At 44.1% G+C, this 144,179-nt stretch overlaps 2 protein-coding genes across 4 annotated transcripts in view; both read left to right on the plus strand.

The window, feature by feature from the left end:
- Window positions 1-640: 640 nt before the first annotated feature.
- Window positions 641-65,915, plus strand: LOC137880591 (neural cell adhesion molecule L1-like protein). The gene is given in 30 exon segments (XM_068722020.1): window positions 641-822; window positions 36,081-36,288; window positions 38,024-38,041; window positions 39,360-39,468; window positions 39,642-39,832; window positions 40,349-40,471; window positions 41,051-41,221; window positions 41,447-41,473; window positions 41,607-41,718; window positions 41,872-42,053; window positions 42,878-43,009; window positions 43,667-43,807; window positions 44,576-44,687; window positions 45,043-45,209; window positions 45,312-45,477; window positions 45,607-45,731; window positions 46,120-46,221; window positions 46,582-46,779; window positions 47,011-47,081; window positions 47,845-48,067; window positions 49,184-49,299; window positions 49,446-49,650; window positions 49,790-49,912; window positions 53,949-54,128; window positions 56,213-56,284; window positions 60,466-60,597; window positions 61,623-61,679; window positions 61,682-61,694; window positions 63,947-64,097; window positions 64,099-65,915. Coding segments are annotated over 29 exon segments (3,567 nt in total). The 5' UTR covers window positions 641-822; window positions 36,081-36,194; the 3' UTR covers window positions 64,153-65,915.
- A 51,604-nt stretch (window positions 65,916-117,519) lies between these two features.
- Window positions 117,520-144,179, plus strand: part of LOC137880608 (contactin-4) — a 94,387-nt gene continuing 67,727 nt past the window's right edge. For 2 of the 3 annotated variants that reach the window (XM_068722046.1, XM_068722048.1), the window contains exon 1: window positions 117,988-118,349. The gene's annotated coding sequence lies outside the window, so the exon portion shown is untranslated. Of the gene's footprint in view, window positions 117,540-117,987; window positions 118,350-144,179 lie in introns of those variants that run through there. The other variant, XM_068722047.1, reaches the window with a different exon arrangement.

The following is a 144,179-nucleotide window of genomic DNA, read 5'->3' on the forward strand; positions in this document are numbered from 1 at the left end:
ACTACAAAAATAAACACACATATTTTAATAGAAATCTAAATATGTAATAGAACTACTAGACATAAATAAAAAATGTAAAATATATATATATATATATATATATATATATATATCTAGAACCAAAAACAAATATACCCAAATAAGAATATTACACATTATTGGGTGTTTGACAGGGAACTTGAGCAGGTAACACAAGTTCTCCACCGAGATGTAGCTGAACCACTTGGCGTCTGTCGCGCCTTTCATCCAGCGGCGCTACACGGACTTTAAGTGTTATTTCGTCCCCTCCATATGTGAGCCGCTTTAGTGCTCCCCTTCTCTCGTCCAGTCTCGCCTCCTCCCGCTATAAAAAAAAAAAACCTGCTTCTCGGTGGGAATAACGTCGCTGTCACTTTGTTTTTTTGGGGGGTGGTGGGGGGCACTTTAACCCGGTCACAACGTGGGGAAGTTGCTCGCGGGTTTTCCGCGTTGCCATGGGGTTTTGTAAAACCTATTGACTGCGATAGGGTCCCTTCTTTTCTTTGGGTCTGTCATTGTGGTGGAGGAGGAGGAGGAGGAGAAGGAGGAGGAAGAAACCGCTATTACTTTTTTTTTTTCTTACAGAGGCGAGGGGGGTGGGGGGTGGAGGGTGGTGGTGGAGGGTGGTGGTGGTGAAGCGATAGTAGCATCCAAGGGAGGAGGGAGGTACTCCGGTTCAGACCAACTGCGAGTCAAAGCGGCGATACGCGCGCGGTGAAATCCTCCCTCTCTGCTCCTCTCTCTTCCAGCGGTGGTGGAGGAAACATTCAACTTTCTCAACGGCTGCGCCACGACATCTAAAAGGTGAGTTTTATGCCATTTCTGTGTCTTTTTTTACATCACCGGAGAAAAAAAAGGAGTATATTTTGACATTTCTTGCCCCCCACCCCCCTTGAGTGTTGTTAGTTTGTAGCACTTGTTACAAATTGCTACAGCTTTTAACCGCGGAGCTCGCGAGCGGGTGCCGGGATTCGAGCATGCACCTGTGCAGAGTGTGACGGTGTTACACTTCTTGGCGGGGGGGGGGGGGTTGAAAACTAGAATAAAATAATGCATGTAAAGAGAGAGAAGGGGGGGGGGGGGGGGGGGGGGAAGTGTAGTCACGACTGCTGTTTTAATATCTTTCGCGAGTGGAATAAATAACTCGCCTCGCGGTGTGGGAGGTGAGCCGGTGGAGGGCTAAACCTAGCTTAACCGGGTTCACACACCTTGCAGGTGCAGAGTTATCCCTCTTTTTTTTCCACAGGGGCAAAAAAAATAAATATCATGAAGCTTTTCAGACCATTTCAAATTTAAATTGAAGCTACTTGATGCTGTACTTGAGTTGATAAGTGTGCATTAATGTCACTCTGAAAGGATTTTTTTTTTCCTCCCTTATTCATTGTGACTGCCTGTGATGCCTGATAACCATCACTGTCTGGAGATCCCCCCCCTCCTCTGCCGTCCCTCTTATTTACCACTACACTGCCCATTACTGGTGCTGAACGCTGAGCCGCAGAACTGAATCATATAACCTTGTCATCCGGTGCGGTGAATAGCATTATCGAAATGCATACATTCCGTTCCTGCGTGTGGCAGGTAGTTCTGCTCAGTAGGGGGGAAACCCTTCTGTGCTAGAAGCCCCTGCTGATGGCTTGAGCTGCAGGGATATTTCGCGTGCAGCTTTTTCATGTTAAAAAAACTGCATGTGCCATTCCAGCAGATGTATTATTTTTTACTGTGAACAGGTAAGTGGTGTCGTGTGGCACTAGAGACAGCACTGACCGCCTGTGAAAGTTTTTTTTACTCTGGAGAAGAAAAAAAAAATATATATTTTTTTGTCTCATTTGACAAAGCACTTTTTTTGAGAAAAAAGAAAAGAAAACACCCCTCTTTCTTTAATCCTTCTCCACACTAACATTACGATGCTCTTCGTTACTGTTGCACAAGTGCGAAAGCATGCCGGACCCGTGATTAGAATGAGTGATGAGGCGCAGATGAGTGCGATTAAAATCCCATTATAGCGATATTCAAATCAGAAGGCTTGGCGTTGCGCTGGCTATACCTACAGAGGTTCGGTAATTGACGGGGATGCGGGTGGAACCGCTGTGCGTCGGGGGCTCCTGCGCCTGACGTGTTGCATTTGTACACCCGGCGTCTATATCTCTCGCGTGGTTAACACGGTGATTTCCCTCAATATGAATATTTACAATGTATGCAAATTTCTGCCTCAAACTCAAATGTTTCCTCAGCGTTGTTGTGTGGCGTCTCATTATAGATTATGCCTTAGAGGGAATCCCAGGAAAACAGAGACGCGTTTCATAGTTCACCCATATTCTACTAGTTGCATTCCTTTTGATGCCTTTTTTCTATTATTGCGCACAACAAAATCAGCGTGGCCTATATTGTGTGTAGCACAGTTTGTTGTACATTTTCAACAACTAAAAAAAGACAAACACTCCTAGTAGAACCAGCAGAGCTGATCCTGCTGCTGCTGCTGCTGCTGCTTGTTAAGCACAAAGACCTTCTGAAGGTTAGACTGCCATTAGTGAATGCAATCATCTCAAGCTGCTCTCCAAGAAGAGGACATCCCGTTCGTGTCGCGTTCGTCCCGTCAGGTCGACACAAACGCCTCGTCCTGCGTCCACAGCCGAAACATGATCCCCACATCAGGTGAGTTGGCCGAATTTCATTTCTAGGCCAAAGACAAGAGCCTCTAATGGCACTTGTCATCACACGTGGTGCCCAGCCTCTCTGTATTCAGGGCAGTGGTGCTTTGTGTCCAGAAGTAGGTCGAATGCTTCTCACCAAACAATTTGAGCGAGAGCCAGTAATTGGACAAGCAAAGTGTCGACCGTCTCCCAGCCGGTCGGTGTCAGCCGGCCCCCTCTCTCTCTCTCTCTCTCTCTCTCTCTCTCTCTCTCTCTCTCTCTCTCTCTCTCTCTCTCTCTCTCTCTCTCTCGACCACTTAATATGCAGCTCCGACCCGGCGCATTTCATGGACCGTTTTTTTCAGCCTTTTTAAATCATTTAGATTACAAAAATACGGGAAACAGAACATCCTTTGTAGCTGCAGCTCGACTCCTTCTTTGCCGTGTTCTCCGCCGCCAAACAAATGTCAGCTCATATGTGGAGAAACACCCGGTTACAGCAACAGTGGATATCTAGTGAAGTCAATTTTATTCATATATCAAAAGATTGCCCCAAGGGGCTTTACAACCTGAACAGCATATGACACCTTCTATGCTAAGACTCGGTTCGGATAAGGACAAACTCCCCAAAAGCAAAACCTTTTAAAGGAGAAATAAAGTGAGAAATCTCAGGAAGAGGAGGGTTCCCTCTTCCAGGACGGACGGACACGCAACAGATGTTGTGTGTACGGAATGGATCAACATAGCTTAAGTATCAGGATGACAACTAGACCGATTGTAAACATAGGTAAAGACTACGGATCCGGCAGGATGTCGGGGCAACTTCAGACAAACCTGAGCCCACACGGCCTCCTCCTCTTCATCATGGCGAGCTGGAAAGAGGGACGGGATACACAAACACACTAGAGGCAAAGCTCAAGCACAGCATTCACACAGGTAGGAGAGAGAAAACCAGTGCCTGATCCAAACATCTGGAGAGAGAGAGAGAGAGAGAGAGAGAGAGAGAGAGAGAGAGAGAGAGAGAGAGAGAGAGAGAGAGAGAGAGAGAAGCCTGAGTGAAAAGAGAGAGCAAGGAGGAGAGACTAGGGGGAGGAAGAGAGACAGTCATGCTCTTGTGGGACACAAACAAACAGAGGGTCAGAGAGAGACAGTGGCTTTCAGAAAGTTTGCAGTCTTCTCATCGGCAGGACAAACATGAGGCGCTAGGCTTGATATTCACTGTTAAGGCTTTCAGACCGGCTAGCCAGACAGTCGATGGGAACAGGACAGAAGCAAAGAAATAATAATAATAATAATAATAAATAGGAGTTTGGATTTAAAGGTGTCAACGGAGTCAGATTGTCTGATAATCAGAGGTTATTCCAGAGGAAGTGGGCAAGAAAGGAAATGCCACGCGGCTGTGTGTGTGTGTGTGTGTGTGTGTGTGTGTGTGTGTGTGTGTGTGTGGCCGGGGTTGTCGTGTCACGTTTGTGAGTCCGTGTGTGAGTCATCGCGGTTAAAAAGATGCGGTCTCGGAACACCAACTGGAGCAGGAAGTACCACAGAAGTGGTTTCGAGTGCTTTGCCGGGTGTTTACATGTCTGTCCGTGGGACAGATTTTGTCTTCACGATGGCGTCACCACCGTGTAAGAGGCGGTCAGTCTCTACAGGTGAGTAGTTGAGATCAAAATGAAGGTCGAGTTCAAAGAGCGGGGAAAGTGAAGCCAATGTGGAAGTGCCTTAAACCGGCATTCTTCTTAGTCAGCAGGGGGCGACTCCTCTGGTTGTATAGAACTCTATGATTAAATGACTCTACTTCTCTCTTGATTTATTCCCTCAGTAAACATTGTAAACATGAGTTTATGGTCTCAATCTCTAGCTTCAAGTCTTCTTTTATACAGCATGGTGTTCATTTAGTAAATCATGTTCCCATTTGGAGTAAAATAGACCATAAAGCGGAGTGTGCTTTAGGGCGTGGCGACCTTGTGACCTGTTTACCTTTGCTGTATCGCCTAAAAGTGTCTTATTCAGCGTTGTACTTCGCTCCACCGTCTCGTGTCACCGCTTGTTCCTACAAGGTAGCGACGGCCGAATGCCGAACTCAACAGCTATGAAGCCCAGTTACCCATAAGTCACCGAAATCACCTTAAAACACACTCTGATCTGACATTGATTGAAGGGAAGCTGCGACATTCTGAACCAGACGTCTCGGACTCAAGTCACGCAGACGATTGATGAAAACACCCGAGCTCACGACTTGCCGTGTTGTTTTTCTCTGTCCTCGTACGCAAGCTTCTCCAGCTGGCCATGTGTTCAGAGTGAAGCGCATTGAAGATGTGAAAGATCTTTTTTTCTTTCTTCTGTGTTCGCCTCGCTACGACAATGTTTGCGCTCACGGCTCGCTCTGTTTGGGGTCGAGAGCGAAACGGAGACAAGGGAGCGACACAGAGAGCCCTTTCTTTGTGCTGTAACTGTGTACACCTGGGCTTTAACAGCGCAGACTGAAAGATGTATGTATCGAGGTTCAGCGTGGCGGAGCCCCCCCCCCCCCCGCGGCCCCGGTGATACAATACAGGTGCAAGTGAAGCCAGAGGAGGCTTGATTTAGAGGGTTTCTGATGAATCCCGTCTGCGAATGCGAGCATTCAAACCACTCCCAAATGTCCGACCGCGTCTTATCTGTGCACCGGCTGTATCAGATGCATCTCGTCGTGAGCGTCGGCGATGCAATTTCAGACTCTAATTCAGTCTGTCAGATGGAATCTGCAGTATCAGATGGCTGTTCCAGATTAGAAAAAGAGCGCTCTGAACAACGGCGGGGCGGTGAGCGGATCGCTCCCGTCAGGCCGATCGTCCATTTAAGCGTCTGAAAGGTGTTGCTGCAAAAAAAAAAAAAAAAAAAAAAAAAGGAAGGAAGAATTACGGCGATCCGTGGATGTGAAGTCTGAACCCTAAACTGTGATTATGACAAACATTGCCCCGATACACGGCGGTGTTGAGATGTCGAGAAGCGTGTTGGCTGGATGGAAGGTGCGGAGCCTACCAAGTACCCGGGTCCCTGATTGAGGTTCCGCTCAGGCTCAGGCTCCGGCTCTACAAGCAATCACAGTGGCGACTGGCGCCCCCCCCCCAGTGCCACGGGCAGAGTTGAGAGTGCCGTACCTGAAACCCTCCTCTTTCATGTTTGTCACAGGTGACAGCCAGGGAAGGCACACTCGAGCCAGCGTGTTCTGGAAATGTGTTTGGCTACATGAAATATTCATATCCTTCGCATGCTCTCCGGCAGCGCGCATATTTATCCGCCCGGTTTTTTGTATTTATCTTCACGATACCTGCGACCGGTTCAGAGGAGTGTTGGAAACGACTCCCCCGCATGCGCTCCGGAGCCTCCGATTGGGGGGGGGGAAGGAGACGCAAAGATAAGAGGGCGCTTATCATCGGAATCAAGGTTTATTTCTTTTTTAACAGCCCACTGCATCACTGGGGCCACTGGGTGAAAGTGATCAATGGCTTCTCGCGCTGCACGGACAATTAATCGGCGCAGTTAACGCTGAAGGACAAACCTGCAGTGAGGTCAGCGTTATCTCATATGGTCAGCGCTGCTTTTTTCCCCCGAGCAGCGGGGGGGTGAGAGGTCATGTGTTACGCTCTGAAGGTAGAGATCGGCCTCTCTCTGTGGCACCGGGGCATTTTTTAACCCCTGACTTTATTGGTATTTGCCTCCAGCTTCAGGCTTTATGTCTTTCGTAATGTCTTGTGTTTACGTCTTCATTCAGAAAAGGAAATAAATAAGAATGTCGCGTTATTGTTGTAACGCGAGAGTATTCTTCCCTCTTTTGGATTTAGTGCAAAGACAGAGCTGTTTTTCTGCCTCGCATGGCGTTGTAATTTGTAATTTTCTTTATGTTTAATTAATCAACTTAGATTATGCTCACATGACAACCATAACCATTAAAGAGAACCAACGCGATGGTGTTTTATGAGGAGGATTCTAATCCCGCTGTGCATTGCTGTCAGCTTCAAAACCCATTTTCCAATTGTGTTGTCCCCATTCTTGCATGCCCGCTCAGATTTATAAAGCTGCTGTTGAATCACAGCGTACACGTCGCCGAGATATTAAATAAATAAATAAGAATGCCTTGGTGAAAAGGGCAACACAATCATAAGATTCTCCAAGGAACAACAAACATGACAGCTACGCCTCAAAGAGTAAGAAGTTATTGCCCTTAAGTCACTGGGAAACAGGGATGATTTCCATTTCAATTGCGGGGCTCAATTTGGGAGAAGTCATGCATACGGAGGTAGGGCGAACAAAGACCGCAAGAATAAAAGTGACAAATGTAGAGAATGGAACAGAGGAGCGCGGTATCATTGGCTTTGTGTCCCGTGAAGGGCATTGTGCGTGGCCACTCGGATAAGGTTGCAAGGGGACCCCTGGGACATGGAAGTGAAGGGCACCGAGGATGAAGGGGGGGGGGGGGACATGTGACAGGCAGGGGACGCAGAGGACGTACCGGGACGGAAAAGTGAAACAAGCTTCGCACTACGACGCTGTGCTCGTTTGATGGGACTGTCCGTCACGGTTTCCCTCACAGCCACAAATTGCTTGTTTTTGTCCAAAAAGTAGTACGAAACCAAATTCATCTAATCGTATGAAACAGAGCACCAATTGATTCTCAAAATTATTGAATTGACTTCCGCACAAAAAACACCTCTTTGGCCTCTTTTTTTAAATAAAAAAAAAGGATTCTGTAGGAAACTAGCAACAGCCACGCTAGCTTTAAGCTAAACAATGACAGTGCTAATATGCTGATGCGGGTATATTGCTTACCATGTTCACCGCTAGCTCTAAACACTTGTGATCCAAAATATTGCTCTGCAGCTCAATACGGGAGCCGTTGTGTAAATAGTTTAATAATTAATAAATATAACAACTTCCGATCAACCCGTATCACTTTAAATATCGACTTCTGGTCAAGCCACACCCACTTCTTGTTTAAACCCCGCCCATTGCGAGTACGATACCGACATAGATAATTCAGTTGGTTGAACAGATACTGTTACAGATAATGGTGCACTTGCTCATTCCTACTAAACACAGAGTACAGCCGAGACTGAAGGGAGCGCCATTATTTATGCAAGTATTTGGTCATAAACCAAAGTATTGGACAAGTGGAACTGTTCGCCTGATGGTTCCACGAGACGGAAGCGGATCCTCAAAGTTAACACAAAGCATCCTAAGGGGAGGCATCAACGCCTGCATCAGATTTCCGGGCAATCCATCAAACAGTCGTCGAGACTTTTTCATCCCACAAATATCGACCTCAAAGTGCTGTTCGAGGAAAATTCGTCATCTGGGGACAATGAATTTGACTAATTCTTTCCCTGCTACGACATGTCAAAGTGTCCGCTGTGAAAAAAAGGTCCATAAAAGTCAGGAAGCTCCCTCCGCTGTTCACACGACACCATAAATTAGCTTTGCATATGTCCAGGAAAAAAATAAATAAAAATGTCAAGAATGCGATATGGTACCTCGCAAACGGGTACTTGATCATTTTTAACGGGAAAATGTGGCGATCCGTCTGGAAGTAGGTGAGCAGTACGTGTCAGTGTGACAGGGGTCTGCAGCGAGGGCAGCAGCGCTCTGCGTCCAGAGGCCTCCCCGGGGGACCTCATTAAACACCGCGTCGGGCTCCGGCGGGTGCTGTAAGTGGACCGCCGGGGGCCCCGAGCCGCTGCAGCTCCACCTGTGTGTTGATTTGGTGCGAAAACATGCGAGCCTGGATGTCTGCTCTGCGCGGCGAGAGCCCGTTCACCGGCCCGGTGAGGCCCGGGAGTCGAGCGCAGCACTATCCTCCGAATGATGGAAGATTAAGGGAGCAGATTGAGCTTGATTAGAATCCTGACACAAAAGAGGACGCGCTGCTGAGTGGTCAATTTGCTAAGTGGGCTAACGAACGAGCAAGGACTGTAATGCTGCTTTCGTTTCCCGTCGCAGCTGTTGCGTTGATTCACTTTGCGCCAAATTGCCATTTAGGTTTGATCATAGCTGGTGCGGACAAACAGATTCTCCTAATCCAAACGGGGATGCAAGATTTTATAGATCTTTATTCACAATACAAAAACCCTGATAAGAGATAGAGTGGTCCTCAAGCAGTGTTCTGGTTTTGGCCATTCGGTACACCATTGTAGTATTTTGCTACAAGGACATAGCGACCCTTTTTATGTCTCCGAACTTGATTCATTTCCCTCACAACTGCAATTTTCAGCAGTTTCGAATGTTGTGATAGTTGGTGAAAGTCTTTTCAGTCGTCCTTCAGGGCCCTCGACAAAGAGCCAGAACTCAGCATGTCTATTTCTTACATTTACTCCCCCCCCCCCCCCCCAGATCCAGCAAATGTTGAGTGAAAGAATCTTGCCAAGCTGGTACGAATCCAAATTAATTCATCAGCTTGGGGGGGGACCCCCACTCTGCATTTCTTTCCCTTCTTTTTACAAGTGTGACCCGCAGACCACCAGCTATGAACCACAGACCTCCTTGACCTCATTATTTTTACAGCTCCAGATTTGTTTTTTGGGGGGGGTAGAAACCGAGACTTCTTGCAGAGCACGTTTTTATGGCCTCATATCGGTTCGCAAACGATCACCTTGTAACATTTTTTCCGCGGTTCTAATGAACGTCGGGGGATGGCTTTGCCGGTAAAATGAGAGCAGTCACAGGGCTCTGGCGCTGGTTAGGTAGAGCCGTTATGACGCAGAGGCTTACAGAAAATAGCTGGGTACTAAATTATTGAGCGTTTTAGTCACAAATTGACTCATTGGAACGCTCAAGAGGGAAGTGGAAGGGGTAAATACTGCTTTAATTGCATTAGCTAATCAGTGTAATGCAGGCGTTCCTGAACACAACTACTAGAGTAAGGCTAATTCGGAGTCTGGTGCTCATTATGAAATGCCACCCGCTATAATTGGAATTATTTTCCTTTTTAGGAAATAGCAAACAAACACTCCTAACGCAGCAGCGTTGAACTCCTCTCTCAACGCTGGGATGGTGCACAGGTAGATTACATCCATGCATTTTGTTTGTTTGAACCCCACTTCTCTTTTGTGGTGCAGTAGAAAATAGATAGCAACAGTGAAATTGGTTCACTGACCCAAAGCCTTTCCTACAAGCCTTTTTTTTTTTTTTTACGGTTCTTCTTGAAATAGCATCCGTGCCTTGTTCCTTTACAGAAAAAAACAGCTGCAGGGTCTTTTCTATCCGCCGTGATCCAGAGAGAGAGGAAACATTACTAGTGCAGTAAACTTAAAAAAATGGGTGCAGGAAAAAATGATGATGACATTGTTCCGTCGCAGAGACGATACGTGATTAATGCTAATTTACAATGTAGGAGAATCGCAGATATGTTGCGGGATAGAACCACATGTTTGTTTCAGATGAATCCTGTTGATATTAATAAGAGGAGCAAACACACTATAGATAGCGCCTTGCAGCTCAGTATTACATTCATCAATGTAGAATCCCTTCATCTGCGGTTAGTGTGACTCTTCCTTACAAATTGTTTTAGGCAGATTTTACACATTATTTTACAGATGCTTCCACAGCACAGGGATGATAAAATAGTCCTCTGGTTCTTGTACAACAGCAGGCATGCGTTAGAATCTGTTTTAAATCTGCTTTGGGTTCAACTACATTCTCCAGTAGTTCAGCACCTGGCATGAATCCACATCGGTCCGAGCCAGAATTTGTGTAGCTCCATCAAAATCTTCCAAGCGTGTGCATGAACAAACCCTACACCGCTTCAGCGTGAGAGCTTTGCCAATTTGAAATGGCTTAGAGGCTTGAAGCGACGGCTTTGAGAAACAAAAACAGATCAATAGAGGTGATCCGGGAGAAATCCTGCTTTGATATCCCGGGCTTCAGCCTGGAAATGCCGACATCAGTCTTCCTGTGACATGAAACACTGGCTTTTTTTTATGTTTTGTTTGTCTGGATGGATTGTCACTGCTCCGCGGCTTTCTGCTGACCCTTCCGGTTTTCCGGCGGGGTGTCACGACGCCCGGAGGCCTCGTGTGTCATCTTCCCGGGCGAGGACGTCGGGGAGGTGTTCCGCCGCATGATTCAACTTCAGCGCCGCGACTCCTTCAGACGCGGCTCTGTAGGCGGCGCCTTGTCTTAAACGTTGACATTTGCATTTAAATTGACTTCAGGCCGCCGTGATTTATTTCCGAGAGAGAGAGAGAGAGAGAGAGAGAGAGAGAGAGAGAGAGAGAGAGAGAGAGAGAGAGAGAGGGACAGAGTTCTGTCGGAGGCTTTGCCTCTAATTCTCTTGCATCTGCCAAACGTATGATAACAGGAGCAGCGGGGAGGGGGGGGGGTATTACTCGGCGAAATTGTCGTCTAACTTTGTTTCGGAGTGCGCCGCAGCCACAGACCAGGCGAGTCTCACAAATTCTCTCCAAAAACTGAAGATTAAATTGCGGTCACTCATGTGTGCTGGCTTTTCTCATAAATGAATCAGAGTTAAGAAGAAAAAAAAAAAAAAAAAAAGGTTTCTTCACATTGGAGAGAAAGAGCAGAGTGGTGTTCCTATGAACTTTTAACACTAACAATGAAAAACCAAAAGGTAGAGTTCACACCACATCAGAGCTCTGCCACTGTACAGCGTGGGCCTCTTTTGACACTGTGCTACAGATTGAAGTGTAATGCAAACTGAGTTTTATGTGCAGGCCTAAAATGGGCCTCAATATCCCCTGTGGCTCCGGTGTCACTAAAAAGAGGAATAACACCTGTTTTCCATCTGTTTCCACTTGAGAAAGACATTTATTAATCTGGAACTTTCAAGTCGTGTTGATGTCACTCCTGTGATTTATCCACCTCGCACGGAATAGTCAAACAAGAGACTGCCAGCTCCGCAGGGGTCATGATAATACCAGGGGGAGGGGGAGGAGGGGGAGAGGGGGGGCTTATGGGATGACAGTTTGACGCGGGATGTTTGCAGAGATCACCCCAGAAAGCACGTATAATTGACACCATTAGCCTTGAGGTCTGTCAGTTACCTGACAGCTGATGAATTCACGCGTGCCTTCCCCTCCGCCGCCGATAATAAATTCATACTCCCTGTTTTTAAACCGTTTTACACCTCAGTAATCCCTTTTCTAACAACCGCTCGGCCCCAGCTGAGGCTCAGTTTGCGCCCCTTGTGTCGTGGATTTGTGATTATCCTCTCTCAGAGTGTGAAGTGGGGGTGAAGCTCCGGCCAACGCGCCGTCGCCGAAGGTCTGTCCGCGAGTCTGATCCCGCCCCGCCCCCTCTTCCTCCCCAGGGTGCGTGTTCTCGTCTTCTTGTTGAACTGGCGCTGCATAGGCCCCCTCGGCTCTGCTGTGCGGTTTAACTCACCTGCTGTCGAAAAACAATTCGGATCATGTCCCCGAGCGGAGAGAGAGCAGTCCCCCGGTTCCCCATTCGCAACCGAAAACCAAAAGCTACAGATGGCCTCGCTTCCTCCTGTGGTTCGGAGGAAGAGGTGTGGAGAGTTTGAAGGTTACGAGCAGGTCTTCCTCCGTTGTTCCGTGACGAATCGGCATTACTAACACACAGAGGCCCGGTTAATACTTGAGACCCCCCCCTTTTATTTTATTTTTTTTGTATCCACCACCTGCGGTGTGATGGGATTGTAGCCGGGGTCGAAAGTGTGTCAGAAGCACTGCTATTAACCCTGTGCATTGTGGGCTCTCTATGAAGGCCGGTCCTCTGGCAGACACTTCCCCTCTTCATAAAAGAACAGACCGCATTCCTTCCCGTGAGCGCGGACAGCTCTCAAAGAAGCTTCATGCACATTTTTTTTTGCAACGGTGGGACGTTCTTTTCTCCCCCATTTACGCAACCGTCATTTTTCAACCCTGTTTACACCAAAGCCGCTCCTCTTTTGTGTTGGTTTCAGTCGTGAAGTAAGCGACATCCTTCCTCTCATTCGCTACACGACGAGTGTAAAGATCTATTCATGTAGAGTGAAAAACATGGAGTGTTCTGCTGTGTGTGTGTGTGTGTGTGTGTGTGTGGGAGTGTGTCTTTACTTCACAAAGACACTGATGTTCAGTCTGTAAGTTGACAGAGCCACGTTAGCATCACAGGGAAGAGAGGAGTGTTTTTACAGCAATCACAAGCGGTGGATTTTTTTCATGTGCTGCTTCGGGGAGTTGTGAAGGACTTCAGGGACGCTGTTTGTAGTCTTTCTGTTTTTTTACACACCGCTTTAGAGATAACAAACTAATCAGGTAGTCTTCAAATATGTTGCTTGAAAATGTCACACTATATTAATCATTGGCACACACTGATACTGGCCAGTGGTGGAAAACCACTTATATGGATCAAAAGGCTTGGGACAGAATCATTGTTAAACAGATGCTGTTTGAACAGTTCATAGTCTTTTAAGCTGATGTTAATTACATTTTTTGTTTTGTTTCATACTTTAGTGGCTGGCTACCTGAGGCTGATGATGGGTGCACATTGAAGTCGTTTCTCCCAGTAAAGCTTCATCAGTAAAGATGTTGCTCAGGTGGTAGAGGGGGGGGGGGGGGGGTTGTCCTTCAACCACAAGGTAGTTGGATTCCCCGCTCCTACCGTAGTGGTGGTGTTGTTGAGCGAGACATCGAAAAGCCGGGCGCTTCACAGCAGCCTAAATGCTTAGGGTGGGTTAAATGCAGAGGTCAAACTTTACCTGTATGTTTAGAATATAGAAAAAACGGAGAAGAGCATGAGGAATACGCCCCCATGGAGTGGACCGATAATGCTATTCATGCCGTCCTGCATGCACAGCCCACGCTGCTGCTGTGACGGAACCGACCCAAAACCGGCAGAGCCTCACTCTGAAGAGGCACAAGAATTGGCAGCGAGCCAGTAGACCGGCGACTAGAAAAGCATAAATGCCGATGTGCCGATCGCATATTTTACTATATATTTTGGCGGATAACGATCGTCAGTAAAACTTTATTTCACACTGTGATGGTTAACGTTAAACTGCGTAGTTAATCCACGGTTCCCATGCGTGCCTCACCGTTGTGGGGCGATCCGTACGGGTGCGGTCCGTTACACCGCGACTAGTTATGAACCACAGACATACTTAGGCTACGGTATTGGGAATAGCTCGCTCTGAGGGCCTCCCAACCCACGGGCCCCAGTGCAACCGCCCTGCCTGCACTGTCTGGTGTTGGAGCTGTGATCTAAAGTCTCTCTATGGTTTTTAAACGCAGATGGCAGAACAGTTGCGATTGAAAGAATTAGTCACAAAATGACAGAATAATCCACTAGGTCTGGATCGCTCTGCATCACGTGCATGCTTACATAGAGAGACGGGGGGGGGGGGGGGGGGACCACTGCATATGTGCTGCTATAGAGTGATGGATAGTCATCTACTGTATAGAGACCGTCATTCACATTGTACGCGTCTGGTGGAGCATACCGAGTGTTCGTATTGCCAGTGCAGTCACGTCTGTCTGTCTCCTTTTCTGTTGAACTGTGAAATGGGCGCCAATACTGCAAAGTCGACCATAAGCATAGCTCCAGGTGGGGGAGCCCACGATAATTCCCACGCTGGCTCCAACAGGAACCAGAGGGGGATTTATTTTGCTCAATAAGTGGTGGAAATGGTATCAAAATGGCTTTTCTTTCACCCCCCCCCCCCCCCACACACAGTAGCTGATTTATAAGTCTCCATGTCTCCAGTTTCCTGCTGCAGGAGGTGGGACCATTAGACTGATGGCATAGATTTGCTTCTCTGTCACTGTCAGTAAACAGTACCCAGTTAGAAGCCCGGGGGTCGGCCACTGCAGTCTGCTGCTTTGATTTTCTGACTGTCAAGATGGCTTTTTCCTTCAACAAGGGATATGAGATGAGGATGTAAACAGTGTGAAACATTCACAGGAGAGAGAAAAAAAAAACAGGTTGTATCAAAGCTGTATGTGCTTCATCGCATCAGAGGAATATTGTTCTGAGCCACTTCGGTTCCTGCCTTGACCCAGTAAGCGAGGCGGCTATCTACAGAAGAGCACGTCGGAGAATCCTTCCCATGTCCGACCAGAGCCGGGGCGCTCCGGTGCTCCAGAATGCAGAGCGCAGCAAGTCCACAGCCATCATCATTAGAGCTGTGCTGCTGTGGACACTAATGGCTGTCCCCGTTCCTGCTGCCTCGGCACATTCAGAAGGCTCATCTGAGACTCGGGTGGGGGTGGGGTGGGTGGGGGGGTGTGTGAACACATGAATTAATTCGATAAGGAATTTTCACGGTTTCCTGTTCCCGCTTTATAGCAGGACGCCGGACGCGGAGAAGCTTTTGTCGAGAACAACCACCGCGAGTGCCTTTCGCGGCGACGTTCCCTTTTTCAACCACCCTCGACTGATGAAAGGAGGCTAATTGGGGAGTTTGTCCTCGTTTATCTTCATTTAAAGGCCTGAAAAGATGGCGTTTGTTTACTCGTTTCAATATTGAGAAGCGGGGGGGGGGGTGAGAGGCAAACAGTGGCGGCAGTGTTAAACTGGGGGGATGGGGCTGGTAGAACTGATGTACCGTATGTGCGATCCCTGGTCTCCTAATTGCATTTTAAGTTGTATCAAATAGCCTTTTGAGCACCTTTTTAAAAAACGGGAAATATCCCAGCATCTGCATGCGTAATTTCAGAAGAATGAAGATTTATCGCCTCTGTTTCTCAAGAAAGTGTTAAATGCAATATTTGGAAATCAATAGAGGGTCACGACAAGGCACATTCATCAAGTTTGTTTATTTCTTCTGTCACGCTGAAGAGCTTTACATGGCCATCTTTTTCCAATTACATGCAAAGGCGGACGTAGTAGTCCAACCCCCTTCTGTTGGGACTGTACTGTGCGGTATAGATTTTCAGCCTCCCAAATGAACTCTTTACTGAAGGGCCCACAGTCATTGTGGGTAGCCTTTCCCCCTGGTTTTGGGCACAATCATTACCTCCGTCCAAATGTACACTTTAGAAATCAATAGGCTTTCACAGTAATTTAACGCCGCATGCCCCTGAGAGCTTGCTGTGAATTCACTGTATATCCTACCGAGGGTAGAATTAGATCAGTGTGGTTCCGTGTCGTCCTTACCACTGAACAGGCCGGTTAGTTGATGTCATGGCAGAAATCTTTATGTTTCATAATGGCCCTCGTTTTTATTATCCTTTGCAAGACACTTCCAGGGTTAACAAATAAGAATGTAGTACCTGGCTTTCTACTTGGTTTGTCTGGATCTATCAGGATTTCGCCCCAGATAGTTCATGCTGTATATTTCACTGATTCTGGAAAATAGGGCGTCATTGATGATGATCAGCCCAATGGCTGTGCTCTGTCCTACCTGATACCGATCAATACTCATAGTGCAGGAGATCGATCCCCCATAAGGAGCGGAGGCAGGGGGTTGCTGCCTTTGTGCAGATAAAAAAAAGATACCCTAATGGCATTAAATCCGCTATTTCTTTCGTTTTAATTACCAAAGGGAGGTGATAAAAAGCTAGAGAATGAACTCACTCTTTTGTTCTCATCTGTAATATGCTGCCCACATGTATCGCGATACCAATCTGTCTTCGTTAAGCCAATATCCGCCAATGATATCAGCCTTCTGCTGTATCAGCCTGGCTCTAATTCGTGGTTTTGATCTCATTACCTTTCATTCCTGACCAATAAGGGTAATCTCATTAGCCTTATGGAAATGGCAAAAACCACAATCACGTCATTGGCTACAGTCACTTTTCCACGGTAGTTAAATTGCGGTTCAATCTCTCTAAATGTCCTCGGGCCAACGTGTCCTTTTCGATAGTGCTGCTGTTTACGAATGCAGCCTCAAAAAACGGTTGCCAAGATACAGATTAGATGTGTTTTTTTGGACATGCTCTGAATTTTTATAAGGGTATTGAAATAAGCATAGGAGGTTGTTCCACAGAGAACACAGCCTTTAATCCCTTTATGACACTTGATTTAAAAAAAAAACCCTCACCCTCTTGCTTTCAAGTAACCAGACTTTATCTTAAATATCAGTAATGATAAAAAAAGTCATTTGGAGATTGTAGTATGGTGGTTGAAAACATTCAACAAAAATGTCATCCCATGTATTGACGTGGGTTTACCATTGCTGGCTAGAGACACTGTTTCTAGTTCACTTGCATTTCGATCAATTGTGTTCTTCAATAACCTCATTTTGGACCAACAGCTGAGCGCTCAGGCTCTGCAGAGAGAGAATCAAAGCCGCCTATTGTGCTCACATGTTGCTAAGATGCAGTATACCGACCATTGTTCATCATTAGCCAGCACCGAGGAATATGCATTATGGATGATGTAGTCATTCTAGATGTAACACATAAACTGTTAGAGGCTTCGAGATGAAAGCCGGAATGGATGCCAGCCGGCCTCCGACTGACCACAGATCCTGCTGCGACCGCAGCGTGAGATCGAATCAGAGATCAATCGAAGCTTCGTTAATGAAGCCAACAGTCCGCCAGCAACAAGGTGTAGTCCATGAAGCGCTTCTGTCCTTATGACACGGTACGTCTGTAGGTATCGGGAAACATTTCATTTGGCATTTGGTTGATTTTGTCCTCGGTCACGGCTAGAAAAGGCCACAAATGAAGCGCAGTCTGCTCCATATTGACTTGTTCTGTTTGATTCAGTCACACAGTAACCTTCTAGTGGGCAAACAATAGTAAGCATGGAGTATTTATATCTGTAGTCCATGTTTCAAACTTCGACAGGCAGCAAAAACACATCACTGTTTCTTGAAACTATGCAAAGATGTTTAAAACTTAAGAAAAGGGTGACTTCTTTGGTATACATTTTTTATTATTCATTCATAAGGCAGGCAAATAATACTGAAAGAACAAACTCAAAATGTTTCCTCTGAAAATCTGCTGTTGAATGTTCCCTTCCATGCTGCCCCAACTTCAATATGTCCAAAACAGAGCAATTCCTAAACCTCCCTTTAATAGAGTCTTTCAGGGAGGCACAGGAAGAGGAACAAATGGCTCCATTCAGTAGCGTCCAAAATGCTAATGCCTTCGGCTCTTAACACGTTTATAAGGGTTCCCATGTCACGACATGGCATGGTCCACCCTAATGGGGTGCTGTGGCTGGGGGGGGGGGGGACCGCGTGAAATAGCCAGACACATAACAGAACATGACAAATATGACAACAAGACTGCTGGTTTCCTGGGTGACGGGGCTTCTGAATCCCCCCTTTTTTTTTTTTTTCCTTTCTGGAAGATGCACACAAGCATGTTATGTCACACTGAACATTTCTTCTTTTCTTCACAATGGTCACTGCAAACCTCTGTTTGGAGCCGAACATGGACCCTGACATTTCAAATATCTATCAGAAGCATCAGGCATTGTGTGGTTTTGGTACTGCCACAGCTCCACACATCAGTGTTGTCATAGATTGTGTGGTCTTTGGGGGGGGGGGAAAGAGGCAATAAAGTGGCCCGTCATTGGAACGGTGGGCCATTCCAGTGGGTAATATTGAATTCTAGTAACTATGTGCTCCCATATGTAAATGATGGCAACACAAGGCTCTGTATTGGAGAAACTTTTCTGCAAGCAAACAGATGAAGGGCAGGCAGGGCTTAGTGATTGCTTGGGAAAGTAATTACTCCTTATCTGTATGGGTGCCGGGAGGGAGGCGGTCTGCAGGGCCGGGCTCCGGCCTCTGGGCCCCTTTTTTGGATTGATATCGTGTCAGCTGCTCGAAGGATATTTCTTCAGTGGCATTCTGGTCAACCTGTGGAACAGGTTTCGAGGTAGTATCGACCAGTTGGAGTGATTGGACAACGGGGTACGTCAAACTTTTCTCCCAGCTCTTAATTCCCGTTTTCAATAGGTCACTTCATGATCCGAAGCGTACCGCCGTTTCAAACGGGCAAGTGTGTCGACGGGACAAACGTTGGATCGACGCTATTGAACTGTTCAGAGGGTGAGATGGGATCTCTCAAGACCACACTCTCAACAGTGCTATTGATGGAAAGTACTTGATAAACATTAGTGTAAAATGGACCGGGCGATGCTTGGACAACGGAGCGACAAGCTGCCATCAATGCTACTTTTTAACAGGAGTGAATTACTTTGTGGGATTGCTTTTTTTCCATGTCGGAGCAAGATGACTGTTGGAACATTTAAGCCGTTCAAACACCTTAATTACGCATTGGTGCATCAACTTCACTATCGCTTCAGTCACTACTTTGTGTCTAGTGCCACAGTAATCCCATCCGTTGCTTTACATAAAAATGAATACAGACACAGTAAGTAAGTCAATCTCGGAACCCAACTGCTATCATTGTTTAAAGGATGATTTAGCTTCTTGGGGCACCGACAATATTTTGGGGGTTCTGGTGTAGTCGGCGGATCCCGGACCCAGGCTTCCTCCTCCTCCTCAGTGCTCCGCTCATTGTTCACTGTCCGATTAGCAACTCGAGATGTGAGAATGGAATTGGAGTTAAACAGATGTATGAATGCAGATCAATAAAAATGAAAAAAGCAGACGATAGGCGATGGGTTCTGAGATTGTGTTTCAACCAATACGTTCTACCTCTTTTGCTCTCCACACGGACCGTTTACTGGCACGCAACCAAAGCCTGCTCAAACACGATTGGTCGATACTACTCGGACTACGAACGGACTACAAAAAACGTAAGCCGGAAAGCTTCCGATACCGAAATCTTGTTGCCTGGTGTACAGATTAAAATATGCTTAAAACAGCGCTGGTATTGGAAAGGTACTCAGTATCGGCATCTACCATGAGTTGAGGTATTGGAGCGGGAATTTTTTTTGAATTTGATCGATACACCCATAGTTTTTATATCGTTTTGTAGTCAACACTTGTAACATGTTTTTGGATATTCAAAAGTCAGGATTATAGTATAAAGTACTGTGAGTCATCAGTGCAAGTTTCCCACCATGTCTAAAGGCTGCTGTTCAAAGCAATCCTGTTTGGTCACATATTGAAGCGTTCTGCCGAGAACAAATAGACTCCCCATTGTGCCGTGACAAAAAATCACTTACTATTGCTTAGCTGCATGCTTTCTGATGACCCACCTTTGTTGTCTTTGTCCCACAGTTCCTTTCTTGTATAATACAGAGAGTACACTTGCAGCTTCACCGTGACATCATTGACACCGCTTTTAATGCGTCGACATGTGCATCAAAAGACATAATTAGATTGAGTTTGCCTTTTGGACGGCCCCGTCGCGCGGCTCACAATGCCGTGTGTTCAATCCTCAGTTAACCTGATTATTCAGCCACCGGGAGGTCAGCGGCGCGCCCGGCCCTCCGATCGGTCAACCTGTTCCCTGGGCTGCGGTCCAGACCGCAAAGCAAATCTATATCGCACCGCTTATTGAAGTAGCATGCGCGAACTGCGACACGCCTTTCTTTTCCGAGGCTACGGATACAGATAGCTCGCCCGACGCTAATGATCTTCATCTCCATTTCCTGGCCTCGCCCTGTCCCGTTGAAGGTTCGATTTTCACCGTTAAGCAAATTAGATTTCCCCCCACTCAGCGCAGATGCCAAACCGCAGCATGGCAGCCAGCGGCACTTGAACATATACACTCAGAAAACCCGAGGACGGCGGCCTCCTTTTTTTTTTGCCCTAACCACTCGACACCTCTTGAGACCTGAACTCGCTCTTTGCTCATTTGAAATGCGGCGCTTTTTAACTCTCGACCTCCCACGGCTTAACCCCCCCCCCCCCCTATGCAGTGCGCAGCATCGGAGGTTGTAAATGCGCGTTTTGCTCGGGCTCCAGCAGAGCACTGCAGCTTGTTCTGTGTTTAAAATAAACCGGCCTGAACAAAATGAACGTTAAATAATGAGAACTGGAAACACGAGAGCTGCAGCCGAGGTCGCTCGTGACTCATAATCCGGACACAGAGGGCATTGATTGGTCTACAGATGGCTGCTGTAATCATGTCCTCCAGAGCTCAATAGCTGCTAGTTATTGAGATATGGCTGAAAAAAGTTGACGTTGTGTGTGTATGCTAAAGTGTTTGTTTTTCTATATTGAGGAAACAACTTGCTTAAAATGCTCTGGGCTTTTTCCAGTTTTATTAAAAACAAACTATCTGGGAGTATATATGTGTATTGAATATAAAAAAAGGGCGGCTACTTCTCCTCTATGTGGCTTTTAGCACAACAAACAGCAGACCTCCACCCACACACAGGAAACACAAAGCTATATTCTGTCTTCAGGCAGAGCGTTTGATGTTAGCCCCGACAAAGGCACCCAACTCCAAAAAGAGCCTTTCACTGGGTTTTCCAAATGCCCCCCATGCGTCCTTTCAAGTCGTCAAAAGATAACTTTCTGGGTGTGCCTCGCGTTTCAGTCTGAAGCAGGCGTTTGTTTCACTTGTTCCAGCATGCTTTCAAGTGGCGACGGCTCTCCGAAACATCGTGGAGCTTTAAGCTCGCGATCTGAGCCTCGCGTCTGTCACAATACCTACGGTTATCCATGTGGTTACACTTCCTACTTTGTCAAACAGTGCAAATAATGATGGCCATTCAATAGCACACCCAGAGAGAACTGTGTCTGTTTTGCCCCCCCGAGCCACCAGGTGCTGCCTCCTGCTCATCCATAAATGTCTCAGGTACTCTGTAATTTATTAAGCTGAAGTGAATCATTTTTTTATAAGCCACCACTACCCTGAGCCCCATGTAGCCCATGTTATATATGCCTTGGATTTTTATTTTTTTTTCCTGGAACATATGCGGCATACAAATATAACTAGACACCGATAAGCACAATCCATCAAGCGGTGCCAGAAGGGATATTTGCATGGGAGCGCACTTCCTGATGTACTTTATAGAAATGTGCCTGTGGGCTAGCACACCTGACGGATGCTAATTGGCTATCAAGAGAGAGAAGCTCTGAGAACAATAGGGCTACACGCTTCCCATCGGCCAAAATGAAAGACAACCAAGGAGTGTGTGTTGCACGGCAGGTTGTCCTAACTGGACTCCTTTTTAAAGCAAATATATGGAGAAGCGAGGATTCCCCCATTGTTGCTGAGGCAAAGTAACATCTAGACGATATTGTCAGCCCACACACCACACACACACACACACACACACACACACACACACTGATGTAGACCTGCCAGTGTTCTTCTTTATGTGCTCAGTGAATGGCCATGAGGATGAAAAGTTGTGCAGCCAGCCTATTGATGAGCACGTCTGTGCAAAAGCACACACACACACACACACACACACACACACACACACACACACACACACACACACACACACACACACAGAGAGGAAGCCTCGCCCTCAACACCACCAACCCTCCCCACACACACACACACACACACACACACACTCTTTAATTCGTCTCAAATATTGGTCTGCCTCCTCATCTCTCGCTGTGCGTCCATGCGCGACCGATCCCACCGACATTTTCCACCGCAGGATTAACTGTGTAGCGCGACGGGCTGCTCTGCCTCAGTGCACCTAAAGGGGGCTGACCCCGAGGTGTGTGTGTGTGTGTGTGTGTGTGTGTGTGTGTGTGTGTGTGTGTGTGGAGAGGTGGCCAGCAGGACGCTCCTTAAAAGGCCATTAGATCCTTACTGCTTATCACGAGTGGGCGTGCAACTAAATCATCTCCCCCCTTGTCATAAGACTATAGGCGGAAAAAAAAAGCTTGTTTTCCCGGGGAATAATTAATCCTACTTGTTGGCATAATAATAATATTGAGGAGAGCACGTTGCTAGGCGCCTGGAGTGTTTCCTCATGAGCCCGTCGGTCTGTGACAGGTGGGCCGCCACTGATGGAGATCGTCCTCTGGTTTAGCTTCCTGCCTGCAGGACCTTCCGATTGCATTACGACCGAGCCACCCTCTGTGGAGAAGGGGATTGAATTCAGACTGTAGTGCGTGCATGCGTGTGTGTGTGTGCGTGCGTGCGTGCGTGCGTGTGTGTGTGTGTGTGTGTGTGTGTGTGTGCAGTGTGTGTGTGTGCGTGTGCGTGTGTGTGTGTGTGTGCACAAGGCTTGCGTGCGTGTCCAGGGCGCGTCTGGAAGCAGAGCCGAGCCCGGTTACCATGCCTACACTTTTATTTATTTTTTTTTTTGGCCAAGAGACAGTGCGTTTATCTTAACGAGTTCATTTTCAAGCTTATGTTTGCCTCCATGCTGTCTGTCAGCTGTGTACACACTCTAAACAGCCACGGAGCAGAGGCCGTCTCCATTGCTAAAAGTCACTTGGGTGAAATAGCTTATTGATTCTTGTGTGTGTGGGTGTGTGTGTGTGTGTGTGTGTGTGTGTGTGTGGCGGGGGGGTGGGGGGGCATGATTAAATTGAGGTCTAAGTGGACACTTCATCTGAACTCTCCACCGGAGAGAATAGGAAAGTATAGGAGCCGGTCTGGTTCTGGTCCTCTTTGATGTGGTTAAATTAATTGCCTTCTATTCTTTTTTTTCATGTTAGAAATAGATTGTTGCATTTACTTCCAATTTTAATTAAAAGAATTGGGGCTTCACATTTTTTTGTTGAACATATAGTCTTGAAACTGTTCTATTAGTCCTGAAGATAAAAAAAAAAAATCATTCACCTGCTCTTTTTTACTTGAACTTGAATTGCGTGTTGGATCACGTCCGAGACGTTCGCTCGGCTTTCTGTGCAGGTGTCGAGCAGCCAGAGACGGAACAGACGTTGTTGTGCACATTGTGTTCAGTAGGTGTGCTAATCAGGAGTCGGGGATCCTCTGATCGCTGCCATGATCACCGAGCGCACCATCTGTGGTTGCTCTGATGACCGGCGGTCTGGCTGAGAGAGCCGGGAGAACAGTCTGCTGCAGTCTCTCCCCGTCAAGAGGGCTGCAAGAAAAAAAAAAACAACACACAACAACCTGGAACCACTCAACACTCTTCCGACACCTCTCAAGCTGCGCCGCCATTACAACAGTAAACATTTCAGATAACCCCACATTTATCCTTTTTTTAAGACATGTGTTGTTTGATCAGCTTCTCTGAAGTGCGCCGCGTCGAATAAATCAGCTGTCAACGCGGATCTGGAAATAATTGAGGAGGCTGTTAAAGGGCCACGGATAACGGAGGATTGCGCTCGCATGTGGGCAATTTTCGCTCGCCGGAATTCCGCCTGTTTTTCATTTTTGCAGTCGCAGGTCATAAACGGTACCAGTCGCCATAATCTGGTTCTCGCTGAGTTCAAATTGTTCGTGGCAGAAACACCCCCCCCCCCCCCCCGAAACAAACACGCAACACAGGCTCGACTCATGCATCAACCCAGGACAAGTTTTCATCAAATGCCTCAGCGATCGGTGTGAAAGATAAAGGGGGCACCTGTTACCATGGCAACTTATAAAAATAAAAAAACATACACAGAAATGCATTGGGTTACTCATATTGATTCGGAGCTCAGAGAATAAAGCACATGGTATCAGCCAAAAGGCAGGCTGGCCTGCTTCTGTCTGCCAGGCTCCAGCCTTATTGACCGTTTTTTTTTTTTTTTTTTTTTTTTTTTTGACAGACTGAGCAGTAGAAAACGGGCCGCCTGCCCAAAGTTCAATTAAAAGCGTCACACTGTGTGCGGTAAGCATATTCGCCAAAATGGTGGGAAAAGTGCAAGTCGGTCTCCGTGCTACCTCAGCGATACGGTTGTCCTTCGGGGACGTCGATGGCTTCGGAGTAACTCATTTAAACAAATCCCCTCTGACGCTGTGACGTCTGTCTCGACGGGTTGAAGGAGATTTGTGTGAGCTACACTTTCAGGTTGTTTTTTTCTGCAGGGCCATGAACTGTTACTGCCTGCATTTTTCATTCTGTGCTCTCCAAGCAGAAAGTGTGTGTGTGTGTGTGTGTGTGTGTGTTTGGGGGGGGACGACAACATGGCTTTTGAACGCTCTGCGCTTTCCTCTCATTTGGCCCGGTCTCGCCCCAGGAGGGGGTGGGTGGGGGGGCAGCAGGTCAAGAGAGCGTTATTTTAATTCCAGTGACACAATACGGCGGCACCTTGTCGTGGTCAGATAACCTTCAGTGATTGCTGCTTGAGGGAGATAAGAGATGTGTCATAAATTAAAGGCGTTACAAAATATATATGTTTCTGTAAGTGGGCTTATCTCATTTTTAAATTGAATTTGTCCACAAATCAAGTGACAGACGGCAAAAAAAGAAGGCCGGTCAGAAATTTACGAGAGTTTATTGAGTTGCTTAAACTCCCCCCCCCCCCCCCCCCTCGACGTTCCTTTTATGGCAATTTAACAATCGGTTCAGAGTGTGAATAAATGTTTGTCTTCTTGCCCCCGTAAGTCATGTCCCAAAAAAAAAAAAAAAAAAATCCGTGAATCAACTGGGCTGGAAGTTGCGAATGAGCCAAGGGGATCGCAGAGAAAGAGGAAGAGGCTTTCCCCCGGGGCAGTGCCCAGGACAATGTCAGGTCTGTCTGGCCCGAGTGCATGAACACTAAGCTTTTTCGGAACTGGCAGCCCGCCCCCCCGCCCCCCCCCGGTTACCTACCCATCTCCCCCGGCGTCCAGAGCTGTCCGGCCCCCGGAGCACTAAGCATTTGTGCAAAGTTCATAAGGCTTCCCTCTCGTTTGTGTGGCCATAATGGCAGCTCCATCCTGCTGTAGCTCAAAGAGTGCTTATGGGCTCCGAGGGCCTAGCGCTGGCGCTGCGGAGCCGTGTGAGTGTTCTCAGTTACTGACTTTGGCTCTCATTATGAAAAGACCAGTGTCCCCCCCCCCCCCCCCCCCCCCCCCCACACCACCACCACCACCACGACAGCTCCGACTCTCAGCCACCAGTAACAGCGTCATCCCGTTCTTCGCCTGCCTTTTAAACTAAACGGACACTTTAAGGTTACATGAAAAGTCCATTCAACCAAAGAAAAATGGCAAATCAAGACAATTTAAAATGCAATATAACAGAAACGGCATGCGATCTACTATGAAATGTAATCAGCTGGTTGAAACACATTTTAAATTGCTCGTAACAAGCTGCTAAACGACTACATGTATATGTGTCCAGCGCCATTAAAAGGTACTCAAATCTCACCTCCACCGTTTCCCCAACAGTCAGCATTTGTGAGTGATAATAACCTCGCTATTTGCGGCTGCGGGTCTCGTGGAAGCAGCCCCTCTCCCGTGGTCGCTGTGTTCCTACCGCGGTTACGACCCGCATCAGCATAATTCAAGCATGACCCTCCCCCCCCCCCCTTTTCATTTTCTGCCTTTCTCCCTGTTAAAACCCCGAGTCTCAGACTAGGGTCCACACCATACATCATCCAGACTGGGGGCGCTTCCTCCCTCCCCCCCCCCTTCATGTGTCGTGGGAGAGAGACTGCATTTTTCTTTTTTATATATATGTGTGTGTGTGTGTGTGTTGGTTCTTATCGACAGTCTCAGCACTCCCTGTGCACTGAGCTTTCCCTCTGACATGTCAACCAGCCTCCACTCTAGTCCCTCTGTATAGTCTGGGAGCCGGGTCCCTGTTCACCAGCGCGAAACAATCAAGAGTCCCGTCCAATCCAGCTCGTATGCTACAAATCATATCCGATCCAAAAATCCCTTTTTTTAGCGGTAGGAGGAGAGGAACGTCGCTCCCAACAAAAGCGGACCAAATGCTGAGCGACAATCTCTCAGCAGCATTAGCAATTAAGGAGATTGTCACCGGCTGACAGAAGAAGATTGCAGGCAAACAGATTTTCACACAGCAGGCGATCTTCCCCCCCCCCCCCACACACACACACACACACTGTATACTACAGTGGATCACTGGAAATGAACGTGACTTTTCAGGTGCAGCGATTCGTCTTTCATGAACGACAACCGAAGGGGAAGCGGGGAGCGAGATGGAACTTGCATTCCTCCGCTCTCCTTTGTCCGCCCGCTGTGAATAGCCTTCGGATGGGGCTTTGTGGGAATGATTGTCAGTAGCTTAATGAGCCTCTAAGCCAAGCTAGGAGCTTTGGCAACACATGTAGCTACAGTGTCTTAGTTCCAGCGGGTACGGCCCCGACCGCAGAACGGGCCCGGTACTCTCTGCAAACCTTGATCTTGACCTGGCTCACGTTTTAGTTCAGCTCTTTCTTGCGGATGGTGTTACCTGGAAGAGGACGGTTGTTCCTCTCGTGGGGACCGGAGCTGAGAATGAGGTGGAATCTTGTAAGTATTCTCGTAGTATCTAGGGACACTACGGGAATCGGGCGGAGATTGTTTTGGTCTTTCTGTGTGTAGGAGACACTCCGGGAGACAGCCGGTAGATAAATATATATAATTTTATTTCTTTTTCTGCAAAAGCTGATGATTCACATTGCTTGTTTTTTTGCTTTTTTTTTTGTAAATGCAATATACTTAAATGTGAAAAAATGAGCTTTGTAGCATATTGTAGAAAAAACCATTTCAGTTTTTTTTATTAATAATTAATTATTTTCTATCAGCACACACCCACCAGGGTCGCTTTGAGGAAGAACCGAGCCGCAGCCAAACGAGGCTCTATGACTAAACAAAGCTTTCAAAACTCCAAATAACTGTCGCGGGAAGAAAATCAACAGTTTATAACTTTGTAAAATGTTTACTTCATGAGACATTCTCGTCTTATTTACCAAGAAGTCTGTTACTTGAACTGTGGAACATTCACAAGTGCTTCATGGGAGACGTGAGACACGTTAAAAGCACCATCTGTAGCCGTAGATTTGGAATCGCACTATTTATTGTAAGCGTGCGACGCTCGTTAAGATGACGCTTCCTGTAGTTGATTCGAGTCGTGATGATTAATCACATTGTTCTGTACATTGACTCGACAAACAAACAAGTGAGATTACGCGCATACAAAATAAATACATAATTACACCAGCTGGCTGCAGCCGTTCATTGATGTAGATTAAAAGATGAATTTGAATCACGTTCTAAACGTAGGATACAACTTCAAGAAGCCTCGAACTTCACTAGATCCGGTGCGTTGGACTGTACAGCAGATAGAACACACACTTCATAAACAGTATCTCAGCGTCATTTCTGGAACAAACACAGATCCACGTTCACTCCCTGTAATCACTGGAATATCCACAGTATGATCATTTGGATTCAGATTATAGGATAACGTATTTATTCTTATTACATTGAACTTCTCATCCCAAGTTAGTTGTCTTGAAATGTTCGATGTGCGTTAAGTTTGACTGCTGAACACATTGACGGTTGGCTTTCTAAGCTACAGTATGAGCTGCTCTAGGTTTGCAATGTATTGTATATGTATCAGTATCTGCAGGTGAAACCAAACTCATTTATTTTAGATGCAAATATCGCGGACGCATCGTGCTTCCATCGGTTTACCGCCTTGAGAGAGTTGCGTTTGACAAAGACAGCCGTACGTTTTGTTAGGTTTTTAAATATTTTAGAGAGGAAAACGGGACAGAAGCAGGAAGCGGACCAGTGACGCAAATGACAGAATGTTAAATTGTGTTTGTGTTCGTGTTGATTCAACTGCGTGGTCATGTTGGAGAATGTGATTTGTGCTGCCATTGAACCGGTAGTATAAAAGGTGTTGGACGTAAATAATAAACACAATACGATTCCACAGCCGCCTCCAACATGAACATTATATAATAATACCGGCTTTATTGCAGGACTGTTGGCTCGGCGTTCCTAATGAGCCGGTGGATTCGATGACTAGCGCACGATGGGTCTAGTCCGATGAGACTACGGCCTGGTCAGATTTTAAAGTCGTGACTCACGAGCGTCTGGCGTTGAGCTCAGTCCGTCGGATTTGTCTCAACACGACCTCGGCCCGACCCTGCTCAGTGATGGAGAGGCACAGGAACCGGGCCGCGCATCCGACAGCTGTGTCCAAACAGCTTACCCAGAGCAACGCTGTCCAGACGCTGGGCTCCAGCACACCGAACAGGAAACTCAAATGCTGAATTACAGTGAGCAGAGAAACTCCCAATCCGCAAAGTGAACTTATGATTTGGACTGCATGTATATCAGACACCTGAAGGGATTTTTTTTTTTTTTTTTTAAATGGATGAAGGTATTTCTGTAAAAATGTGGTTTTGCTGCTGCTGCTGCTCGGTGAGCGCTGGGAACATCAGGATTTCTCGGTTGTTTGGTGGGAAATAAATTTCTTCCTGGCCTGATTGAGGTGAGGATTTGGGATATATATATAGATATATATTTCTATAAGAGACATCGATCATGTCTTTGCTGTGGCACAATTTCGTCTGGGGGGGAAATTGCCAGCATCAGTCAGACGAAGTGAGCCGAAGCACGCTGAGCGTTAGCTCTCACAAAATATTATTCCGGTCCCTGCAGTCCGGCTTGTGAATTCATCTCTCTCTGCCGGGCTACTCGGCGAGGATCACACACTAATGTGATTATTGTCCTGGGCGAGGGCCCACTCCTGCGGGACTTCAAAGAGAGCAGATCACAGGGAAAATGAGGGAGAAAAAAAAAAGCTGTGAGCTGTGATTCGCACAGGTGCGGTGCACTTTTCGGAAACTCTTTTTTTTTTTTTTTTTTTTTTTGCTTTAAACGTATTAACAGGTTCAAAGTGAGGACTCTGACAGCACCTGGTATGCTGTTAGACATACAGTAGCTCATTCTGCGTGATTTATTATCATGTTACTAGTTTAAGTGTTTTCAATCAGCAGACAAAACACCAGAACTGAAAGGCATATTATAATGATAAGGCTCAATTTACACCCCCCCCCCCTCCCTTTGCATTAATTAAGGAGACATTACATGTGGGAATTGAGTGACTGAATAATTATGTTGACATTGCATAACACGTCTTCATCTATTAGCTGAGGCCACCGCATCTTCATTTACATTGACGTACTGACATGGAGCGAAATACAAAAATACACATGGTGCGGTTTGCAGTTTTAAGAGTCTCCTCAGGTCAGAGCCCTGAGGAAAACTAAAGAAAGAAGGTTATTAATTATGGTTTATAATTTACAGTTATTTATTAGCAGAACGGAGCTGCACCAGTTAGCCCTACGCTACCTTAAACTAGGATTAAGTAATTCAATCCTGTGGCTTTTCTAGACTTTTGAAATGCTGTATCGAGACATTTCGCGGTGGGTTGTGACGCATTATATAATTTACAGCCACAACAGTAGCGATGGCGGCGGCTACAACGCATTGGCTGCTCATGTTACGCTAGTGTCTTTGTAGGTAGAGAAAAACAAATTTAACTTAATCGAATATTAAATGTCATGGATGCATCATCCTTATGATGGACGATTGTGTCGTGAGATACTTTCAAGCTTCGCCCGGCCGTAATGTGGAGCTATCGCTGTATGTTTTATGGAGTACAGTTTCCACTGCTGTACGGCCTGATTACCCTGTGCACAACTTTATATTTCACACAGACAAACAGCTTTCACACAGACAAAAGGAGCAGCTAATTAGGCGCCGGGGAGACTCATTGCTCTTTGTTCATGAAAAAAAAAAAAAAAGAAATGATGAAAAGCTTTTAGAAAATTGCCCATTACTGACAAGACGGAAAACCTCTAGTGGTTGTAAAAACCTCTTCAGTCGTTTGTGCATTTGATTTCAAGTGAACCGCATCACACGTTCCTGATCGTCCTGCTGTAGCACTGTAACGTGGTAACGCCAGGCTGTGCGGGGTCGCTGCAGGTTAGACGTGGTGTATCCCCTGGGGAGGAGAGTTCAGCTCAGGTCCTTCTTATTAGTTCATATAGAACACAGGGGGGGGGGGGGGGGGGTCACGGTTCATCAGTGCAGCTGCTCTGTATCATTCCCAGACCGAGCCTCATTCCTCCACACCTGGGAGATTTCCTCCACCCTCCTCCTCCTGCCACCTCCTCCTGCCACCTCCTCCGCCCGGCTCCAGTCCTCCTCATCCCGCCAAAGCCACAGAGCCCTGAAATATTAATGCTGGGATAATTGAACTGCCATGCTTTCCGAAGTGCACCAAGAGAACGGGCCAAATCTCAATTAGGCGAGCATATTGTCTAATATCGCTCCCACTTCCTAATCTCATTTAGCGACTTGTTTTTGCTTCTTTTTCTTTTTTTTTTCTCGCTCTCTCCCGCTGCTGATATTTCAATAATAGATGAATTGCACGGCTGAGCAACTAGAACATGGATTTTGTGAATCGTTGCCAACGGTCAGAATACAATCTATTTCAAATACTGAAACTAAATCTAGTCTGAACACAGACGGAAATTAATTTATACAAAAAAAAAAAAAAAGAAAAATAAATCTGCCACTTACACTAGCTTTGTGTTTGAACCGAGAGCCACGCAGGGCGTCAGACTTGCAAGCTAAACGAGCTATTGATCGAACAAAAAAAAAAAAAAAAAAAAAAAAGAGCAAAGAAACGGCGCTCGTTACGCACATCAGAAGCAAACGCGAGTCAATCGGCGCTTAGTGTTAATCGGCTCGGCCTTTTGTCTTAATTGTTCTCCAGCGATCAAATGGGAATCAGTGTGGAGGCATTGTCGGGACGCCGAGAGGGGGGGTCTGCCGTCCCCCCCCCCGTCTCAGGTCTTTAACGTAGAGAATATTTTTAATCCAGGCTGACAAGACGAGGATCTGCTTAATCCTATTACAGGCCCGCGCATTAAACTACAGTAGGCCCACACGTCTCGTGCCTGTTGTCTTTGTGTGTGAGAGAGAAGCAGATGGTGCCAGCTCAAGAGCCTACTGTAGTGAACTGCGCTTGGACCCCACCCCGTTACTAGACAACACATCCACAAGTGTGTGGAATGCGCGAGGAAACAGCTCGTTGTTGTGCTATTTATTTCCCTCGAAATCGTACCCATGTGATCCTTTACAAGCGCGGGTTCCATTTTAATACGTTGGTGGACGCGTTTAGGGGTCAGAGTTAAAAAGGTGTAACGCCGACACCAGATGGCCGAACCGCACGGGTCACGGAACAGAAGGGGAGCTCGCCAATCGTACCGCAGACGTGTGCCAAAGTCAGTGGAAGCGGCACGGCGATGAGGGGATCGCTGAAAGACTCTAACAAGAGAATTGAGGTGAAGTGAGGCAGAGCGATGTAAACAGTAGTAGCCTTAGAGTATTTTAATGATAAGAAAATAAGAAATGTTACATTGTTAACAGTGTACTTCTACCCTATCATTCAAAGCTATTTCTAACCAATCGTATGCCATTTTTTTTATGACCTGAAAGACCACTTCCCCAAATAAAAGGTCGGTTTAGTCAGCTAAACACACCGCATGACGTCGTTTCGGTATCGAAAGTTGGCGAGATGAGCGCTTCCTCTGAGGAAACTCTTTCTAGTCACAAAGACACTAGACACAAACTGCTCCTGAGTGTAAAGAGCTGTGACTGCTTGAAACTTTGCTCGCTCCGAGACAGTTCCTATCAGCCGCAATAGAATCAGATAGGAGATGTATAAGACAGGAAATACCACAAACTACATGCATCACCATCCGAAAGAGCAAGAGCAAGCCAGCAATTAGACCCATCCCGGGGAACGACAACCAGCTGGAACGTTACAACGTGCTCTCACTTCATTAAGAGGTTTTTAACGGAACTTTTCGCTGTTTTACTGGCAAATGGAATGGAGCCAACAGATGTTGTTGGACATGAGGGATTTTAACCTTTGACCCGTGATACAAGCTTCCAGGGTATAAACACATCACACTGTGGGATTTAAGGATGTAGAAATACAAGATGAGGAGAATCTTTTAGCTCATATATATATGTATCTATATTGACTGCTATGAAGAAAGTTAGCTCCATCATTTTTGTTGCCATGCCACCCAGCTTTAAGGTGACTCAGCATTGACTCAGCATGGAGCTCGTGAAAGGATATGGGAAAGTTGGAAGGGTCACTTTTGTATATTTCAACATGGACCCTATTTTCCCATGTTTTTGTATCTAAGTGACTCATGCAGGCAACAGTTTTTGAAACTGTTCCAGTATGAAGTACTTTAAGTAAGTGCCTGTTTTTAACACTGAAAGGCTCAGATTGTTACCAGAAGTGTCTGACTTCACTATGAAAAGGACCCTACAGAGAAATGAAACCTTTTGCTTGATCTGGTTCGTTTGTGAAAGTGTCGAATCAGGTTTCCCTAAAGCGGAAGTCTCTTTCTGAAATCTTGCAGGAGGTGACTTGTTGCCGGAAGGTGGAAATCTGAGCGAGAGTTGCAGAGAGGAGTGTCGGTGTTGTCAGAGTTCGTTGTGTCGGAGTACAGAAAGACAAGCCTAGAGAAGATTTTTAAGGTAATTTCTGAATATTTATCTGATTTCGACAATTTGCATGCAAAGTGAGATTTCAGAACGAGACTTCTCCTTGAACGAGACCTGGTTAGACACACAAACTTTTTCTCTCTCTCTGCTTGCCATAATGTTGTCAGACACTTAGAATAATCTGAGCCCGTCAGTCTCAAAAACAAAAAGCACTTTTAGTGGATGAACACTGGCGGTCCGGGTTTGCCCCATAGGATTGCATTGCAGCCCGTTTTGCGGCTGCAGCATTCTCCTTCAATTCTGGCATTTGAAGAATTGTTATCCTCATTAGTCACTTAGACACAAAGACATTTGGAAATAGGGTCCAAGTTATAAAATACCAAAGTTTCCCCTTTAACGATGATGGGGAAAATGAGGTTACAAAGCCTTTGTACCAAATTGGTCTACATTCAAAAGTGTTTTGGTGTTGTTGTTGACAAGGAAGCGTTGCTCTACATCTGTCATCCAGAGAAAGCTTTAAAGTGCGGAGGCACATTTCACTTGGCCCACACGACTTCAGTTCCCTCTCTCCGCGCCCCCTCCCCTCCAGAGCTTCTGTCCCCTCTGAGCCTTGGCTAAGTAAGGTTAGGGGTTCATATTGGGCTTCCCACAGTGAGCGGCTTTTAACCTCCTGCCAGCCTCATCAATCTCAGGCTGGCGTGATCGCTGCTGAAAGGGGCGGGGATTAGGAACAGCCTGCCGTCTGTAAATCAAGCGAGCTTGAAGGGGTGGTGGGGGCCTCTCGCGTGCATCACATGGGTCCGGTAGGCACCATACCCCATGAATGTAGACATCATCACTTGCAGCAGTTAAACCCCGAGAGCGGACCTCCCTCAACCAGATGGCCCGGCTGGTTCTCAATAAATGTTTAACGAGGGGAGGACAAATTAAATCAGGAGGCAAATGCCCGAGCACAGTTTGAACAATGTAATCCATCTAAGGTGGTGTTAGGTTGGTAAAGGATTTTTTTGGCCAGCACAATAGGACAATGAGAAAACAATGTCTTGTGGGGATTGTAGCCCCTATCTCCCCCCCCCCCCCCCCCCCCCTCCCTCCTCGCTCCCTCTCCACAAGCCAATTAGCACAAAGCCCTTACCTTTTGATTTTAATCTGTTGTTTAGTAACATAAATCACCATGTCTGGGAAAAAAAAAAAAAACGAAACAAAAGGAAAGCCTAAGGCATCTTTTTTTTTCCCTTTGTAATGACTTATACTTCTGAGACACCAATCTTCAGTTTGGAAATAAAGTCAATAGGCCTGAATTGTGATTGAGCGGGTTGAGTGGGTTTCTATAATGTACAGCACACTCGAGAGTCTCCAGCCTCGTCGGTGGGTGGGGCAGGGGTCACACTGGTTCAGGGGGCCGGTATTGAGTCACAGATAGAGTTAATACCATTAACATGAGGCATGGTTGGAAAGTTCAGAGGGCACGTTCATCTGGAGACAGATCTGAGCGGAATGAATGGAATCGACTCTCTTGTCCTATGGTCAATTATTTAATTACATCCCTTGAACCGGAGTTTGACTCCAGTGTTCCCTGTTGAAGTTGTTAAAGGAGATGAAATGGAACCCTTTGAGATCACATCCCCGGCTCACCTAGTGAACAGTTTACGCTCAAAGGATTTACAACAAGTGTTCTGAAAGTTGCGTAGATAGATAAAAAAAACAACGTATTTATATTTTTCTTTTGCTAACATGAGATATTTACACAGCTACACATTTAGCGCTACGGAAATTTGTTAGCTAGGGTGTCGGTTGCAACATCTCGCGAGAGCGTGTTGCTGAGACGGAGAAACTTGTCGAACAAAATGAATTTCCTCTTGATTTGCGTGTCTGAAAAAATATTTTTTGCGTCGGAATGTCAGGAAGATATGTGACTTGTGAAAAATGGGTCCAATATTTACTTTGGTGAAAGAAGAATCGATCACAAATCCTCTTAACGGGAACCGCAACTCGCTCAAATATGCCGAGTCGGCGGGTGTACTGTAGGTGGCGGTACAGCGGCTACAGACGCTCTAACCCGCGGTTCAAGTGGACTTTAAGGCAGCAAGTAAAGAAGCCACAGTTGGATTCAAGCCTTCCTGTGAACAGCGCGCTCTTCTCTTCAGAGCTGGTTGAGCACACGTTAGCTATTGTACATGTCTTTACTCCCACTTAAATGCGCACATGTACCTCGCAGCCCTATCAACACCAATACTGTAATTGCAGCTGCTCTTGTTTTACATGAACACCAGCAACACTTCCTACAGACCAGCGGCTTCATGATTCCTCTGAAGACCTAATGTTTTTGCCTTTACTTCCCTTCAGCGCTATCACGGTTGTTTGCTAGCCGATCGGCTAATTACTCCAGCGAGCCGGATCCCCAGCCGAGACGAGTCAAGACTAATGAACTGACACCCCAGAGCGTAGAGCCCTGCCGCTCTCACACTGGAATTCCCATACATCCTTCCTCTCCTCTCCGTCCTCCCTCCTCCCTCCCTCCCTCCCTCCCTCCCTCCCTCCTCCAGCTCCGCACTCTGGACCGATCATGTGCTAATCATGGTCCAGACTCCGGTCTGTTAGCTGGAAAATGATCCAGTGCTCTTGTTACTCCGCAGCCTTGTCAGTCAGTGTGTGAGCGCAGACTGCCTACTCTCACTGACTGTTAAATACGTGAGCCATTTATGCCTCGCGCCCCTCGGGCGGCAACATTTGCTGCAATAATAGGCAAATGCGTAGCCGCATTGTTAATCTCTTTGAGTCATTGTTATCGTGAAACATGCAGGCACGGAAGAAAACAGCGATTAAATCGGCTGAATAGTATCCTAACTTTTGATGGTGATTTTGATTTGAATCTTGGCTTGGTTCCCCCCCCCAATGCTGAACATCTGCCATGCATTAATAAATCCACGGGCCCCTTCGTTTGTTTATTTATTTATTTCCATTGTCGCACGGAAATAAATACACCCTCTGCTACACACTTCCAACCACATCAAACTACCAAACAAGTCTCGGGGGGATGATGGGAGGCCTTTATGGGAATATTTCTTTGTCGCAGCAACATTTGAACCGGTTGATGCAAATGTAAAATGTGCGCCTGGTTTATGCGGGGCTGAGCAGAGAGCAGTGGGGCTCCCCAGTCACGGGGGGATTTGTTGTGTTTGGGGTTTTGACTCTTTTTTTTTTTTCCTTGTCTGCCGGTGCGTGGGTGGATTCACAGGGCCTCCTCCTGTCTGTGCTTCCCTCGCAGGTACCGCATCTTCGGAGCGCCAGGGGAATGCACTGAGGACCGAGCAGGAGAGACAGAGAGAGAGAGAGAGAGAGCACTCGTTTCTTGAGGACGTCCGAGATTCAAGGAGGAACCATGCAGAGGAACCCGGGATCGGTGGCCGTGCTGGGCTTGATCGCCTGCGTTTGTGCCTTTTATACGACTACAGCCCTCGACATCCCACTGGAGGGTGAGTGCCGTCTTGGGTTATGAAGGAGGGCTCATTGTTTCTTTCAATGTCTGCTAACAGTTCACTCAAATTACAAAAAAAAGTATTTTTATATCACAGAAATAGGAGACATTGTTTCTGCAAAGACTTTGCTGTTGAGTTTTTTGTTGACACCACAAAGACACTTTCCATTCACTTCCATTATGTTTAAGTGGAGGCAGAAACTTAGAGAAATATATCTGGAAAGATGGGAGGAAATCTTAAGAGCTACATTAGCAAGTCTGTTTCTCCTATTATGAGTAAAGTGACCCTTTAAATTATTGCTTATACACTTGACTTAAATGTTCTCTTGCTGCTTTCAAAATACAAGTCGATTGAACTCAACTTGAATAATTTGAAAAACACATTTTTATTAATTCAACATGTCTTTGGCTACGTGTTACGTATGTATTTTTTTCCCCATCATGCATGTTTCCTTTAAACTACAAGTAAAATCAAATTTTACCCAACATCCGGGTCTGAAAAGTGAAGCCAACGTGGAAGTGCCTCAAACTTGCATTCTTTCTAGTGTCCAGCAGGGGGCGACTCCTCTGGTTGTATAGAAGTCTATGAGAAAATTACTCTACTTCTCACTTGATTTATTCCCTCAGTAAACATTGTAAACATGAGTTCATGGTCTCAATCTCTAGTTTCAAGTCTTCTTCAAGACAACATGATGTTCATTTAGTAAATTTTGATCCATTTATAGTCAAATAAATGATAAAGCAGGGTATGATTTAGGGCGGGGCTACCTTGTGATTGACAAGGCTACCTGTGATTTTGACCTCGAACTTAAATCCAAGATGCTGAACTTAGGCTTCAAAACGTCAGTCTACCATACAGTCAAAGGTTTCAACCCTCATGCAATGCATGCTGGGAAGTCTGCTGAATATGCTGACGACATCTGTTTAGAAACTTAATTTGATGTGTTTAATGAACACTCAGCAGCGCATTTATTCAAATCATAACGTCAAGTCTTGCCGAACACTTGATGGCCTCATCTCAGCTCTGAAAAAGTCCATTTATATTAGGTCCATAATAAAAGATGAGTTGTGTTCCATCCAGTTGCTGTTTGACGTTTTACAGTGAACACACGTTAAAAAGCTACTTCAAGACAGCCATTTGTGAAGCAAGACGACGCAGCAGAGGATGCAAAGGACGGCAGTCTCACAGAAGGAGTCGTAGAATTCCTAATGTTCATCTGAAGAGGACTTGTCCTCGGTTTATCTTGAAGTGCTTTTAACGGCAAATAAGGCGTCGAATAATTCAGAGGCAGATGAATCACACTACAGAGGACTGTTACAATCATTAAGCGTTCTGTGAATGGAATAGATTTACAGCTACTGTCTGCTTTGAGTCCGTTTTTTTGTGTGTGTGTGTGTGTGTGTGTCTTTTGTGTTGGAGCCACAGTTTCCTTGGAAACGCATATCAAACCTCTCCCTCTGAATTATTCAGAAATATCTCCTAAGGGGCTGATAAAGAACAGTTCAAACAGGTTTCCACAAAAGGTAAAAGTATTTTGTTGATGTCGGAGTAGCGTTTTTAATTCAGCCCTCTGTTTTTTTCATTACCCGTGTGTGTGTGTGTGTGTGTGTGTGTGTGTGTTTCAAAGGGTTTATGTAGAGAATGCCTGTGACATGAAGAGATTATTTGCTGACTGTTTTTGTCTTGTTTACCCCCCCTCTCCCCTCTCCTCCTGCTGCCATGGATTTTGTAGTTTTAGCTCATATAAACAGTAAGTTCTCTCTGCCGTACCGTACCGTGGTATTAGTGACGTCCTCTGCTCCCGTCTGTTGATCTCCTCGCCGTCGAGCTCAGCGGCAGATCTGTTCACAGCCATATGTGTCGGATCTAATCCTCCCGTGTCATCAGTCATGACTCCACAATAGTTAGGCGCTCTAGCTCGTAGTAGGACTCATGGCATGTCCTCGTTTTACCTTCACAGCTGGTCACACAGTGCTGTTCGTACTCATCGTGTTGTGTTTGTTCCGTGCCTCTCACATGTCACAACTCAAGACCGAATGAGTTTTATGCCAAAATAGAACAAATCTTAACAAAACGGACGATTTGTTTAAAAGGCAAACCGTCAACCCTGTATGTAGAGACGGGCATATAATCATCAGCATCATCATCACAGTGGTTCCCAACCTCCTGGGTTTTCCTGAATGGAGGAATTTTTTTTTTTTTGGCACCCCCCCCCTCCAAAAGGGGTTTCAGAGGAAAAATCACCATATCAAACAACTGTTGAACAAGCAGAACATCAATTTAAATACGACATCTTTTGACTTCTTGCAGTCCACTCCCCTCTCTCGTCCACGACCGGCTTTGGCTGGATAAGCCGGCTAAGCCGCATTGTTTTTCGACCGGGCCTGAAGCTGTGAAGCTACAGTGCTAACGGGATCACACAGCTTCACCGACCGGAGTCGGGCTGTTGAGCGGCGCTAGCCGGGGCTCCCCAACCGGCATCTCCACGTAGCTGGTGGAACGGAAGTTGGCGGCATGCACCTCTAACGCTGGTTTGCAGTCCGTAGGTTTGTTGGTTTGGGTTTTAATTATACTCAGACATGAGACATGCATAGACGTCTGTCAAATAAGGGAACGCGGACTCATTGCCTTTTATTGTACGGGGGGTCGATCATGCTTACCGTGGTGCGTAGTCACCCCTCCAAAAAGGCCCATTCTGAGCCAGGGAAAGGCCCTGAACCTGGGGGTCAAGACCACCCAAGGGGTCCCAAGAAGAATCCAAGATTATTAAAGGGCGTAGAAAGAAAGAAAGACAACAATTCTGTCTTATTTCTTATGCAATTCAAGACACTTTTACTATTTCAAGCTTCTTAAAAGTAAAAGTTACTTCCAGATTGATTTCACAAATGTGTCATCATTAAGGCTAAATAACCTGCGCTGAGGGGGGGGGGGGGGGTCCACAAGCCAAAACGGTTGGGAACCACTGTCCGTAGTGTCACGTTGAACACCATACTTCTGAAAGGAGCTCTGCATTGCAGGCCCGTGTTGTGTCTCTCACATTCCCGTGCTCGTTTGTGTTTGTCGCCCAGTTGAGCAGCTGCCCACCATCACAGAGCAGTCGCCCAGCTCTCTCATCGCCTTCCCGTTTGACGAGAGCTTCCCCATGACGTGCGAAGCCAAAGGGAACCCCGAGCCAGAGTGAGTACCGAAGCCTCGCGTCTCTCCGGATGGGAGGAGGGAGAGCGCGGAGAGCCAGTCACAAACAAACAACAGTTTGCCACCAACATGTTGCATTTGGTTTAGATCGTTTGGAAAATGAGCCGTCTTAGCTGAAGGACTTTGACCTTTCAACGCCGCCTTTCTTCATGTAGATTCAGATGGACGAAGAATGGCCAGGAATTCGACCCCTCTCTGGACCCCCGGCTGATGAAAGAGGAGAATTCTGGGACCTTTGTGATTCCCAATAATGGGAACCTTACAGAGTACCAGGGAACCTATCGCTGTTACGCCTCAAACAAAATGGGGACCGCCATATCGAAGGAGATTGAGTTCATTGTGCCCCGTGAGTAACATACATCTGTGTGTGTGTGTGTGTGTGTGTGCGGTGCTCTGTTACAGTGCTTTCAAATTGATTCAGGGCTAGCAGTCGTGTGTAATGACTGCACCTCTCCATTGTGAGCCTCTCATTGTATTGGACGGGGCAGAAAGTCATTGAGGCTCCCCGAGCTCTCCACAGCATCTCATCTGTAGCACTGCATTGGATTTAAAAAAAAAAATAAATCAGGAAGTGTGATTCAGCCTCTCCATCTTTTTCTTCCATCTTTGTTCCTGAACACAGCACATACATTTCTCCGTGGGGGACTACGTTCTGCCCGGGCTTCAGCGGTGACAAGACTCACGCAGTAGTAGCAGTGATGTCTGTTTTGTTTCTGCAGGCCAACAAGTGGAGAAAAAAAAAAACTGAAGCCTCCCACTAAATCCCAGAATGATATCACTGCCATCTCCTGGAGTAGAAGAGAACTGCACCCTATATTCGATTCATTCACGTCTGCTCTTCTTCTTTTTCTTCTTCTTCTAGATGTTCCGAAGTTTCCTAAAGAAACGCTTGACCCCGTGGTGGTGGAGGAAGGCCAGGCTTTTGTTTTACAGTGCGATCCGCCTCAAGGGATACCTCCCCTCCAGATCTACTGGATGACTATCAGTATGTGTGCAATTTAGTTCAAAATACAAACGTATTCATGTAATAGTACGCCCTTTCATTCCCACCCAGGACATTCTGTTCTAGGGTTATTTAGACTCACCTCCTGAACTTTTATTTCCATCTGCACCCACATACGACTGCATGAAATCCAGATAATGAAAGAATAAGAAATGTGTCGGGAGGTTTAAGAAGCTTAGTGAGTAATTAAAAAAAAAATACAATAATGACAAGAAGAAGCACACAGAATGAGCAGGAAGAACTCCCCAGAAATACACTTGATTACAATTTTATTCCAGACATTTTCGAAGGATAAAAACCTGTTGATATCTCTTGAATGTAAATATTTTGTACGTGGAATCTTAATCGAAAAAGCAACTAGTAACTATACATTCAGATAACTGTAGTAGTCATACAATATTACCCTCTGGAATAAAGGGGAGTAGTAGTAGGAAGTTGCAAAACACTCAAGTATCTAAATACTGTGCCAAAGTACGGTACGGCGCTTGATTACAGAAGTAGAGTTCAGTTGTGTCTGATAAGCGCTCCAGGATGTAAGAGCCGCCTCCTCCTGTGCTCCAGACCTCCAGCACATCGAGCAGGACGAGCGGGTGTCCATGGGCCTGAACGGAGACCTTTACTTCTCTCACGCCGTGGAGAAGGACAGCAGGAGGGACTACTGCTGCTTCGCCGCCTTCCCGAGAATACGCACCATCGTTCAGAAGACCGCCATGTCCGTCGTCGTGAAGACGAGTAGGTGTCTCACTTCCTCTCTACGCTCCGAGATTGTTTTCAGAGCGCCGATCGCTTCAAAAAGCCGTCGAAGTGTCACGCCGTCTTGTTTACGCGCATCTCCTCGGTTTTATGTTGTTTTGATGTCGGTGCTGTGTCTCATTGATCCACGCTGTCCTCATTGTTCATTGTCTTTTCCTTTTTTTTTTTTATTTATCTTTTATGTCTCATCCACCTCCATTTCAGAAAACAGTGGCATGAGTCCCGACACTGGTGAGTTTCAAGTTCTTAGAGTAAACACACACTTCAGCTGTGCGTCGTCCGTAAACAGCTGCATGCGCGAGGCAGACGTTCAAACGTACAGAACGTCTGCTTTACCGTCTCATCCTCTGCTGTGCTTCCTCAGCGAACGCGATCCTGCAGAGAAGACCCTTTCTTCTGACGCCCTCTGGTGGCAAATCAGAGACACGGCTGGTGAAAGGAGAGGACCTGAAATGGGAGTGCATTGCTGAGGGATTGTAAGTAGCACTTCCTTTTTAATAACCTACACATTTTAGGATTATTTGTCCAACATTTTTGCTCTTTCACTACACGTTTTACACGTCATTTTTTACCGTCACGCATAGTCAATACCCCCCCCCCCCCCCCCTCTTCGCCCCCTTTTCTCTTAGTCCAACTCCCCAGGTCGAGTGGGTGAAGATGGGTCATCCGCTCCCGGTCAAAGCCAAACTGGAGAATCACGGGAAACTGCTGATTGTGCCGAGAGTTGAGCAGGAAGACGGCGGGAAGTACATGTGCAAGGCGAAGAACGCGCTGGGAGAAGCCATCCATTACTTCACGCTGATGGTGGAAGGTAGCGACAGACGTCACGGCGCTGTTGTGTCACGCCGGACGTACTTGAAATCAATTTCAAATCATTTGAATAATAGACCGATGATGGACCTTCACTTTGTTTAGAGAAGCCTTAATATATTCATATATTGATTAAGTTCTCAGATCCTTTACCAAAGTAAAAATATGAATATGACAATGTAAAAAAAAGTATAAGCACTCAGATGCTTACAGGAGTAAAAGTACAGCAGTATTATCAGCTAACTGTAAGTAAAAGTACTCCTTATGTACAAAAATGGCCTTTGTGACCAACATATTATTAAATGTGACATTTATGGGTGGGTTCATCTTTAACAATGTTGTGTCTTACAAGTTTTATCCGAAGCTTTACTGTCTATCGATGTCAAATATGAAGCAGAAAGTACAATGTCCTTTTGAAATGCATGTAGAATATGCAAAATACTCAAGCACCGAACTGATGAACGCTTATGAGGTACTTGTACTTGAGTAAATGTTCCCTCTGCTGCCTGGTGAATGCACTCTTATGAACAGAATCTGTTCATAACCGTTCAAGGGCTCCGGTGAGACAGTAAGGCAGCTGAAGGGCCTCTCGTGTCTGCCGGGGGGGAGCCAGACCGCCCCCCCCCCCCCCCTGAACGCAGCATTCAGCGATCCTCTCGTACTGAATAACGTACATCTGCCGCAACCGCTCACCGTGATTCTCTCTCTCTCTCTCTCTCTCTCTCTCTCTCTCTCTCTCTCTCTCTCTCTCTCTCTCTCTCTCTCTCTCTCTCTCACGACGGCACCGGTCGGTTTGATAACGCCGCTCTGATTGTGTGTTCCCAGAGCCCCCGGAGTGGACGGCCGAGCCCGAGAGCCAGCTCAGCATGATCGGCTCCGACGTGCTCATCAAGTGCTCCGCCAGCGGGAGCCCTCGGCCGACGATAACGTGGAGGGTGAACGGGGAACCTCTGCAGAGTGAGTCCCGCGACGGTCCAACTACAGAACCTCTTCACTGTTTCAAACCCGTTTGTCCCGACGACAATTTGTTTTGTTGCTTTCATGTTTTTGAAATACAACTTATCACATAACTTATAACACGAGAGAGAGAGTGTTTAAAAGTCCTTGGTAGACCTGGCTGGTTGGACTTAAATATGATTTTAAGTATATATACACTTTTTTTTTTTTTACAATCGTGGCTATTTAATGAATATGAAGACAAGATAATCGAGACAAAACGATTACTGTGCCGCATTCCATTTCGCAACCATGCTCTCGTTTTGTCTGGTGTTATGAATCCAGCGCTTCACACGGCATTAATTAATGTGTCCCACAACAGTTTCATAATGACCCCAAAACGTTTTTTTTAGGGGACAGGGCCCCTGAAACAGGAACCCTGTCTTGTTATCGGGCTTTGTGGGTGTGACTTTTTTTTTTTGCCTTGTCATCACCTTTCAAATCTAGACAACCAATGTGTTTATGAATTATGTTTTTCGTGGAACCTTGTTAAATAATAGTAATTAAGATGTGTTCGTCCTAATGGAGCAGCCCTAGTGCATACAGAGTTGCGGCATGAATGGTGATGATCTCAAACTATCTGTGATTTATTTATTTTATTTTAATTTTTTTTAACAGGGGCCCCTGCAGCCAACAGGAAGGCGTTCGACGACACCATAGTTTTGCACAACGCCAAAGCGTCTGACAGCGCCGTCTATCAGTGCGAGGCCTCCAACAAGCACGGCACCCTTCTGTCGAACGCAAACATCATGATTATGAGTAAGTGCTTCTGCTTCTGCGAGCCCGTCGCCGCTTTCAGTTTTCACCGTCAAAAAAAACAGGATCCGAAAGATTCCGTTTGCGAGCAAGCGTCAGACTCCGCAGCGTCTACGAGAATGGAACTCCGTCATTCGGAGGCCCTGCGGAGCAACAAGCCTCAGCTTCCTGCCATTTATATGCTAACAAGTCCCCCTCCCTCACGCAATTCCATACTGACTTCAGGGGCCATAAGACAAACATGTGCTGCTTTACAAGTGCAGATAAAAAAAAAAAAAAAGAAAGAAAGAAAGAAAGAAAGTTGCGGAGTTTGTTCTCGGTGACACAGGAGTTAATAAAGCCGGACAGCCGCTGAATGCTGAGTCCCAGCGGCTGCCTTTGTAAACAATTAGGAGAGACAGAGCATTTTAATAGGAGGCTTTGGCTACAACTGATAAGGCGCACGAGCCCGGCTTACTTATTATTCCATTGTTTTCGTCTTTGATTCCATTCTTCTTCTTTTTTTGCATTCACACATTGCCGACAACATGACAGCTGAGTCATTTATTTATTTTTTTGACACAAGGGAGCCGACAATTAACAGAAGCGCCGCCTCATTTAACCCGCGATGATCTGCCGCCTTTTCCTTCCTGTTTTCGTCCAGTTTTTTTTTTTTTTTTGTCTGAAAGCAGCACGGTAGTTATCGGCCACGGCTCTGTTCTTCCACATCGGAACGTCCTCTGCTTTTCCAACGACCTCAGATTGATGATCAGATTCTGCTCTCTCTCACAGATCTCGCCCCCATGATTCTGACCAAGGAGGGGGAGGACTACTCTGCGGTGGAGGGGAAGGGAGTGATGATGCACTGCTCCGTCTTCAGCTCCCCTCCCTCTACCGTCACTTGGTAAGTGTGCAGTTTGCTCCTGCCTCCCATACACCAGCAGAGAGCAGTAGATCTCAACCGCTGGATGCACACACACACACACACACACACACACACACACACACACACACACACACACACACACACACACACACACACACACACACACACACACACACACACACAGCGTGTTTCTCTATTGGTGACCTGCTGTTTCTAAGTAACCCTGTCACTTCACACTTGTTCTGTTTTGCAACTTTCACAGTGTGTGTGTGTGTGTGTGTGTGTGTGTCTCTCCAGTCAGACTCCCACTGTGTTCATATTTAACTTGGAATCAAAAGTACTTTAATTGAACTTTCTCCTGAACGTTCCACAGGAGCAAAGACGACTCCCCCGAATCCGTGGAGGGGCCGAGGTTTGCCGTTCACGACAACGGGTCGCTGGAGATCTACAGCGCCGAGAAAGACGACGCGGGACAGTACACGTGTTTAGCCAAAAACACAGAGGGATCGTCCGCCGTCGACGCCACGCTCTACGTGAAAGGTAAACAGCTTTTAATTTCTTTATTATTCCTGCAAAAAAAAAAGTGTTCACGGTGGCTCACAAGTCCTTGAAATGTGACTAATGCGGTTGCGCCTATGGAAGATCCCACCAGGATAGTGGCGGCCCAGGAGGACCTGCAGATCTTAATAGGGACCGCGGCACAGCTCTCGTGCCTCGCAGAGTACGACAAGTCCTTCAGCAACGACTTTGAGCTCCTGTGGGAAAAAGACGACGTGGCGATAGGCCTCAACCACACTGAGGATTCAAGGTAGGATGCTGCATTCTTTTCTTTTCTTTCTTTTTTATTTCTACAGCATTTCAGACTTAATCCCAGCTGGATTTTTTACTCTCCAGCTTTGTCAATCAATATCGCGTCCTCCATCCTCTCTGTCCACAGATACTTTGTGGAGGACGGCATCCTCCAGATCATCAACGTGAGCCACGGGGACCAGGGCGTGTACACGTGCGTGGCCAGAACCCCGGTGGACCGAGACGCGGCCTCGACGCTGCTCATGGTGCTAGGTGAGCCAACAAATAACGAACAATAGTTCTGCTCCGGGGGGGCAAAAAGGATCAGGGACCCCATGGCGCTACATTTATGTATGAGGCGTTCATAAAGGGATCAATATGTCAAGGAGCCAGAGCAGAGCGTGGACACGCAGGCACACGGCTTTATTAGCTCACTGCTGGGTCCGACGATCGGCTCTTTTTGAAGAGATATGTATTCAACGCGTTGAGAGTTTAAAAGAAATATGCAGCGATGCAGCTCGTTCCACATCCTCTGGCTCTCGGGGTTGATTTGATTGAGCGTTTGTTCCCGTCGGCCTTTTTTTTTTTCTTTTCTTTTTTGCCGCAGAGATTGACGTGTCTGTGATTTTCAAAAAGTCATGTTGTTGTGATGGTTTTTCAGACGTCCCCGATGCACCCGAGTACTTGGTACTGTCTGAACACAAGAGCAAAAGTGTGAAACTGAAATGGATCCCTGGGGACGATCACAACAGCTCCACCACAGGTAAAAAAGAAATATATATATATATATATATATATAAAATGGAGCATCTGTGTTGTGCAGGTGTCAGTACATACAGCATGGTACATACCGAATCAGCGCTTCTTGCACTGAATATGTGACATTTTTGGGTTAATAGATTTCTTTGATACCATCTTGTACAATATGAGTCTATTATTGATTCATCCGAGCGTGAATTATGATTAGCCTCCCTTAGGGATACACAAGCTCAGAGCAGGGTTTGAGGATTTTTTTTTGGGGGGGGGGAGGGTTTCTGCACAGCTGGCGGTTAGATAAGCAATCCTTTTGGCTAGATCCGTGGCAGCGAGGGGCCGCTCTGATTGTCTTTCTGCCTGTCAACAGAGTTTATCATCGAGTACGAGGAGAGCCAGTGGGAGCCGGGGAACTGGAAGGAGCTGCTCCGCGTGCCCGGCAACAACAACCAGGCCGTGCCCAAACTCCACGGCCACGTGGACTACCGCTTCCGCGTGTCCGCCGTCAACGCCGTGGGGAGGGGTCCTCCCAGCGAGCTCACGGAGAGATACAAACCCCCGCCGACAGGTGCGAGGCTTTGGTCCTGTTTCCGTAGTTTGTCGTAGTTCTTGATCGGGTCCTCCAGGCCACTTGAGCTGCCAACGCTGCCGCTCTGAAAGACTCAGACCCGCCGCATAATTGATTCCGCTCTTGTGGAGAAAAAAAAACAAAAAAAACATGCTCTCTTGTGTGCCCACTTCATCGGTGATTTCTTCCACTAACAAAAGCGACAAAATCTATATTCCTTCTTTTCCGCAGCCCCTGACAAGAACCCAGAAAATATCAAAATCGAAGGTCATTTGCCACATGAAATGGATATCAACTGGGAGGTAAGAAGTGGAGTTTTGGTCTTTCATTATCCTCTCACCGCACATTCTCTAATGTCAGCTACCTTTGTGCGGTGAGTTATTCACGTCAGCTACACTTTTGGCAAGTCAAAGAACAAGAGACGAAGTTTTATCAATGCTTCATAGGCAATTAGCAATAGGAACCTAATTTAAATGGAAACGGCCCCCTTCTGATATTTCATTCTGTGGTTCAGATCTTTAAAAGCCATATTCCGGGATCACTCTGAATGCATTCCCAGTGAAAGCTGCTCCTTTTCTTTGATTAGAAAAGAGAAAAGGAGAGCTGTGAAAATGATTTTTTTTTCCTTTTAAAACACGTACGGTAATATATTCCGCTTTTATTGTAAAAAGATAAATCTCTCCTTCACACATTATCTGGTTGCCCTGTCATCGCGATGTAGTCCCACGGATCCTGGATTCATGAGCTCTCCCACCGTTAATGATTTGCTTTTGCGGATAATGGTCTCTCAGTCTATTTCTCACGGTCTGACTTCCGCGAGCAGATAAATCTTTTCATCTGCGACGTCTTAGCGAGGCCCCGTTATCAAAGAAAAGCCACGCCGCTGCTAGACCAGGTCAGTCCTTCCGTTATTAGATTGCGGGATAAAACACTGCCAGTGTTCCAGGCAGAGTTCACCGGCTTGTCATTGTAATCCCACGGAGGCAGTGACATTGTGCGGTGAAAACGTCTCTATGGATGCCCTTCACACCTTTTTTTTTTTTTTTTTTTTTTTCCATTATTCAGCCCTTGCTACCCATTGAGCACAATGGCCCTGGTTTGGAGTACAAGGTGAGTTACAGGAGACAGGACGTGGAGGAGGACTGGAAGGAGCACATGGTGAAGAGACACTCGTTTGTGGTGAAGAACACTCCAACCTTTGTGCCCTACGAGATCAAGATCCAAGCCAGGAACCACCAGGGCTGGGCCCCCGAGCCCAGGATAGTGACAGGGTACTCGGGGGAGGACTGTGAGTAGTGGTCTATGTCGACCTTATCTGATCATTACGGAAGCCCTGAGAGGCCAGGGTGATAAAGGGGGAAAGGTTTTTTTTTTGAAGTATTACAACAAACACCTAAGAAATGATCCTGACAAAACAACACAAATGAAAAAAATCTTTTACATTTTTTTACCTGGAAAAAAATATTTCCCAATCTGTTTCACAGATGAAAAGTCACACACACACACACACACACACACACACACACACACACACACACACACACACACACACACACAATTTAGATCAGACTTATAGAAAATAGATCACCTGAATTACTTGTCTCACTTGCCTCAAATTTGTTTGAAATAAATTAACCAAACTGTGCACTAAAAGATGCCTTTGAACCAAATATTATATATATTTACATCATTATTATATATTCTACATATATTACAACAACATAGATTTTCTTTTAATTACATTGTGGTGAAAAAAAATGTCACAAATCAAACAATAAAAAGTGTTTCCTGAAGCCTCTTGTGGCTATTTTCAGTGAAAACACTTTTGCAGATGGTGGTGGATAAAACCAGGTGATGAATGTGTCTTCAGTTGGTTTCTGGGTATTGAAGTTCACAAGGTTTCCACCATTTGTAGCCTGTGTAGCTTTATGATCTTATGGAGAAAACATGTCTCCCTCTTTCTGCTGAACTCGGGTTGACTTTCTGAAATGATTTACTGATAAAGTCTTGAAATCTTTTAGATTTAGAGAGTTTGACTTCAGCTTTCAGTCTCGCGGTCGCGTACCGTAACAGTTTCTCAAGAGAGGAAAGTGCGGAACGTTTACTGTGTTTCCTGTTGTTCAGCTTTCTTCTGGACTTGCCCCCAGGATGTAACCTCAGGTCGTGACTCTTCTCTTTGTCGTGTCCTCGCTAAAATGTGGTGTTATTAAAAGCAGCGTTTGCACCTTTTAGCTCAAAGGTTAGCTCGTGTGACCGTAGGTAGAGCCCTCCGTTATCAAACCCTAGTAGGTGCTCCCTACATGTACGTAGTTGTATCGTCATAGTACTGAAATCACAGTTGGCCATCTTTCCTTGACTAAACGTCCAGCTTCCTCCAGATTCTAATGGGTCTTTGTCTCTGCAGTTCCCTCTGCTGCACCCGACGACGTAGCTGTGGAGGTGATCAACAGCTCAGTGGTCAAGGTTAGCTGGACCCGTGTACACAAGGACAAGCTACATGGACATCTGGGAGGCTACCGGGTAATACCTCAAAAACACCTGACCTTGCTCTTAACGTTCGCTCGTCTCACCCCTCGTCTCTCCTTCGGCATTCTCTCACGCATGCACTCGGTTTTCGACGGTCTTGCCGCTGAGGATGACTCTGTGTGTTTGGCGTCTTCCTTCAGGTAAACTGGTGGCGTCTGCGCAGCCTGGCGGACTCGAAGAAAAGCCACGGGGACAAGCGCACGCTGGCGTTCCCCGGGGACCGCGACCACGGCTCGGTGCCGGGACTGACGCCGTTCTCCGAGTACAGCCTCATCGTCATGACCTTCAACGGGCGGGGCAACGGCCCCGGCAGCCACCCCCTCAACTTCAAAACCCCAGAGGGAGGTAGGATTGTGGAATAACAGCGTGGAGTGTATTGATTCACAACTACAGAGGGGGGGGGAGAGTCTAATAATAGCCAAAGAAAAGCGGCTAGCAGAATTCCGACGGCTCACTGTGTCTGTTGCCTTCTTTGCCCCCGCAGTCCCGGAGAAAAATCCTGTTTTCAGGGTCACGGATGTACAGAAGCACACCGCCTCGCTGCTCTGGGCCCCGCCGCTGGAGCCTAATGGAATTCTCACCGGGTACCTCCTCGAGTATCAGCTCAGTACGTATCCCTTTCGCCTCATGCTTAACTAACTCAGACAGAATGGCCGTGCCCCGCTCGTTTCCCCACTCGTGTTTAACAGCGCTCACATCCCCGTGTTCCTCTCCGGCTTGTATCTGAAGAAAAGAGGAAACACGCAGGCCGTGTGTTTTCAATCCACGCACTGCGACTGCGTAGACTTTAATAGCGTCGCTGTTTTAAACGCCTCTACCTCCGCGTTGTGTCGACACGGGCGAGTGTTTACAGTGCGGGGGGAGCGTGTTGCCGCAGGACAGGAGGAGGATCTTGGCGATTGTCTGACCCATGATCCTCAACAAGGCGAGGAAAATCCCTGCCCCGCTCTAATAGGGCCGGGGTCACGGTGGGATCAGGTGTGTGTGTGTGTGTGTGTGTGTGTGTGTGTGTGTGTGTGTGTGTGTGTGTGTGTGTGTGTGTGTGTGTGTGTGTAGGAGACATGTCAGGGCTCAGCGCAGTGCTGACCGAGGCCACCGTGTCGCAGCCCGTTAAGGCTCCGGCTTTACTGACCCCCATCCTGTCTGCGGTCACCGTTGGGCCTGGATACCGTCACTGACACTCCGCCCGCCTCTCAAACAAAAGTCACCACGAGGCCCGACTTCCAACGTCGTCTTTAGCGCCGCATCTCCCCGCGGCTAATTGAGTTTGATCGGCCGCACAAGAGGGGCCCCAAGCGTCACGAGGCATTTTCACGAGAGGACGTTTTCATTGCACCACAGCAATAAAGCTGATGGGCTCTTTGAAGTGTGACTTTTTCTTTCTTTTTTTTTAAGTCCCCTTGAGGGAAGTCATGTGCGGAAAATTGTTAAGGATAATGCAGCCAGCTGTCGGTGCATCGTCGGCGACACAGAGGGAATCTGGAGCTGTTTGTGAGGGGGGGGGGGGGGGGGGGGGTGCTACGTCCGATCCTCAGCACAGCCCCGTAACAGCTTCACGTCTCACAGGTTTTCACAGGCCTGTTGTTGTAACACCGTTCAGCACGGCGGGGGCGACCGGGCGTTTGAGCCGTTAAACTAACCCGCTTTGGAAGCGGCACATTTTCCGTCCTGAAACCATTTGATCGCCGTGACAACTTAATAGTTGGAATTAAGTTGGTCAAAGTGGCAATCTTTAAGATTATAGTCCTGGTTGATTAAAAAAAAAAAAATTCAGTTTGAGCAGAACTCCATTGTTTTCAATCAGAGTTCTGCACTCTGGAGTCTGTTTGTTGATGCTCGCGCTTCAGGGTTTTCAGAGTTCCGTTTCCTCCTTCGGTGATAGTGACTCAACAGAGATTTGTTGGAATTAAAATCTTTGAGGGTTATTACTTTAATTAGGGCTACGCAAAATATTCTTGTTTTTTTTATAGTCATTGTGATGTCAACTCGCACGGTAAAACACAAAGGCTGCAAATCAGTAGAAAGAAAGTATCAGTAGAAAACTGCACTTTAAGTTTTTCTTATTGGTGCCTTTTTTGTTAAAGTTCAAACTGAAAATAACAATAGTAAAAGAACAGCAACTGATACGTCAACTCAGATAGAAACAGGCTTCTAACAGGACTCCCACCACCTTCACCTTCAATAGACTTTGTCGCTCTTTTCACTACGACAGGCCTACTATTATTAATAAACGGTTCATGAATCGTAAAAATCTTTCGGCGAGCAGTTAAGGCTCAGGTGTAAATGGCGTAACACTTCTGTTGAGAGTGAGAACGTGAGAGTAGTCTCACACAGCTGCTGAGTGCACTTAAACATCTTTATTTATCACAAGCAATCTTGGTATTCAAAAACATGAGCGCATCCGTAGTGCTAACAGACGTGGGCATGACGCAGGCGTTTCCCCTCTACCAGTACACCTTATAGCAACGACAACAGCTGTTCACTGAACTCACACAGAAACTTTATGTCAGTGTTATTTTCTACACGGCTAAATACATTCTGGCTGAATTGTATCTCACAGATAGAGTGGGTGGTTCGGTCACAGTGCCTTAATAATCCACTCTGCAGCCTGAAGCAGGGCAGGGCCAGGACGGACAAAACCAGCAGCATCAGCAGCATCAGCATCAGCAGCCTGCCTCTCTGGAAGCTATAGACGCACCACTCGACAAACACAAGCGTGTCACGGAGGTGAAGAAGACGAGCGCTCACGCTCCATCCATTCTGTCGCTTCGTCGGCTCGGAGCGGTTTACCGGCGTTATTGTTTGCGGAGTAGTTTCAGTTTGACTTTAATATGTACATATGTTGCGATGAAATGTATCGGACGAGGGAACGGGTCGGGATAAGGGTTAAGATAAGATGGGATGGCACAAGATAAACTATAGATCCAATTTAATAAAGCACTTTATTCATATATGAAAAAGTACATTTTTTTCACCTTAGAGTGGGCCGAGTGAACTCTGATCCACGCGAGTGGGAGTTAAATTCAATTCATTCAGTTCTTCTTCCCCGTTTGAGCGAAACTCTTAACCGTGGGGTCCTTTTTCAGATTTCAGTCTCGGGTTTGTCTCACAATACACAAGGCCAATGATATTTGGCCCAAGGGGTGGAGATGGGAGGTGGGTGTGTGTGTGGGGGGGGGGGGGGGGGGTTGTTTGTCTGGAGTCGGTGGAAGAGCCAAAGTCTGCAGCCTTCAGCCTGTTCACTCTGTACGATTGCCCGGCGGTCAGGCCTGAGTGCTTCTGGATTAGTGAGGATCCGTCCACAAGGGTCGAAACGTGACGCCTTGTGGCCTCTTCTCTGCAACAGCTTGGACTGCATAATTTCCCAAAAATAAACCGTGTTTTTTTTTTTTCCCCTCCCTAGAAACAACAAGATAAAAATCCTGATTTCTGATACCAGCGGGGGGTGTCTGGGCAGAAAGAGAGGCAGACCGATACATTCTTGTCATCGTTTCCATTGCACCTCTTTCACAGCAAAGGTCGCCTGAACACCTGCTGCGTTTGTTTTTGTCACAAAGAACATAAATGCCACCTCCCTGCCTACTGCGGCGCTTTAGGGAGTGAAAAATGAGAGCCCATCGTAATGTAGACAAACACAGCACTGATGAATTCTAGTTGCGAAAGTGCAGGCCACGAGCTGTTTGTTTGTTAAATGCAAATCACATTTTTAAAAACGGGGTATCAAGCCAAACGCGCAAGTTCTTCTTTTGCTAGAGCTAAAATTAAAAAAAAGGGAGACGTGCGTTTGCGTTGAAATCGCTGAAGTGTCTCGCGATTGTCAGTTGGAAGTTTTGTGCTTGAAAGCATAAGAGTGCAAGCTGGAAATTAAACATCTCAGTGTCATTACGATATCCAAAATCTCAGGCGATAATCTACATCAATATACCGTTGATGAGGCGCCCCGCCTTTGTAGCGCTAGGCCCCCGTCACGACACATTGTCGCGTGATGAAAGTGTCCTCATGTCAATGCCAGAACGGAATCGGAGGCGTGTAAAATGACACGGCTCCTTTTTCACTGTATTTACAATCAATCCATAGATAAATTGAGAATTATTACATTTCAACCGGCGCAGCTTTTCCAGCCTTTACGGTACGCTAGTTGTAAAACGTGCCTCGATTCCCCACTTTTTCAATGTACAAAGAGAGTCCTATAGTCCTAAATGTGTTGTCCCCTTTTACTCCCTGTGCTTCTTTCATCTACCGATAGGTTCCCAGTATGACACCCTCTTACATACGCATACATCTATACTGTTATTAGCTCGCCTTAACCGAAAGCATTAACCCTTTAAATGCCTCATGGACAGCCGTGGACGACAGCCGTGGACGGAGGGACTATATTTTAGGATCGTCAAGTCTGTCCATGAACATAAACTTTAACGTTATATATTTGAATACAAACATCCACTTGGACTTGAAAGAACTGATTCGGTTTTGAATGGTCAAATTCTGACAATTTCACACAAATGTCCCAACAGGATAAAATGATGAAGTGATGACATTGTGGACAGACATGGACGTAAACTGCAACTTGACTTGGCTGAGGGGAGGCCTACAACGGTTTTTAAGTATATGTATGTACATGTTTTTTTTATTTCTCCATCTAGTCAACGACACGGAGGAAGTGGGGCCCCTGCAGACGGTGGACATCAGCAACCCCGACACCACCAAGTGGATCCTGCGCGACCTGGAGCCCTTGAGCAAATACAAGCTCTACCTGCGCTCCTGCACCACGGTGGGCTGCGGGCCGGTCGTCAGCGAGGAGTGCACCACCACCCTAGAAACAAGTGAGTGATGGGAGGGTCCCGCGGAGCAATTGACTGGGTGCTGTGTGTGTGTGTGTGTGTGTGTGTGTGTGTGTGTGTGTGTGTGTGTGTGTGTGTGTGGATACGCTCCCGGGTGGGTGTGGGGGGGGGGGGACACACATGAGGAAAACACATTCAGACCGGGAGAACTAAGCGACACGTATGATCCGCGCCCGGGCAGTCAAGCCCTTCATATCTCCATGTAAGTAATTTTTGTGGATAAACAATTTCATACGGACGCAGTGGAGGTTTTCATTTGTCACTGTCACAAGAGAGCAAGCGCTTATTGATTGGACGGAGAGCGTGAGCTATGAAACAATCAGCAAAGAAGGAAAATTGCTTGGAGCAGGAGGGGAAACTGAAGGTTCTGATACTGAATTGTGTGATCACGAAAAAAGAGTCGCCGTGGTAAGTAATCATAATGAGCCGGCTAGCAGCGTGTAATCTTTTTCTTTTCAATTACAATATCATTTGTTGAGGACGTTTCGGGGGCCGGCGAGAACTCAAAAAGTCAAGCCTCAGTGAGATCGCGGGGCGGCGGGGGCGGCGATGACCGACCGGACGGGAAATGAGAACGGGGAAAGCGCAGGAACAGATACTGTCAGCAGAAATAATTGGCCGGGGCACTTCTTAATACAAAACGCACCCCGAAGGCTTCGAGTGTGCATCATTCAGGTTGTGTTATGCGAAAACAAAAAAAAAAACAACAAAAAAAAAAAACAGGCTCAACTTAATGTTGAAAACACGCTGCAGGTGTTGAATTTTGCGAGCGATTACTTAGTGTTTACTGAAAGAATCCTCACAATCACAGAAAGGAACTTAATTGGCTCTTAGGGGTTGTTTATTTGCATGCTGAAAAGCCAGCCAAAAAAAAAACAAAAAAAGAAAGAAATGATTACAGGGAGGAGGAACATTTTTTATGTATTGAGTTTCACGCTTCGTGTCGTTTCTGTTCATTGTCTTTCGCTCACGACTCTAAAACCTGCTTCCCTTTCAGCGTTACCTTCAGGTCACGTGGTGCTTACTGTAAATGTCTGAGTGTGTGTCAACATCTGCTTAGCATTACTTGTCCCTTCTGTCTTTTTTTTTTTCTTTTCTTTCTGTCTTTCCTTTTTTTTCTTCTTTTCTCCCCTTCCCACAGCTCCCACGTTGGCGTCCGCTGTCGGCCTCAGTACGTAGCTCTCGTGTTCACGTAGGAAACCCCGCGCGGCATGTCACACCTTGCACATACAACGGGGGAACAACCTCATTTTTGGGGGAATTTCTTTCCGAAATTCGCCGTATATGTTGGTCTGACATGTTTCCGCGGTCGTGGTTATCGTTTAAGGTAGCGGTTGCATGCTTCTTTTTGTTAGATGTAGAGATGTGGACAGGTGTGGATGCTACAGGGCCTGAATTAATCATCGGGTTTTGGCTCTCGGAACAGGTCGACGCGCTTTATTTTCCCTCCCGTGCCGAATTAAAAAAAAAAAGCTCCAAACACTCGGCTCCTCCGCAGATAATTGACCTCGTCTGCTGTTTGCCCTTGCCATCAGCAGAGAGCACTCTGATGCCTCCTTTCATTAGAACATTGTCAACTTTCTTACATAAAGTTTGCGGCTTCCTCTCTAATAGCAATGTGTAATGAGTAACCTAATTATGAATTCATATTAATCTGGGCTCATTAGTGACTGTAAACGAATATTGACTTTTATCCTGACGACGGCAGACTCAGTGCGACGCGTCGAGCTCAAGCTGAGGAAATAAATGATGCTTTAAGAGGCAAAGAGGAAGAGCAGCAGACATCTTCTCCATAGCAATGATGTGCACAAAGAACATGTGTTCACTTTAAAAAGCATAGATCAAGTCAAATTAAACAACAAAAACATCTCACCTTGTGTGTAAATTTTTTTTTTTTAAATGTTTTGTCGTCCCCCCCCCCCCCCCCCCCCCCCCTCCGCAGTAGTCGTGACTAGTTACTAATTTTAGAGTTTAGCTGGAAATAGCATGCGTGCTAACAGTAGAGCGTAGCGCCCCGAGGCTCTCGTCCCCGATTGATAACCACGAGGTCTTGTCTTTCTTTTCAGGCAAGTCAGCTTCCCCCTCACCTCCGAGCTCTCCACAGTCCCCGGTGACCAAACCCACTCGCTCCACCATAGGTAGAGCGGCAGCACATTCCGACACAACAAGCATCCACCCACCCACCGAGACAAACGAAAAACTGTGGAGCAAATACAGGGAACTAAATACACGTCTATGTATTGTCAGAACAATTTGCAGTTGCTAGGTGACGTGATAGCCCCATATTATGAAGGCTAATTAGCCATTTCAGATTCTCTCTTCGGTGTTATCTCCAGTGGAAATAAGGATTGTAAAGAAACAGCGCCATTTTATTATTTGTAAAACAGAGAAGTGCCATGTACAGAAGCCCAAAGAGGTCATTTTCTAGATCTTATCTAAATGTTTTTCTCACCTGTGTTCATGACTTAGGAACAGGTGATAATCTTTCCAAGTTCCTTATTATTATTATTATTATTATTATTTTAAAATGTTTTGCTGGGGTCATTTTTGTAAGTTGCTTTTTTTCTCCCCCATTTGTGAAAAAGTGTTTGTTGTTGTAATACTCATTTCCGCCACAAGAGGCTGAAGAGCACCACTACTTCATGTTCTAAATAGGACTTATTAAAGCATTTACGTTTTATTTTAATTCCTCCATGCACTCTCAACACCAGGTGCATATATTCTGTGTATTACGACAAACAGCTCAGGGCCGAACTCACTGAAAGTGATGAGTGACATGCCTCATTTGACACGTGTCAATTGATGCTCCCGTGGTGCACTGCAGGCATCTGATATTGAGGCCACACAATTAGTAGTATTTTGAGAAAAAGGTCCCTATTTTGGCAAGATGTGTGCATTATTCATACACCCCTCAACACTTTATATTTTAAATTATTGATACGATATAAATAAGTACTAGATCATGGGAGATCATGCGATTCGCTGAACTGAAGATGTATCACTCTGTCGAGAGTTCTTAGGACGATGAAAACAGCACAGTCAGAGAGAAGTCCTGCACAGAGCACGGAAACCGACCGCCAAGTTACAAACTGAGTTTACGTTAACAGTAGTATCTTTATTTCTTTAATAACATACGGTCCTCAGCTTTTCATACCCTTTTAACTTTCAGGTCAGACGCTTTCAGTGCGTTTAAGCCTTTGGTAAAATGACCCTGAGGAAAAAGATGAGAAACTTAGACTGATCACACTGGCAAAACCTTTCTTCACCCATCGTATTTCATAAAGAAGAAAACTGATGCAATCAGACTAAAATAAAAGACCTGGGGACCAATTGTTTGTTCCCTCACAGGGCTTCCGTAGCCACGCATGCTGATGAAAAAAAGCTGGTTTTAATTTCCCGGCTGCACCGCGAGGAAACCTAAGATAGCAGATCTATATTTGCCAGCCCGACAGTGAAGCGCTAGATTGCAGTCACTTGAAGGGGACAGATATGTCTAATTGTCAGTGATTGATTTGTTGGGCCTCGGCGTCCCCCCCCCCCCACCCTCCACCCCCCCCCCCTTCCCTTGCACGCGTCAGAGTATTGACCGAACAGTCACCTGACATTTCCATGTAATCTTCATCTGGGTAAACAGCAACATCGCTCAGGAATAAGAAGTCGTCCCCGGGCAGCATCCGAGCTGAGAGGAACCCCCCCCCTGGACTGGGCCGGGGGGGGGGTGCGAGCTCAAACTGGGAGGGTGATATTTACGGGACACTGGGATAAGTGGATAAGTGGGAGCTGTTGGAAGCTGCTATATCAGAATATTTTCTGGCCTCGCCTATAAAAGAAATACAATTTTTTAAATGACTTTGAAGGGGCGTCTCCCAGGACACCAGCTCCCTGCTGGGCGAGCAGCTGCTTTTAATAGCGAGCTGAGGGGCGCGGTGACAAAACAGCCGGCCCTGGGATATTTTCAGGTATTTTTTTTTTGGGGGGGGTGGGGGGGGCCTTTGTCAGTCCAAGTCATCGGGTAGCTCCGGTGATTGGAATTACCATAGTTCGCAGGCTAATCCATCAACATTAGCTGCGGAGTGTCATCTGCGGTGGTCGGGACGGGCGGCGCAGGTGTCCTAGCGCGGAGAATTATCACCTGAGCAAATAACGCACCTGAGCTGGAGACACGGCGGGAGACTTTGCATGTTTGCCGTGGGGAAATGAAGTGGATTGCGCTTTGTTGACTGGCTCTGGCAGCTGCTGTCAAAGCACACTTTCCCCATACTAATGATGCACATCATTCACTCCCATTATTAGATTGTTTGTCTTCGCAGTTGGTATCAAAAGGCTACATTACATGATATGTCTGAGGCAGACAAAGCTTAAAGCAGAGGGAGTTTGATCTTGCTTTCAAAGCAAATAACATAAAATGTCATTATTAAAGCCCGCTTGTAATTGGATCTTCAAAGAAAAGGAGTAGAACCCGGGCTGTAGTTACCGTTGAGGACATAGGGCTCATGTCCTCACTGCTCTTAATGGGTGTTAAATTACACATGGTCGGCTTCAAAAGGGCGGATTCGCAGATTAATTGTTGAGTTGTTCTTTTCTCTTCTCCAGCTTTTCAAAAAGTGAAGATGTGTTGCTCCTATCAATGTTATAATCACATCTGGATAAAAATGGATTTGTGTTTGGGCCGAGTTAGACAAAATGAGACATTTTGCAGGCGTGACCTCGGGGCCCGGGAACAGCTGCTGGACATTTTTCACTATTTTAAATGACTAAATGGTTCATCAATCAGTGGGGGGGGGGAAATGATCAGTAGAGTAATAGGTAATGAAAATAACCTATTAACCTAGCCGTTAAATTTGACCGTTAAAAATAAACCCAAAGGAATACAATACGCATATTTTACCACCAGATATTACAGGAAATATAAATAAAAAAGTAAATTTATGTTTTTTTTAGCCCCCTTTGATAGATAATATACCAGAGACCCTTCCATGTATGTCTCTTGAAATAAATTGACACATTACTTTTTTACACTTCTGTAGTCGGAGGTCTGTGAAAGAACGACAGGATGGAATGAAATAGAATATTAGACGTTCATTACAGATTCTAAGAGCTACAGCTTTGAAAGATAGGAACGAGATCCATGAACTGTTATAGATTCATAAAGAACATTCAATAATCATCAAAGAGTTTGGATGGCATATCATCTCCCAGGAGATCTTTGTGTATCTCCTTTAGTCTCCATTTCAGTATCTCTTGTCCCGAGGGATTCACCCCCCCCCCCCCTCTCAGGCCTAATTGATGCCTCCTTACAACAGTGTTAGGAAACAAAAGAGCACTCTGGCTTTCTTTAACAGAAGGTGAAGAGCAACTTCCTCATCGTCTCACAATGACAGCAACCCCTCCATCTGCCGCGTCCTTCACTAACCACTCTTTTGCTCATTTCTCTCTCTCATCTTCTCTCATCTTCACCTCCAGTCCCGGCCCTGTTGAGCTTTAGCTCAGCGGTTAGCGACAGCTTTGCAAATATCAGCTGGATACCCGGAGGAGGAGAGCACACAGAGTTTTATATTGCGCACATGAACAACCGTAAGCTCATATTACTCTTTTTTTTAATTTTTTTTATTGGTCTCTGGTAGTTTGTGACTTTGTGAGTTTTAGTGACAGCGTGTTGTGGCCGTTCTAGTCCCTCCACGTCTCCTCATTCATACACTGTTGGATTGAGTGGCTGTGTGTGTCGTTCGCCCTCTGCACAGGTGAGGGTGTCTGGAAGATATCGGAGGCCTTAAACACCTCTCAGGCCTTCCACGTCATCGACGGGCTCGACCCTGGGACGGAGTACACCGTGCGCCTTATTCCTAACAGCTGGCTTGATAATTCTAGCATATTCGAAGACGTTATCACGACGGGGTTAACAGGTGAGGAGGGGGGATTCCAAAACGGCAAAGGAAAGAAGAAAAAAAAAGCAGGAAAAGAACTGAATGACCTCTCGCGGTGCACCCCCGCCCCGGCGCGTCCTTGAGGCAGTGACTCAAGCCGCGGCGTGCGGTCCCCGGCGTTGTCACTCGGATTTTAATTTAACCGCGCGGACCCCGCCGAGAGGAATTACATTTGTACAGCGTCCCCTACTTGATTAATTAGACAAGCGGGATTAGCTGTTTAATATTAATATTGGGCCGTTTCCAATCAGCGGCGGGGCCCGCCACCCCCCTCTGCCTTCCGCATCAGATCGGGCTCCGCCGATGTCAACATTCAATCAAAGTGTCCGCGACGAAAAGGCCAAGGCGTGTCAAAGTCACCGGCTTTTTGTTTTGTTTTTGTTTGTCCTCCTCAGGTCTGGCCAGCGTCCACGGAGGAATATCCACCCAGGGCTGGTTTATCGGCCTGATGTGCGCCATCGCTCTCCTCACGCTCATTGTGCTGATCGCATGCTTTGTCAACAGAAATAAAGGAGGGAAGTATTCCGGTAGGTGCTCACACACACACACACACACACACACACACACACACACACACACCACACAATCACCCTTGCTTGAATAGTAAATGCTGCTGGGAGCATCATTATATTTCTATTCAGCTGTGTGTTGCTAAGAGCGAAATGATCAATCAGACTTGCAGCCATTACAGGAAGCAGGGTTTTCTGTTTTTTTGTTTTTTTTTTGCTTCCAGCCACAAAATTATTTTTTTATGCAAATTCACACACACATAAATAGGCTTGTGCACAGATAGGAAAATAAGCCTTTCTACTGTACGTCCATCATTTGAATTTGGTATTATTAAAACACGCAGCTTTTTTTGTTGTTGTTGTTTTTGTTCTTGTCCTAGCAACAATCTAAACAAAAGCCCACAGCGAGACAGAAATGCAAACGCTGCACACGGGGTGGCCCGAGCAGGGGATGATGACATAAGCTCCGCGGTATCTCAATGTTATTCATCCTGTTGGCGACACGAGGGTCCTCATCGGCTTTATTATTCACGGCTAATGGCCGTCAGGTTGTCGTCCGGGCGGCGATCGCTCCGCTCGTCAGCAGAGAAGAAAGAAAAAAAAAAAAGAAAAGAGCGAGACGCAGCGCTGTCCTTTGTCTTCTCATTAAGTTCTCATTATCATCCGCTGCTCCGACGAGCTTCCTCTTTCATTTCCCTTCAGTGTCTTTTTTTTTTATTTACATCCCATTCAGAAGTATACTTTTTCTATGAATTTATATAAAAAGAAAACAGTTTGTTCGAGGTGCATCTTGATTATGACCTTAAATGAGATCTTATATTACAGAAATTAGATGGGGGGGGGGGGGAAAGGTGTTTTTTTTGGGAAGTGATTGAAAGGTCGCAATCTTTCCCGAGGCTTGCAGCGCTCTTTCATTAAGCGAATAAGTGCAGGGAATCGTGGGACTGAGGCTGAAACCATCGGCAGCCGCCTCTCAGTGGGGGGGGGGGGGGGGGGGGGGGGGAGGAAACATCGCTGATATCTTCTTTTCATTTTGTGAGCAGTGAAAGAAAAAGAGGACCTTCACCCAGACGTGGAGTCCCAGGGCATGAATGACGACACATCTGTGAATACAGGTAAGCGGTGAGCCCCCGGAGCGCTGTTTCACCACCTCGCTGCAATTCACGTGCAACACTGTATGAAATCCTCCTCTGCTGTCCTCTTCTCCTCCATTTTATTCTCTCTCCTCTCGCGGAAAAGACAACCCAGCATGCACCAGGTGCAGGTGGAGCCTTGCACTTCCTCTGCTCAAGACATTTGACCGCCTCTCCCCCCCCCCCCCCCTCCCCCCTCCACCGAGTACCTGGAAGTATGCGACAAACAGCGGTAGCATCCCTGAGCTGTTTTCACACGGTGTTGTCCGAGTGGTAGCGTCCCTTTTGTAGGAGCTCTTAGATACGGTGTTGTGTTGTTGCTTGTGATACACGTCGGATCGTGACGCCGACGCCAATCGGCTCATCTCCAGGCCGCTCTGGGTCCCGGTGTAATTCTCCGATCACTGGGATCTGCACGCCGCAACACAAAACGCTGACGCGGCAAAGTCAAAAGCAGCTCGGCGTCACGTCGACTCCCGTCGGGTTTTGTCCGTGTGCAAAGTCCCTCCTGAGTTCTTTCACTATGAGCTAGTTTCAGACTAGCGGCTCACTGTGGTACTGTTCCTTTAAGCTCAAAAGGAACGGTTCAACATTTTGGAATATGTGCTTAAATCGGCCTTCTTGCGAGAGTTTGATGAGAAAATCCATCAATGCAATGTCCGTGCCTTGCTTGGGCAAGCTGGCATGCTGGCTTTATACTTCCCGCCTAAAAGCCTAATAATGGCAGGCGACTATTTCGCATTTTCATGCCGTTTATTCGTCACACCCACTGTCTATTTTTACAGTGCGGATAATGAACTAGAGAGCTGAAGGTACGAGAGCGGCATCGATCGTCTCATCGAACTCTGAGCAAGAGCGCAAATCAAAGTGCATTTCCAAAAATAAGTTTTGCTTTAAGGGAAACAAATCATCAATTCAGTGATGGTTTTTGTTTCATTCATATACTGTATGCATATATAGAGACATGTGTGTGTGTGTGTGCTTAGTAGTGTCATTAGGTCCCTCCAGTGAAACAACTACCTGGTTTCACAATTTGGTAGCAAACAGGAAACAGGCTGCATGTGCAACAAAACCGTTAGCGGCGCTGTCTTTTAGCGAGAGGCTAGCTCAGAGCTAACTCCCCGAACTATCAGCAAAGACGACAAACTGTCGACACCGACGCCCTGGAAGTAACAGTAGCGGCACTTAAACCGTCCTCTTAGCTCTCTGGATGAGGAGGGGCCCAACTCTGTTCACAAAAGTTACTTTGAATATCTATCAGTTACTTTTACAAATGTTTACCGGCTGCTTTTTGAAATCCACATGAGCTCCTCTTCACATCGGTATGAATCAGATCCACCACAGCACTTATTTAACAGGGAAAAATAATATAATACAAATTATGACTGGTTGCTTATTAACTGCATGCAGAAGGAATCAGAAAACACAAGGCCAAACTGTCAATTAAGTTACCTTGTGACCGGTTGCTAACAAGCAATGCAGCGTTTAAAAAGCTTTTTAATACAGTCTGGCTCCACATAAAACACACGACTATTTCGCATTTTCATGCCGTTTATTTACAGCAAACTTCACGTAAAAAAAACGCGTAAAAACACTGAATCCGTCCAGAGCCTCAATCTGGGTGAACCACGAGAGCAGAGGATGTTACTGAGCACGTAGCGCTCATAATAAATATATGAAGGGCAATACATGAGCGCTAATATGAGCCTAAATTTCCACTAAGGCAAATTAACTAGGTTGGATTTGACTTTCAGGTCACAGGAAGTTCATGTGAAAGGCTATAATGTTAATTGAACCCACATCATATGAAAGCGCGTTTAGTCGGCGCGTCACAGAACCACAGATTGTTCATCTGCAGTAATCAGCACCGGTTTAATGCCCCCCCCCCCCCCCTCAATACCTCACCTCTCTTCACCATCACTCGGTGGAATGCATCGACGCACGTCTAGTGTGAGGATTAACGCCGTCACAACATGTGGGTCCGTGCGATTACATTCCATTGGTCAGCCAGAGACAGTAACACCAATGTCAGCCACAGAGGCTCATCGTAGAGGCAGTGATAGCTGCAGCCCCCCCCCCACCACCACCACCACCACCACCACCCGTCCTCCCCAATAAACCATTGAGTGAAGCCATGGGTGAAATGAGGCGATTCTAAATCTGCTTCTCTCTCTCTCTCTCTCTCTCACTCCCTCTCTCTCTCCCTCTCTCTCTCCCTCTCTCTCTCCTCGCAGTGACAACGACGAGAAGCCTCTGAAGGGCAGCCAGCGCTCGCTGAGCAGAGACATCAAAGCCGGGGACAGCGGGGACAGCCTGGTGGACTACGGGGACGAGGACGTCCAGTTCAACGAGGACGGCTCCTTCATCGGCGAGTACGCCGGGCGGGAAGGAGAAGAGGGCGTCCGCCGAGATCAAGGCCGCCGTTCAGACCCCGGCGTGAGGAGCGCCCCCCCCCTCCCTCCCCGTGAGGAACAGATGAAAAGTGGAAAACTGACATGATCCATACCGAGCACACGTTTGGTGTCAAATGTAATGTGTCATTGCCGACTGCCACCCTCATTTTATACAGCGGTTTTTCTGTCAAGTCGCAACAGGACGACCGTTACTAAATACTGTGTATATATAGTGTATATTGTATGTGCGGAGTGTCTTTTTTTTTTATAATTATTATTACATAAAAACATACGTAGAGGGCTTTGGATTCTCTTTTCTTTTCTTTTTATCAGCTGCTGTGCATTTTTTACAAACGTTGGGAACATTTCACTCTCCACTGCACATCATTATACGCAGCTTTGCCTCTCAGATAAGTGGGAATATCAAGTTGATATTTTTTTTTTTTTTCTTTCAAATTGCAGCTGACTATTACTGACCTTTTATATTTGAAATGGATTCATTAAATATGATGGAAGATGTATATAGAAGGAAGCTTATTAACTTATTCTATCCGGTGGTTTTTGTACCCGACTAAATAACAAGGACATTTACATATCAACAAGCGAGTCGTCAGTCTCCCTGTGATGTCAGAAGAAACATGAAATGTGGCTATAATGTGTCGCATTCAGATCAATAGGACGGAATAAATGACAGGCCTCAGTCTGCTCACTGTGAACAACCCCACACACTGCCATACCACACGGACGACGCTCAAAGATGTAACCCATGATGCATTATTATATCTGACTATTAGAAGATGTTGTGTAGTCCAGTCGATCGCTTTTATATCCGGAATTTGTATTAAAAAAAAAAAAAAAAAAAGCACCGTTACGGTTGAATCCAGTTTATAGACAGACTATTTTACAACACCACTGTTGCCGATAGCCGGTATTTCAAAAGAAGTTGCTCTGACAACACATATTTTTGTTCATGAACCTCATACTGTAGTGTTCAGAGGAATAGTTTGACGTTTGGGGAAATATCGCTTTTTTTAACGCAGCCGGTTAGCTTACCTTAGCATAAAGACTGGAAAAGGTCCCAAAAGGTAACGAGATCTGTCTCCAAAGCATGATAATAAATCATAAAATATCCCAACAACATCAAACTCCTCCTCCAGTGATTTAGTATAGCGGAGATATGTTTTTTTTTTTTTTTTTTAAATAGTTAAAGTGGAAGCGGCGCCTATTTTTGGGTCAAGCTCCAAAAATACCAGCTCCCACACTTCCCAGAATTCATCTTGCTGGGATAAACACCCAAAATCCCCCCCCCCCCCAGTTTGTAAACGCAGTCACCTGCCGTCTCAAAAGCCAAACTGGGATAACCCCAGTGACATCACTGTGACATCATCATGAGTCCTCCCGGAGCCACAGCACATTCTACAACTGTATTTGTCCACCGTCTTTTGATCATATAGAGTACCATTCAGAGTTTTTTTTCATGTGAGAATTGGTGAAGTGTCCCTTTAAGAAGAAAGCGCACAGCACCTGTAATGGGATACACTCTTTTTTTTTTATATATATATATATGTAATCAGATTACTGTAATCTGGTTGCGCGCTGAGATGAAATAGACTGTAGTCACCGTTACACCAGTCTTAACAAGCCTTATCCAAGTATACTGCCGCTCAAAACACAGTCGCTCAGCATTAACATTAGCGCCATGCAAAAGAAAAAAATTTGCAATGTTTTGTAAAAATTCAGCCATTGCATGTTAAGAATGTTGATTGGTGTTTTTTTTTTGATGTCATTAAAGTTGCTTTACTTTCTTACATCCTGCTAGTGGTCTGAATGTTTGGTCCCAGCCGACACTGATGGAAGACCATCACTGTTCTCCATACCTGCAGCTCAGTTTGTATGAATACACCAGTGAATAAATCTCCGCCACCAGTCAGCGGTAAAAATAATATAGGACAGCGGTTTGCTGGTGAAACGTCCTCATTCCCTATGAATAAAACAAGCTGTTGGACAAACCGTCCCCCGTCCCCCGTGTGTGGTGTGACTTTTAACCGGGGGTCACGTCTCCGTTCGAGTCGAGCTTCTGGGTTTGATTGCGTCGGCGGGCAAAAGAGAAATGAGGAAACCAAAAAGGAGTGGGCTCAGACGGACGACGGAGCGAGGGCCGTAATCACGTCTGATGCTTGATGGTAGGGAGCGTCGAGTGTCGCCGTGAGGGTTCTCACCGCGTGGGTCACATCTGCCTCTCTCTCACACTCTGAAGCCGCCGCCGCCGCCGTAGCTAAGGCGAGCCGTTGCTGAGTGATGACAGCTCTCACGTACGCAACCTTCAGGTGTTGATAATGGACCCTCCGACTGCCATTCTGAAGGTCCTCGGCTCTTTGGCGACAATCTGAACAGCTGGACGCACACGCCGTTAGCATTGTGTATGTGTGTGTGTGTGTGTGTGTGTGTGTGTGTGGAGGGGGGGGGGGGGCAGCTAATTCTGCAGCATTACAATTCCTGCTCTCCGTGGAGATGCCGAGTTACACCACAGCTAGAGAGATATAGAGTTCGGACAAAGCCTCTTAGAGGAAAAGACTTAAGGGTTATTGTGATCATTCCTTCCTGTCGGGAAAAATCCACAGTCCTCTCTTTGTGAAGAAGACTTGTAGAGAATCAAGAATTGTAGACTTCGTCTAAAGCAAGCAAAAAGCCTTCAACAGCACGGACTTGAAAGAACCGTTTTAAAAGGTGTTCAGGCAGAACGCTAAGTCAAATTTTAAAGTGTGCGATTGCATACAAATGATTAGCATTATGCCTTTTCCTGTGGTTGTCTGAGGAGTGGAGAACGCTTCAACTTGAGCAAAAAACAAACATTGCTTTGTTTCTTGGTCATTGTCCCTTTACGGTCATTGTGTGTCTCTTTGTAGTTGCTTTGTGTCCCCAGTTTTGTGTCTCTTTGTAGTCCCTTTCTTGTCCCTCTTTTCAGTCATTTTATGTTTCTTTTGGGGTCATTTGAAGTCTCCACCCGGTTGCTTTGCGTCTCATGGAAGTGTTCCGATCGAGTTTTGAGCATCTTGATCTTGTTCACAAAAACTAAATGTTTCTTTTTTTCCAGCAGTAAGACAAGACGATGAGGAGATGGCGCCAAGGTCATTCAACACTTACTGTGACTGTGTCAACATAACATGTTGACGAAAAAGACGAGTAAAAAGTAGTTAAGAGAGATAAAGTTACTACTTTTTGTTTCCATTGACAAAAAAAAAAAAAAAGAGACAAAATATGACTTTTTTTATTATGTATTTAATGCAGCAGTTCTGATGAAGCCCAGGAAACAGGACTACAGCAGCAGCACAGTCAGAAGGACTCGAAGCAACTCAGTTCCGTTAAAGACTGACTAGACTCCAGTTACAGTTTTCATTCACTAAAATTATACTAAACATTTTCCAAAAACAGCCTGCTAGCACCGTCCCCATGCAGTCGTGGTACGCACCATGTCTGCGCTGATGCGTTATATCGGCTGGTTGGGGCGAATAAATAAAACTATAAAACAGAATTACTGTCCACGCCTTGACAATTAATACATGATGAATATAGACAAAATACTGGATATAATTAATGACAACAGCAAAATAAAAACGACTGTATATCTAAAGCCAGAAGCTAGGTTTCATACAGTATGCAGTGTCTATCGTTCAGACCACTCCAGAGACTTTGACGTCCAGTTGGGGAAAACTTCAAAACAAGGCCTCTGGGATTCTTCCCAGAGACGTCTGGCTTAAAGTGAACCTCCATCTGGGGGCGACTGTGGCCCAAGTGGAGAGCAGGGCTTGTCCTTCAATCAGAGGAGCGGCGGTTCGATCCCCGGCTCAGTTATGTCGCATGTCGACTTGTCCTTGAGCAAGACACTTAACCCCCAAAACTGCTCCCGTAGCTGTGCCTAGGATAAAAAAAGCGTCTGCCAAATGACTAATGTAATGTAAAATGTTCGGATTGACGACTCTTAACGCAGCGATCAAAGTACATTTGACGAGTCTCTTTGTTCTTTTTTAGACGAGCGACTCCTCAGGCCCGCGCAGACTTGGAAGCAGCAGCTCTAAATACATGACGGTACGCACAGAGCGGAGCCTCCACCTACTCGTAATCTGGTGCAGCATTAGGAGGAGTTAATAATCCGTGTGTAGACAAACCCCCTCTCAAAGGACACGGTACCATCCACGGTGCAATAATGTGTCTTTGACGCTCATAACTTACCCTGCCCTTATTATCATAGCATTTAGCTTAATGTGTGTGTGTGTGTGTGTGTGTGTGTGTGTGTGTGTGTGTGTGTGTGTGTGTGTGTTCCCTATACATTTAAAAAGGCCTCTGTACTGGTGCTGCATACCAACGCATTTCATCTTTTCTCTCATTGACTAAATAATTGACACATTGCTAGCAACTTTATGCATTTTACAATAAAATATTGACAGTGAAGTTATGAAGAAAGGTGCCACAAATGCACTTCTTTTAAAAAAAAAAAAAGATAAACAAAAGGATTATTCACCTCCTGCTCTTAAATAGTGTTTGTACATAATCCTGGGTTTGCTGTTTTATAAGAATGAATAAATGAAGATACATTTTTTGGGAGAAGTTAGGATTAAACTTGACTTCCGCCAATCAAAATCCGGCGACCAGTTCATTGGGAGTGGAGCAGTTAATCAGCATTTTTTTTATATTGACGGCTAGAATCAAAGTGATATCAATGTCTGAGCTCGAGTATGTTCGAGTTAGCTTAGCATAAAGACTGGTAGAAAGGCTAGCCGTTTCCCTCCGCCTTCAGTATTTACGCTAAGCTAAGCTAAACACGCTCCAGCTCTAACATGCAGAAATGAAAACTAACATCTAATCATCTCACTCTCAGAGCAAAAATGTATTTCACAAACATAAACTATTCATATAGATGTATGAACAACAGTGCGCTGTAGTTATTCATTTACTCAGTTATTGTTTTGCTACAGTATGACACAGTTTCTACACTACATCAGCAACAGCTGCTGTTGATGGACCTGGGTGTGACTGATGGAACTCAGGGATTCCCCCTTTTGCACATGAGCAATGTTGGCTAGCTTTGCGCGTTGAGCTTTGACACCAACATTTACTCAACAGCCGATTGAGAAAAGCAAACACACTCCATCCCGACAGCTCAGCTCAGCCACATCCATCCACCCATCCATCCATTATCTTTAATCGAACCCCATCTCGCTGTGAGGCCACGGCGCCACAGCCGCCACACCGCCGCGCAGCACTACTTGCAACAATAAGCTTCAATTATTGATACGAGGACAACGGGGACAGACTCCCTTGTGCGAGGTCTTAAATACTTCCTCTGGATCCCATCGAATGTGTTGGCTTCAGAGCGCCATTTCCTGTGCTTCTCTTTTTACGTCCACTTGCTTGTATTAGAGGGAGGCGGGGTCGGGAGGAAGCTACGCCGTGTTAATACCGTCGTACACTTTCCTTCAAGAGTGACAATTTTAACAAAGTGAGTATAATTCAGACACCAAATGTGTTTTTACATTTCTTTGGGCCCTCAGTCTACTCAGTGGTTGGATTGAATCTATTTAAACTGTGATTTTTTTTTTGCTTGAGCGCCACACCTGTTAATATTCCATCTTACTTGGAACTTGACGCTGAAGCAGGAACCTCTCCCCGTTTCCATCTGCACACATTTCAAAATGCTCCGCTTCCAGTTTCTTTCACAACCGGCTGGTGAGTTCTTCTATTCTCGTTCAACTGTTGCTCAGAGGGATCTTTGTCTTCTTTTTTTTTCTGCCCTTCTGAACCTTTGTACAGCGCTTTGTTCTTCGTGTAGAAAACATGACTTCATACAAAAATACCACACATACGTGAAGAGGACTGAAAAGCACGAAATACACAGAATCCGAGAACGTACTCTCAGCCATCCGACGGTTACCGATCCAGCTTTGACTCAGACTCCTCTTCATTCAAGGTCGCTGACATTATGCCAGTCCTCCTGCACATTGTTGTGTGCAGTTTTATTGTATTGCATTCATTACTATTGCGGCGACACCAGACAATAAGCTCGATCCAGTGAGTATTGTTCATTAGAAAAAGGCTTGGCACCCGTCAACACTAGGTCAACACTACGTTCTGTTTAATGTGGCAGGGTGAAGGCACTTCGGTGTGGGTGGACTCCAGGAGGATGCGGCGTATCATGTCCCCTGGATGTGCTCATTTAGTCCTTAATGCGTAAGATGTCGGCGATGCGGCGCTCGTAGCGAAAATATAATATTCTGTGACAGAGTCCGAGAGCCGGTCTGACAACGCAGTTAGTATCACCTGAAGGACATCCACACCGCGCGCCATTCCTGCTGCTATCTGATGTGTGTTTGTACACTATTCACAAACTGTCAGATGGTTGTGCAGCGCGCGCGCACACACACACACACACACACACACACACACACACACACACACACACACACACACACACACACACTAAACAAATAGAGTTGTCAGAGGAGAAAATCAACTATCACAACTGAAAACAGCAGGACTTGGACTTACACATTGAGATAAAAAGAGACTGAGGAAATTGGACTTGGAAGATAAACAAGAACATATACACACACACACACACACACACACACACACACACACACATATATACATATACACACACACACACACACACACACACACACACACACACACACACACATGGAATGGATACAATACAATTATGAAACTTTATAACCACAAATTGGGATAAATACACATGGAAGAGTAACATACATATATACACACATATAAATAAATATACATAATGCATCAAAAAGCAATACATTAACTAAAAACAATTAACGTATTGATCTCTGAGCAGTCTGCCATTGATGTTATCAGCATATTTTGATGTTGCAGTTAATACTGTCACAGCTCATCTTCATGCTCCTGTGGTTCCCGACACACTCAATGTTACGAAGGACGTTGCAGTCAACAGTGAAGTCACAGGCCTCGTCACTCGGGACTTTGAAAAAGGCCGAATGCCATTTCCATTCAGGCCCTTATTCTTGCACGGGCAAGATTGTGCGTGCGCTGTGCTGCAAAGGTAAGCGAGTAGAAATGGCTGACAGGCATTAACCCCTCGTCTCCCAGCGACACGCCGGGAAAAAAAAAATTCACCCGAGAGGACAGAAATGTAAATGCTGAATCTCGGGGAGCCAGCAGTCGGCACAGGTACTCCAGCCCCAGAAAAATCTGTATCGCTCATGCCGGCAGTAGTTAATAAAAGCCAACTGGAAACACTATATCCTGTCGCAAAAGCCCCTCTGAGTGCGAGCGCTTCATCATCTAGGACGTGCAAAAAAAAAAAAGGGAACGCCATAAAAAGGAGGAAACGCTTGTGTGTGTATATAGGACTGTGTATGCTCTTATTGCAGACTTCTTTGAAAACACCTTTGCAACTCAGCCTTTAATTGGCAATATTACCAATTAAAAAAAATGGCTATTTATAAACTAATCGCCTAATATGTTCATCAAACCTCGAACAATATATTTATATAACTAATGTCAATGACAATTGTCACATTGTTCAATAATAGTACTTCATTGTAATGCAATATGTGCCTGTGATACGTTAAATGCAGGCTAACTACATGCATAAAAACATGGAATAACTGTAAAAACACATGGGGGTTTCTGATCAGAGTGACTGAACAGAAAAGGCTCCAGGATTAGTCCACGCCGGCTGTAAGCCTGGTGTGGAGCAGGCTAGCTGCACAGAACAGATCACCATGGTGACTTATGTGCCACCGCTTTCATAAAAACCGAGTCACGGCAAAAAAAAAAAAATTCAGCCGGGAAAATTTGCACTTGGGATAGGAGGTGAGAGGATTAGCCCACAACGTGGAAGCCATAGAACAGCCTACAGTATCATATTTAACCAGACTTTTATGCTCTGTACCCAACGTATCATTTCATGACCCCCCCAGTCCATTACAATGGCAAAGTCAAAGGCTTAAAGAAATGCTATATTGTGTGTCCGTGCCGCTAATGGAATTCACAGCGGGTAATAGAGGCGAGCGTCTCTCTACGGGCATCGCCGTTTGTTTGGTGATGAATAGAGGGGGAGTGAGGGTCAATGACTTAAAGCGCAAGGTGGACTTTTAAGAGCTCCAATGACGCGCAAGAGCCTTTCACCGAAATCACGGTTATAAATAATACGCGTCTCAAATGAACGTCAGAATTGCCTCGAAGGTCTCAACGCTGGAAAGGAATCGCTGCATTAAGTAAAGAGGAAAAATGGACCCTTTCCCCTGCCGTATAAATTTCTTCCCATGTTGCCAAAAAAAAAAAAAAAAAAAACGCCGCGAGGCCGACATCACAAAAGCAAAAAGGAAACAGTGGATCCAATTATCATTTCACAGTGCAGGGGTGATAAAACGTCTGCATGCCCGTTGCCTCATACCAGATGACTTCATATTCCTCGATAAAGCCGCACGCATTACAATCCGTTTCTTCAACAGACACGCACGTAAAGCCACTTACCGGCCCATTGCAGCCTGCGTCGGAAATATTAAGTGCAAATCAAACCAGTGGTTGTCCGATTCGTACAGTCGGGTAATGAGAAATCCTGCCCAACAGTGGCAGCAGGGGGAGGGGGGGGGGGGGGCTCTGTGCTCCAAAAAGCACAGATTCACAGAATTTCCAGTGGCAGCAGAGTCCTGTGACTCTTTCAAAGTGCTCAGGCGTCTGGGACATCTGAGGGACCGATCGCAACGTATCGCGCCGCAAATGAATTGGTCCCCCGGGTCTCCAGAGCTGTCAGCAACTCACTTTGTATGAGAGCTTCATTCATCAACACTTTTTTTTTTTTTTTTTTTTTTTTTTTTTTGCCCTGTGAGCAGCAACTTTTGAAAAGTAGGAAAGAAATGTGGCAAAACTTTTTTCTTTTTTTTTTTGGAGGGGGGGGGGGGGGGGGCTGAATATCCATGTGGCATTGTGGAACATTTGCGGAACTAAATCATGAAGCGGTGCCTTTCAGATTGCTTTATTCCTCAGCTGAGGTGTAACACCAATGTCCTCTCTTCTAGAGTCGTGTGTACGTTCTGTGCCAGTTTGAACATTTTACAGTTTAGGAGTCCAGCTAGTTGAAGAGGAAAGATGCATTTGAGCTTCATGCATTTCCTCAATCTACTAGGAAGTTTCCTGGAAACATTTGGTAATAACTATACGGAATATAATCATTTCACTGATGGACACGCACCATTGAAAACCAAGTACATCTTAATTCACTTTATATGGAGAATGAAGTTTCCAATAAAAATGGATAATTCCATCCAGCGCAGTAAATGCTGAGTTGTCAGCTGACCTGCTGTGCACGGACTACAATAACGATCTTGTTAGTAATTAAAAAAGAACCACGTTCGTTGTCTGGAAACTTCTTGGCAGTGGCAGAGTGGGACTCGGGAGTTAAAGGAGACGTATCGCGCTCCTTTTCAGGTTCATACTTCTATTTTGGTTTTCTACTGGAACATGTTCCCATGCTTTAATGTTCCAAAAAACACATTATTGTTCTCTTAGGGTCCGTCTGGATATCCCCGTCTGTATTCACACACTGAAACACTCCGTTTTAGCGCCTGTCTCTTTAAGTCCCCTTCCCAAAAAAAAAAAAGAAAAAAAAAAACTCAGTCTGCTCTAATTGGCTTGTGAGGAAAATATGGCGTACCTTTGCAAAAGGTATATTCTAATGAGGTGACGTAGGAAGGGGGTCAAGGATTTAATAGAAACTATTGAGTTTCTTGAAAGGCGCTAGAATTAGCCAACATTTCTAATTGCGAGGTCAAATTCTACGCAAACACAAAAGCATTTTATGTAGATATTTAAGTAGTCTCTTCATCCTGTGGCAGACACCGTCTCATGGTCAAACGATAAATCTCATCATATACAGTACCGTACGTTTGCTTAAGAGATTACAAGCCATAAAATATAAAACCGGTTATACGCAGACCACAGTCTCCACAAATCTTTAGAGCTCAGCTAAACGGGCACTAAAATACACTTCTGCAGACGAGGGGCCGTTTGAACATCCAAGCATTTACATAGCCGTTATCGTATGATACTCGAGCGCTGACTTCCTTGCGACCCTGCTCGAGAGGCAGTTGTGAGGGTAATGATGATTGCACAGCAATGTCAACCGCCTGGGCCCAGCACTCGATGATGCGCAATCCAAACTCGGGCAACCCCAGCGCTCTCTTTCTGGGGAGGTGATGATAATTTACTGGAGAGGTTTGGGAATACGCGAGAATAAGCTTTTAGCGGAGGGGGGCTGCGAGCGTGGGAGCGCAGACCGACGTATCTAGCACAGACAGATGCTTGAATGCGGGTGCCGCCACCGATTTTGGGAATGTAGGCTACGTGAGGGGAACACATGGCGGGGGCGAAAGGTAGCGGGGGACCTCGGGGAGGATGGCAGATGGGCCCATGCTAGACAGCTCAGATAGCCCCCTCCCTGGACACAGCCCAACACCGTCGGGTCAGGGAGTGAGGCGTCGGCCTCGTCAGATTAAGGTGGCTCCATGTTTGACTTCACCTCTCCATTCATCTGCGGTCACGCGTTCGAGCGTTTCGTTCCGCGCTGCATGGAGGAGCAACGAGGAGAGATACCTGCTCTCCAACAGGAGGGGGAGGAGTTAGGAAGAGCCAGTTTTATTACTTGTGAATTTAACTTTTTATTTGTGAGAGTCTTAAAGATGCGATGCACAATTGACATATTTTCCATTTGTTGGCAAACAATAGCTTTTTCTTTTGTTTTTTACCAAGATAAGCCGCCTGTTGCTGCCAGAAACAAGGTCGAAAACTCGCTAGTTTTTACAAAACAATAACTTTAAAAAAAAAAAAAAAAAAGCTAAAGTCCCAATGAAGTGGAGTCTAGCTGCAAAGTTTGGTGGTAAATCTCTCCTTTCACATAATTTGTTCATTGTTAATATGAAGATATGGATTGATGCAGTTTTAAAGTTTTACTTTGTGACGCTTTCGTATGAAAACAACTTTTTTGCTCTTCCCCATTTCTCACCTTTTTCATTTTTTGTTAAACAGGAAGTGATTCTTTTATTTACATCGTAATCTGGATATTTCCTATTGGCGATGGTAAGAAATGTGTAAAAAATTTTTTTTTAAAAAAAACACCAATACAAAACAACCCCAAAGCAATAAGCTGTGAGCATGTTGGCAAGGAATAAAACAAGTCTGTATTATCTTTTGTTCTCATGTGGGACATGAACAGCTGTCTCCTGGGTTAAAGTCCTGCGTTTGTTTGTCCAAATCAACCCAACCTCCTAATGCAGATTATGTTCTATATACACACCACGTCACCTGACTTCCTTAGCGGCAGTCCTGCACATCCTCACGATTACTGCAAATTACAATGAGATTATATTATGTGTGAGCATTACACGAGTACAGTCTGGGCACCGTGAAAGGGGTTGTCGTGGTGATGCGCCTACAGAGGATTATGCACAGCTGCTCTCAGCTTCTAGAGCTTTGTAGTGAGTTTCAGTTCTTTGTATAGCTGGCTGGCCCACGATTGTACCGTTCTGGTTCACGCCTCGATAGTGTCATTTCCAGTCGCGGTATGGAGAAAAAAAAAGAAAAAAAAAAAACACAGTACAAACCCCAACCAAACTACCATCAGAGAAACAAAGATGGCGGTATAAAGGCGACGCGTCAACGCCGTGTTCCCAACTTGTTTCCGCTGTTCGCTAATGGCCGATAAAATAAGTAAATCGTAGATTTAATTACCAGCATGGTCTCTACACCTAAAAACATCGAAAGCCCTGGAAATGCGATAGATCCACATGAAATCATAAAGCAGTCACAGCCCTTATTACATGTAATAGCTGCATTAGTGGATGATTAAAGAAAGTCAAAAGTTCAAATGATGATTAAATCCAATAAAGTTCCTCCACAGTAAATACTCTGTAATGTGAACTGATACACAGGGGGGAAAAAAAAAAAAAAAAAGAGGGTAATCCAGGAATTGCCCCCGGCTTGTATTCAATAACGCTGCAATTTCAGAGCCGCTTGTATTATTTATTGAAGTGCTATTGAGGGTACTGAACAAATTTCCTTTAATGCCTCTTGCAAATCCTGGTTCACTGTTGTTGGTTTGACAATTATTACTCTGGATGCAACGTCCTCTGCAAAGGACAAATAGACCTCTTAATGGAAGTGTATGGCAATACATATGTTAATACACTGTATCTGTTGTCATAAGATTCTCAGGGCATTAGCTGTTTAATTTACAGGCCATCTGGGGGAAGTGTAATGCAGATAGCCGGATTACAGGATATGGGGGTTTTTGATGCATGCGCTAGCAACTCTCCCTCATATAAAAGTTTTATTGCAGCGCTGCAAGACGCCGGGAAAAAATGGATGGTGTGATGACCACGCTTGGCAAGACAAATAAAACAAAAACAAAAAAGAAAATCACCCATTGCTAAAACTCAAAATGATGCGTCAAACAAAAGCAGGGTGAAATATTGATGCTCAAATATATGGAGCTAATTGTGCAAAAACAGTCTCTGGCATTTAAAAAATAAATAAATAAATAAATAAATAAATAAATAAATAAATAAAAAATCAATCCAGCATCTTGGGTCAGCTGCTGCAATTTCCCCGTCAGCGTTCCTACAATGCAGCCGGTTCTTCTAACTAAATATAGGTTATAAAATAGTCCTTTTAATTCCACTAATGTATGTTATGCTGCAAACACTTCTGTACAATAAATCGATCAGAAAAAGCCTGTTTCTGACGCCGCTTGGTTACGAGGCGAGCGTTTAACCCCCCCCCCCAATGGGCCCCGGTCTTAGCTCGGAGTAAGACTAATGACTCTCTGGCTTGAGTGGCCCTCCCCTCGCCGTGGCCCTCCACTCTGGCTCCCAGCATGCTGCAGTGCTGCTCCTCCACTTTGATCCAATCAGGCGAGAGGGGCTTGGTTTATCCGCTGCGAGTTCCTTCGTGCCGGCCAACCACACTGCACGGGAGCGCAGAGGCAAGAAGAGGTCTCTCAAAAGATTCGGCTCGCATTTTTCACACCGGTTACTTGCGGGGATGAGCTCTGAGCCGAGTCCCTAACACGGCACTTTGAAATACCCTCCTACTCTGAGAGGATCAGCCTCGATGCGCCACAGTCATAGCAATTTAGTCTCTTTTGCTTCTGACCTTCAGGAAGGAGGAGGGGGGGAGGGGGAGTGGATGAAATAGAGAGCAAAGAAATAATAAACAAGTCTTTACTTTTGCTGACACACACCGCAAAATGGCTGTAATAAATCTGCAGCGAACCGAGGGAGGAACCCGCCTACAGACATTGGTTGTCAAAACGCACCGTCTGTCTTTGACTCTCTGTTACGGAGAGAGTAAAGAGGGTAACATGCCGCTCCGGCTTTATAGTTTTCTCTCTCTCTCTCTCTCTCTCTCTGCCACGCACAGCATCTCTTCCGCCGATATCTTCTACCATTCTGCCAGAGCATGTTCAAACTCACAGAACTTTTATTTAAACTTGCAGACAAGATGCTAAGGTTTTATACAGTTACCAAATATTTCCTGCGCAACACTGAAAACCCCAATCCATCCATGACATGTTGTAGAGTCTACACAAATACTCAGGGCTAAAGACATTCGTTTGCTTGACACAAACACTCATTCCTTGTGAGCTTGAGTCAACAATTTTAGATTCGAGTTGTACAAAAATGTTCAAGGCCAATTGACACCCCAGACATTGTGCACTTCTGAAGTGCACAATGATTGAACTTTGATTGAACTATGCTTGGTTGTAAAATATGTACTCAATTTCTTTTAATCTTCATATCACTAATCACTCAAAATTAGTGCAGTTACACAGTTATGAACACAAAACTGTTTTGCTTAAAATTGTATTTGTAAAAATGACTCAAAGCAATGTGAAATTTAAAAAAGTACAACTTCTATGTCTTTGTTTGTGTAACTTGCATTGTTTGAGTAGTCAGGAAAAACCCAAATTTGTGTTGTATGTATGTCAACACAACTTTAATATTTAATGTTAAATTGGTATATATTGTTAGCTGAATGGCCAGCATGGAAACTGTGCATTCATTTAAGTCAGAGGTCTTCAACAGGGGGTCCGCAAATTTTTTGGTTGATTAGACAATTTTTTTGAATTTTTTTTCTTTTCCCCCAAACATGAATCTGTCCATTATTTTAATATTTCAGTATTGTATGCAAGATAACAGGTATGTTTATGCATGGTAGTAGTACTAATAGGCCATCACTCATTTTCGTTTCCACATTTATGTGTGAAATAAAAACGTCAATTTGAATAGCTTATATGCATGATTATCATACAAGGTATGTTTCTAAATGGCAGTGGCACGGCCACACTACTCACTGCACCTTTAAAATAAAAACATGAATATATGAACCTGTGTATTATTTGAATAGCTTAGTATTGAATGCACAATAACGCGGTATGTTTATACATGGCACTAGGTCCAGTTTAATATAAAACACAATTTTATACAATATACTGTATATAGTAGGGGGTCCTTGGCCTGAAAAAAACCCTGATTTAAGTGATTGTTTGTTACAAATTGGTGTTAAAATATCTACTCAGTATATTTCACAAGTACTGCCTTGTTCAGTAAAATGAAAACTGATTGCGTTCACTTTACAAAACACAATTACAACAAGATTTGTGACACAAATGTGTTGCTGTCTTAACATACATCTGTCACAGTCTGGCAGACATCAGTGAGACAGTTGAGCGGCTGAAAAACTTCAAAGAAGGAGTTCCAACGCCTCAGAAGGGAGACGCGAGGATGGCAGCCTTCTTGTAAATATATTTTTTAAAACGTTGCTGTGCACCTTGCCTGCATTTAAAGCGGAGATTTAAATCTTGACGTGGTGTCACAATTAACCTTAATGTTAACCTGATGCTGATATGGCACGCTGATTGAGAAAATGTAAAAAAATGGAACTTCATATTGAAAAGGTTACCGACCCCTGGGTTAATGTTAATGTCATTTCTAATGCCGCGATGAATATCCCTATTGATGAATTATTCTGCATGCATGTCTGTGAAAATGGAGACCAATTTCATGACTTTTTATTTTGTTCTGTCGCCAAACGTATTGACTTTGGTTTTGAATTTGGAACATTTCTGTATCACCCCCCCTATACAACCAGAATATATTAAGAAGCTCATAGTGATACTGGGTTCTTGTCCACAGTAAGTTGGACTTTGCAAATGCATCAGACCGCCCCCCCCCCCCAAAAAAACAAACTTGACATCATCCACCAGCGGCAGCATCGGAACGATTACTTTCAGGAATGACGAGCTCATTGACATTGATCCTCTCGACATGAGAGGAGAGGGAAGGAGCTAACAGGTCGACGCTCATCTGATGTTGGAGCAGATTATCTGATTTCCTCGTCTTACTGACCGGAATCCTGCTGCTACCGCCGCTGCTTTGCCTTTCGCAGAGCTCACATATCTCAACTTGATCTCGGTCTATAAATCAATTTGAGGCTTTGCGTTTATTTTTGTGTCTTGAGGATGTTCTAGCAAATGTAAAAAAAAAAAAAAAAGGTTAATAGGTACATCCTGAACTTCACCGTCTACAGAGCAGTAATGTTTTACTTTCTTAGCCCAACAATTTATTGAATATTAGATATTGTATTTGTAACAAAAAACAAACAAACAACTGCTTAATTTTTTTTGTGAAAATCAAATAAAAACACACTTTCCTCCAAGAAAGAAGAAGTTCCGTCTCATTGATAAGGTAATGGTGTATGCCGTGGGTCAGGCAGGGAGAGGCGATAATGATGATAGTCATTTAACATATTTACTGGCGTGCACTGGATTACCATCTGCAATTTTATGGTTGATTTAGAATCACTTTATCCTCGCTTTTATAGCGGAGATTTCACAATCAAATGTGCATCCGCCATCCTTTTATCATCTCATGTCTGCTGAGCCAGCAAAGAGCAGTTTATTGCCATGGAGGAAATAAAAAAAGAAAGGAGTATTTCATTACGACCCAATACAAATGCTTTTTATCAAAGTCTGTTTTTAAAAAAGGGAGGCCTTCATGTTCTGCTAGCTTCTTGACCAGTGCTCATCATTACTGAGCCATCGCTTGTACACTGCAGTCTCTACAAGGCTGAGTCACTCAATGGGTTGAAGGACGGTGGATTGAAAGAAAAAAAAAACTGAATACCAGCCCTCAATTACCTCCTGTAATATGTTTCACATTCCCTTTTTTAAAAGTTGATCCTGTTAACGTGACATGCAGACTATAACAGTCACTGACAGCCTGTGATTGGTCCATCTGATGCATACTGTATGAGGGATGTTCCGATCAAGGTTTTTTTTGTCCCTGATCCAAGTCCAAAAAAAAAAAAAAAAAAGGGCAACTACACCCTCAAGCTCTGCTAGAACCATCCCAGCATATTAAAAACATGCAAATAGTGAAGGGCAAAAATGAACAAACAAATCTTTTTTTTTTTTCTTTTTTTAAAAAAAAGGCTTTTTAGTGTTCTGGCTGCCTGCTACGCTGCTGCTGCAGTCGCTCAGAGCATAGAACCGGGGACAACCAATGAATGGGCAGGAACCGTCTTGAAAGAGTGCTTGAGATGGAGAGTGCGCTCCTGGGATGGTTCCCATTTCCAATGATGGGATGCCTAAAGTCATAATGTGGAACCATGACACTACAGAGATGTGTTGTATTATATTCCTTAAAAGTGTTGAAACAACATGGTGGTATTCGGTTCAAGCAAAGAGCAAACCAAACGGATCAGTTGAGCAATGGAATATGACCGGGACCTAATTTTTCTGAATATTCCTACATATAATATTCGCACCCCCCATCGGACTCACCCCACCCCTCACTCGCACCCCCCTGTCTTTTGGCGCGCACACACACACACACACACACACACACACACACACACACACACACACACACACACACACACACACACACACACACACACACACACACACACACACACATTCTCTGCTTAGGCAGATACTATTAATCTATAGTTTTATATATTGTTTTCCACTAAATGAATGCTCTTAATCTCAAAATTGGCACCTTAAAAAAAAAATTGTTTTAAAAAAAAAGGAGTCAGAAAATGTAGCTGGGCCAAAACTTTAAAATCCAAGAACACACAACTAAATTAATTTTCAGCAGAAAAGCAGTTTTTATACAAAATGTTTTCACTTGTAACATCATATGCCAAGAAGAAGTAAGAGCAAAGAATAGTGTGGAATTCCTCCATTATTGAATAGTTGAGTTTATGGACTACTGAAGACAGGGTAGGTTGAAGTACCAGACGGTGGAGCACATTGTAGGTATTAGTCTTTTCATGGGAATTGAGTGTCAATACCGATTATCCAGATTTCAGCTGAAAAAGCCTGAAATATTTAGATTCTTCACTCCCAGTAAACAAAGATTTACTCGGAGAGACAAAACTCACAAGTGCCTTCAAAATGAAAAAAATACCTTATGAATCATTTATAATAATGAAATGTGTGTAAAGGGGGTTCGAATGAAAATAAACCAACAAACGAAACAGCAGGTTATTCTTGCATGAAAGATCAGCTCTAAGACGTGTCCTGGTGCAGGTAACCGAGACGAAAGACGTTTTTTTTAATATTCACTCCAGCTTGGTTTAAAAAAACACTCAAAAACCATCTGAAGCACGCCAATCAGAAACTTTAAGCCAGAAAACAAGTCTCAAGGGCCAAAAGAGCAGAATGCCCTCAGTGCTCAGCTCCCCTCACCTCTCTTAAGCCTTAAAGAAAAGGCGTCGTCACACCCTGATTGGCTATTCAGGGAAATGCTCTGAGCCGCTCTCAATTCTTAATTAGAAGCAAGTCCTCACACCCTGCACAACAGGTGATCTGAATAACCCTTCAATCAACTCAGGGGAACCGAGACGCTCAGCCAAAATATATTGGGAAAAGGGAAAGTTATTAAAAAAATATATTTTTTCATGACACGAAAACCGCCACTTTTACCCGACAAACGTCACACTGTCTTACAATAAACCTGTGAAAGATAATACCGGAAAGGTCCACTTACAAGAATATTTAGTCAAACTTCATGCTGTTGACTCCAATTTGCCGTTTTATTTTAGAACTTCCTCTGTGGTTACCTCTACCCCGTGTTGATTATCATCAGCGTCCAATGGCTTCCGTCTGCAGCAACATACTGCAGGAGCAACCGGCCCGCTGGCTGTGATGTTGTGGCAAGCTGCCAATTTCACACCTTTCCCACCTGTCAAGTTATAAGCAGCACTGTTGTCTTTGAAATTGACAAAAAAAAAAAAAGTGAGCAAACAGATGGGCAGCGGGGACTGTGTGTACCCAGATGGTATTTGAATTGACAAAAGAGCAAATGCCTTAAGCAATGACTAATACCATGTTTGCTGTGAGATAAAGAATTTGTACTCTAGGGAATGTGTGTTTTCTTTATCCTCGGGTTTACGCCGGAGCATAATGCAATCACTTAAAAACAAAAAGGTCATAATTAAGATGCCAAATCATATTAAAGGCTTACCGACATCCGTAAAGACGATGCCGGCGACGTGACGGCAACACAAACTCAGCACATCCACAAACACCCAGAGTGCGGCGTCTACCTCCTGAGCAAACACACGGCGTTCTCTCACCTGTCTTCTTAGGAAATTAGTCTTTACTCTGCCAGTTTAGTGAGTGTGAGGTTTTTGGGCGTTACACTAAACATAACTGTCGGAGTCGCTACAGACGTGTGCGGCTGTTATTATTGGACCGCACTTTCCAACATCGGAGTGATACTTAGAAAGAATATGGAAAATATGGTCTTGGAACAAACCAAGTTCCATCCCACCAAGAGAAGGATTGATCGACTCTACAGCAATACGACTTCAACATTAAAGGCGTTGATCACTAGCAAACTCCGTTTAACGTGTTTGACGGAGGAAAGCTGAGTTTTTTGGCTCGTAACATCAGAGTGTGCGCCGCTATCTGCTTTGTGAGGCGTCGCCAATGAGGCGACATATGTCGCGCAAAGGCAAATAAGCTTGCTAACGAAACCATTTACATGTTTACACACGAATGTACAGTTAGTCTTCCGCTATATTGCACGGGAACAGAGGCTCTACAGATGTCACTACCGCTACATTATCCGACAATGATAATGTCCCATGTCTGTGTCCAATGCCACACTGTTGGAGAAAAATAACTTTTAGAATGATCAGTTGTTATTGTTTAACATACAAGGCTCTGTGAAGTCTGTGGCTCCTGTGTGAACTCTCTTCACACTTGGTATCTCAGATCTTCCTCGTTTAGCAGTCACTGTGACCTTCTGTAAGGGGCAATTGTATATCTTACTAAAGGTCAAGATGCCAGCTGATATCTAGTCAACGGGGATTGGATGTCCGGGCCAAGACTTCCTCTTCTGCATGCTGGTCATTGTTTACAGTCAGATTAGCAACGTGAGAAAAGTTGAGATGTGTGATTGTTTCACGAGTAGCCAATTCATACTCAGAAAACAGATTATTTAAATTAATAAAAAGCTAAATTGCTTTATGACAATAGCCAATGTGTTTTAGGATTGCATTTACGTGATTGGTCAACGCTAGCCAGACTACAAGAGGAAAACAGAACGCTGCAGACTAGCAGTAACTTAATACAGTTTGAACATATCAGTTAACAGTCAGGCAACTATATGAATCAACCAAAATAACCACAACATTGTAGGGGTCAATGCTGCATTGTTTCACGTGAATGGCGGACCCTGCCAAAAAAAAAAAAAAAAATAAGGTGGAAAAATAATTACTTAATGCAATTCTATTGAATGGTTGTTGCTATAAAATAGTTGACCATAAGTGGAATCAAAAACAGGGTTTGATATGATGAAAATCTTAAGGATTAATACTTAAACATGCTGTAGAAAGTCACATAATACAAATAGTAAAGCATCAAAGAACATAAAGCTGTTGATGTTTTTTCCCAGGGTGTCTTTCATGTCAGTGGGAGGATTTCCAAGTCTAATAAATATGCTCATATTTTCTTTGCTCCAATATTTTATGTGCCCAGCGCCAGAATTCCTCCGCAGAGATCTCCACATGTGGTATTCTGATTGAAATTTTATCTTCAATATTAAGCCCCCAACACGACACCGACCCATCCTCGCCCGGTTAACATTAGAGGAGCTGAAAACGAGGAACATATGGTCACAAAGCCTGAACCGGAGGCTACAACACAGCAGCACCCACCCGTTGGAAAAAATCAATCAATGGGACTTACTGGATTCCTGCCCATTAAGTGCCACCACGCCACCAATGTCCTCCGAAATATAACTAAGAGGATCATAACACTGACGAGCGTAATGCCAAGACCTGTGCCAGGTGCAGGTTCCTGGGAGGTCTGAGCAGCGTCTCCCACATCATTTGTCTTGAATCTAGTTTTGTGGGATTTTTTTTTGCCGGTGGAGAAGCTTCTATGCATTACGTGAATTTCACAAGGACAAACAGGGCGAGTCTTAACATGTACTACTGCTCTTGAATAGGATAATTAGAGCGACTTATGCGCCCCTCTGGGCCTGTTTTATACTCTTTGTTTAATAGCCTTTCTTTATTGCTTCATGTGCATTTATCATTCATTGGTATCCTGTCCTTACTGTACCCTAGCTGATGTAACACACCAAATCCCCTTTTGGGATTCTTAAGGTATATTGTCCCAGCCAGTCCCATTATGTCCTGTCCTGTCCTACAGAAGCTTTGTAGTCCTCCCTTGTGATTCAGGCTAATAGGGCGAGTGTAAAAGAAGAACACGACAAAAAGCACTTTGTATCTCTTAAAGTACGGTCATTTGCCATGGACTTGTTCTTTCGCACTCTGATGTAACATGATTGAAAAGTCAGAACACAGCTGAAATTGTTCTTGATTATAGCAGTAATATGAAGAGCAATTCTTGTGTGTGTCAGCAGGAGATATTAGAGACATTGAGATAACGCACAACTTGGACGTTCCTTTGAAGCAGCAAGGCCTCAACCTGAAGGAGGCAGGAGTTACCTTGAGTTCATTGAAATGGAGGCTGCACAATCAAGATGTGACACCTACATGACTTGCACTTACACAAGTTGCTCTTGAAGCATTTTAAATCAGATGAGAAAAATATTGTATGAATAATACTGAGATAATTTCAACCAATTACTCTTTTTTTTTATATTCTGACCTCCCTTTGTCCTCTCAAAAACAGGACAGACCAGCCTCTTCTGATCGCATTAGCACAGGCTTGATGGAAATCTATTGCTCCAAATACATTTCTATTGTAGATAACAGTATAAACTCAGTCATATTCCCCTCGCAAAAAAACCCCTGATGAAGCCTGAAATATCTGGAATATTTTTGCATGAACAATGACTATTGATGTTGCCAAAGGCAAAAAGCAGGCCAAGATGCTTCAGAAACATCTTTTCCAAATAGGCTCCACATACGAGGCTACAGCTGAGATCGGTGCAGATGGTGCTGCTAACTTGACGGTTTTTCTTTTTCCCCTTTCATCACATTTTTTTTTTTTAAAGCTGCAGGCTTCTGTGTTTATACTTCTGTATCGGCATTGTACATTTCTGCAAAGCACGGATACGTTGAATGTTGACGTTTCTTAACAGAAAATTGATTTCATGCGTTAGAGAAAATGCACAATACCACAAGGCTAACGTTGTGAAACGATTGGTTTAAGTTTAAGAGAGAAAAAAAAATACTTGGTTAAGGATAGAAACAAGATCACGATTGATATTGTTACAAGCGTAAATAAATAAATGCCACCTTAAAAATGCTTTATGTAATTTTACTTTCCACACAGGTCAGGCCTCCTGGTGAAACCCATCCACATCATGTCCCATCCGCTCTTTGTGGACTTTCTCATGCTTTGTCCTCATTATTATATGACATAAGTTTCAATAACAGCCACTCTACATTCAACATATCCTTACAATACCAATATTGTTTTCCTGGCGACTTGGTTGCTGTACAAACTGACAGAAAGTCTGAAGTTCCTCTCAGCTCTAGAGAATGTTTTTACCGTTTTTTCAGCTCATCATTTTGGTTTCAAGGTCTCATCAACCTCGTTTCCTACAGCAGGTAACACGACCTGTCCGGCACTGACAGGCAGACTAGTCAGTCATCAAGTCCATCAAGTTAGTGACAAGCTAATGAACATAGTGGAGCATCCAGAGAGATAAACTCCCAAAGAGCTGATGGAGATCAAAACAGAGCTGGAGGTCATACTATTTCAAACGTGTGCCCATTTTTTTTTTACGTGCGAGTGGCCAAACCGATTCATGCCGCTTTAAAATTCCCCAGATGTAAAGAGAAACTGAGCAAAACAACAATTAGCGAATCACGACGGCACACAGGATGGCCTCTTGTTAATCCAACCAACCACACTGCCTCGTTTACTTAAGTGTAATAATAGGCTTCGGTTTGTTTTAGTTTGATTCGCTTGAAAATCGTGTTCATTTCAAAATGGCTTCAGACGCTGCCTGTATTGAACACAATACCAGTCCTGCTAATGATTTATTATATTTCACAGAATAACTTATAACGACACGTAGACAAGGGTTGTGAACAAAGATAAACCATCTAGTCTTGTGGCTGAATTGCATTGTGGTCTATTAAGGCAACTGTCTGTGACAAAAAAAAAAACTACATTGTAAATGAAAGCTGGATGAAAGCTCTCCCACACGGTACATTCGCCGTTATTGTATTGCCAGGAGTCGCTGTAGTAGAACTATATGTTGTTCGTTCTGGGTTTTTTGTTCCTGGTGTTGTCACAAATCTCGTCGAACGACTCACTCAAAACTCCAGCTCCGACTCAGAAAACTGAAGCGTGCTCATATCGCTGTCATGCTGATTTATTTAAATTACAATTTGAGGGAGGGTAATCACATTGCAATTTTATGCCTGGCATATTTGAAGATAATGACATTGTTACAAATAACATAACTATGTCTCATTTAAATGATAATTTTGTGTCATTGTGTATTTCTCTCCGCACGCAAGGGAGCCGGGACAAGCGAATGTGGGTCATTTGAATTTAAGGCATTTAAATGACAAAGGACGCTCACACTGGGACGACGCAAACGGCTCTATTCACTTTTGTCTCATTTAAGTCAAAAGTCTTTCATCGGCTTTCGACTTGATGAACGACGGAGCAGCTCGGGGGCGGGCTCTGCTCTATGCCGACGCGCCAACACTGTGACAAATGGCCGTGGGCCCGGTGACTACAAAGCACAGTAAACAGAGCCGGGCTTGATGAAACTGTGGAGAACGCACAATGAGGACGGCGTATTAGTTCATACTGTACGCCGGAGGAAACGGTTGTTGTGGTTTTATTTTGTGTTCGCGTCATCTCTGAATTATGGCTCTTCCTGCACAGCAGCTTTCCTGCCTTAGATCAATATGGAGGCGTTCATATTATGTAATGTTGTAGGTTTTAATCAAATAAACAGTTATGAGGAGGCATTCATTAAGAATTCTGCCCAGCGTCGGACGTGTTTTAGCTGTTTCTGGCATTTTGAGGATTTTCATTTATACCCGAGACAGATTTTGTTGTGTCATTATTAAACATCAAGGTAAAAGCTTTCCAACCAAAGACTCAAAAAGAAAAGAATGGGATGCGCGCATACACAGTCCAAAAATCTATCCATCAACTTGCTCCTCTAATTCAGCTCTGTCTTTAATTCTCAGCTCAGGGGAGTGAAACGCACAGACATTTCATTCAACTTCTGGGCCGAGTCTTTTAACCTTTTTGTCCGCAACAACCATCCATCACAGCCGATTGAGAATAAAGATTCTCAGAGCAGAGATTCTTCAGGGAGTCTTCTGTTGTTCGGCATTTGAGAGAAAACATTCTGCCGATATTCAAAAGAGACTGCTGCGGTATTTCAATGCGAAGCTCGATACAATTTAATGTCTCCAGTCAATTCAAACGAGGAATTTGACCTCTCCCCTCTCCTGTAACAACCTGAACGTTACCTTTTTCTCATACTGTGGGTTAGTCTGTATGATCCACACAGGGTTCAGACCAACCTGATCTTATTGGTCAAGACCCCTTGGGTAGCCCTACGTGTCGCAGTTTTAATAATTCATACAAAACTACTTGGTTAGGTTTAGGAAAAGATCATGGTTTGGGTTAAAATGAGTAAGTTTGCTGGGCATATCAAGTCTACGTGAATTAAAAACGTCAAAGTAAACAAACCAACGGTGACTTCTGTTTTCACAAGGGACACAAACAACGGGCTCCTGGGTTAAAGTCATGTGTTTACTTGAGGCCACCCACCCCCCCGACCTCCTCCCTATGTTGTCTCTTCCGCAGAGCTTGCTCTGAGTATCTAATATTGCTGCGGATGGTTTCACATTGGAGTTACTTGACAGCCAGGTCCGTCCAGGCGGCAAACTCCGGGTCTGAAATGTGAAGCCGATGCTGAAGTGCCTTGAATATAATTTTTTCTAATTGCTGGGGGTGACTCCTCTGGTTGCCAAAAAGAAGTCTGGGTGGTATAGAAATCTACGAGAAAATGACTCTACTTCTCACGTGATTTAGTAACTCAGTAAACATGAGTTTATGGTCTCAATCGCTAGTTTCAAGTCTTCTTCAATACAGCATGATGTTCGTTTAGTAAATTATGGTCCATTTAGAGTCAGACAGACCATAAAGCAGGGTATACTTTAAGGTGTGGCTTCCTTTAGTGACATGTTGTCAGTTCATTAAGTGGAACCTTTTTTAATTTACAAATGTATCATTCTACGTTCTCTTGTGCCCTCTCATGTCACCTCTGGTTGCAAAAAAAAGATGGCAATGGCCAAAAACCAAGATGGCGACGGTGGTAATCCAAGATGGCGACTTTCAAAATGTCAAACTTGAGGCTTTAAAACGGCAGTCCACAAACCAATGGGTGACGCCATGGTAACTATGTCTACTTCTTATATACAGATAACGGGTGCGTCTCTAACAGACGGTGTCTTGTGCGACGGTATCAGACACCGAGGAAATAAGCCCGGGCTGCAACTGTGGTTGTTTTGGATTGTTGTTAACTTTTGTTTGGGTCTCTGTCACATTTTCAATAAGTCATTCTGAAGACGCATCTTACTCATTTTTGGATAGATTTGGTTAGATTTTTGGTAAAAGGTTAAAAAGACCAAACAATGAAACTAAAGGTATGCTGCTTGCTGAATCAAAAAAGCAACCTGACAGATTTGTGTTTACTATTTCTTATCATTGCCAGACCATATGGTTAGTGCTGCCATTATTGTGGCACCACTTTACGGCTCAGAAAACAAGGTGGATGCCAACATATTTGTCCTCCAATATTGTACTCCCTTGTACTTGTTTGTTCCTGAAAGCAGTCCGACAAACTTTGACAAACACGCTTTATAAATAAATTTGCCCTGACCGCAGCCATTGTTGCTAAGCAACCCTTCGCCGAAGACTTCCACCATAGTATGTCTTGCCCAAAAAGAGACAAACAGACCGACAGGAGTTTGACTGAAACAAACCATGTAATGTCAAAACAAACACGGAGATGTGGGGAAGTGTTGTGCTGTCTCTCCGCCACAGTCGCTCTCCAAATGGAGCGCTCGCCAGGAGGCTTAAGTCAACTCAGCTGGCGGCACAGATGCTGTCCATTCCCTTCAACGCGGTCGCCAACGCAGAGAGCACCAAACCCTCCGAGAAGCCAATTTTCAAAATGGAGAGCCGTGATTCCAGCTCAGGCTCCGGCTCGCTGGGGGAGATGCCCCCTCGATAGTTGCGCTCCACAAACTCAGCAGAACCCATGTGACGGAAACTTTCCTTTCAGTCTCTCCGTACCGCGTTGTGATTGACATACGAAACGCATCAAATCTAATGACAGGTGGAATATCTCTGCGAGAACGACACATAATTAGAAGCATAATTGCATCATTGCCTCAAGATGAGGCATAAATCAAAACAATATTTAAAAATGCCTATGAGACGGGTGTATGCACTAGATAATCACTGCCTGCAGGTTGAATGAAATGAGGTTAATTAGAAGGCCATTGGAGAATGGAAATATAAAAATATAACTGAACTTCACAAGCCCCGACGTGTTGTTCAAGTCGAGCAAAATGGAAATTTGACTAACTTTGGATTCTGAAATGTGGTGGGAGGTTATTTCTCTTGTTGGATTTGATTGATCCACAGCTCTAAAAAGGGAAGACACAAAAATGATGAATATAATGGAAAGCTAACTTTCTGGCTGGCAACGAGTTAGTGACTGTCCTTTCCTTTTTAACAGGTCTTTAGTCATACAAAAGGACTGACTTGGCATTTTTGCTGATCTACTGCTCCATCAGTAGGACAAAGATACACTAAATCTTGGTCCTTACATTATGGTCACGCTCTGGTAAGGTTTTAAAAAATGGAAAAGGCCATGGTTAAGGTTATGAATAGATTACCTTCACAATTAAACCAAGCCATGAACTGAACATGACACTGTTCCCCAGTGTCGTGTTGTGTGGACTCAACCCTCTACAGGGACTGCCCATTATTCTGACAGCCCATAATTCCAGAACCTCAATAGTCCAAAAAATGTCCCATTGGACCCATTTGTCTGCCAGCGTTATCCCAAAAAACAATTACCATTGCCTCTGATTGGATAGTACTTCTTGACTTTGTTGATTGGGTGGGTTAGTTAGGCTAACTATATCAAGGTAAACCAATCGGAGGTAGGGTAGGGCGGGTCGTGCCTTTGCCATAGTAGGAAAAAAAAAAACTGGGAAGTCATTATGCATAATAATAATAATAAGCCGTGTGCTTCTGTTTGTTGTAGAGAGCGGAGCGTTTGTTTTTCGAAGATGTTTTATTCAAAAAGTTTTTAATGTTTCAGATGCTGTCTGTCTTGATAAACAGCAGCTGCCAGTTCTTTGTCTGCACAGAGCATTTGTTTTTCATCTCTTTACCTCCACAAGTCGATGTTAGTTGCTGCTCTGTGCACAAAAAAAGGACAATGAGATTCTGTATTTACATGAGAGAAGCGTGAAAACCTGTTTAAATTCTGCATAAACGCGCCGAAAACATGCAGATAACATGGCCTCAGACTCACTACCAGTCACTGTGGCCCTTTTTTCCCATTTAAACCACTCGAAGTTGTTTGTTTTTACTATTTAAACTGAAGAAATACCAAACTGTAAGTCCCAGTTTTCCCAACAATAACTGCTGCACCTCACAGTTTACCCAGCGCCAACGCTCAGTGCTAATTTAGGAAGTAGTGTGCCACGTGTAGCGAGGCAGAAAGTCAGGGTGTGAAGGGCGAGGTGGTGAATAGGTGTGTTGCAAGTTCAACTTTCATCCAAGAGAACAAAGCTTGCATCCTATAACACAACAGTGCCGACAGGAGGGAAACCAACCCACGGCGTCATGTTATGAATACAATTGCTATAAATGTGGAACGTGTTGCTACTAGTGGCTACTAAATAAGCAGTAAAACAAAGATTTCTTAATCTAGAGGGCCTCAGGCCATCATTTCCCCAGGAGATCGCAACCCGCTGGGCAGAATTGCATAGTGAAAACGAGGCTTATAGGGAACCGATTTTAATTGATGGTGATGGATTCATTATTGCACAAGTTTAAGCCAAAAGACTTCTCTATTGCTGCTTTACTATATAAATAGGACATGAATTTATTGTGACTAGCTCTGCGAGGGACCATCAATGGTAGCCTACAAAAGACACTATTCCTGAGGACAAAAAGTCTAAATAAACAATGCTTTGGAGAGAGCACGTCTATTTTTTTTCCCAGAACAAGAGCGCTCAGCCTCCCCACAGTGTCATTTTTCATTTTTCTTATCTCCTGCACCTTGAAGGCTGCCACAGAGGAGAAGTCTGCAGCGCCGCGCTCCAGGAAGGCTTCAGTGGTCTCCAGAGGAAAAAGTCTTCGTTTAGTATTGAACAGTCCAGTAACCATGTCTTTGAGCTCTGTCTGAGGCCACTGCCTCCTCTCTGAAACTTCCAATTGCGAGTTTTCTTATGCGGGAGATGCATTGCATTCTCTCGGTATCTCTGCGGATATCAATGCGTTTTTTCTTGACAGTGTCTGGGCTTTGAATTGCTCGCCCACAAAATGTCACAAAATTGAAATTCTCGAGGATCTGTTGACAGTCGATTCGGGGGGAAATAGAGAGAGAGAAAAAATGAAGAGGAGAAAGATTCGTCAGGGCTGTTTAGTGTTTTTATGCAGCTGACACTGGGGAAATGGGAAACGCCTTATTTGCTGCGGGGTGGGATTTTGCTTTTGCTGACAATTTTCACAGTTTGGAGTTCTGCACATCTAAGTAAAGCCTTAAACACTTGATGAAAGCAGGAAAAAAGGCAATTGCCACTGTCATCTGCAAAATGGGATTTGTGATATATAGGCAGCTCTTTCTTATCCTTACAGTACACGTCTGGCAACACATCCGGCTTTTAATCGCAGCATGAACTCCACCACACACACGTGTTTTATCCTGTAAGAGCTCTACGTTTCCCCCTGATCGTCTCTGACAGTTTCTACCGAGAGTGGACGTGTAATGCAGCTTTTAGACTTCTGTTGTGTCTCGTGAGAAGCCCCGGTGGCTCTCTGCATGTTAACGTGTCACCTCAAGCCCTCTCGGCGATGGCAGAGGGTGAAGGACAAAAGAGAGAGGATCAAAGACATTTAGCCCGTATTCAACACAGTCCATTTCTACGTGCACGAAATGTTTGTTTACTTCTCTTCATAAGAAAGGACATGTTAAGAATACCTCACATTGCCAGGTCTTTGGAAGAATCCATTTCTTGTCACGTGTTGTATGGAAGATACCGAGAAAAGACCTACGTTTTTATCATTTGTTTCTAAAAGAATATTTATACATTCGCGTTGGAAATTTCACTTCCTGTGCACCGCAGGGTTTTTTTTTTCTCCAGAAAAGACGTAACAACAAAATGTAAAACCTTTTGGTGCTTGATCCCTGCTGTGATCTGTCATCCAGCAGTGAAACAGAGCAAAAAAAAGCCACAGCTTGATTAACCAAGACCAGCTTGGCCCCTGAGCTTTTGAGACCTTGTATTCAGTGCGCAGTCAACTAGAACATCACTGACCTTGACCCCATTCAGCAAAATGTTACTCATCACTCATGGTGCCAGTCGCAAATGTTTCTTGATGGAGTCCCTGGTGGTCAGAGGGGTCTCTGCTTCTGAGTCACTCCATGCGGATTGTCAAATAATCCTGTGTAATGTTATTTTTCCTTTATTGGAGGAGTTAAGTGAGTCCAGATAGGAAACGGGATGCTGGATATTAAAGATTACTCCTGAAATTAATTTTAAGCTATTAATTTAAAGCATTTAAAGCATCATTCATTATCTACTCATGCATTTATTTATTTTTTTGCGACAAGACCGGTCTCATTGTGTTGGTGGTGGGAGAGCTTGGATTGCAGATTATGGGTTTAATGAAGCACAAAATTGTCAAAAGCAGGTCATATGTTAGGTTTTAATGACACAGTTTTATTACGTCTCTTGTATATGATGTTGACTCCTCTTGCCCCCGCACTGGATGACTTGGACTTTGCAGTTGTATTCACTAAATGCATTGCTGGGGGTTTGCTTTAAATTGGTGTTGTCTTCAAAGCTCAGTTGGGCTTCATTACTCTAAATGTTGGCCCGTGGCCCGGAACCTCTGGCAGGTAAACATTCTTTTGAAAAGTATTGAACGCAGACTATTAAAATGTTTAACCGGAGATTGTTTATGACCACAGATATCCACACAGTGCGCCCGCATTGTATTGCAGGCGTTGATTTCTTCGGTTCCCCTACCGATTGCCTTGAACAATAAACAGAGCCAGAGACGCTCGGAGCCCGGAAGAGTCTTGACATCTAGTGCCTGTAATCAGTAAAATATGTGTTATTAACTAATATCATTCATTTGTTTGAAGGCTTTTTTTCATGTTTAGGGTTCTTCGCTGTCCCTGAAATAGCCGCTGACTCAGCAAAGCAAGGTTCCAGCGGACACGGATAGACGCTATTTTATGAACGGATAATATTATAAACAAAAGAGGAGCAATTTCGCACGATGCTTCATTTGCTTTGTGCTCGATTAAGTGCTGCAGGGAGGACATATTTTTGTTGGTCAACCACGAAAGTATCACACCGGTTCCACAAAAAGCCAAGGAAACTTCTCCATTGGCTTTTGGATTATTGCATGAAATAAGCTCTGTAGAAAAAAAAAAAAGTTTCTAATTATACTTTTTGTTCAGCAAGATAAATTTTTAAATAACGAGTGGGATATTTACTGACGTATTTTATGTCGTAGAATAGAGACCTTTTTCAGGCACATAACCAAACTCTTGTTCAAAATACCCAGTAACCTTGAGACGAGGGAATCCAGAGTGCAAAAAAATAGAAGCTAAACTTATCTCTGTGTTTTAGGACTCATTCCTGAAGCACTATATTGTCATCAAATGTGCCTTTAAATAAGCAGGTACTGATTAGCAGAGAATCCAACAGCTTCACGTTCCCCAAAACAATTGCACTTCAAAAAGCCATAATAGCCACTATAATTCTACAGTACAACAATAGATTTTTATTGCATTTGAGATAATGAGATACAATTAATATCTGAGTACAACACAGAATGAGTATAGTTCCTGAATGCATACATTTCCATAAGACACCATGAATACCATCAGCTCATTTTGATTCTTTGTTCAATGACAATTTATAGCTCTGCTGAGATGATTCGGAGCATCTTCAAACTCGAGCGTAAAAAACAACTGTTGTAAGTTTTTCTGACATTAAGTTTATTTTCGTCCTTTTGCTCCTGACTTTTCTGGTCAGCCTTTAACATTGTTAAAGACTGTGTTTAGGACAGTGGAGGCCAAACGTGGTTTTCGGCGATGGTCTCCATTGTCGAAAACAGACAGCAGGGGAAGGACCTAAACGCAGAGAATGGATGAGGAGACGGGAGGAACAATGCAATGATAAATTGGAGGTGGCATACAGGCTTAAGAGTCCAAACGACAGGCAAGAACCAGCAGGAAAGGTCACGGGCAAACAGGTAACAGAACAACAAACAAAAGATGAAGACGAACAGACAAAGAGCAAAGGAACCGGGCTGGTATGGAGACAGAGGGGAGTGAGAACAGGTGAGCTGACTGCAGGGCTAATGGGGGAAAGGTGCAGTGGTGAAAGTCGTTTTTTTGTACACAAGTTAACATTGAGAGAAAGGGCATTTGTGCTGCAATTATGTAGTTTTGAAATAATCTGAAAAATGTAGTTTTCGACTGGGAAAATTCACGTTAATGCTCCCTCAAGTCGTAACGACATCTCAAGAACAGCTAAGGTGTTGCTCAAGCAATGGATAGTCAACACATCTTCTTCAGCTTCCATGTCGTTTTCAGATTACGACCTAAAGCTCAAGAATATACTGAAGTCGGAAGAATGACTTCCCAACTCGGGATATGGGACCATCCGAGGAGCACATGAATGCATCATCGTCTGAGCTCTCTGATTAACATTCTGGTTTACTTATAAATTGCTTCTCAATTGTTTCAGTGTCGGCGTATTTGTGCCGAGCACCGACCTGCAGTTGTTGTTTTTTTTATCTGTGCTCGCTACCTTTCTGCTTAACTGTTTAGTTAGCGTACTGCTAGTAAAAGCCATCTTCTGCTGCAGCTGACTGTCTGATATCGAGTGATGTTTGGTTTTTGGAAGGTAATAATTTCTTGCAAAAATCTCTAAAGTAAAATGACAAAATAATTCAGTTTGCGTGCACAGCTTTACTTCCTCAACAGGCAGAGTGTCTGCAAACTGTTCAACTGCCGACAGTGAGTTCAGTTGTAATTTTCACCTCAACGCTGTCAAACGAAAGAAAGCTGGGATGAAGTTCAAATGGGACGTGCTGACAGGACTTTTACATATTCCTCTCAATAATCATCTTCACTGGCCTTGTCATGGTCCACAGCAGGTCTGACTACTGGAGGAAAAAATGGCCGTACAATTTCCAGTTCCCCAGCGACCACATGACACGGGACCGCTTTGAGTCAATGGTGTACCTCAGTGACCCAAAAGATGATGAGGTAAACAACAACAAAAAAAGAACACTGCTGAGTATGACCGTCTCTTCAAGATGAAGCCCCTCTACATGGAGATGGTGAACTCCTGCAAAAGCCCAATTCCAGCCATATCGGAATCTGTCCATTGATGAGCGGATGGTCGCATACATGAAGGACAAGCCCACAAAGCGGGGATACAAACTGTTCGTGCTGGCTGATTCATCAATTGGATATACCTGGAACTTCTTTGTGTACCAGGGCAAAAGCGAGTCCACCACAAGCTACGGATTGAGTTACTCAGCAGTGATGGACCCTTTGCCATTTCCTAGCCTCAGTTGCGGCTACCTTTTTATACACTGACAATTTTTACACCAGCCCTGCGCTATTCACCGATCTGTCCAAGAAGAACATTGGCTGTTGTGGGACCATCCGAAAAAATAGAATTGGCTTCCCTAAAACCCAGACCAACGACCTGCCAAAAAGGGCTGACAGGGGGGGGACATTCGTTGGATCCGGAGTGGCAAACTCCTCTTCGTAAAGTGGATGGATACAAGGGAAGTAACGATGTGTTCCACAGTGCATCAGGCATACAGTGGACAGACAGTGAGGAGAAAGGTGAAGGACAGCATCGTGGACTACAATCACAGCATGGGGGGTGTGGATTTGTCCGATGCTTTGATCGGTTCTTACAGCGTCCGCCACAAGACATTGAAGTAGTACAAGACTTTTTTTCTATCACTTCATGGACATTTCTGTAGTGAACAGTTACCTTTTGTATAAGGAGCTGTTCAAGTTGAGGCAGGACCCCACCCAGACAAAGCCCTTCACTCACAAGGCCTTCAGGGAGCAGTTGGCCAAGTAGATGCTGGAGTTTGGTGAAGGCTCACCAAATGTGTCCAAATGTCCATTTTGGAATCCTCGCTTAAACTCTCTATACGGAAACCTCTCTAATTTTGTTCTGCTTCACTTTATCAAAGTCAAACTTTGCAGAGAGACTGTCCATATATTGTGCTATGATCTGGGATTAAAACCTCGAAGCTACATCATTCCTATGAAATAAATATCCTGAAAGTGCTTTTTTTTAGGCGGAATTTTCAATTTGTGCTGTGTGCCATCTTAATTTACTCTTAATAAGTAACATATATATTGATATTTACACATCTCAACAAATCTCACAAGTGTTCCCTTTATTATAACACCAAAAGTATTAAAATAGACCTTGTAGTTGTAGAAATATACTCATTTTAGTATGGCTATGCAATTTTCGAGCAAGAGGTTAAAACAAAATAAATTGTTATGATTTTGAAATTGTCGCCAACATTCACAAATTATTCCGTAGCACTTTAACCATTTAACCGTTATCCTTATCCATCAACACTACAGACTGAGTGAACAACAATCAAGGCAAAATGTTACCGTCTTTCTTCTCAAAACATTAGTTATGAAATCAATGTCATCCGAGCGAAAAAAAAAGCTACTTTTTATTATTTTAGGAAAGTTACAGTTCATTTGCATATCGTGTGAAACAAAAACAGTCAGAACCCAGGAAGGAAATGTGTGTCTGCATCCGTGTGTGTGTGAGAGTGCCCCTACTCCACTGAGTGTTATACTTTGAATTATGATCCATGCCAAACATTTTATCTATATTCTATTTTGCTGCAATTGGATGCTTTTGAGTGGGGTGCCCGAGGATCCCAATACATTGGTATTTAAAATGATGATTTAAAAAGCACTAAAGGGAAGAAAAAAAAACAATGACATGAAGTCATTAGGAAGAAATTGATTTATTAAATCATGAAAAATTGGAATGATAGAATAAAGCTCCCATGAGAGTTGACACAAAAGTACACCTCTGGGGTTTGTGGGAACACCGGTTGGTATGAAGGTAATAAATAGTTCACTATGCATTGTGTCAAGTGTTTCTAATTTCTTTCCACACCATATAGGCGGTGAAAAAATGTAATGTGTGTGTTCAGGGATCCATGAAACTGGTGGTGGTGAAAAAATGTAATGTGTGTGTTCAGGGATCCATGAAACTGGTGGTGGGAGTAAAACTTTTTTTTTTTTTTTTTAAGAATTTCCTTTGAGATTTACAAAATTCTTTCTGGTCTTATCTAAACTACTGGAAAAACACACAAAGGCAGGAAGTGAAGTAATCCGGAATGAGAGGAGGGTAGCAGAATAAAAATCGCAAAATAAGAATGAAAGACACGAAACAGAGGAAAAAAAACGTGACCTCAAAGAGCAGGGTGGACTCTGACTATTTGTATGGCTATGATAACAATGTCTTGAAATTGATAGGGGTTATGCTTATGAATGTTGCAGTGAAACATTCATAATTAAGAAGGCTAGAGAAAAGGCCAAATGCTGTTATGCTGGTACGACGAGAATCCAGCAATACTGTCACTGTGAATGTAACTCAATATACTTTAAATACGTTTTTTTTAAATATTCACAGGTAAAATAGGATTTACAACAGCAGCAGTGATATACAAATGTATAGTCTAATAAATTGCCTTATAATTGAGTAGAATTGTACAATGTTTGCACCTTTCTCCAATCTTCTTTTTCACTACTTCTGCGACACTCTGCAGCATAAGCGGTTTAGAGTTTGAAGAGTTGGGACAAGACTGCGCCGCAATTGGTTAAAGTGTAAGATTAGGAGTCAAAAAAATATCGTTCAATCTCTGATATTTGTGTTCACAGTGTCATCGAGTTGGCATCAGAGCATCCAGCCGTAACAGTAATCTACTGCACGTGTGTCTGGCGTGTGATAACTGCAAACAATGCAACCAATTTCACACATGCCACATGAGTGTTTCATTTCCATTTCATTTCTTTCAGGGATTGATGTTACTGAGGCTGTCAAATCCACGCGTTCACCGGTTGTGGCAACACTTAAACCACTTGGAACATGGTTTTGGAATTGCTAAAAAAGCTTGCGAAGTGTGTTCAGGGACGTGCTGTCAAAACACAACACTTGTCATCACATCGTGTACACTGAACGTTTGCACATGGCATATAGAAATCCCATTAGAAGAGGCAGTATATGGAAATTGTGTGCTGAAGGTTACGAACACATTGAATGGAATTGATTCAATCATGAAACAGGCACCAGGATCCCTTGTTAATACACAAGAACTGATTGTGATTTGATGTATATAAAAAAAGAAGAGAGATGCCTGAGGGTTTTGCTCACGCTGATATTGTTTCCCTTAAACGTGTTAGCGAGTTCGGAACTGTCGGTGAACCCTTGATGTTAGAGGAACCTGTTCTTTAGAGGTGAAGGACGTTACTGCTCCTCTATTTTTGAGATGCAAGAGGGAAATCAAAATTTTAAAAAAGAAGCTGAGGAGTCCCTGGTTGAAATGAACTATTACCAAATGTCATTATCATCGATTAAATAATCTATATGCTTTGGAAAATTTGAAAAAGAACATTACTGAAATTCTGAATAAAATGGTTCAACAGCAACACCTGCAAGGCAGGCAAGAAAGTGGTGGCAGGTGGGAAAGGGAGGACGAAAACCTGGGACCTTCTCTCAGAGCGAGACCTTTAATATCCATTTATTGTACATCATTTTATTCATGCTAATCTGTTATCGGCCAAAACACGTAAAATGATGCCCCAACAGAGGACGTCCTCCCTAACCAATCAAAACAACCAGAATACAATATTGACATTTCATTGGCGCAATGATGATTTCCATGCATTTGGTTAATATAAGGGAATATTAGAAGATACATTAAAACCTTTTAAACAGAAAAATACATTTACTATCTAGGCGTTTTCAACTAGTTTTCCTTTCTTCATATTTACATTTCTCTATGTTTATCGAGCAGTAAGCTAGCTACTCGCGTTAGCCAACACAACCGTTAGCTTGTTGTAGCAGCTCTGAAGAACTTTAAGCTAACAGTGTAATGGATTAGGGGCTTCTGCACTCCGCTTAACCCAGGACTGAATACGAGTACAGGGAGACAGCCTGCTAGGGTGACCGTGGCTAAGTGGAGAGCAGGACTGCCTTTCAATCAGAGGGTCGGCGGTTCGATCCCCGGCTACTGCTCTACTAGTCTCATGTCAATGTGTCCTTGAGCAAGACACTTAACCCCAAGTAATACAGCTCCCGTAGCTGCGTCTACGGTGTGTAGATAGATACTGAATTGTAAGTCGCTTTGGATAAAAGCATCTGCTAAATGACTGTAATGTAATGCTCCACGGCACGGAGGACATTTCTAATTTAACGTACTGGATGCTGCGTCACACCTTGGTGGACTGACTGGCTTCTAGTGACACATAATACACACATACGCTTCATTCCCATCCAGAACCCACAGTGATTGTTTTTAGGAAGCCCCTGCTGGTCATTGTTTTACTGATTAATAAGAAAGTGGAGATAACCCCACTTGGTTTCTCACTACATCACCAAAATAATAATAGAGCCATACCGGCTCTATTTCAAAGAGACGTATCTCTATTGCATAAGTCGTGGCATATTGGCAGAAGGTCTGGATGCTTCCTCATGAATACCTAATCATGAACAAGGCTTAGGAAGTGTCCTTCAACATTATCAATATATATGACTCTGCCAATCTCTACATGCAGAAATTTCAAACAGACATAAACACAATCTGCGCTCTCTCTGATTAATATTCAGAAATAGTTTTGCATTTATTTTGGCATTGTATTCACACCAAGACATTTTGGCTTGGGTCTTAAAGAGACTTCTGTTATTATACGAACATGTGGTGTTTGTCTTCTTCTCTTGGGTTTGTGAAGAAACCAATATTTCTCATAAGCAATTTTTGAAAATGGTGCTGGCAAAATCTTTTCATCATACTGTAGATATAAATCAATAAAACTCCCATTGTTTTTTCCTGAACAATGTTGAGCAAGATGTGGAGCTACTTTCTAATTTGACTGACAAAAAGGCTATCAAGACACGTTTCATGTTTGTGTTTTATAATAGTTTTTTCTAGCGTGCTATACTCCTGGTTCTTATGTTCTCGTTCTGATTGTGTCTAGTGTCCCCTGTAATCCCAATCTTTTGTTTAACAAACCCAAAATGAAGGTAGAGGAGCTAAGTAGCCAAGTAATGTAAAATAGCATGGGTTAGTTTTCCTTCTGTCCTTCTGAGTCAACTGCTATTGATGGTCCATGGCCCCTGGTCTGCGTGAATACTTGGATCGTGATTGGATTCAGGTTATTTCCTGATAAAGAACACCTACTAAATACTTCCAGTAGTAGCACTAGCAGAACCGCCTCACGTTTGTTTTGCCTCCACCTTATCCAAGTGGCATTCCTGAGATATTGCATTCAGGAAGATGGGACCACCAAAATCGAATCAGTAGATCCTTGAGTCAAAGTGGACATTCGTGCCAAATGTGAAGAAATTCCTTTCCTGAGACATAACGTTCACAAGAAGGTACGCACAGACAGACAACCTGAAAACTAAATATCTTATTTACAACAATGAGCTCAGTACTTCAGTCTTCTGAACACCACAGGATGGGGACTTTACAATCATTGCCAAAGACTGGACCTTGGTATTCTCAGATGCAGTGACACAAAATGGATTGTTTTTTTTTTTATAAAACTTAAAGTGAGGTGTGGGAGACAACCCTGTGTCATTAAAAGCTCCAAAAGGTGTGATGAGAAAATATGACCCTGAATACATTCAATTTGGAATCATAATGGCAGGCAGTGATGGGTGAGGGTAGGCAGAATATTTACATTGGTCATTACAGCTGACAGTGGCATTTCACATTTACGGCACACTTCTTTATTTTGTCATTTATTTGGGATGGTGGTCCTCGGAAAAAAACCAATCACAAGTGGGCCTTATGGTACAAAAGGTTGTAACCGTTGCACTATTGTATATTTACTTAGTTTGACTAGGAGGTACAACTGTTGGTCATTAGCATAAGAATATAAAGAGATGCTACTGGGACAAACGTAAATAATGAAAAACACTATTTTCTCGACCTTCTTCTTACACGTCTCAGAGGCCGATTCAGTTTTGTCTCTCATCTCGACTGGGAGGTACAGTTATGGGTCATCAGCATATAGAAGACTATAAAGAGACGTTGATAAATAATTAATTGTTTTTGCAGAAAAGCACATTTTAACGTTACTAGATTTTTCTTTCTTCCAACTGACATTTGCCAGCTTCTAAAATGCATAAATGGTAATACATCTTTAATAATGGATCTGGAAACATACATCACAATGCTACAGGCGAGAACATCTTGGGCTGGTTTTTCATTTCAGTATCATCACACGTGGAGTGCAGACACACAGAGAGACATTCAGTTTTCAAACCGTTTTTATCAGTGAGATGTTTGGAACGAGCTTCAACACCTTGCAGAGGCCAAGTGACCTCATGGTCAGTTCATTCAATTTGTTAATTTATTTGTTGTCCATCACAAACTGACTCAAGTCTTTCCTCGAATGTCAAAGTAATTATAAACGGCTGCTTACAATGTAAATATAAAACAATTTTAATCTAAGTTAATTTAAGTACTCACATTTAATATAGAGACCAGGCAGCAGACACACAAATAAGCAGATAGATAGTTGTTTTCCATCCCTAAAGGTATCAATCTAGGTCGTCATAGTCTGCTGAAAAATGAATAATGTACAATGGCTTGGAGGTGCTTGGCAGGCAGGAATGTGATCAGGAATTTAACTAAATTAACCAAGATGCCACTTCATTTGAAATCAGTGGGTGTAAACCGTCCACAAATTACCATTTCTACCAGGCTTTTAATAAGTGATTTGCTTTTTATTTGCTTAAACTAGATTACACCAATTTAATTGAAGTGCTATTTATTTCTGGCCCAAACGAAGATCTTCCTATTAAATTAATTGGGAGACTGATGATCCAGCCTACAAAGCCATTGAAGGGAAATTGTTCCAGCAGACCTAGCAGCTGAGGATTCCACCTGAGTCCCAAGACACGATGGATGCACCCATGAGGAGTCCCAGTGCCGCCAAATTCTCCATGGGGGAAATGTGAGGCTGTTGATCCAGCTGGTATCAGACGTAAGAGTTATATCGCTTCCCTGTATTTAGGATTAATTGCTGAGGTGAAGATTCTGGTGATTTATACAACTTTCTAGGTTAACGCAAAGGTCCAGACAGAAAGAGGCCACGCTAACAGAATGGCTGAAGAAAAAGACAGAGCAGTAGTAGAAACAGGAGAGGCAAAGGAAAGTCTGTGCAAGGTGCGGAGGGAACAATGTTGTTGTTTTTTTCACAGAGATTACATGTTGAATTTATATTTGACTGCTAATAATAAAGAGAATGACACAATTTATACTCTGTGCTCCAGTCACAATGACAATAAGACCTTGGCGACAAAAGGCGCAGTCTGGACAGGATGCTGACAGACGCAGAAATTCTTCACAGCAAGTCAGACCTGTTTATTCATTTTTCTATGTGTCTTCGTCACATGGATTACATCTTGAATTTAGATTTCATTGCTGATATTAAAGAGATTGAAACAATTTATAACCTGCCACCCGAGCAGCCACCGAGAACGCTCTGTTGGCACCGTGAATATCACCTGGAGAGGAAGGAGACAAAAGGCGAAGTGGGGACAAGGCGCTGACAGGAGCTGGGACATTATTTTAGACCAACACACAAACACTTGGGAGCTCTTTTCACGAAATATCTTCAGGTCTGGTCTAGAATATACTATAAATTGCGATGGCTCTGCAATTACAAGGAAATTACACTTTTCACTCAAAACTTTTGCATTCTGGTTAATATTAACAAGCTAAACGTTTAGCCAGTAAATTTAAACCGTTAAAACTGGAGTGGACTACAGATGTCAGTAATAATCCCTCGTTGCACAGGAAAACTGTAGACCCATGTTATGTCATCTAAGGTAATGAAATGACACTCTTAAATAATGTAATTAAAACCGTTATTCAGAGCAGCTGGGACAAAAGATGGTGTGAAATCACAGCAACCCCCATTCAGTCACAGTTACATCCAAAAAAAGTCCAATATTAATATTTACGTAATTAAAAATGACACCTTGATATCTGTCAACTACTGAAAGTGTGTCGCATTAAAACAAATAGTACTGCTTCTATTGATGATGATGCTCTCTCTCTAAAGGCTGATACCAGGGGTGGACCGGCCGATCCATTCCTGACCAAACCGGCCAGTGGTCACAGAGTTTTTATTTTTCCGTTTATGATGCCAGTAGTAGTTACTGTTCGGTTGTCGGCCGTGACATGTGCCTGCCTGGCTCTTTCAAGTCGCAGACAGCAACAACAAAAAAAGCGAAACCCTGTGTATGTTTGTTACGTAATTTAAGTTATGTAGCTTACGTTACTTGAGGCTAAATGAACACTAAACATAGCGTACTTTTTACCTTAAAGTAATTCAACATTGACTTAGTTTTACACGAGACACGAACAGCAGTCTCCTGTGTGAAAGTCCTGCGTTAATGTGACCCATCCATCCATAGCCCACTTGCGATCAACTGATGCAAAAAGTTAACGTTAGCTTAAAAATTTAAACGGAGGGATATTTAGTGACATATTTTAAGTCGTAGCTTGTGCTAACCACAGACCTTATTTCAGACATCTAACTAAAAACCCATTTAATAAACCCATCGACTTTGAGATGAGGGAACCAGTACAAACTTCAAATAAGCGAACTTATTTCTTAATTTTAGGACTCATTCTTGCAGTACTCTATATTGCTGTGGATGAGTTCAACGTCGGAGTTACTTGAAAGCCGAGTTCGTCTCTCTAAGGGCGTGTTGTGGGTCGTTATCAGTTGCGGTGGCAAAACTTTTGATATTTGAAGCTCAGGGAATGATACCAGGCCAGGCTCCCAGACCGGTCAAAAACAGGAAACTAAAAGACACAAAGCAGAGAGTGGTGAGGAAATCTGCCCACCAAAGGACTGCACACTGGTCTCAGGTGTATCCCATGCTGCTAATTACTCTCCAATCATGTCTGCAGCCCTGGAGAGAGAAAACACAGCAACAGGAAAGCCATCAAGCAGTCATTTCTAGTTTGTCATTTCATTTCTTTCAGGGATTCATGTTATTGAAAGTGTCATCCACGCTTTCACCGGCTGCGGCAACACTTTAACCACCTGAAAGATGGTTTTGGAATTGCTTAAAAAATGACTGTTTTTAGCTTTTGTAGTGCAATACAGTGACTGGCTGTCAAAACACACCACTTACTATCACATCATGTAGGCTGGACTTTTGCACATGGCATGAAAAGCTCATTTTCATACAGAAAATCAGTAGACGAGCATGGAAATGATGTGTTAAAAGGTTTTGAATATGTTGTGACTGCATCATGAAACCCCCATCAGGTTGATGCTGCTGCTGCTGCTGTTTTTCGTATTTCTGCGAGCAAGTTTGGAACTGTTGGTGAAAATATTACTGCAAAAGGGTGACATAATTTACCTGCACTTACAATACAGCCCAAGAAAACAGAACTGAGCTAAACTCATCTTGCCTCTGATATAGCAAATGCGTTAGTTATTTAAAAATTGTTATCTAAAGCATAATTAATTTTCTTTTGGCAAGAAGCACCAGTGGTGAGACAATTAAAACGGATTGCTTTTGGTGCAAAAAAACTAAATGGAGTGGCCTAATAATTCCTCATTGCACAGGTAAACTGCATGAACAACCATTGTAATGCCACTCTTAAATCATCAAATTAACGCCGTAATTACGAGCAGCTAAATGGGAAACGTTGCTCATATTAACTTACATGTGGATCTGAGATGGCTTGAAATTCTCCCATTCAGCCACAGTTATATCCAAATATAATCCCAAATCAGCGTTAATACAATTCACCGAACTAAAAGAAAGCTCTAGTCTACTGTGTTTGGTTTCAGTGAACTATAAAATGTATCCAGTTGTGAAATTAATCGTGAAAAAAGTTTTAAATGCATATTCTGACGAGCAGAATGTCCTTTAAAAAAGTGTCTCGCTATTTCATTTTCTCATATTTCTATTGTAGAATAAAGCAATCTCATCATATCTCTCCAGTTTCTGTGCGTTTCACTTTGAAACTCAGTCGCAGTGGGTCGACTTCCATCTGTGCAATCACGATGACAAACGTTGTCATTTGAAGATTTCGAGGTCGGTCACGGAGCTGTGTAGTAAAAGGGTGTAGTGAGCGCTGCGTGGCGAGCTTTTCGATAAACACTTTTAAAGCATCATTAGCACCCTCATTACACTAAAACATAACATAGTGAAGCCGCAGCTCCATCTCGTTTAATTACGATGATTGACCTCGTCATGTCAGCGTCAGCTATGCATGTTTAATGCAACAAGTGGTAACTGAAAGGATCCACTGAATGTACCCCTTATTTAATCAAATGCACTCTCATATAATATGTGAGCCTGCAGCTATTCAGAGCGGTCCTCAACATGGACGGACGCTTCCCTCCTATGTTGTTGCAGTCCATCCATCAGAGAGCACAACGGTCTTCATTTATAGGGCCGCAAGAAGCCGAGCCCAAGGTGAGTTCTCACAGTTTGAGACACTCTGACCCTCATCAATGATTTGTGGCTGCTACACAGGCCACCGCTTTGTTTTGGAGGCCTCCGTCTGGCGCGCGGCGGCGGCGGCGGCGGGATCATTTTGAGGCAGAGGCGCACAGGCCACGACGGGAATTAATGAGACACGCACGAGTAATGAGATCTCAAAGCTTGTAGCAGAGAGGAGGATTACTAGGTACGGGACGGAGCGCATCTGCACGTACGAGCCAGACTTGCATTCCCAACAACGCCGGGCTCGCTGATGGAGGCGCGCCAGCTGCGCGGTCTCTATGGCGACGTCTGGGACTCCCGCTACTCCCAGTGGCGTCGGGTTTTACGGCAAGAAAATACATCTGCCACGGCTGTCTTTTCATCTCATGCGGGGATTTCACTTGAAAGACAAGCCTGCAGCCAAAAGCAATATTGCTCCATATAATCAATTACCAATAGGGTTGGAACAGTTAAACGCATGAACCTTTAGCAACGAGTGCATCTAAACGGTTGTTTCAGAGTAAAAGCATTTGCTAAATCTCTCAAATTGGATACCAATATTGTATGTCGTCGTACATTGAGACGCCATGTGATGAACGACTGTGTGCAGAGACAGCGGTCATGACCTTTACATATTGCATCATCAACGCATTAATAATGCATGCGGTAGCACTTTGCTCTGTGCCATTACTGTGTTTCATATTGTGCGAGTTGGAAAAAACAACAACAACAGTTTGGTTCCGCTACTTTTTTTGCTGGCCCGCTTTGTCTGTCAAGCAGACCTAAAGGGCCCGTTTAAAAATTAATGAGCAATGCTCACACTGTAAATAACCGCTGGTAATGCACCGTGGGTTATTTGAAATGTAAAACCTGCTGTCACGCTTTGATTATCTATGTATCTGCCCTGAGCGCGGATCCGAGCGCGGAAGCGGCGTTCCATGCAGCGCGGTCGCCGGCTGACTTATTAAGGCTCGCTGTCGTTCGCGAGAGTGTTGAACAGCTCCCCTGAGTTGAGAAGCAATGGCGGGAACTGCGGCAGCATTTTTGAGGGCACTTCACTGTATAACGTGATGTAATTCTGAAGAGGTAATTTTTTTCGGACTCCCGAGGGTTTACTCTGCTGACAATATGTCGCGGGGCAGATCATTCCTTAAGGAACATCCATTCCGTAATTTCACAGAGAAAGACATTACATCCATTTCCTGTTCATTCATCTTATATTTCTTATACTTAAGACATGTTTCTCAGCAAATTCCTAGCTAAAGGGGGACTGACAAATGGCTTCAGGGCCGTGTGTTCAATCAGCGTGGCAGTCCTCGTTAGTTTAGTTCTGGATGTACCCTTAAACAAGCCCGACCCCGTGTCTTTGTAATTGTGTGTCTAGCTACTGATACCGTGGCTCCTGCGCCAGTGAATAATTAATTTGGGTAAATTGTGCGGCTATAATTTGGAGCCCTAGTCTCGTGGTCACCCTTTCTATTCTATATCGAACTGGAGGTCTATTTTCTCCCCCGTATCAATTTTTCATATGCAGCCATTTGTCCTCGGGGGACAAATGTCATCTCAGCACAGTTCTTACCTGTCCCTGCTGCCATCCCACTTGTTATTTCCGGGACTCTGAACGACACGGGGGAAAAAGAGTTGCTTGCATCTATTCCTACTTAAAAAAAAAAAAAAAAAAAACGTGTCCTACTTCTATCTGACATATAGTCCTGTTGCTTTGAACGATTGGGCTGCTTTGGATTCGTATAAAAAGATATTTCACCCACGCTGAGCTTTTCAGAGAACACCCTCTCTGCATAAATATCACCTCAAAGCTTCTTTCTTTTTCTCCCCTCATTTAATTTCATCCAGTTGCTACGTTTCACCAGCGGCCACAATTGACCCGACACGGAGCGACATGAATGAGCTCCGGTGGCACCTGATTATCAACCTGCTTGATGAGTCTGGGCTCTGCCTCCCACCCGTTACAAAAAGAAGAAAAAAAAAACAAGTGAGGCTTGCTCCAGATGGTCATGCCCTTTAGAAGTCTCTCTCTTCCCCGTAATGGAGCGAGTTTGGCTCTTACTCCCCAGACTGAGTACTGGGATCAGTCCAGGCGGCTGCTGTTAATGAGCCTCGGTGTTCCCTCCTCTGTCATGCCGGGGCTTCTGGCTCGCCGTATACCTTGCTTCTGTTTTATCTGCCCGTGTTTCTGCATGGCGATCAGACGGGGAATTGGGATGCCGGTTGGCCCCCCCTTGAAACCAGGCGCGCTATAGCGGTGGCTGACATGCTAACCTAATTGTGTATATATATATACCCAGGCCTATTTAAAAGTTTTTATAATTCATCTGAAGAGCAGCCAGTGTGGACATAATGTTTGAAATATAAACATTATATAATATCCAGGCTGCAACACACACATAGTGTCATTAAAATATGATTATTCTACAAATAAGATGGAAATTTAAGCAAAGAAACAAAATTGTTAGTGGATTCCCTCGAAGCTAAACTGATTTATTTCTACCTATTGCACAACGGTGACGTTCTTCTTCTTGCTTTGAATTCTTTCTACGAGAAAGTTACTTGACGTATGCTTCAAATGATCAGATTTAATTCACACTATAGTGGGTAGAATGAACATTTTAGAAATGAGGATTGATTGGCACAAAAAGTTCACTTTTTTTTAGAGGAACTACTAATACGGCAGTAATGTTAATGTCATCATCGTCATCATCAATGAAGTTCTTGTGAAGAATTAAAGCATTTAAATTGTATTGTTCTGTGTCTGCTGAAAGGTGAAACAATCCTGGTCACAGTTAGGAATAGGTGGGCTTTGGGTATCAATCTGATACCACTTTAATTAATAAGCTCTATGCCTCACTGTGTGGAAGTGACTGGGATGATTCTTTTAAGTGTGAGGCGACATCTGACATCTGATCTGATCTTCAACATTGCCTTCCAGCATCAGTATCGGACCAACGTCCTATATCAGTATCGATACTGGGGCCTTCCCCAATTCCTATCCCCCTACTTCCGGCGCACTTGATCGGACCACACCCATCTTCGAAGTCGACGCTAACTTGATCGCAACTACGCGCCTGTGAAGTTTCATAGAGGCAATAGTTCTAGAAGGAAGAGATTTTAAGTTTCTTGGCCACAAACTGTTAACCCCATGAGCTACATTGACGGGTTGCATTGTATACAGGATACAGCATGAGGACACTTTTCACTTTGAGAGATCTCACAATGCATTGCAGCGAGGTCTGCAGAGTTCCCCGTCGTCACCTTCATGATTACTGACCATTCTGGGGTCCGGGGTTATAGGTGTCCCACTAGGCTGGTGATGTACAGCAGACTGCGGACCAAGTGAGCTTCATTCTGGTGTGTGTGTGTGTGTGTGTGTGTAAGCATTGCTGTCTTTTTCCATGCCCATATATTGTTGGTGTCACAGTAGGGGGTCCAAGCAATTAGACTAATTGGCTGGCCTATGAACATAAGCCTAGGCTAATTTGCTGGTCTACACACAGTTTCTCCATACTTGTTTGGATATATGTTGACAGTCAGTAATTGCCCCTTTTGAGAGGTTAACATAGCCTATGATTGAGTAGATGCTATTCTGTTTAACACCTGTCTATAATTGGTTATGAGAATAGCTTCAGGAGAATACATATTATTAATATTATCACATTTTACTGCACTCAACAGGGTAGGTGCCACAGGGACTCATTTAATACAAAGCTGTAAAAGCAATACAAACAAAGATGTGAATATAGTAAACATTGCACCTGCTTAACATTAGCAGTGGCAGCTGTTCTTTCAATGCTGTTTTGAGGATTACGGCAGGTTTTTCACCGCCTACTTCTATGGATTAGTCTATAGCGCTTATTGGAACGGTTTAGACTGTGCTTAAAAGTGTGACCTTTGGTTCTATTATGAAAACCAACTTTTTCCCCAATATGGCTAAGCCTTCTTACCTCAAGGAGGTTATGTTTTCGGTTTGGTTTGTTTGCATGTCTGTTTGTCAGCAGTACGGAAAAACTACCGGCCATATTGTCGTGAAACTTGGTGGAAGGGCGTGGCATGGGCCATGGAAGAACTCAATGAATTCTGGAGCGGATCTGAATCACAGGGCGGATTCAAGCGTTCTTTTTCACTTACGAAACGTCCCTTTGAGGATGTCTGCGCTCTCCGAATACTCTTCCAGCTAACGTTATTATGATTGTGATCATTGCAAAGAAAATTTACATAGAAATAAATCTGTTACGGGCTTAAAAGTCCACTCAACAGTTCTCAGGAGTGATTGCCGAGGACACCTTCGGATGCAAACCAAAAAGGACAATTGATACTGCTGGCAAGAAACAGCCCACTTGGTAAAATTTAAAATCCAAAAAAAATCAGCATAACTATTATTGCACGTTTAGAGAAAATCACATGCTGTCAATTCAAGGTTACATGCAATTCCCCCCCCCCCAGTTGTTACTAATTGTTTCCCTTCAGGCGGATTGTCTCAGAGCCTCATCAGCTGTTGTGTTTAATGTAGACGCAGGACAGGAGATGAGTCTGAGGATCCGTTGCTGTGCGCTCCACGAGGAACACTTTCTCTCTCCTGCCCGGAGACACCTCGCTGGTACTCTGGGGGTGGCATGTCAGACAAGATGGCACAGACACAAGGCACACGGTTAGCTTTTCATGAAAAAATGATGCGCCGTCCATCACCTCTCAATCTGGAACGGCACACACTGCACACTGCTACAAAAAGGTAGGGAGTGCATACTGTGTCCCACTGGACGGTGCTTCCACCGGCTTGGTTCTCATAAAACCAGTGAATAAAAATGTGCGGTGTGCATGTGGCGTATAATGTATGTAGCACTAGACGGTAAAAGCAAATGTATTTCCACTTGATTGTCACAATAATTAGCAATGTGTCCGGATTCTGCTCCTCGCAACTACAGTTTGTACTAGAATTAAGTCTCCTGAGCTCTTTCTATACAATATGGATGGCAGTATAATGAAAACATAAGCTATTCCTCCATCTGGCCGAACCGAAGGTGAATTATTTACGCCTGTACTACTTTTACTATCCGTCACAGTTTTTTTACAAGGCTGCACTGATCCTGGGCTTATCGGCGGATACCGACCGCCGATCCGATATCAGTGTTTAATTAATAAGCTGTATGTCTCACTGTGGAGAGGTGACTGGGGTCATTCTTATCTGTGCAAGGAAACATCAGGCTTGACTTCAACATTACCTTCTGAACAAAATGTAACAATGTGTCAGTATCGGCAGGGTTGCATTTAAAAAAACAAAATTCTCCAATTATGCTTAGAGTTTAACTTAGGCCTGGCTCTGACTAGAAGACTTTTGGGCCGATTTACCCCCGTTTCATCGGCTGGGGTATTGGTCAGTACCGATGTTCAGCCCAGATTATCAGATACAGTCTTAAACCTCCCAAACTGGTTGATGACTCAGCAAGGTTGATATTTATTAGTTAAAATCTGGATGCTAACGTCGCTACCTTCCAAGCTCGGCCATACTAGCCAATGAGAGAGGAAAGCCGGAGCCCCTGAAGCTAACGTTAGCTATCATAGCATTGTTAAAACTGACAGTTAAAATCTCAGAAGGTTAGAGAAAAAGAGGCGTTGACCACATCTCCCCAACCATTTCAGTGTTGAAAACAAATTGCCGCTGTTTCGCCTTCTGGTTTTGTATTTTCTTTAAATTGTAGCGCCACATCAGTTACGCGTGTCCGTTATGCTCACATCTGCTTTCTCATGAAAGTCACGTGAGAGAAATCACGCGGTGTGGTGCGTTGCTCCATCTGCCACGATAACCTTGACAATATCCTGTCGTGAGCCGTTATTTTCTGCTCGTATCTCGTACAGTGTGTGCATCTTTGAGATCGGAGACTACGACATCTGCGGAGAGTGCTACCTGATTTCAAAATTGGTTTCAAACTCCTGCTCCTACTGTTAGTCACCCTTGCGTTGTCTGCGGCCAAATAAAAATGGGCCAAAAGCCCATGTTCGCTCCCCTTCCTTCACACATGAAGAGCCCGCTCCCTGAAGAGACAATTAGAGGGAGAAACCTGTGTTGCCTCAGCAAGCAAATAAAATTTCAGAGATGTAATAAGACAGAAGTGTGACTTTAGGCAATAGAGGAAGCCACCACAGACACATTACCGTGTGGTTTTCTGATTAAAGCTGCAACAGCTATAATAATATGACAAATGGTGGTGGGGTTTTATACAATCACAGTCATTATGTTCCTTTTCAGTTGCACAGCTGTTTATAGGAAAAGCATTCATGCGATCATCTTTAACTTTTGAGGATATAAGGGGGGGGGGGGGGGTAAAGGCTGGGAACAGCTTGAAGTATAGGAAGGCGCTGTCTGTGGGTTTTGTCTGCCAGAAAAGGAAAGGCTCTCCTCTGGTCCCATGTGAAGCAATTTGTTGAGGCAGCACATAAATTACACGGCCGGGCTTGGGTGTCACTTATTACAGACAGGTCAGATCCCGATTGAAAGGTCTGGATATAAAAAGCATCTCTGATTTGTCTATTTCCTCTGAAATGTTACTCACAGCGAGTGGGAGGACATGCTATGAATCATTACGAACAGCCACAGTGTGCGGCACGCAGGACTCTGGATATGTCACACAAAAATCATATACCAGGGTTTGCAGAATCCGGAATGGTCACAGAAAGAATCGTACCGTCTCTATATGAGGAAGACGGCTGATTTTACTGCAACCTAATGGTGTCCAAGAAACTTTGAGTGGAAATATGGAAACTGTTACTGTATTTCAATACAGTGTTGTGCAAGTTCCTTAGGAATTGAAATCAATTACCCACTAAGAAATTGCATTATTGTTGTTATTACATAACAGCGGAAGTAAATCGTTACATTGTTAAATTACTTTCAGCACAGCCGCGTTTAAAAGGTTCCTTCTAACAAGTCCAACAGCCTTACTCACACATTGCATCTCCTGTATTCTACATGTAAGAATAAAAAACGAACTATTGGGGTTTAACAAGTAGCCTAATTACATACCGGCAACAGCCTTTATGTCCGTTGTCATTGCCAACTCGTCACATACAAACCAGGTCTAAAAATAAGGTTCCCATACAACGAAACTGCGGTTTAAATTTACAATATTTAAAGTTTGTGTTTTAATTAATTTGTCTGTAAATTATATCATGTAAAAAACATACTTATTTTAAGCCAGATCATGATGTTACAATAAATCTTACCAAGTATTTTGTAGCCATTTTAAACCACATGGTTAAAACTGCAACCGTAATAAGGGAGAAAATACGTTTTCCTCACATGTAATTGAGAATGCTTTTTCGCTGTGTGGGAACATATTTACAGGGTTGCACAGTGGCAGTGTTAAGAAAAGAAAGGAAGAGATGGTTTGGGGTAAAATAAGCATGTTTGTGACGTAGTTATGTTCATGAGTTATAGTCGATGTAAATTAGTAGATGGTTGACTTTTGGTTTCACTCGGGGCTCGAACAGCGGTCTCCTGGGTGAAGGTCATGTGGTAAAACAAAAAAACATGCCAACCCTCAAATAGTTGATGTTCTTTTTATTTTTCTTGATAATCTTATGTATTCTTCCTTTTTATCAATTGTGTATGTTTTGCTTTATTAGAGCACTTTGAATTGCTTTTGTGTATGAAATGCGCTGTATGAATATGCTTGTCTTCCTTTACGTATTTCTCTAAAAATAGATAAAGAAAATGGATGCAATAAATCATTAACGATACTTGCTTGACAGTTTCCTGTGATAACAATCCTGTGATTTATTTTGGATTTTTAAAGTGTGCAATAAATGAGAAAATCTCACCCAGTTGATATCACAAAGTACAACAGATGTTCAGGGAGAGACACAAAGCAGCAGGACTCTCATATTGCATTGGTTATTAAAATACCATACATTATAATTATGAATGTGCAGTGCAGTACACAGTTAGGGTGATGGGTGAGTAAGCACTTTTTAGATATTCTGTTTTCAACACACAACAATGAAATAAAGAATGTGTCGCATTATGCGTCTCTGCAATGGAGCGGTGAGGAAAATAAAAGAATGCAAGCTCGTATTGTGGCTCCAACATTAAAGTGGTGGATAGCACAAGACTTTGCCCTTCATGTTTTCAATTGAACCCTTGTTGAATGAATAATTATGCAAATGACAATGGGATCATCAAAAGGCAGCTGTCTCATTTTCTCCTCGCAGTCAGTCGATGAGATTTGGTTGAAATTCAGCACTAAACCGTGCTTTGCGTCACAACAGCAGCCGATTCAACGCTAAGCTTGGTCTTTGTTGTAAAGTGTCTGACACTGCTTAAAGAAATGCTGACGTTGTGTCTTACACACAGGTAAACAGCTCGAACAGCACACACACACACATAGACACTAGTATTCTTAAAGTGTGTTGGTAGTATTACAAAACTTTGAAGTGCAGAGCAGGTGACACTGGAGCGTTTCGAGTGTTTTCGCTCACGGCAATTATTCGACAACAGTTTAGGACGGTGCCAAAAAAGAAGGAGCATTTCTTTAAACTCTTCTTTGCTCCATTTTAAACTAATAACGACAATGAGATGTCTGAAAATGACTCAGTCCTCCGTGACAACCATGGTGCAATTTTATATGTTAATCAGTCCAATAAAGTTGATTTGCTGCTAAATGGTTTTGCCTGGTACATTTTGGCGTAAACTTCTATGCAGATGATGTTCCTTGGTTCATTAAGTGCTACATACAGAGTGGAAGACTCGGACGCTGTTGACCAGAAAGACAAACAACGTCTTGATTCAGCGTTGATTCCTTCAACATGTAACCGACGTGATCTTTCCCTAAATTGAAGTGCTTTGTGTTGTCTCAGCAAATCCCTTAAACCGCTCAAGGAACAGCAGCCACTTAGCTTAGATTAGCACAAAGACTGGAAACAAGGGGAGACAGCAATGATACAAAAAAGGTCACTAGTGTGAAAGGAGCAAATCTTCTGGATGTATTATACCTTGTCCTATCTCTTTTGTGCACTACAATAGTAGTCTATATTTTCTCATCGATTGTTATTTCTTGTTTTCATTTCAGTATAATTAGACGCGTCTAAAAACCAGACTCTTGGTTGCAGCCAGCTTTTATTTGCAAACGGTATCTTTATCCAACTGAATTCTCCATTCTTAGTTCAGTAGTTAATCAGGTTCAAGTTCAGTGAACGCACCTTTTTAACGGAACGTGATCTCGTGGTTAGAAACACTGAAAAGAACTGCTTAGTCTGCTTAGTGCCCCTCACTATTTCTCACCAGAATGATTGAACCCATCTAATATTACTGTGCTCTGCAACACTTACCCAGGTTGTTCAATATCAGGAAGTTCATAATGTAACACTTGGTGTCCCATTGGATTAGGCAGTAATTACATGAAATGAATACTTTAATTATGTAGACGCTTCTGATAACTGCATATTTGCCCTTGGTGTAGTTTGTATTCCTGGATCCCGAGCACATTCTCCACAGATCATGAAACTGAAATCTACCCTCTTCGCTTCCTTTCTATTTGGGGGGGGTGGAATTTCACAAGGGAGTTGACTCTATTGATAATGATGTGCCTACTGCAGGAGTACCTTCCTCTGGGATTTGTCCTTACATGAATGGCCCCTGGAGTTATCATCTGTAAAGATAATGACTTTTTTTTCTCTCTCTGTGCTGCTTTAAGATCTTCAGAATGAGGCTAGAAACCAAATGCCTGCTCTCTATTGTCTGGACAAGGAGAGAAAAAAAAGCCCCCTGCCAAAAAACCATGTCGCATCTCAGGTTTTTATCAGTATTTCCATGCGGGTGCTGTATAATAGAATTTGACCAGAGCACGGTGAAGTGTGGATTTTCAAGAGGGCTGCTACATTTCCATTGAGCAAATGGTGTTACTATGGACAAAAAGATATTCTGGGTTAACCTTTATCCTGAACATGAAATTTACCAAACCAAGAATTGTTCCATTGTGTAATTCCGATCTCTTGTAATCTCTCACAGTAAGAGCCTAATCGCATCATTTGTTTATCATTCATAACTGGTGCTTTTTTAATGATAACAGGGTTTCAAGGCTTCCTCTTCTCTTTTTGTTCTCGTGTGATTTTATTCATCTCGAGTACTTTTAATCTTTTGTGTCTGTGTGTTGTTTTTTTTTTGTCAAAAAACACTTTTGCTCGCCCAGAACTCAATTATAAAATCAGTGATGCTTTGAGTCATTACCTTGAGTTAAACAAGGGAGACAAACAAATGAATCAAGTTTCAGCAGAGGACGGGGGGGGGGGGGGCGTAAGTGGTGACACCAGTGGATGAGGTGCAGCACCCTGATTTTGGTTTGAGGTCCAGAGTAGAAGGACTTTCAGACTCAGATGTTTGATTTATTGTTTAAATTGGCAAGACGCCTCTTCGTCAGCGTGTATTAATGAATCAAATCAGAATGCTGTCCAAAACATTCTTTTTTTTTAGCATTCACATTAAGCATCCGGTCTTCAAGGTCTTATCGTGAGTTTAGCTTGTTATGATTTATTTGAATAAATTGAAAGCGGGATTGGAATATTTGTTAACCGATGATTGAATGTGCAATATTTTTTGTGAAAAAAATATTTCATGATTTTCATATCCTAGGTATTCCTCAAAAATGTTATCGGTCAGGACACCGTTATCAGCTGCATTGAAAGCCGTGAGCTAGACATCCTCACATGCACTAACATGCACTAAAAGCACGCGCAGCCGGCCCGGCTACATGTCAACAAAGCACTGAGAAGCTCGGATAACAACACACACAAAGGGAGAGCGACTTCGTACTCGGATCAGGTAGGCATTACCCCGCTATATCTTTATATGGCAAATAGTTTTTTTTGCTGCTGTATTAATGCTCTGAATGGTAAACACAGCTGCTTTAAAGAGACAGGCGGCAAAACATTGCGTTTCAGACAACGACTGAATAAAAGGTATGTTCAGACGGACACTATGAGAAAAATAATATCGTTATTTAACATTGAAGCAGGTCAACATGTTCTAGTAGAAACCACAAATACAAGTATGAACCCGAAACATGAGCGTGATATGTATCCTTTAAATAATTATTATTATGAGAAACAGTTAACCACACATTCTAATGGGTACTTTTTCATCATTCATAGAAGAGTGGTTGTTCCAAAAAACATATGCATGTTAGGGATTAAATGAAAAAACTAAAAACCATATGAGAACTTGAGTCAAACCTAATGAACGGCAGCACCTGTCAGACCGGCATGCTGAATGTATATGATGCACATTATGCTGTGTATTCACGTTTAGCTAATGCAAAATGATTCCATAATGCAGAACATTGCCTCCATAAAGCACACAGGCTAAAGCATGCACGGTGCAGGGATTCTCAGCTCGGATGCCATGGTGATGAGGAGGAAACAGTTGGACATAGTTTGATATAAAAGGGGGCTGGTCTGAACCTCGCTGTGCTTTATTGGCGTGGAAAAAAGAAAAAAAAAATCATCAGACAGACGCACTTTGGAGTTGTGAGCAGTCCTTTCATCCTCACTGCAGGCTGCGCTGCTCGGCTCTCCGCCCGACCTCCTCTCTCCTCCTGCTGCTTCACCGTCGTGTCTCCTTCTCCTGGCGCAGGTAAGGGCATCCGTCAAAGTTATTGTGTTATGTGCAATAGTGTGCGATCTTTCTACAGTTCGGCGTGGATCTGCCTTCCCGCGCGCTGTAATTCACTCGCCTCGCCATGTTTTTGCACCGGTGTGCGCGTTAACCTTACAGGGTCGAGATGGTCCCCTTCTGATGCGCGTTGCACTTCCACGCGTCCCCCATTTTTTAAGCATTTTATAACAAGAAAGTTAAAAGACTCCGCAGCCAGCAGCGCATTCCGTTACCGGAGAGGCAAAACATCGTGATCCTTTTGCGCATTCCGCCACGCCGCTGCGCACAGTTGCACGAGGGCATGTGGTTCGCCCGTCGTTGAGGAGACGGGTTCGCTTTAACGCAAGAATAAGTCAGTTTGTTAGACGCACATGAGGTGTGCGCATATGTAGAGGTAGAAGTGCGCATTGTCTTCTCCTCGTGCCATCGCCGTTTTTAATTGATCAGGTGGACGCGCGCGAGACACCTCACGAAATGTGTTTTTTTTTCTCTCACTCTGGCAGCCTTCTCGTGCATTATTATGAGATGTATGGTTTTTTTTTTCATCATTGCTATTAAGTATCCTACATATGAATTAAAACGAGTGGGTGATTAAGACCGTGATAGCTAATTATTTAAAAGCTTATCCTGAGAAGAATCGCCCACCTACAGTGTTTCTTAGTGCCTGTGTGTGTGTGTGTGTGTGTGTGTGTGTGTGTGTGTGTGTGTGTGTGTGTGTGTGTGTGTGTGTGTCCTGGATGTGCTCGCAGTTTCAGATGTTTATCTCACATTTCAAGTGCTTAGTCACTGCCTCACCTCCTTCTGCAGACGTCTTGAGCCATTCCTGTTAGTTGGATTATGGTTTTCTCATACAAAGGGATCATTAAAAGACCAATTTGACTCCCACACACACACACTCACTCACTCACCCACCCAGCAACCAGTAAGGCACTACAGCACAATAAATATTCCAGCAGCCTGTTGTTTTGTGAAGTGCAAACCTCCCCTATTCCCCACCAACCCCTAACATTGTGTTCAATGATCACTCTGCTCTGTCACTTAGTCCTGTGAAATGATGATTAATATTCCACTTTGAGGCCGGCTTAATTTCCGAGCTCTGACTTAATAAACCTGCCACGTCCATGTAGGCCCATCTATTACTCACCGAGGGGGGGGGGGGGGCATCGAGAGAATACATACGGCCCCCTTCAACATCCTCATCGGAACATAACGTCGGAGGCGAGGCCGGCCCTTTTTCGGCCACCGAGGCTCCCTTTCCGTGTAAAGACAAAAAAGAAACAGCGAGACAGTGCCAGTGCATAAACAATTCACAAGAGTATCGTTTCGTTCTTGCTCCACCAGGAGTGCAGCGCCGTCTGCATAAAATACAGCTGAGTAACCAACATAAAGTTCAATCTGCTCCTCGCTGTTTGCAAAATGAGCACCTAAGTTATGTGTCTTCCAGGTGTGCTTCAGGGCGGCTTCTTCTTCTTCTTCTTTTTTTTTTTCTGGGGGAACTCGAGTTCGACGAGGACTCGAGTTAATCCGCCCGTTCATTCAACAGAGGTGAACGCAACGGTGAACTGTGTGAAAAAGACACATTTGAAATGCTTTGATGATGTGGTTTTTACTCAGAAACTCCCTGACTTTCCATTCCATTCAGTGCATCCTGTCCATTTCAGAATATAAACCTTGTTATTTTGTGTGTGTGCGTTTCTTTTTTTCTTTTTTTTTGGAGGTTATCACCTCATTCTGCTCCGGGGTCGCCGGGTTTTTGCTCGACAGCAACAGTCTGAGCAAGTAGGTAGCGCGGGGTTGAAGGCTAATCTTCACACGAGTGATAGAGATAACAGTGATGTATGGAGCGGATGGAGGCGGTTTAACACCCAGAGCCGACTGTTGTCTAGCGGGGTCAGGTTGCGTGATACCGGAGTGCTGCTTCAGCCAGCTCCTCTCATGCCTGGGATTTGGCTTGTCTTAATAGCCGCGGGTGGATGCAAGCAGAGGCAGCCGCTGTATATATATATATATATCTATATCTATAGAGCCAGCGGATGTGTTAATAAATGCTGCTTTGCAGCTCCGAGATCTGTCAGTCGCTTCTGCTCTCCAAGTGAAATACTTCCTCTTTGGCCGCCAGCCAGACGGGCAGCCAGTAGATACAGTGACGTGGTTATGTTGCATTTTATCTCAGTTTTACTGTAAAACCAGGCGGCAACCTCTGGTTGAAGTGTCTTAAAACGTGCATTCTCTCTCATGACCATCAGGGGGCGACTCCTCCGGTTGCAAAAATAAGTCTGATTGTATAGAAGTCTAGTCTAAAATGACTCTACTTCTCTCTTGATTTATTCCCTCAGTAAACATTGTAAACATGAGTTTATGGTCTCAATCTCTAGTTTACAGTCTTCTTCAATACAGCATGAAGTTCATTTTGTACATTATGGTCCATTTTAGAGTAAAATAGACCTTAAAGAAGAGTATGGTTTAGGGCGGGGCTTACTGTGATTGACAAGTCACTGCTGCTACCAGAGCCGTATACGGCGTCACTACGTCACTCCTCCGCATTTCAAATACGGTAACTTCTGTTACCATAACAACAAAAAAACGAAATCGCAAAACTTGAGGCCTCAAAACTAATTGGTCCACAAACCAATGGGTGACGTCACAATGACTACATCCACTTCTTATATACAGTCTATGTGAAAAACTGATGGCTGTGTTTTGGCCTAAAGGCTTTTTTTTATTAAAGCTACTACTAGGAACTTTCATTTTGTGTTGATTGTGGCGGTCCCTGTGGACAAACACAGTTGTGTTTCTGAGCACCAGAGTCCCTTTTAGAAAACCTCTCATTTTACTGCAGCAGGGTCCGACAGTCTGCCCAGCTCAGTCCTGGTTCTGGGTTCTCCCGAGGGCCCAGCATTACGGCCTGGACCTCCAGCAGTATGGTGTTCGGCGGTGGCTCCTAGTGGAGAGCGACGGAGCAGCGAGGCCAGGCTCTGCTCCTGGAGCGGAGCGCTCCACCTCCCGCCGGAGCTGCGACTTGCGGGTCGAGGGTCTGTCTGCGGTGGGCTGGTCGCTATCGGAGGCCCCGCTGGAGCTGAAGGAGTTTCGGATGATTTCATCTAATTTTGCGCGCAATCTGACCCGGTGGCACCGATGACAAGCATTATTAAGAACAACTAAAAATAGCCAATCATCTTGCTGATGGTCTAGCTTACGTCAGTATTAAATTGGGATTAGATTGTTTTCATAACCAGTTAAAAGTTCCTCACAGTAACTTTAATTAAGTTCTATCTTGAAATCGATAGAATATTTTGCCCTGTGAGAGAACTAATTTGTAAGAATTTTAAAAACCTAAATCTCCAGCTTTATTGCGTCTCTTCGATCCAGTTGTTTGTCAGCGTAATCATACTGTAGCCGGGAGGAAGGACCGGAAGGAGAGATATCAATCAAACGTGACCAGATCACACCTAAGAGGCCCCGCAGGCTTGAGATTAAAAGTAATTTTTCCTGATAAAAAATGACCTTTAGGTCACAGAGGCTCGAGTTGCTTAATGAAGGAATGCACACCAGAGACGGCATACATTATTTGATGTTGTCATTTAATTTGATTGCTGTCAGTTTAAGACGAATCCAGAGAGGAAGTGCGATTATTGTTATTATTGATCGGCTGACGGCAATCACCGTGCACTTTACTAAAGTGTCGCCAGCCGAACACAGAAAAAAATAAATAGATCCTTGGAAATTGTTTTGAACTTTCATCTGTCGCTCGCATTTGATCAACAATGACGTATACAAGTGATGAATAGCTCTTCTGCCATTTGTCGACCTTTGGAGATTCCTACCGTTCTTAATTGACCGAGTTGTCTTCTGATGTCTTGAAGTTTTGTCACATTATCCCCGTATATCATAAGCTAATATCTGATAACTAGCATTGTAAGTTCAATACGGTTCCTGTGATATCTTACGAAAAGTTATTTCTCATTTTTTTGTGCGTTTTCCAACGAATTGCAGAACTTGTTTTAGGCAGCATTCCTACATGGTTAGGTTTAGGAAGAGATTGTAACGGTGCATTGCTTTTTGTAGGTAGTGTATGAGTATGAACAGTGAATATGAACAGCCTGAGTCTGTGATGAAGGGCTACGGCTGCACCGTATTGCTATTTTACAGAAAAGAAAGCAACAAGATGTTCATATTTAAGAAGCCTAACCTGGAAAACATTTGGCATTTCTGCTGGAAGAATGGCTCAAGGATTAATTCCTTATCAAAATATTTACAGATGAATCAAGTAATCATTTCAGTTCAAGTCACTATCTGACCTTAACTCTCTCAAACAACGTATTCAACCACAAAAAAAACAACAACAAAAAATGAATAGTATAAACCCTTTTATTTGATGCCTCCAAGAGCTGCTGAACCTTAAACACGTTATTCACGTTTGTTATTCAGTAGAGAGATTTTTTTTCTGACCCATAATGATCCAAATATTGTTTCAGAGGCTTTTATAGCCTGGCAGGAATTTAATCCTGCAAAAACACTAAATTATTGCGACTACTCAATATTAGCCTGGGCCAATATTGCAGTTGGGGGGGATTTATCACCATGAGACAAATGCGATGTTTTCTGATCTCATGCCACGGTAGTCCGTGGGGGGGGGGGGGGGGTGCAGTGTGAGGACATGTGGTCGGGCTGCAGGAGAGGCCAGGTAAGCAGGACAGAGCGGTGACCTTCACTCTCTGACAGACACCGACGGAAGCGTGATGGAGGCTGTGCAGCCGGAGTCGTGTTGAGTTATTTCTGACACGGAAGCTGCGAGAGCCAGAGAGGAGCATTTCACAGCACAGCATTGGAATGAATGGAAGAACCTGACCAACAGCCGCCTTAAGGTTTTTGGCATGGAACACATGCCAAAAGTTGTACTTTGTCAGCTGTCGAGTGGAGCGGGTAGTGTATCCTGTGCGAGTGCAACATGTTAGCTGTACTTGGGTTTGATTTGTAATTTGCTTTTCTCAGCAGAACTGTTACCTTTGTGTGATCTGCCTTTGTCTAATGCTCTCTGGCAGAAGAAGCGCTGCTTATGAATAAATCAGAGCCCTCACTTTCAACTGCTTTGAAGGATGGCGAATGGAATTACCATGTACTGTACCACACTGAACTGGGAGCTACTTTCATCTTTTTTTTTTTTTTTTTGCCCTCCCGTGTGCTAAAAATATTCCGACAACAGAAAAGTGCTTTCTATACATCATATCGGTAAACAGATGTACAGTTTCATAAATAATTCCAGGTCCTGTAGTCGTTTTCCACAACAATGGTTTTGACTATCAATTATACATATGAACACGGCTGTGAACCCGTCGGTAACGGTAACGGGATTTGGCACAATTCAACTTCAATTGTTTATCTGTTACGCAAGACGGCCACCTTCACCCAGTGGTCGCCCGTGATTCAAGACTAATCTTCTTAGCCATGCGACATCTTTGTTTTTTGGAAAGCAGCAGATTCTTTTTATGTCAGATATATCCCAAGAAATATATCATCTGACGAGAGAATTTTTTATTAAAGCTGCCACGAGGAGATTTCATTTTGTGTTGATTTCGACAGTCCCTGCTGACAAAAGCGGTAGTGTTTTCAAGCACCAGGGTCTCTTTAGAACACCTCTCACTTTACTGAAGCGGGGTCAGAAAGTCAGTCCTGGTTCTGGCTCTCCCCTGCCTCCCTTCCCTCCAGCAATACGGCCTGGGCCTCGGCCAGGCAAAAGCTCTGCTCTTGGCCGGAAGAAGAGACGCTGCCGGGAGCGGAGCTCTCTACCTCCCGCCGGAAACCTCCACCTGCAGGTTGAACGCATTACATTACAATACGGTCATTTAGCAGACGCTTTTATCCAAAGCGACTTACAATTCAGTATCTATCTACACACTGTAGACGCAGCTACGGGAGCAATTTTTGGGGTTAAGTGTCTTGCTCAAGGACACATTGACATGAGACTAGTTGAGCAGGAGCCGGGGATCGAACCACCGACCCTCTGATTGAAAGGCGGCCCTGCTCTCCACTTAGCCCCGGTCACCCCGCAGCGAAGCCGGTGTTGGGCCTGTCCACGGTGGGCAGGTCGCTGTCGGAGGAGTTGGAGTCTGAGCAGAAGAACCTGTATGATTTGATTTGATTTCTCCGGAATCGGGACTCGTGGCACCGATGACAAGCATCAAGAATAACTACATAGAAATAGCCACTCTTCTCGCTGATGGCCTCGCTTACTTACGTAGGTGACATCCAGATTGTAACAGTATGTGTTTGTTTAGATACTCTTTCACCTCAGCACCAGTGCCAATATTCCAAGATTTTGAATAACAATGTCTAAGTCTATAGCTGCAGTCCAACACAGGATTACCAAAACCAATATTGAAAGCAGCAGCTCACAAAATTGCATGAGGGAAAGAAGTTTTATCCGCAGCCTAAATAAAGCAACAGATACCCGCTATCGGCACAAGCCACAGTGAAAGCTTGAAAATTTACAAACAGGCTTTTCAGTCAAACTCCGAGGCGTGAGAGAGAGAGAGATGACTGACGATAAACCCTCAGAAAGAAGACGGGAGGCGAGCTTAGCTCCCTCTTAACAAATCCTCTGTCGCCCCGGCGTCACGAGCACATTAGTGCCGGTGCGCGTTTTTTTTTTTTTCTTTTTCAAAAGCGGACTCCGCTTCAAGTCGAGCAACACCTGCACAGCGCTGATAGAAAGAAAGCCTGTAATATGAACCTGTCACACGGAGCCTTCGCCAACTCTTAAATATATGGTATTCATAACAGGTGGAGTATCAGCGCATCATTAGAATGGAACCCCCCCCCCCCCCCCCATGAGAAAATGTGTTTTGGCGGGGAATAATTCATGTCCTCCCAAGTCTTTCCAAAAGCACGTTTTATAAGTTGAGTGATGTGTGGATTTTTGGAAGCTAAAATAAGACTGACAGTTGGTGTGAGATAAAACCCGGACTTTCATAACGTGTTCGTTTATTCCAACTGAGGACATACTGGACTTAGTGGAGGATGACGTGCAGCCTTGGAGCAGCTTTGTGCCTTTAGAGCAATGTATGGAATTTACTGTCTGGAATAGGATACTTGAGTCTGTAATGGAAATTTCATCCCGACCCTTCACATCCTTTTTTTTTTTTTTTCCTGCCAATATCTACAGCTATTAGTCACCTATGCAGAATGTGATTCAAGCTATACAGTACATTTCGAGGAGGCATTTGACTTCACAGCAGCAGCTGTGAATGACACAATCGTCACATGAAAAGAATGACTACCGGCGTCCAGCATTCACAAATGAAATGTTGAAATTCGTGGTAATGTCTGGAACAATAGGTGATTTATTTCAGACGGAGGTAGGTGAAAAGCCGAAGCCAGGTGACCTTCAACTTTATAATATAATGTTAAATTACTGTGTTTTCATTAGCGTATGATCACCTGCAACTAAGAATTGTTGTGTTTTTGTTAGCTTAGAATCCATCTACAGTTTCTACAGTAGCCCAGAGCGGACAAACCAAACACTGGCTTTTGCGTTTCTGTACGTTAGCCGAAGTCCGCCGTAGTTCTCCAACAATTAATTATATAGTTGATCATTAGAATATTAATCAACAACGTATTTGTTAATCAGTTAATTGTTTGAGTCTTTGATTACGGTTAAAAAATCAATTGCAGCCTCCCAAATGTGAGGATTTGCTGCTTTTCGGTGAAAAATAATTGTTAGTTCCCTGCTATTAATTTATCACTGTCTGACTTCCGTTGCTCCGACAGTATTGTTATCATGGTAAGGATGGCCTCTTAGCGAGGTGAATGGCGTTATCGCGGTTTTGCACTCACATTACTGGAAAAGAAGGAGTGAGCGGAGGGGTATTCAGTTGGTTGCAATCTGCAACCACACCACTAGATGGCACTAAATCCTACACACTGCCCCTTTAAGAGTAGAGTTCGCTAGTATGTTATGCTGCATTCCATTTGAACTGGGAAGCAAGGATTTGCTGAATTCAGAACTTACGATTTGGAAAGTCGGACGAACCCCACCAAACCTTACCTCAAAATCCAAGATGGCTGCTCTGCGCATCAACAGGAAAAAAGCTGTAGTAAACTGCCATTTATTAGCACTTGTCTCTAACTTATTTCCCATTAAATAACTCATCGGCGAACATGTTGCTACAGTGTTTGTTTACGCAAAATGAAGCCGTAATGTGTTGTCAACTGGAATTACAAATATTTGCTAACCTGGATCAAGCAAACACCATTAACTTTTCAGATTTAATGTACTAGAGCGCAGTCAACTCAGGTGCGACATCATTCTCAGCTCCAAATTTATATTTCCGGGGTAAATGAAATGCATCACTAGTATGACCACCATTGTTAAATGCATTTCTTCCACTTTTTCTCCTCTACAATTCGTGCCCTTGTTGGTTTGTATTTACGACAGTACAAACATTTCCTCTACCAGCTGTGCAGAATCCTGTCCGCCTTCCCATCGCTCCTCTCTTCATATTCACAGCAGATAGAAGAAGTTAGTGGAAATTACTTTCCCTCTGGCACTTCCATCCATCAAACCCTGTCTTAAGTCCTATCAGATGTTGACGAACAATGTGAGCGCGTGTGATGTTTTATGAATTGCACATGCTCCTTGATGCTCTGATGCCCCAGCTATTTTTAATATACATGTATTCTTGCCTCAGCTCCGAAGGACGGGGGGGGTTGGTTCTGATCAAGTGTGACACCTTCGCTAAGTGATCGTGATAGCTTTTGACAATCAGCTGGTTTCCCCGGTGCATGGCTGGTAATGGAAAACTATTAATCCAATAAGTGTACACCCAGGTAGCTGTATGCATGTGTGGGGTGCTTTGGGGCGGGTGCATTTGTGTGCTATTTTTGCATCTGGGTTAACCCACATAATCTTACAGTAATGCAATCTCATTCTGTGATGTGGTAACATCACCTCAGCGCCGAATTTAATGTCAGAACCCCACTCGGCAAGAAGTCTGTAATTTAGAGAGAGAGCCGCGGAGAGTTTGATGGGGGGGGGGGGGGGGGGGATCGAGAATCTCTTAACGACATCTACATCTACTGTACTGCGAGCTATTTCCACAAATGGGCCCAGTAATACATCTTTTTAAACTTCTGTGAGTGCGATGCTTAGCTTCCAGAGGAGGCTGAATCTAAAAGATTTCTCTGCGGATTCTGTGCACGAATGCATCAGTCAGCTTCTGTACGCATCCGACTTCTGGGAGCGTGCGTTCAAAGCCTGCACGCAACATTGCAAACATGACTGAGAAAGCAGGGAGCATAATGAGAGCTTCCTTGCCATTAAAAGAGAGTTTCCAACACCCCTCTCTTGTAATCTACGGAGGAACATAAACGGTGAACCTTGGCAGCCTGCAGCATGATTAATGCACTGCACACTAAATGGATTTGCAATGAACCAGTCGTGTGATGAGCTGCTTACGCTCGCATTAAGCCGGCACCTCGACAGTGGTGCGGCTCTTCCCGCTCTTTTTATGTAGGGAATTTGCATGGCAAATAGCCACCGCAGGCTCATTCCTGTGAATTTGTGTGACCAGAGTGAGTCATCCATCACAAATACCGGACTCTGCTTTCTCTAAGTTTTGTTTTAAGACCCGGGGCGTACTCCCCCACTCTCTGGAGCAGGTCAGCCGGTCAAAAGGCCCTTATGTCCTCCGTTAGGGGTCCGTCTACCGGTACCAGCGTGGCTTTCATCTCCAGGGGCGCCGCCATGTCACCTGTCCCTGGGACCTGCACCAATTTCCCCCCCCCCCCCCCCCCCGACTTTCCCCAAGCAACAGCCCCAGTCCGGCTCCTCAAGACATAATTCCGAGAAATCTCATAGCCTTTGCACAATGAAAAATAGCCCCCGACGTCTGTGATTATTCCAAACCTTTAAACTGTCTCTTCCTGTAACACTTACTGAGTTGTGATGGATTAAGCTTTATCTTCACGGCCACATTGCACCTCCTTATTTTTTTTTTGCACCGGATTGTTTATGTTTGTGTCCATCCAGAAAAAAAAAAAAAAAAGGCCTCTCCTAGCAGGAATTCATCAATGCGCTTTGTCCTAATACCGGGGCGGCGTGAAAACAGGCTGCGGGGTCTAATGCATTAAGACCGCGGCCATCCTTCAACCCCCCCCCCCCCCCCTTCCACTGATTGTGCATCGCGATTTCATTACCCACAGGAATGTTCTTGTACTTTTATCTCAAGGCGAAATTGGGTTGAACTAAAAATCGCCATTTTCCTCTTCAGAGAAAACACTTCCCGGAGATACAAGGGCATTGTTGTGTATCTACTGTGCCGACAAGCCTTTTTATCAACACATATAGATCGTCAGCCGGCCAAACATAACAATAACTGGACCTCGGCCGCTACAATTTGTGGTTGAATTTAAGTGAATGAGCACCCATAATGGTCATAATAAAAAATAAAAAATAAAGTCATAATATTTCTTATAGAAGACGCTGTTGCTGGAGCAATGATTGAGGGGGCGGTGAGGTTTGGGCTATGGCCTGTGATGAGTGAAGCCACTGCCTTGCCGCGGCGGCGGAGGATGGATGGCCTCGGAGTACAAGGTCCAGCAGAAATGTGCCCACCGTGCCGTTAGGGGATAGGGAGGAGATGATTCATTTTCAGCATCACTTCACCCAGGATGATCTCATTACTTGGTGCGAGTGGACAGTCTCGGCGATGGGAACTCGGAGGAGTCCACAGAGCCTCCACCCTGAGAGGCGTGTCATGCTCCGCTGTTTGTGTATCGATTATAGAATATAATGGATGGATGGAGGAGCACAGATGGCGTCCTTTCAGATGATTTTATGCAGGTGTGTGTTGAAAAAAAATATTTTTTTGTGGCAAAAATTCGGCAATCTGCCCCTGCTATTTTTGTTGTTGTTCTAACAGCATAAATTCATAAATATTGAGTGAATGTTACTTACAATCTGCTTTTATCACTTCAACACCAAAATATTAATTTGCTGAATCCTGTGCATGTTCAGGAATCGCAATTATAATGCAGACAGCTGCACAGTATTGACAATCCTTGTTCATATTCAGTGGCCTTATTATTTATTAATAATAATGCCTTGTCTTGATTACAGACGCGTAACCAGAGTGTGAGAGAGTGGGGATCTTCTGCTTGTCCCGTTCTCCTCTTTCTGTTTTTTTGGGGTTTGATGATTATTGTTCTAATTATAGCATAAGAAGAATATTAAATAATCACAAATCAGAATCTGGAAGCGTTCAAGGCTCCGAACACGTGGAGCGAAGATGATCATACCTCCGTGTGCGCTAATTAAAATGAGATACAACTTCCTATCTTGAGTCGCACACTACAGAGCGCCTCGTGTTTTAACAGTGTGCAGTGGGGCGAGAGCGCAGGATCTCACTGTAGGCCCTTGTTAAATACAAACAGAGAGATGAAACGCAGCATTTTAATGATCCACACCTACACTGTGGCTTATTGGAAGAGGTTTCTTGTCTTCACATGTTTAATGAGGGTGTTGGTTGGTCAGTGGGTCCAGGTGTACCCAAGTACAACTGCAAGAAAAGTTCTGAACAGTTCTACACTTTGCAGAAGTATTACCAAAAATATATTGAGGTAATACATTTAAAATCCTTGTCAAGTAAAATCTGAGATTTGTTTTAGTATTATTCGTATTATTATTTAAAAGAATATCATGGCTGAAGAATGATCACTGGAGCTATCGTTAGCATAAGGAGCACTCCGTGTGCTAACGTTATAACAGTTATAACAGTTTCGTCTGTTAAACGGTGAATGAATTGTCTCGAGTGTCGCATCCCCCGCTAAACGATTTGTTTCATCACCAGAAGTTGATCAGTTCGGTCCGATAACGTTTGGAACGTCTAGAAAAGCCGCTCTTATTTCATTATTTTATCCTCATTCACGTTGGCACAGGGCTAAAGCGACAATTAGCCGGCGGAAGTCTCTGGTGAGCATGCTCTGCCAATACAGCAGGCGTGTTAACATTCTGCAGTAGTAGCCAATACATTGTGTACACTGTGACTGTACATATGTAATGAGTACAGCTCTCACCTCTGATCGGCTGACACGCCTCCAGCGTCTCTGTGCAGAGACCACTGCTTATTTCGTCCCGATCTTGAAACTTTATTTTTCACACTAGATGATTTCATTCTCATTTTACTGGATGGTAATAATATCTTTCTGTGGTTTTTTCCAAGAGTACTCATTACGCTGAATGTTATAATATTATGTATATTATAGTAGTTCATGACTGAGCCCTTAAGTTGAGACACCACAGGCAAAAGCATTGTTTTTTTTCATGCACTGGTACATTTTTTTGGGTTTGGGGCTATTTTGCTAACATGTCTTCTTTCAGACTTGTGGTCAAAAATACATCTATTATACATATTTAGGTGTTTATTTTACTGTAGATTTCTCCCACATTCACCAAAAGTTTGTTTAAGAAAATGTCTCATTTGCATATATTTGAACATACCATTTCAGAAAACTTACAAAAATAATAATTATCATCTGGGGAAGTTTCATGGTGCTATCTATTCATTAGCAACACAATCAGCAACATGAGTACTTGGTTGAGTTTGGGGAAAATTAAAATAACTATAGAAGTGGTGTTACTTAAGTAGGGAGGTTACATGTCAGTAGTGACCAGTTTTGCACGGGACATGAACAGCTGTCTCCTAGGTGAAATCCGGTGTCGTACTTCCTGGTTCACAATTACGTCGCTTAAGTGCGAATTGATTTCATAGGAATTACATTACATTTCGTAGGTGTAGATGTGAACAGGACTCAACAGTAAGCCTGACTTGAATTTCTCTAGTAAGCTTCTTTTTTTTTTTTCTAACATTTTCAGTAGAGAATATGTTTTTTTTTTAAAAGGTCAAAACTGTGGCAAACACTAACAATATCCCCATTAGTTTTGGTTTAACAAAGAAATCCCAAAGCACCGGTGCACAGTTGGCCCAGTGACGAGCGTCACAAGCTGAACCAGGTGGCTTGTTTAATCTAGATCAGAAAGAAGATGTGTTTTCTCAGCCTGTGATTGTATGTTTGTTGGCAGAGGATTCATATTGTCTTCCACTGCTCATAATGTTCTGCATTAATTGCATTTGAGTCTATTTCAGTGCATTTATCAAACAAATGCCTCCATGTGTTACCGACGCCGCTGTGGCATTTCTGCAAAGCTGGACATGTTCTCCACCCGTAGACACTATTTTCTGCAATTGCAAAGAACTGTTTGCCAAATGCAAGTGACCCGAGATTAGCTTGTAAAAATGAGAGATTTAATTTTTCTGTGACACACTTCAGTGATTTATTACAATTAGAGAGAACGCTCGGAGTGCACGGGCATGAAAAGTGACCTTGCAGATTAGAGCAGCCAGATGGTTGAGTGAAACAAAACACACAGGTTGGTCGGACCTATTTTAGACCTTCGCCGCGTGTGTCGTAGGTTTTCCAACACAGGAATAAAGTTTCTGGGGAATGACGTGTTGTAAAAACTGTGTTTATAGACACTGTATGTGGGTCTCACACTAAAAGGCAACCACTCAAGATTGTTCAAAGATCTAAATGTGCATTGACTTTTAGAGACTAAGCTTTACTTTGTCCATAATTGCTGTGCAATTTCAGAAATTGATTAGCTAGTAGTAGTTATTTTAATGCCTTTGCTTTTCACTCTGTGCTGTTGTGTCCGCGGAGTACTAAGAGCAGAGCCATAAAGACTCTGTCAGCTGTTGTTTGCAGGTTGGATCAGTTCAGTAGCTGAATGATGTTGACTTTGTCAAGGTTGACCTTAATGCGTGTATGGCTTGATAGGGATGACATGCTCTCTGCTGACATCGCCTTTGATGTCTTTTAAAGTGACATGGACTAGAAGGTAAGACTCAGCAGCCAACATACTGATTCTGTTTAGGTAAGGCTGTCCTCCCTTAAAGCAACACTTCACCATTTTTCCAACCTCATTGGTTGCAGTTTCTTGTTATTATCCTGTTAAGTTACTGCAAATCAGTTCATCTTGTTAAACAGTGGACATCTCAACGTGCCAAAACAGGAAAGCCACAGGTGTTGAGCATATGATGACATTAATGACGGCATGACCTACTGGAACATTTTGGTGGAACAGAGCCATCGTTAACGATATAAGTTACACCTGTGCGTTTCCTGCGACGAGCATCTGGCGTGACAAAAGGCAGGCCTTAAGAAAAAGATATAAAAGAAACACAAGGCAATATAAAAAGACACTAGCTAAAGTTAAATTAAATATATTTAACAGGTGCATAAAAAAAGTTATACTTTTTTTGCCTTCAGCCGTGCCTCGGATAAAGAGGGCTGGAGACCAACTGGGACCATAAAGAGTTGGTGAGCTGGAGACTATTTTAATATAGTTGTGCTTCTTAATAGCAAGCTAACAGCCTAAACTCTCAGTACATTATGTGCAGCAAGTAGACTGATGTTCAAGTTTATGTCGTGTGTCCATTATTTGGAAAGTTCTTGCAGGTCAAGAGCTGCTATCAACATGCTAAATAGCTAAATTTGCTAGCCAGGCTCTTTTTTTTTTTTGGATCTACAGCAAACAGAAAGATAGTTTCATGGGTTCATTTTGAGAAGATATGTTCTACAGACACTCTGCTTTGTGTCAAGGAGAAAAAAGACAACACTATCATCCCATTGGGGTCCTTTTCTGGCCGCCTGACTGATGTAAGTTGTCATTCTCCTTTTTAGTTCACAAGCAACTCATTAGCTCATTGAGCTAAAGTAAGCTAAAAGTGACTAAAGCTGCAAATTGGTCAATGTTAATTGGTTGGGCGACATTAGCTTTCATTTCACCGGACACTCGTAATTGAGATAATAAATACCACCTAATTTTGCTTCAGTGTAAAGTAAAATGTAGTTTATTTGCGTTACTTTGTGTTAGGTTTCATTGTTGCATGTCTGTATGCTAAATATGAAGCTACGTCTAGTTAGCTCAGCTTTGACAAAATAATAGCTAGCATAGTTCTCCAAAGGCTAGATTTCTTTAGTTTCTCAATTTCAACTTATCATTTTCACAAATAAAAATGTAACGTTACATACATTTTTTTTTAAAAAGAGTAAAGTTCAAAATAATGCAGTCTTTGTATTTGTTTTAAGGGCTGGAATGCATTTATAGCAGTACTTTTAAATTATGGGTTGATCAAGCTTGGAAGTTAAAAGGAGTAGCATGCTGAGTTAGTTAATATAATAGTTTTCCTGATTGACATCGGTCCGTGTTTTCAAACTAGGTGGATAGTCAAAACTGCTTCTTCCGCTTTAAATCAATTTAAGTTTGCTCGGCTATGTGTTATTGTATTTGCTATTTTAGACTAAAAAGGGACATAGGACAACATATCTGGTTTCAGCTGACTGCATTTTCTACTTTACTCTGGTGCGACCCTTTTTATCCGAGTGTCAGAATTGACAGATTGTAATGTTTAAAGTTACCAGCTGGCTGTTATGTCTGTCTGTTCACGGCTTGTGCTCTGAATGAAACGTTTGTCCAGTTGTGGAGAGAAATCACTCAGCATTGGACAAAGATTCATCATAACAGGATCCCCCGATGCACACGGCTTACATTTACCGCAAGTCATTCCGTTTACAAAGTCAAACCGGCTTTGACCGCATAAATACACCCTCACCTGAAACCAATAGTTCACTTTAAAAAGGTGGTGATTTTAATGGATTACTTAATGTTTAACACTGGCAGCAAGTGACGTTGTTGCAGATGTCGAAAGGCCAGTTCACATTTTAATATGCACATATTGGACCGCGTGAGCCAGGTGGGATGAAGTGGGATAACGTGAAATGAGAAAGTGGTGAACTGGCTTAAGCACACTGAGATTAAAATGAGTCTACCAAACCTGTAGGGAAGGCAAACCAATACGTTGGATCGTCTCGCAGTGTTTGCAACGAGCCTCACCTTCATTGCAAACAACATGCTCCCTGGAAAGACAGAAATAGGCTTTCACATGGTTTTGCCTTTAATGTCCAAAGCGTGTTATTCTTTTAATCTCCCCCACAGCCTCATTGCTCTCAGCAGGCCATGCCGATGCTTTCTCTTCTACGCTATCAAACGATAATATGGCAAATTCAATTCCAAGCAATCAGCCAGTGCAACATTTGTTGAATTTGTTTTTCCTTCTGCTGACATTTCTTTTTACTGCCCATAGTCATTGCTGTAGCGTTTTGAATACTTGACCTCCCAGATATCTGTCATTCAAACACCCTGTCCACTGGACCATTATGTAAAGTTTTATTTCTAGTTCAGTGACGCCCCAAGTTTGCTGCCTCACCGGAAAGTGGCTCAATGAAATGCATTTATGGATCCTTGTGAAAGAGGTAGTGGTGGAAGCCTAGCGGTGTGACTACTTGTGGGTAGTTCAGCGGCTGAAGGTTCACGCCCAAATATATTGGAGAAGGAAACGTTTGTGCATGTCAAAGTTCACAAAATTTACCTCAAAACTAATACCAAAAAATGTGGTGTCTATCCGATACAAAGTAATGCCAGTGCCAAAACCTCCAATATCAATATGGTTATCATTAATAATTTTTTTACAGTTTAAATAGCTCATGTTATATCATATAGAGGAGAAAGATGTGTCATGATTTTTGAGGAGATTGCATTTACGTGCCTAGAGTACCAGTAACGGAAACGTGAGGCTATTCACTCAGAACCTGTTGCTAACGTTAGTCCACAGCAAGGCTGTCAAAGTATAACGTTAGCTGCGTGGTAATGTTAGCTATAGCAAACGGTACAATACCTGTCTCTTCTGACAGAGTAGTGCATCCTTCACCGGTCGAGAAATACTTGTTATTTTTGGAAGTTTGGCATTCAATTCAAGCAATTTTCTGTTTTGAATGCCGCTTTTAGGCACCGCTTTTGAATTTGTGTTTCATTTTCTCCTCAGGAAAAATCAGTGCTAACGTTACTGAGTGAATCAGTGCTAACGTTACTGAGTGAATCAGCGCTAACGTTACTGAATGAATCAGTGCTAACGTTACTGAATGAATCAGCGCTAACGTTACTGAGTGAATCAGTGCTAACGTTACTGAATGAATCAGTGCTAACGTTACTGAATGAATCAGTGCTAACGTTAGCTACCTATTTGCCGCGGGCGCACCGGTCTGTGACCTTCTGACCTATGTCGTCACGTCACTAACCTAGCTAACAAAGAAAGCACAATTAAATCTATTTTCCTTTATTTTATTATAAAGACCATAGTGTGCATCCCATGTAATTCAAATTGAAAAAAAAAACAACTTTTTTTTTGAGGGGGGTGGGGGCCACGGTTTCACGGGACACAAATGGCTGTCTCCTGGGTGATGTTTGTTTGACCCATCCAGCCCGATCTCCCTGCGTGGACACATTCACAGACCATCATTAGAGACATATTTGTAACCTGTTGTTACAACCCGGCTCCAACATAAGAGAGACAAGACGAGTAATAGACGTTTATTTAACAAACCGATAACCAAATCTATCAAAGCGGCAGCCGTGTCAGCCCAGGAGAGTAGAGCAGCCAAAGACGAGGGCTTCCAGCCAAAGCAGAAGGGCAGCCTTTATAGCTTGGACCAAACCACGCTCAGGTTTCGCTCACCAGTGGCTGATTAACATCCTGAAAGAGAAACTGATGGCAAACGGGACACAGACCCCTAGTGGAAGGGAGGGGTCGCCACTGTCAATAACACCCGTAATCCGGGAGGAAATGCGTTTCCCTCGAACCGTATTTGACAGTGCAGTTTCTTGGGAACGTAATATTGCCTGCATTGTTGGTAAGACATATTATATATATATATATATATATATATTTCTTTTGTTTATTCCAGACAGAACAGCCACGATAAAAGCATCATTTCCTGTCCCACTGCTGCTTTTTTGAACTCGGTGAGTAGAGGGCAACAAAATGGCAGAATGCCTCCGATTAGAACTTTCATGCCTGCTTCTTCTTACCGGCTGAGCCGCTGTAAAGCTGAACTGCGGTCCAGCTGGACACACCGTCTCTGACCCTTTTATGTTGTGATCTGGGCTTAGACAGCACCCAGACGTCTCTCCCCTCCTGAGCTCTGGGCAGAAACAGACGGTGAGTGTTCGCTGTGATAGCAGAAGCAACTTTGAGTCATGGCCTATCAGAGGCAGCCTGGCTGTGGGAGCTGGATGGGATTTGAAGACCTGGCCCTCCATTAATCATATTCAAATCAGCATCCGACTGCATGCCTCTCCTAAGCTCCTCTCTTCTCACTGGAGCTTATCTTAATATGGACAGATGAAGCCGCGGTCCTGTTTGTCACTTCCATAGCTATTGTAATCATAGTCTCATCGGTCATTATTGATAGTGTCAAAAATTCTTGATGACTTTAAGATGTGCAGTCGGTTTGTTTACAAACAGTTCATCAAATTTAACCAGCAGCAATCAATTCTCGCTTCACGCAGATTAACATAATGTATGATCTTTAAACGAGCGGTTCTAATAGTTGTTTTGTTATGAACACGGTGCATCATTTGTACCGTCGAGGGATCTAAATTAATAAAAAGAGAAGAGAGGTTGCAGTTTACTACAACACATTTTTGTTTCCCCGCATTTCCAGCATCAGTTTTGATAGATCTATCTCAAATACACAGCCGGTCCCCAAAAAACCCTCCTAATTCTACTGAGAACCTACTGAGATATACGCATGTTTAGAAAGATAAAACTTGCATTATGCTCTCAAGGACTATAAATGTCAAATGGGAATTTGTCTCGGAAGGGTTGTCTCTGTCTGCATCTCAATGATGTTCAGCGCAACACAGAAGCTTTAAAGTATTTGCCTCTCGTTCCCATTTGAATGGAAAAATAATATTCAAAACAAACAACCAAGCGACTGCAGACTACGATCATTTCTGACCTTCAGCGCAAAAAAAAAAGAAGCATATCCTGTATATGGACCGGTGGACGGGTCAAAGCGACTTGGTTATGTGTGTGTATGTAATACATGGACTTCTAATGGAGCATGATGTATTAAAGCCCAAACTCATTACCAGCTGTGATCCAGTTTGCTGATGAATCTCTGCGTTATTGCGGAAAATCATTTGCATTTGTTTGCAAGTTTTTCCTATTATGCAGCATATACCACTAATGCAATCCTATTGCTTGACACTCATCTTGAGATTTATATATATTCAAATACAATACTATAATTACTGTGTTCGCTCAGGTTACAAACATTGTATTAAACTGTTTGTTGCAGAACAGATTAATTGCTATGATATTTCCATTTTCATGCTCTAATTATTGACCTGAGCGGATGTGTGTCGCTCTCACCTTACAGGCTAAATGAGACGTCTGTAAATCATCTTCCGCCGCTCCGTTCCTGTGGTATTCATGCTGTTGTTGGGGTTTACTGCTTGTAAGAAGAAAAAAGATCCATCTACAAATGTTGGCAATATGCTGAAAATCCACTGGGGGGGGGGGGGATTTGATGAGTTAGGAATCCTGTAATGAGTAAGACTTGGATTAGGCTCCACACCTGTCTATTATACCCTAAGCTGCAGCAGGCCACCGCTCATGTTGGGCGCTCCAAACGGTACAGCCGACGAGGACGAAAATGCAAATTTGAAGAAGCTGAAATCCTCTAAGGTGTTGTCAGAAAGAAAAAAAAAGTGCACACAGCAACACTTATTTCCTCACAGTGCTCTGCGACGCTCCGCAAGCAAAGTGAAGCGAAAGGTGTTAATGAGTCGGGCTTCTCTTGTTTACCGCTCCTGTTAGTTTGGAATCTTTGCTTTAGCAGGAAGTTTGGATTTGTTGTGCCTGTGGGGGGGGAGGGGGAGAGAACTGGATACACTTTCCAAATTTGATTTAGATGAACGGGGCGAAACTGTGCGTTGGCTCTCGGTGGGGGTAACGCTCTCTCCTACGATGCAGCCATGATTGAAGATGATGGGATGGGGGAGGTTTTTTTTGTTTTTTTGCTGAGATGAAAGAAGTATTCAGATCCTATTCTGTCCCGATATTCACACTCCCTTTTTGATTCCGTGTTTTTTTTGTCTCTACAACTCCTGAGGGAAATATCTGGCTCTTCAGCTGCTAAATGCTCCGCTACGTTCACCAGCTAGTTGCTAACTGTGTCTGTCTGCTTAGTTTTTAAACGCTTTTTTTTTTTTTTTTAAAGCTTTTTTGCTGAAAATTACGCTTCAATAGCAAGCAAAACAGTACAGTTGTGGGCCAAGTACAAGGAAAGTACAAGGAAAACTCAAGTGGCGTCTACTGATCCGAGTTGTCCTCCAGAGACACACAGCAGACTGGCGTTACTCGAGGACTTCCGCTAGGTGATGGCTCTGACGCCGTGGGGCGGATAACCTTTTTGAAAAGGCTACGGGGTACATAACCTTTTGAAACATTTAAACATTCATGCGGTGGCCATTAACTGTGATGCATGTTAAATCCTCTTGAGCTGTGAGAGGTTTCCTGCTACCATTTGCAGCCGCTGGACAGGCTTTAATAATTCATTTTCATAACAGCCCTAGAAATCCCCGAGTACATATTCAGATTTTACAGAGCAACCGTGGAGGATTAGTCTAATTGACTCCTTTTTTAAATTTACAACCTAGCATAATAAAATAAACTTTTGATTTGGCAAAACCCTCAGAATAGTAAACAGAATATATTCACGTTTTGGCTCATTTGGGATTGCCTCTGTGTTGTTCTTGCAGTCATTTTGTCAGCTGTCACTCAGAAGGGAGGCGACCCCTTTGCTTTACAAATTACCGCTGCACTAACCTCTCAGGTGAGTTGTCATCTCGCCTGTCATCAGACCGTCTGAGGACTTACGGGTGTCGAGGGTTACAAGATCTCCAGTTTAAACAAGCTGGCTCTCGCCAAAGGTCACCGACACCTCGGCGCTACCAAATCCAATTACAGGACTGGACTAGCGATGGAATATAAAACAAGCCGCACCTGCTCTCAAACAGTGTTGCTTGGAAAGAAGTGGGTGAGTACCATGGGAGGTTGCACGTTGACTGAAATAATGAGAAGAAAGTATATATATATATATTTTTTTCGCTCAGTTTGCCTTTTTGTCCATTTCGACGGAGTATAGGTGCCCGTCCAAGACGAGTCTGTGCGGGAACAGGTTAAACACGCAGCTTTCTCCAGAGAAATGCTCAGACAAACAAGTTCTCCCAGTCTGGGTCACGGAAGAAGAAGAAGGAAAAAAAAAAGCCCGGTTACTCGTGCTCCGAAACATCGCCGGAATACGCTGCGGTTCACGGGATGAACGCGCCCAAGTCTGGACGCACTCAGTGAATGTATTCTTTTTCCAAAGCAGACATATTGGTGCTCGCTTTGACATAATCGCAGCAGTTATAAATCAGTGCGGCGATATTGAACGTGCAGCATGTCCAAATTGAAGCAAATTCGACACTGCAGGTACTTGTGAAGTGTGAAGCAGATGAATTGTCCCAGAGATATGCGAAGCGCACACGCACACACGCACACGCACACACACACACACACACACACACACACACACACACACACACACACACACAGACTGACAGATTTTGCTTTATAGTTCGATGGATTGTCTTAAATGTTGCTTGTTTTGAAGAACATGGTTTTATTTCAGCTTCCAAATGAATACCAGTCCATTTCTTTTAGGACCCAGACCGCTATCTGTGGTCTGGGCTACATGTAGTCCACGTCACATTTTACTGTTCTTACCCGATCCTGAAAGAACTTGACTCAAGTCAGGTAAAGCACCTGTACGTGATTCCCGTACTGACCCCGCTCAGGTGCTTACACACTTCTAAACTGTAGCATGTATCCAACCTAGTCATTGTGGAACTGTGTGGTGTGCCGTGTTGATGCATTGTTGTACAAGAGGGACTTGAAGAGATGGTTGAGATTTTTTTTGAAGTGGGGTTGAATGAGCTACTTATCTGTCTTCAGTGTATTACGTAGATGGCGGTCTGTGTGCCCCCAGTTTGGAGAGACGGTTTGACTGTACACATCTGAAATATATCAATATATTAAGTTTACACTATTACATTTCCATAGCTTCACTTTGCCGCCAAATTTGGAAAGTCATTTCTTCGCCATTTGGCGCGACCAGGATGTGAACACTAGCAGTTTTTCTGCCTGTTGCTACTGTGGCTGCGACAAGTCCAATTTCCATTTACCATTAATAGAGAATGACTTAAAAGGTACTTACAGTATTAGAGCATGCTGGCTGTTTTTGCCGTTGCGTCACGTGAGCCCGCTTGAAAGCAGCGGTAGTGTATTTAATGAATGTCATAGCGTGACTTCCTTCCACATTAAATACCCAGCATGCCAGAGCATCGCTCTACATCGTAGGCGGTGAGCACGGAAGAAGGACATTTAGCAGTAAAGTGTTTTGCGGTAATGCCGTAGCGAGTCAGCGGTGTGGATCGGCCTCGTTTCCCCTCTTCTCCCCGACGCCGTGCGTTTGATTGACATGGAACTTTTTCTCTCTCTTTTTTTTTTTTTTTGGGCCAGGAAATGCTTTGGTTCTTGTTCTGCGCCGCGCCGGTTTCCATTACAATAAGTCCTGCCACCAAACTAATTGGGCTCGGTGTGAAACCTCAAATAGTTCAACAGGCTCCGACAGGCAAGAGAACACAGTGATTGGTGCAGTTGCCGGCGCTGTAATAGAATCCCGTGTGAAGTCTAGCGCCATAGACTGTCACAGGAACCAAAAAAAAAAACAAACCCTCTTTCACTTTGCTCATTATGACAACTTAAAAATCCACTGACAAGCTGCAGCCGTGTATTTTCTCATAGTTTGACTTTAATATGGCTCAGAAGCGACGTTCCCTTGATCGACATCAAGGTTGACTGAATTGTGCTGTTGACCAAAACAAGGAAAAACTGTAATATTAGACTTTTACAGGGTCGTACGGCCCCGAGGTGCCAGCCACACTCCAAAAAGATTTATTGGAATGATTGGATATTTTTTGCACTCATTCGATTTGATCTCCGTAACACTCGCAGCCTGTTCCCTGTGTCTTAGCACCCAAGACCTTCATATCGTGGATCATATCTTGTTTTCTTCCCCCCCACCCCCGGGCAATTGATCTTTGACTGTGAAAAGGAAACCTGCCAGCTTTACATAATTGGATTGCGAAAGATTGCCTCTCTCTTTTGAGGCTCCGCATCAATCCTCGGCGCCTATTAGAGGGAATGAAGTAAATCTTATTGTCATTTCAGTTGTGTTTTATCAAAGGTGTGCGATCCTTAACGCCACGCTCCCTGGTATTACAGCCTCCTCCTAAAAAAAAAATACAAAAAAATGGTGACAGAGTGACTGATTGTTTCAAGCTGCCTGCAGCACACAGGCAGGATGTGCTCTCTGATCACTGGTCGGGTTTGCTTAATAGTTGACTTCCCAATTGCAGACGTTCTGAAAGCCCCGTTTGGTGTAACGTTGAGGCATAAGGTGCTTTAACTGTAGCAACAAATGAAACAAGATTTGACGGGTGGATACTGTGTGTGTGCAATATTGTACAGACTGTTCCGATTACACCAACAAACAAATGCCCCCGGTGCTCTAAGCCGTAAGGGTTTTTCCCTCTACTATTTGCCCGTGTGAGCTCTGCTTCCCGGGTTCCTGTGCGGTTGATAAGGCCCTGCTCAATTCATTACGGTTCGTCACAGGCTGCAAACGACATGTTCAGTGGACAAAAGCTTTGCATACTAATTTGAGCCTCGCTACATTTTCCAAGCAGCAGCAGCAGCAGCAGCAGCAGCCAGGTGTGGTCAACATGTCCCGAAGAGTGTTTTTACCGAACCATCCCCTAGTCACTCCTCCGCTTGCTGCTGCTTCCCATTGTCAAACGCTAAATGTTTGTCCTCGTGCAGAGGTGAAGCACAGCATTTAATTGGCTGCTATGATCGACCGGGACAGCTTGTATTAATTAAAGCGCACGAGCGGCGTGGGGGGGGGGGGGGGGGGGGGCGCTTGTGATCCTGTCAGGATCAAACCAAAGAGCCACAGGTATATATATATTTTTTTTTGTTAAACTGACATCTGTTTATTAACTTAGCACCCTTTTTATAGATAAAAAAAAAGGGAGAGTCTTATTGTGGTAGCTTTGGACATTGTTGTGATAATGTACTCGCCAAAGTAATTTCTCAAATCTCCCAGTATCCCTGGGAATTATTATCTCTGTTGGTAATAGCGAGAAATACGAGAAATTTGGTTGTTGATACCAATACCAGTGAAATTCCACTATTCTCTAAACCCAATCTAATACCACGATAAAAAAACCAAACAATATTTCCCATGTACTTGTACATACGTCCCTTTAATTGCGTTTCCTTATTATGTATTAATAACTCCGAAATGTCAAAAGCTATATGAAACTAACATGTCTGTAACCAGACAATGATGGGTCAAGAGCTTCAAATTTTCGGATAGTCATTAAATTATAAAGAAAAAAAAAAAAATCTGATAATTTTGGCTTAAAATGCCGTTCTACCAGACAGTCCTCGCCCAAAAAACAGCCACACGTTCCTCCACATATTAACGTTTTCTACTGGCCGTAGTAATCACGACAGGAGCGAAAGAGTGTGGCGACCTAGTGTAAAGAGCGACGCGTAGGGGGAAGGGATGGGTTGATGGATGAGTCAAACAAACACAGGACTTTCACCCAGGAAACCGCTGTGTGTGTGTGTGTGTGTGTGTGTGTGTGTGTGTGTGTGTGTCCCACGGTAAACGTTGACATTTTTCTTTACGGACGCAAGGAGAACCACGGTACTTTACGCCAGTGGCCCTCTCTAGAGCACAGGGTTTGTCCGTTCTGGGCCACTTTTGGATTCAGCAACCTGTTTCGTATCTTAGCTATGAGGACGTGTTGTGGATGACAGGCAGCGGGTTTGGGCCGTGTGCGCACTCTAAGCACGTTGGAATCTACGACGCTGAAGCGTTCGCTGCTTCCGTTTGATTTATTTGGCCAGGTGAGAACAATGCCGTTTGACTTTTACATGGCACTTAATCTCAACCGTCATCCTCCAGGTGATCTGCTCTGAGGTCCATTAAGAATAAAGACATAATCGGGCCAACTCAGTCCAATGAACTGGCTATTTCTCCAACTACAGAGCTGGAGCAGAGCAAACTTCACCACTGTGCAGGTAGAATCATAACCAATGGTATGAGCCCAGGACTCAGAGGAAACTGGCTTGTATTAAAATGCACTAAAACACATCCGCTCAGAATAGATTCAACTGCTTCTCACAATCGACTTTGGTCTGGTTCGGGTTTGTGCTTATGTCTGTCTGCTCGCAAGTTGCATTTTCTATTATTCCCACAGCTGGAGTTCCTGCTGCGTGGTTGGAAAGCCGGTATGCGATCAAGCTCTTGGCTTGTGAGCTCAGCAGCCCTCTCTGCCTCTCTGAACATTTTGTCTGTGAAATGCAAAACTGCCTTTTGTGGTATTTTGAAGAAGTTTGTAGTGCACTTTGAATTACCTTTTTTGGGTTGTTGTTTTTTTTTCTCCAGACTTTTCGGTAGTTTGTTTGTGGTACTGTGTGAACACTTTGAACTGATCTGGGTTACCGGAAATCCAGTGAATTACAGGGTGAATACTCACCGGTAATTCACCGTGAACCAACGCTCCGGTGTTTGGTTAGTGTGACGGGATCGCTGTGGATCTGCGTGTCACTTACTTAACCTGGATAATTGAGTCCAGGCTTTGCGTTTTGATTTTATATTGATTTACAATATTTTGTAATTACATAATTCGTTGAAGTATGCTTTAAAAATGTAATGTATGTGGTGAAA

Source organism: Cebidichthys violaceus, unplaced genomic scaffold, assembly GCF_023349555.1.
Source record: "Cebidichthys violaceus isolate CVI_PGR_0920_01 unplaced genomic scaffold, fCebVio1.0.p SCAF_29, whole genome shotgun sequence".
NCBI classification, from domain to species: Eukaryota; Metazoa; Chordata; class Actinopteri; order Perciformes; family Stichaeidae; genus Cebidichthys; species Cebidichthys violaceus.